Consider the following 144,179-nt stretch of genomic DNA (forward strand, 5'->3'; position numbering starts at 1 on the left):
TGTCAATGGCATGTTATCTAGGACCCTATATCCCACAGGCAATAATGTCTTCAGTGGGGAATGCCATGCCTATATTTGCACATGGGTATCCAATCTCAGCTTAATATTTATTTTTCTTTGGGGGGAGGGGGCAAGGGGCACATTGTCATCGAGTCTCATTCTGCAGCCATAGTACAAATCAAAGCCCAGCATTCAGCTTTTACACTAGCATTTGGGATACTAAATCTAGCAATAATATGTAATTTCTCAAATAATTTCTCTCCCTTCTAATAAACCTTGACTTGCCTTTTCTTATCTTTATATCCCACGGACAACTTTGTACACAGAAGATTAGTTCTTGCTTGCATCCATGTGCAATTTCCTAGAGATTCAGGATGCATTTTTCATACATGTCAGTTCTTCATATGTACACCTTTGCCTATTACCATACCTTTCTTACTAGATAGGAATCCCGTCAGCTCAAGTGCTGCATTGTGTTTAATTTACCACATATTCTGGGTCCTAAGTGAAAGGATACTGCAAAACAACATCAGCTTATTATTAAAAGAATACTTTAGTTTCACCTGCTTCAGATTAGCATATACTGTCTTCTCCTTTTATGTCCTTCCAGGACCTTGGCAACTGGCTGAAATCTGCACAGAAAGCTTCAAGAAAATAACAAATCCTGGCAAAGTAACAATACGTGGCTAAAACAACCTCTCCCCTCTCAAAAACAGCACCTTCAAACTGGGTTTCCTAGGCACTTTTATAACCTCGTTGTCACTTTTGACCTGAAAAATTAATATTTAGGGAATTTGGATTGATTTGCAATGATGATTAAAATGAAGTAATAGTTTGATGGAATGATAATGGTTTACCAGAAAAAAAAAAAAAAAAAAAGAAAAGAAAAAAAAAGGGCAAGAAAAATCAGGGAGACCTTTCTTTCCCCTCTGCATGTAGTAAAGAGGGAATACAAGGAACTCAAAGTCACTGCCTTCTCTGGTTCTCAATCTTCACCTTTGTTCGGCCCAAAACATGCCTGTCTGCCTCAGATTTCTGATTGGGCCACAATACAAATACTTCTCCTTTGGTAAGCTTTAGGTTTGTTTTGCCAACTTCATTTTGCTTTTCTAGAAGACAGACATCACAAGCAGCAATTTTAAAAAGAGTTCGTCGATTATCCATCAACCATTGCTGGAAGCCATCTAGTCTCCAACCTTATATTCTTTAAAGCAGAATAAAGGACAACAGTGGTTTAGTCTCCAAAATAACTAAAATCCTAAGGCTCTCTAGAATAGGACACAAGCCAAATGTATACAAGTGGATTAGCTTCTGAAAAGCTCTATTAGCATTTTCTTCGGGTTCTTTCCTGATGTTTCTGCAGGAATCTGAGTGAGAGGGAGCCCAAGGTTTTTATGCTCCTCTCCTTCTCCCATCCATGTTGAGGAATGATGGTTATAGCTCTGTTTCTTCCATTCTGATAACAAAGCGGGAATAGGTGATTTCAAATAGTAAATCTATCTGACTTTTCAATACCATTTTCCACCCTTTTCTCTTCTTAGGACCCCAGGTGCAACTACTGCTCAGAGTTCTCATTTACCCTACCCCTTCCTTTTAGATCCGGTATCAGGACACTAACATTTCAGAAAAAAAAAAAAAAAAAAAAAAAAAGCAGGATAAATTTAGTTGGGATTAAGTATTTATATTTTCCCTCCCCAGACCCTTTTTGCTTGCCTAGTGACAGCTTGTCTTATCTCAAGAACAAACACACTAAAATGAGAATTTAAGGACTAGTTTGAAGAGGGTTATAATCACTGCACTATATATGTCATACAAGAAACAAAGAGAAATTACTCTGAATTAAAAACATACTGTTTTATCTAAAACATATCACAGTACGGCATCTTTGCAAAAATTAACGCCAAGTATAAATAACTATAATCAAATATGAAAAAAGAATTCACAGAAGCCAGCTCTGTTGCAGGAATTGTATGTTGTTAGTTGTACATCTGTATGTTCTTAGTAGTATAACACTTAATAAATACATTAAAATGTAAAAATGTGTTTTCTTCTAAAAAAGGAGAAAGACAATTAGGGATAAAAATTACAGTTTAAGTTGTCTATTTTATTTGTGCTCAGTGCTTTATTATACTCTTGCACAGTCAAGAATTTTCCTATGAAAATAAGTCCTTGGTTGCAACAAGCCACTTTTTCTCAATAATCTTATAAATAGTATGGATGATTTTTTCAGAGAGCCTCATCTGTTTACCAAGTTGCATCCCCATACAACATGAAGAAAAGCAGCATAAGCTAATGAAAGACTAAAAAAATACTCGACTATAACAAAGTTGTTTTTAATCTCAACCTCCTTCTTGTACATTGACTAAAACAAGTGTTGTTAGCATTGTTTTACCACTTAAGGCATGGATTGGAGCCATGAAAAAAATTAAAAATTATACCGAAAATGAAGCAGAAAAACAAGCAGAAAAAAAAAAAAAAAATTAAAGACACAAGGGAAAGAGAAAGAAAATTGCTGGAGGGAGCAGAATGGTCACGTCTGCTTATTAGTCCAAAAGCTGAAGATTTTATTCCACTTTTATTTGGACAAATCCCTCCTTGAGTGACAAAATTTGAACCAAAAACAACTTGGGGATTTTTGTCCTTGTTGCTTAAAGAAATATGGCAAACTGCCATTCATTTCATAGACGCAGAGACACTATTAATCAGTGGTATCAAGTGTCAAACCATAGTAGTGCATGAAACAGTTGGTTTGGTACTCTTCATGCATAAAAGCAACCTTTTGAAATGAATATATTGACTTTTTTTTCTCCTCAGCCAGGAGCCAGTGCCCACTGCAGTGCTGTCAATGTTGGATCTATTTCTCATTTCAGTGTCTTTGGAAACGCTACGTTGGTCAACGCATCCATCATACAGTTACTGTATAAGTAACACTGTGCTGAAATTGTATTATTGTTCTTAAGTAACTATACCTGACTAAGCATCCCTGACGAGAACAATTACCTATTTAACAAATTTAACTGCCTACAGTAGCATATAGGATTTTTACTAAGACTGTTGGTGCAGGGCATTCTTAATGAGCAGGACCATACGTCCTTGGAGGACACAATTCTACTTGGTAAACTACTTTAATTAAGAATATGGAGAGCCCAGTCTCCTTTTCATTTACCACCAAACAACATAGGAATGTAGCTCTTTTCGCAAGCAGGGGTTTCTGGACTGCTGCCCCAGCTGCTCTTGAGGATGCTAAAGCTGCTGTGTTGGTCCCACAGCTGGCTCTGGCATTTTCATGTGATCAACGAAAGAGCGGGTGCTTGAGTTCGTGTTCCCAGACTCTCCTCCCAGAGCTGTTTGGCACCGCAGGGCTTCTGCAAGGCTGGCTGGCACCTCCCTGTCACACGGTGTCCTCAATCACACTGAGATACAGAGCACCGACAGCTCAAGCAGACCATCAACTCACATAAAAACCGTTCGTTTCAAACCTATACACTTAAATTTAGAAGTTTTCCTTGTAAAGATTCTATTCAAGACCCCAAAAAAAAAAGGGGGGCGGGGGGGGGGGGGGGGGCAGAAAAAAAGCAATGAAGCTGCTCTTTCACAACTGCCCCTCATTTCCACCAATACTTAGTGGCCAAAGTGAGGAAGATGGCAGCATGGTGAAGAAGGTTTCCATTACGTACCTGCCTTTCCACCATCATCCTAATACACAAGACAAATGAGAATGTATGCAAGAGAAGCATATCACTGTGCAAAGCCCTTCACTGAAAGGGGTTTAAACTTCCCATTTTTTATTGGGAAGCTTTCAATGCTAAGAAAATGAATGTATTTTCGTTACAATCTTCATCAATGTCAAGTTCCACACCCTCAGAAAGGATATTGTAAAATGCTAAAAAAACCTACCAAATCTTCAGAAAAACTCTAGCCAGTTTCATAACATTCTGAACAAAACTGTAGTATTGCCTTGGACAGAAGAAAACTTTTCTGAGGAGTATGTTCAGCACCCACTCATGTTCTCTCAACTCTGGCTCGCAGAGAAAAAAATTCTTACCTGGTAGGGAAAAATGTGGTGACAAGCAACAATAAAATATTCCCTATCTCCTTGTAATCCTTTACTGCTCTTTCATTGAAAAAGTTTTACGTATTACTCTAAAAATACATATATTTCTAAATGGCATTTCAATAATTCAAAGAAACATTCTGCTCTAATTTGCATCTATAAAAGAATAATTAAATTTAATAGCGTTTTTAGTGTAGCTGAGGATGCAATTCATCTGGAATGCTTCGGGCTCATTTGACCTACAGATGAAAAGAGTGGATTTGAAAAGCAGCCAGAAACAGAACATGAACCTCTAAGGCAGTGACATCTCCCCTCTGTGGTCTAGAGAATAAAAACAGTGATCCTTAAGGACAGATGTTAAGATGAAAAATTGTATTATCTGTGATTCCTGAGCCTTGTCCCCTTAACTCAACTGATGCTTTCAATCGGTTTTGCCACAGTGGAAAACTTTCTGGGGTAGTCTTCCCTCATAGACCTCCCACCGTTCCTCCCAAGCAGAGCCAGAAGCGCTCTGAGCTGCCGCTGCCCTTTCCCTTCTCCAGCAGCTCCCTTTAGTTGCCCATGGTGTTGCAATAGGGAGGGATTTTCTTTTTTTCTTTTTTCTTTTTTTTTTTTTTTTTTTTTTAAACCTGTCTTATGGCTGCAGAGCTTTTGGTACACTCAGATCACATTTTCAGGTATTTCCCTGACATCACGAGAGCTAGCGGTGCATAGTACAAAAAGCCGAGCGTCTCAGAGTATCATCGGAGCCCAAGAGCCCAGAGGCTTTAGCTGCAACAGCAAACGTCATTAACATCACCCTGGGTGTCAGCAACGACAAGAAGCGGAGCCCATGTCCAGAGCACATTCTTGTCTCTCCCTCTGGCGTGTCCCTGACAGCAGCATCTGCAGGGAGAGGGGGAAAAGCCTGATGGTTTCTTCACAAGGGTAGGAAGAAAGAAATATCTTGCCTGTGAATTTCAAGAAGTATTAATTTTCTTGGTCAGAAAGGGCTGTTAATTTCCTCTGCAACCTTGTCAACACACAGAAATACCTCCTTCAGCCTAGGGCTTCAAAATACCTAGGGGTCGTGAGGCATTTGTTTAAAGACTGCCACTAAGATATCTCTTTCATTAAGTAAAAATCTACAGTTACAGTTTTGGGGCTTTTTTGAGCAGAATTTTCATCATCCTGGAGGAAAGAGGGTAACAAACTACACCACAATTATCAGGAGAACACCACATCTATTCTAGCTTGAAAAGAGGAAAACCCAAAGGAATAATATTTGCAAGCTTCAGCTGAATTGATTTATACACTGCTATATTCTATACGCAACATTTTTTAAACCACGTTAATTTTTCACTTTTCCAGCTACCGCTAAAGCAATTAGCAGAACTCATTAGCTGAGTGACATTTTACAAATTAACGATTTACTCCTGTAAACTGATAGAAATGCATAATAAATAAATCTTGATTTAAATGGGATCGGGAAATCACTCAGTCCTGGAATACGTTTAATCATCATTCATGGTTTTAAAAACAGAAGTGTTGAGAAAATTATTATCTTCTGTTCCAGTCTAGTTTTTACTCCATAGAAGTAATTTTGTCCATGAAATTATTCAAGGGTAATTTTGAAAAGACAGCAAACATGAAGATTTCAAGTGCCTGAAATAATGGCAATGTGCATATGAAGAAAGGCTGAATTTCCCTCAGTGGATTTCCGTTAGTGCAAACATCTTTATATTTTAATATACCCAGAAATAATTCCTTGTCTCACTGGAATAAGAGTAGAATAAATGAAAAACATCCAGGAGGCTCTGCCATCTCCATTGCAATTCAGAGATCTGACTTTTGATACCTGGGCTAGACGACACTTTAGTGTAGCCAGCTCTATCTCACAGTAGATACTGAATTAGAAGATGAGCTTTAAATTTATACCTTTTGAGTAAAGGTGAAAGCCCGATTTTATATTTCATGACTATCTTTGGGAACAAAGTTGAAGATAAGTTCTGTGCCCATTAATCTGAGCACGGCCATGATTTACCACATGAGATTCCATCCTCCTCCAAGCAGTCTCACTGGCAGGGTGACAAGCCTTCAGTAAGGCAGCCATACTTGCATTTTACAACTGAATTAATAATATAAATATTGATTTTGTGGTTTAGTCAGTGGAGGGGAAGCTTACTTTTGATCAGTAAGAAAGCTTCCTCACATTACATAGCTATTGTGACCTCAGGTTTAAATAATGAAAGCCATGAAAAAAAAAAAAAAAACACCAACTTTTTTTCATTTTCATCATACTATTTATACACTATCCTCCTCCTCGAGGTATAGGTATTTTCCACTCATACTATCATTTTGACAGTGTTTCTCACAAGCAACACGATTTTACTTATCTTTTTATCTCAGCAAACATGCTGTACATAAACAGCTCTGTGTTACACATGGAAAAAGTGCCTATTTGATAACAGCTCCAAATACCACCTATGCAGTGGGACCCACACAAGCCACAGGTACTGAGCATCATTTCTACTGAACAGGAACTCTGCCAACAAATCCAAATGCTAAAAGTGAAAGTTGTTCTATTTTTGTATTAGCATCTTTTGTGTTTCATCTGGGGCAACACACAACGTAACTGCCAAAAGAACAGTTACTTCGAACCTCTGTATTCTGCTGCTGAGCTTAGCAAAACCCTGTTTCAAAAGGGAGTTGAATATATTTCAAGAAATAATATCACTTCCTAATACTAAGAACTTTTCCAAAACAACAAGAAATTGTATTTACAGTCATAGTTTAGGGAATCTTCTGATGTATCTTGTCCTGAGGGAAGAGCAATAATTCCAAGAGGACTCCCAAACTATTTAGTAAACAAAGCTAGGACTTAAGTTTTTAGAAGCATATTAACCAAGGAACACATAATTCTCATTATGGAAAAGCTGATGTTTCAAGGCACAGGTCACTAGAGAATATGTATCTGAGCAAAACCTACTCACAGTCAAAACTGAAAGTGGATTGGTGCTCATTTCCTGTTAGCCTCAAGTCTTGAATCCTTAGAGTCAGTAATATTTATCTATGACCTAGGACGAAGGATAATAATACTATCTGGCTTTCTATGTAAGGACTCAGTGGGAGAGAAATAGATCTTCAACAATTCTATTGATAAGTTTCTAAGTACAAAACCAAGCTCTCTCTATATTCCCCTGCCACGCCACCACCCCCCCTCCTTTCTTTACCTGAAGTTTTGAATGATACTGAAAGGACGGTAGAGGTTGCTGAATCTGTCTGGGTAGAGGCAAGGCTACTGCAGCTCCATGTCCTCGGCTTTAGCCAGTAGTGTGGTTGAGCACGTTTTCCCAACGGACACGCACATGGACACATGCATACAATACACATGGCTAGCTCCAAGGATCAAAATGGAAAGAAACCCTAGCAGCAGTCACACAACACAAATGGCTGATCAGGATGAAGGTCTGCTAGTAGGAAATACATACATATACAGTATGGACCCCTCCAGCAGCCGGCCTCACACGTTCAGGCTGCCCAGTAGCTGCCCCTGGATCCTAGGTCTCCCCAGTTGCTGACACATGAACAATTACAAGCCCCGAGGGCTGCAGCCCAACTGCACTTGCTGATGCAGACCCCCTGACTCTCAACTACGCGCACACCCTCAGAGGGACATTATCAGTACTGCAAGTGCCTGTAGACACTTGGTTTACCCAGTAGCTGGCCCTGGATCCTTGGTCTCCTCCCAGCTGCAGGCATCTAGACAGGTGAACACTCAATGCCCAAACCCCTACACCAGTTGCTGGTACACAGGAGCCCTCTTGCTCCCACCAACCCATGTACAGACACACTCTGTGGGTCCTTCAAGTAACTGGCCTTAGACACTCAGTCTACCCAGCAGCTGACCCTTAGATCTTGTCATGTTCAGTTGTTTTGCATACAGAGACAGACATACGTGGATGAGTCTCTTGATTGTCCCTCCAGTAGCCAACTCCTCTAATTGTCTCACACACAGAGGTTGACTGAGAGACTCCTAGACCCCACAGTCTTGCCTGTAGCGGTCTTGGACCTCCTGACACCTCCACTATCCGTCTCTGAGAAGGAAAAGGAAAAAAACCAAAACGTATGCTTACTGATGAGTCAGAACGGACATTTAGAAGCAGAAAGCACTAGATGGCAGCAGTGCTCAACTCGTTTGATTTGGATACAAAAGTAGAGCAGTCACCTATATTCAGCAATGCCATTTCTATATATTTCCCACGGCACCTGAGACGGGAATTCGATACTAAAGACAGTGTAGATAAATCTTACAAAGCTAACGTGCTCAGTGAATACAGTAGGCAATAGCGGAATCAAGCAATCTTCCAACTTCCCACTGCCATAAGAAAAGACATGAGGAGTAGTAATGTGACAGAACCACTAACGATATTTCTCAGTATCAGAGAGAAAAACACGGCATAAGTGGAGAGGTATACAATGCTCCTGTCTCATCTCCCACCTCCCACTTCCATGGGGTTGGGCAATGCCACCCCTTTTGTCCCGTGCATCACTGCCCTGATGCTGCTGGAGGGAGGGAGGGAGGGAGGGAGGGAGGGAGAAACTCCCTACGCTGGCAAGGACTGCTGATATCTTCTGTGCAATTAATGGCAATAGCTGGCGGTTAATTCAGGCAAGGCTTAAGCTTCAGATGATTGAAGAAGAGACAGTAACATCGTAAGATCCAGTAAAAAAGTGTGGTTGTGGGCGGTTCCCTTCCTCCTTCAGTATTTAGGACGAAATAACTATTTAGACACGCAGGTCTCTAACCTGCATCAGTTCCCTTGTGCTACCCAAACACTAGATGTGATCAAAATGCATGGCCTGGTGACACACAGTGCTGTCACCCACCAGTCATCAGTGAACAGGAGGGGCGCACCCCGGGTCACCTCGTGAGAGGCAGGACACAGACCCCCAGCACCCACGGTGAGCGGCTGTCCTGCAAGGGGATAGCGAAGGCTGCCCTCAAACCTGAGCCTGGATCACACATTTATGCACATTTAATTTCACATTTTAAAAAAACTGACGACCACCACCCAGAAATAAAACTGTATAGTGCAGCTGCTTAACGAAAATACCTTCCCTGTGCTGAGGCAACAGCAGAGAATGCCTGTGAAGAAACCCACCCTCTGAAGAAGATCCCTTTGAAGGTGTCTCCTCTTCATTTTAAAATTCCTCCCCCTTGGCACATTCCCACCCCAGGCCAATCAGGCCCTGAGGCCGGCCCCTCAGCAGTGCCCAGGGTGGTCACCATCGCTTCCTCCACCTTTGCCCCCCATGACCTTTTGCAGAAAAGCCTCTCAGACAGGGGGGGTAGTGGGCTAACCACCATGCCACCTCACGTAGGGTGGTCCCAGCCCCACCCCAACTGCCATCGAGGGCCCTCAGCCCCCAGGGACATGGCACCTGAGACATGGAGGGCACTCGTGGCCAAGCTCTGTTTCTGGCTCTGCTTGTAGGGCCATGGGGGCAGCTCGGGTTGCAGCCACACACAGCTGGCATACTCAATGTATTTCAGCCACGACGCAAAACCAGCAAGAGGCATCCATATGAGCTATCATGGCAGCAGAACCCTGGTCCTGCAGCACCTCCTGTGAGGGGCATGGCCCTGGCAGGGAGGAGCCAAAGGCAGCCGTGTACCCAGGGAAGGAGGTTTTCATCAGCCTGGATACTTTTGAGAGCAGCCTCTCCCCGCTCCCCATCCCCAAAGAGCTTGAGGCTAAGGAAGCCACTGTCAGCGCCATTGGCTTCATGCACAAGGACCGGGTCTCGATGGTGGTCAACAGCCAGGTCTACATGTATTTCAAGAGCGTTGAGAGGTGGGGTCCCATCAGCAGGAGTCACGTCCCCCTTGTCCTAACTCTCAAACACCCATTGCTGCTACGCAGGAGCAGACCCCCAGTGCAAGGAGCTCAGCTGGACCCTTTTTGGTTACAACACCAGGCGCTCTGTCTTTGTCAACCATATCTTCCTTTCACATGCATTGAGACCAGTACAAGAAAGGAAGGAGTGCTGCTCGGCATCTACAATTTCCCCTCCTTTGCCGTGACCGGCCTGCTGACTGACAGAAGTGGAGAGTATGAGGCAGGGAAGGCGGCAGAGGCCTATGTCAGGTACAATGGTACCAAAATCAGCCATACGTCCAACCATAGCTCTACCACCTTCCACCTGCTGCCCAAAGGCCCTGCTAAGCTTTACAGTATCCAGAATCTTGCCTTGTGAGGTTTCACAGAATAGTCAGGGTTGGAAGGGACCTCTGGAGATCATCTAGTCCAACCCCCCTGCCAGAGCAGGGTCACCTACAGCAGGTTGCACAGGACAGCGTCCAGGCAGGTTTTGAATGTCTCCAGAGTGGGAGACTCCACAGCCTCTCTGGGCAGCCTGTGCCACTGCTCTGCCACCCTCAAAGTAAAGAAGTTCCTCCTCATGTTCAGATGGAACTTCCTATGTTCAAGCTTGCGCCCATTACCCCTCGTCCTATCAATGGGCACCACTGAAAAAAGACTCCTCCCATCCCTCTGGCATCCTCCCTTTAAGTATTTGAAAGCATTAATAAGATCCCCCCTCATTCTTCTTTTCTCTAGACTGAAGAGACCCAACTTCCTCAGCCTTTCCTCATATGAAAGATGTTCTAATCCCCTAATCATCTTGGTAGCCCTTTGCTGGACCCTCTCCAGCAGATCCCTGTCTTTCTTGAACTGGGGAGCCCAGAACTGGACGCAGTACTCCAGATGCGGCCTCACCAGGGCAGAGTAGAGGGGGAGGATGGCCTCCCTCGACCTGCTGGCCACACTCTTTTTGATGCACCCCAGGATGCCTTTGGCCCTCTTGGCCACCAGGGCACATTGCTGGCTCATAGTCATCCTGTTGTCCACCAGCACTCCCAGGTCCCTTTCCACAGAGCTGCTCTCCAGGAGGTCAGCCCCCAACCTGTACTGATGCGTGGGGTTATTCCTCCCCAGATGCAGTACCCTACATTTACCTTTGTTGAATTTCATTAGGTTCCTCCCTGCCCAACTCTCCAGCCTGTCCAGGTCACGCTGTAAAGCAGCACAGCCTTCTGGTGTGTCAGCCACTCCTCCCAGTTTAGTGTCATCAGCAAACTTGCTGATGGTACACTCTATCCCTTCATCCAGATCATCATCCTCTGGACAACAGATAGTTTGCTTCTATCTGCCAACAATTGTTTGATCATGGAAGAAGTGACTGTTGTGCCCTTGGTGACCTTTCAAAGCACTACCTTCCCCAACAGCGGTTTCTTACTTGTGACTGTTAGCAGCTCCCAGATTGCAGTCTTGACCCAGGACAGAAACCTCTTCTACAGCAGCATCACCCAGGTCACTAACGGGGTATACATTGTCGAGGATGAGCGCATAGGTTTGAAAAACACAGCAATACCGTTTGAAGAAAGAGAGTGGCTGACCTTACTCAGCCCTGTGATTAGCAATTTTACTCAGCTATATGACTTCAATAAATGCAAGCTCAACTTGCAGTTAGCAGTCTGGAGATCTCAGCAGTCCTGCACTGTGCAGATCCTCACAGGAGACTTCCGTAACAAGATCTGTTACATTGACATGCATGAAAATTTGACTTTGAGGGCCATATTTATGCCCAAACCAGGCAAAAGGTCCACTCCCTTGGTGACAGTGAGCAGCCCTCATGGCTTTCAGTGCAGATGTAATAGAAGTGGAATTGACATACAGTGGAAACACCGAATACCTCTTGCATATAGTTCTGGAGCAGCAGCATTTTTCTGAATTTGAGGACACTGGCTTCTGCAACGGCGTAGGCAATGGAGAGAGGTCTACTGTCACTGTGGACATCCCTGACAACCCAATTGGTTGTACTGATGTGGCTTCCCTGGTTGCACTTGTTGCAGTGTCCTGCCCACCTGCAAAGCACATCAGAATTGTAAAAAATGTGGCAGCATGTGATGAGGGCCTCATTCAGGAGGCAGCACTGAGAAATAATTCCAGTTGCACAGTCAGCCATAACATATACCACTCGTGCTTTCTTGCTAGAGAAGATATGCAGCAGGATGATCTACAGATCAAATATAAATTTACAAATCTGCGATGTTGTCTTCTGGTACATTATAAAAATTCTTGGGTGCCAATTTTTGAGTTATGGGAAAGCAATAGATTTCAGAAGCATGTCCCTGCTGAATTTGTTCTGTTTGAAATAAAGGGAATGCATAACTCTGACTATCTTTTGACTGCACATGATGCCAACTGCATCTCTCAACCTCAAAATTGGACTTCTTTGCTAGAGGAACAGGAGTCTCCAGATCCACATAGTGCGTGGATGAGAAGAAACTACATGAGCTGTAAGAATCGGAATGGACCTGAATTCAAGTGGCCCTCAGTCAAGTATCATGTTCTTGATGGCAATAAAAATAATATCTTCCCTCCATATAATGTTCTATCTATCTTTAAAGCCATTGTAGTGGATACATTTTACAGTTACTGTGATTTACCCATAACCTTTTCAGGATACATCTATGGTGCTTTTCCCAGGAACTACCTACATTTTTGGGCATCACTGACAGTCTTCCTGATTTTACTTTTGATTTTGAGGAGATATTCCCTATCTCATTTATCACTCTAAAACATGAGATGCAAGAGCTAAAGTATTTTGAGTGGAATTTTTGAAAGCCTCTGGGAAGTCTGACTTAGAGAACTTCCCTTTTATTTAGGAAAGTTTTGTTGTTGGTATGAGAATATGATAGAGAATCTAGCTCAATGTCCTTTTTCAAGTTAGAACGTTAGTGTTATGATTTTGAAATTGAAAAAAGACATCATTTTACAATGGCTTAAACTTCTTAATCAATCATTTTTTCCCCCGCATCTTTCATTCTGAAGTTTTCACTGACCCTATGTGAGGCTAATCCTATTTATTTCACTGTAGAGATAGTTTAAAAGTCTTTCCAGTGCAAGTGCATGATTTTAGAAATATGACAGCTTTTAAATTTAATTTTAGGAAGCAGCTTTTAAATTAAGTGGACTTCAGAGGATTTCTTACTAATTAGTATCAATCCAGGCTGCGTGACAAAGACCAAACTTGAAGTTGTAACCAGCTCCTACAGAGACCGTAGCTTTTCACTCACGCTGAATATCAGGAGAATATTACCTGTCTTAATAACTGTACTGTGAAAGCCCACCATTCTGTAGAATTTCTAAATCCATTGTATGGATGGATTTTTTTTATACATGTAAAGTAATCTGGTAGACGTTTTCTAATAAGACAGTAATAGCCAATTAAAATTAAACCAACCACAATAGTAAGGAAATGGCCATTTCGTCTACAAGTCAGACAACAACTAACACAGCTTTTGCTATGAACTATTTCAGACAACTGTTTTAGAATCCTGTGAATCTGCAATATAGATGCCTCTTCAGTATTTATTGCTAGTTAAGGCCTTATTCTATTACACAGAATATTTAGCAAGGTTTAAATAATGTAGTTTAAGACAGAGATATTAATGATAAGTTTCTGTTGTAATTAAAACTTCAAATGAAAATAAGTTTATTTTGCCTGTTTCAATGCACAGAAGAGTTTAATTTAAAAGTTAAGATGAGGCAACAAGTTCTGAAAACTCCACAGCTGTACCAGCATAAACAGTCCTAAAAGATTTTTACCATAAAGTACACAATTCAAGGGGAATACTACATTTAGTATGATTACTACCATTTTTTAAAAGGTAGAGGGGATTGGTGCTCGAGACCAGAAGAAGCACAAGACCTTGCTATAACTTCATAGTCATCTCCCAAAACAGTAAGAGGAATCACAGAAATCTCCCTTCAGGTAAATATTATAACTGAAGCAAAAAATGGAGCCTCTTTATAAAGCTTATATAAGAGATTCTGAGCATTCCTTCCCCCATACTAGCAGCCAGTCTAATTGCATATGAGCTATTAAAAGCAGTCTTTGTTTGCTCACAAAATAATTAAAGGCTCCATCTCTTTTAGTAACCACCAACTATAATTACTCCAGAATTTGTGATTGACAGCCTGAACAACAAGTTATACGCAGCTTCGAGATGCACGCAGACTGTTAAACAGGTATTACCTGCTGCCTCCCGGGGCTTGGCCTTGGGCTGCTCTGCTTCTTCCTTTTTGTCTGGTTTCAAACTGCAAGATCCCATCCCTCTTCTTACCACAGTTTCTCTAAACCTGCCCCTTCCTTTCCAATCCTTCTGCCAAGCTTGCGTGCTTTCGCTAGGTTTACCCGAATGACAGCAATCATCTTTTTAAAAGCTAAATTTTGGCCCTCTTGGTTCAGGAGGGCAGCAGTTGAGTTCGTTCCCTTGGTAATCACTCCGCCTACAGGCACCATCCGGACATCATCCTTATTTTTCATTACAGTGGAGGCCCTCAAGTTTTCACTTGTTCCCGCTTTAACTCTTCATGGCACGCAGCTTTCTCAGCACCCTTGTCAGGCAGCGTCACGTACAACTGAAAGCAAGCGATTTTTGTACCATTCAGGCACGTATTCACTTCTATTACCTCCAGGTGGCATTCTTCTCTAATATTCTTAAGCAGCTTTATTTATAAGTACTTTGGAGGTACGACAGTTCATACAAGCAGAACACCACTAGATACTGCCTGAAGTCACACATTATGATGAACATATACAAGTTCTGTAAGCAAACTACAAATATATAGAGTATTGAGCATCCTACTTCTATGTGCACATGCAAACCGAACAAGGAAGATTTCTGCTGCTTTACAGGACAAAAAAAAAAAAAAAAAACCCAAAAAAAAAAACACAACAGAAGGAGTTGGCTGAATTACTATAGGAAGTAGAAGTAGCATGTAAATAAACAATTTGGCTGCCATACTATGAATGTCATTGTTTTATTATACACAATGGATGGAAATATTAGAATTCACTCTCAAACTTAAGGAAGTGATATAAAGTAACATGCTTTTGCCAAGAAAGGTTGGACCAGATGATCCTCGAGATCCCTTCCAGCCTGGTATTCTATGAACTATAGAAGTCATCAGCTGCATAGATTGATATTTTCTCCATTCTCCAACTATATCTTCACAAACTTTTCATGCTTTCTAGATCACCTTCACAGCCTACTGAAGACACTATAAAGCCTCCAGCTTTGTATTGCACAAACTAGTGATCTGCCAGGGCAACAGTACACCAATTTTTGGCAAAGCAGGCCAGAACCACCTGAATTCCCATAGCACAGGATGGAGTAAAGCATGGCCTTAAGTATGAAAGCAATGGCAGAATTCATCTCAAATAAAAAGCCCGATTTTTTTTTTTGTAAGTCTACTAATGAATGGAATTATTTGTGTTTTATGTAATACAAGACTAAATTATTTTCAAGTTCCTCACCATCCCAGGAATTAAACTGGGCATTTTACTTCCCACCAAAACCCTCCAGGCTTGGCAAGTTTCATGGTTTAACATTACAGTAGTAGTAAAAAATGAAAATTCATTAGATTCCCAAACCCAAAGATCCCCTGGATCTAGTAATTTCTGAGGGCTTTTTCTAGCTATCTCAAAGGAAGATGGGATATTTTGATCTACTCTGAGCTGTAACATGTTTTCTCTTGCAACTTCCAGCAGGTTCACAGGATTCTTCTGAAGGAGTACTGCTCTGCATGTAGCAGAGTTTCAGCCTTTACACAGATACTTACTTGCTCAATAGCAAGACCAGGTAATTTTAATTTCAATACAAGAGTTTTTCCATCATCTCTGCAGGTCCACACATAGCACTCAGTTTTCCATGTGGGAATTCATTAAGGAGCCAGCCTTAGCTCCATGTCCATGCTTGCTCCTCTCCTAAGCAATCATGTAGTAAGCTTGTGTTCCGACACACCAATGATCACTTCTTTTAACTCTAATTTGAACAGCTCCATGCTTTTCACACAACATAATGTGCACAATCAGCAACACACCACGAAGGAACCAGTGTCAATTTAGAAATAAAGCATGTTAACAGTGACAAAATGGAATCTCTCCTTGGACACAGCATGACAGCAGCCTTCCGCAACGGTATGCTAAGCTTTAGAAGTCAGAATCCCAGATACAGCTTTTCAGTTAGTGGTCTTAAAATATCACAAGTTGAAAATGTCAGTATTTTTGGAATTGCCACCTAAGGAAAGAGAACAAAGTGGAGATTTTACTTAAGTATGAAGAGAAAGCAAGTTTGGTCTGTTTGGGGTTGTTTTGGTTTTTTGGTTGGGTTTTTTTTTTTTTTAGCTACACAATACTGTGCCTGTAGCATAATCAAAGTCTGGCTATAGTGCTGAGCTTTGCAGAACTCTTTGGGAATACTTGGTATACATACATCTCGTGTCTAGATGCAGGGACATAGAAACACATCTCAAAGTTGCATGCTGAAAAGGCTGTTCGTTTTACCCATGCTGAATAAAACATTACTCCAACTCCTTTAGCCTCCTGCCACATCATTAGCTCGCCATAATCCTATAAACATTCTCAGAAACGCAAAGAAAGGTCCACCTAGACACATTGTCTCCTTCAAGACAACGCATAATGTGTTATCACAGTTTTTTACCTAGATTAGCACTAACGGACATGGCAAGCGTTGGCTTACTTAATCTAAAAGTTAGAATCACTGACAAGTAATGCACCAGTCACCAGAACAGCACAGCCTGGTAGTTTCTGTAGTCAAGCCTGCAACGAGCCTGCTCTTTACAGCAGTGCGACTTCAAAATCACAGGAGACACCATTTCTTACCAGTTTCTTCTGACAGACTGAAAAGCAGTTAAACTTCTGACCCATCTCTCACAAAACTCTTGTGGAAACATCCTCTATCAGAATAACGTGACTTGTGCCACTCGAGTATTTGAAGATGTCTTAAAAATACACCAACCGTGACTTAGAACATTGTGGCCTACAGCTGGGTAGCTGAACGGCATCAATAATGACTTCTCTTTCCCTAAAAGGAGTGCAAAGACAGAAGGAGGACTGATGACATAGCTTAAGGGTACAATGCCAAGAATCATTTAGAAAGATTAGTCTGCCAATCCGCCCAACAGCAGAAAAGAACTCAACCCGTGAAGCAATATATTCATCGTTAAATAATACCCAAATATTCCATTGATTCACTAACATGATCCACAGTCACATGAAGTGTGACTATTAAAGGACACGGGCTGTGAATGGATTCTAAGGCTTTTCAGGAAGTCTTAATTCCTAGATGCAGTCATATAGTACTGCATGAGTAAAATTGGAAGCCTTGTCCAAAAAAAATAATAAAAAAAAAAAATGCATCTGAACGCAGATGTACTGTTTTGTAAGCCAATGCTGTCCTATTAAGAAATCTCCTTCAGTCACAAGCTGGAGCAGACTGTCAGAAGTATTGTGTTTCTTTAGGTGTTCAATTTTCCTTGTACTCAGCTAACCCATCATAACCTGTAACTCCTAGCTGGTTCTGCTCTACTTGATTGCTTCACACAACCTTCTCTACGTTCAGCAGCTATTACTCAAACCAAAAATCCCCAGCGCATAGCAAGTAATTGAGATTTCCCAAACAGCTGAATTCCAAGTAGTATCTGGGAACACTGGGTAAGAACTCAAAAGGCAAATAAAGCAGCCGCTACAAATTTCAACGCACACCAACACTACACATGGCAACAGGACAGAAACATCACCTGAGCAAAGAGGGCCACGAAGACAGTACAGAATATACATAAACACAGTATCAGCACTTGTAGATTGACACAGCTGTATGAAATGGAAGAAAAGAGCCACAAGTCTGTACAGTGAATATGGTGTATGTTTTATTCTATTTACAGTACATTTGTTATAAATATAATACATTTCTGGAAAATCTTGAGTAGATTTTTTTAAAACAGATCAATTGTTATAGTTACATAATAAAGTAAGTGACAATTTAAATGACAATCTCATGGTTGTGAAATAGTGCATTCTGTGTTGAGATGAATGACAAGATACTCAAACTGGTTGAAGAAATTATTTTTTTTTAAACACCTTAGGTGGGACTTGTATGTAAACCTTAAAAGGTCACCAGTTTCCATCAACATGAAAACTAAAAACAAAATTTTAAACTAAAGAACTGAGAAACAAAAATGGAGTTGAGAGACCTTATTGAACTTCACAGTAAGGTTGGGATTTATCATGACTAATGGCTTCAGACAGGAAAAAGCCAGAGGGTTTCTTCCTGAACCATATCCTAATACAGCCACAAATATTGAACACACCATGCTGGAAGTTGTAACAGCAGTCAAGCTGCATTTTTTGACAGGGCATAGGACATACAAATATGTTCAGATCTGAAGTTAGAGTATTTTGTGTTATGAATATCTTAGTTACCAGAGAAGAAATATATTATAAAAGGATAAACGTATTTTCAGTCCATCGTGCGTTGCATTGAGAAACAAATTGACAAGTTGTCTGAATATTTTGCAATTTTCTTTCCTACAATCTTTATTAACAAGTTAGATGTTTGAGGTGCTATTTCCAAAAACTGCAGCAAAATGTCAACCAGCAAAATAAGAAAAGAATCCCATTTATTTTGTTTTTTTAGTGTGACTTTTTTCAGGAAGTGGTCAGATATTATTGATAATAATCAGTGCAGGCATGGAGTTCTGCTGACTCGTTTCAAACAAAGTAACTTGGTCCGCTAGCTTGGCAAATACTCTGGGGGTTCCAAGATTATAGACACCTGTATGAACGAAGCAAGCTTTCAGCTGCAAGCTATAGACCTCCTGGCTTTTCAGTTGAAGCTTGTACTGTGTTTGCCCAAGCCATGTAAAAGATCCATGGATTTCTAATGCTTCTGGGCTGAAAAAGAAGGCAACAACATCATTTCTCTACATTTGAAGCATATAGTCCCTCTTTACAAGATTCCCTCCAAGCTAAAGTTTTCCCAAGATTTCAGAACACACTGTGTGTCCATCACCAGCCCATTGCAAAGGTATGCTTGTTTACGCTTTCTGAAAACTTAAATAAGTTTTCAAAAGTCAGGAATTGAGAACTTAAGTTACTATTCTGGCAGTCTTTGGATGCAAGAGTACCCACTGCCATTTGTCTCTGATGTCTTCAAAGTTGCTGAGTCTTTTTGACTGCTTGCCTACAATAATCTCCCTTAAGTCACAGCCTTCCCCAAATGCATTGTGCTTTGTTTCACACGCATCCCTTATCTTTAATAAATTAAAGTTTTTCTAGCAAGACAAAGCTAGACTTTGAAAGGATATCAGTTGTGATGACAGGTATAGACAGAACTGCGCTTAACGTTTTATCAAGATACTCAATGCAGCTTCAAAAAAAGGGTTGTCTATTTGTCCGCTTTCCTACTACATCCATATCCACACACACTCCCATCCCCACAAACATATACACACTCTGAGACAGAGTACCTAAGGTACCCTTGGGTATCTTTATGCATCCCTATGTCTACCCATCAGCTAAATTTAAATCTGGATCCTTACTTATTACCAAATACTTTTTAGTGTTCTCTGACTCACACTTAACACACTCTTTACAGCAGCTTTCCCCTTGGCTCAGATGAATCAGTACAAATCTTTAAAGCATTTCTTTGGTTCCTAATATACTGTATACAGAACATGATTTATACATATACATATAACGATGAATTCCAGTGTATTCCCACCTTTCTACAGAACAGGCACATAACACATCATAGACATAGTAACAAGATCCAAACTGTCACAGTTTTGGGAATTCCTGCATAAGGCATTTTAAGAATGTAGCCTGCCCAGGAGCTAGAGTTAAACCAGAGCATATGTCACACAGGAGTGGTCAACGTGGATATACATTGCTTTAGAGATATTACATTAATAAGCTGGGGAGGGTGTAAGGGGTTGGGTTTTGTTCATTTTTAAGAAGTTTCAGGGCACCCGACTACAATATCCTTCCAAAGACATGTGTTACAATGCTGTTATAAAATGTGAACATCCTGTGAAAAAACATCAGATCAGTGAATAGCTTCCTAATCTTAACTGATAAATAAAAACAGAATTAAGTCTTCTGTCCTCTATTTCTGAACCTGTGTATTAGGCCCTGGGCTTTTAATTTCTTTCTTGCCTGGATGGACTGTTGGCAAGAAGCCAAGGTTCCCCTACAACTAAGCCTACCTCAATATCTTCAATCCATTTTCTACAAATTACTTGACATATGTTGTTGGGTCTTCATTTTTGATATGTTTAATAAAGCAAGGTTGCTGAAGCTCCTATTTCACTAGTTCAAAAGCATTTTCACTTTCCTAAAGATCTGCAGAGTTTAACTATTCAAGATTCACAATTCCAGCTCCTGTGTTAGCAACAGTCAGAAAGAAAGTAGAATTCGAGCACTGACTGAAGGCTCCCATTTGACTGTATGAACTCTCTAGCACCTTCCATTCTTTCAGAGAAGCCACTGTTGAAAAAAACCTTGTTCTAAATATTCACTACAGCTAAAACATTACAAGACTCCCCAAAACTAAAAAGCTGTCTCAGAAAACCTTGTTTTATTAACATTCACATGTTACCTTGTTGTTTTATGCCGCAAATCAATCATCACATCTACAACAGCCTGGGAACAGTTGGAAAGTAGGAGAGTGACAGGTACCAGACAGAGGCTGTGAAGAGAAATAGTTTCATAGTAAAGGAGAAACATCTTACTCTGGATAGTCTTAATTACACTCTTAAAATAAGTTTCAAGTAATATAAAATTAACATGCAGTTGTCTATTACGCAGCTGTCAGTGTACATAGCAATACAATCACTTACATTGACTAGAATTACTTATAATAAAAGCTATTAAGGCACAGAGCATTGGCTCAATTGAGCCAAATGAGATTACCAGCTTCCTTCATCCAGCTGAGAAAGGCTAGCAAAAGCATAAATAATACCTTAGTTTACAGGAAATCTACTGTTATGAATAGAGACATTTCAGAATGGGATAACATGGCCCAGTATGCTACTCTGAACTGCTGTTTAACACATTTTGTCTAGATTTCTTCTGCACTGCCTTCTGTAGAATTGCTGGCATGTGGCCTCAAGTTTCAGCCAGAACAGTGCCCAAACAGAACAGACAGCACATACACATTCGGTGTTAATTTAAGCCTTTACCCTGAATAAAAATTAAAACAGTTAGTTGATATTCTGCTTGTTCACAATTAGTATGATTGTTTTTATAAATAATGCTGCAGCAAGAAAGACCCCAAGATATTCACTGCCAGGTACAAACTTCCACAGCTCTATGTATGCAATAAGTGATTTGCGTCACTGGAATTCCTTGCCATTTCTTAACAGCTTAAATATCCTAAATTGACTAACAAGAAAAGAATAATTAGCAACTAAACCAAGATATGAACTTGTTACTGGAATCATGCATGCTTTGTAACTGTCATTAAAATATGCCACCTTATAAAACATTTAAGTGTTAAATTTTATAAAGAAAGAAATCCCCCTTTTTTGGGCAACTTGTATTAAGTGAAATTTTACAGAAAAGTTTAACATAGTAGAGTTCTCAGATAAATCAACTGAAACATAGATACCTATTTAGGTTTGAAGTACAACTCATTTCATACCCGGAAATGAATCCGGAGGGCTTTGTTCATATCATTTTAATTTTGAGAGACTCATGGATTTTACATGCTCCAACTAATTCACTCTAGCAGTCTTTCTGACAGAGGTTAATTCTGATATTCTTCCAGGAGACAAGCCCCAGAGATCTAAACTTATCACCTTTCCTTCTGACATAAATCAGAACCATGTGCATCTAATCTTGGCAAGTCAGATGCTGTAGACATAACAGTTCTTTTGACTTAAAAGTACCTCTTACTTTCTGTCTAGGATCTTAGAGTAGTCACACTGTTTACACTGACACCAAAGATAAACACAAAGGCAGAGTATTTATTTTTCTTTCAGTAAGTTTGATAACATTACTAGCTAACATTAAAACTGGACTGTGGTATTACAGCCTGTTTCTCTACCTGAAACTTCCAGTTTACCTATAAAATCCTGAAGCAGTGAGTTGAAAAGTTGAGCAAGATTTCACCCCTGCTTACCAGACTTACCTTTTGTATCATAACCCACATAGCATCTCTCAACAGGATTTATGTCAAATTAACAATATTTCAAAAGTTTCTAAAGAAAACATTGCACTAACCTTTTTTGATGAAAAGAATGATTGAAAGACTCTGGATAATGAAGACTTGTCTTAATAAGATTAGAAAGCTGCTCTGGTGTTGGTCTTGTGGGTACTGGTGTGTTTTCTGACCGAAAAAACTTTAAGAGGACGGTTTCTGGTAATTCCTGAAACACAAATTCAGAATGACATTTAGAATATTGACACAAGGTACTGTGCAATGCAACGCAAGAAATCCAGTCACAGAAGCTACAGTTTTCCATTATGAACTATAACTCCAGGGAAATAAGTCTACAGCATCATGACGCTTACAGTATTTTCCAGTGTGTTTTGCATTTAAGCGTGCTAGATAAGAAATTGATATGATTTGCCTGTTACCTTCTTTTGAGACAGACTTCACAACTGCTCGTGAAAACACCATCTGTACAAGTTTTACAAAAGCATGCTATTGTGGTAGTAGTTTGTTAGTGTTTGGTTTTGTTCTGTTTCTAAGAAAAAGGAACAGCATTTACACAGTTCCCTATTCAGCAGCTGTACCTAAAAAAAACTGCCCTGGGAAGTTCCCAACAGGAAAGCCAATACCCACGTTTCCAAAGCCAGATCCAAAGTGAAGCAAACAGAAGTGTATAGGAACATGCTAAGAATGACAGAAGGATTTAACAATGCACAGTATCTTAAAAACTGTATAGCAAGCTTTTGCAGATATGCAAGTTACCTTTGTCCCCAGCTGAAAGCCCAAGTCAAGCACTGACACACTACTTGGGATTCATCCTAACCCTGCAGGCAGAACCAATCTCTGAAGCAGAAGTTAGATGATACAGAAAGATGCAACACCAAATGAGGCAATCAGGCTGCATTTGGTCCAGCATTACAGCACTATTGTAATTGTTCAACATCATCTAATCTGTTTTGCAAGCAGTATTTATTCAGGAGGGCTGCCTTTTAGTATTCCCTTATGAATTTATTCTGCAAAAAGTCAGTCACAAAAGTGTGACTGACTAACTACTAAAAGCATGTGAAAGATTTAAAAAAGCCACTAGTAAGTCAGTACAGTCTAACAAAGTAATACTTTTTGTTTAAGTGTGATGTATTGTACCTTCTAAGCTGAAAAGAAATACTATAGGCAACAAAACCTGACTCAAAATAACAGACACAATGGGCATTCTGCAATATGTATGAATGTCACCAGCACAGGCAAACAGTGGCTGAAATACCAGGAAGACATCAAACGTTTTATCAGGCTTGCAATTCTTTCCTCTCAAAAGGAAGAGTAGTTTTCTTAAAAAGTAATTTGAGAAGAAAAAAAGATATTTCACAGTAACAATGAAATATGTTTTAAGCATTGAATGAATTTGGTATTTCCACCCTACCCTATGGGTTTCTAACTTGATGAAAACTGATAGCATGAAACACACCAGAGATATTACAGATTTTCATTTGTCTTTCCCCTCAAATTACAGTCCAACCAATTATTCAATGCCTTCTTCAACCACATATCAATATCCTACACACTGTAGTTTGCCCTAGAGTCAATTACCTGTTCCAAGTCCTCCCAATCAGAATTTCCGAGTATTTTTTTAAAACCCTACAAAAGACAAATACGAAGGTTTATCTCTACAAATAGACAAGAACATCATGAAATGCAGCAGGAACATTTACTGGTGAAAGTACTGGAGCGCCGTTAATATTTCAAACATTTAGTTCTAATATTACACCTCTGTTGAAGGACTGGAGATCAGTAAGATTAAACATTTACCATCACAGAGCTAAACCTTAATTCCAGTCAGCCTCTGGGTGTCTCTGTCTCCAAGTTCAGCTGCTCAAAGTCTAGGTTTTTTTGTAATTGTCTACCTAGAACAAAAGCTAAGATATGACATTTAGTACATGATTCTCTTACCTAATGGTTGAGGAGAGAATTAAGCACTTCCAAATGAAGATGTGCATACACATCAGGGAGCTACCTAGAGACGGCTAATAAGAAATGCTAAGTTTAAGGATGCATTAAACTCCTGCCCTACTTTGGAGCTTGGGGAATTGGATCAAGGCTACAAAAAAAGATGCCCATATCTACTTGAATACCTGCCTTCAAAAATACACACAAAGCAGATAACAGCCTCAACTCTTCAGGTTATTTACACATAGAAACAAAGTAAAACAAAACCAAGAATTAAAGAGGTGGTATTTTGTTGCTGAACTCCTAGAATACCAGCCCAAACAGAGTATTGCCATTTTAAAGGCAAAAACAAAGTTCTGACACTTAAAGTCTGCTTGTTGACCCATTATGGTTCCTTGCAAAGCCTCCAGAAGTGCAACAGGCTCCAGTATACAACAAGCACCATATACAAGAAGGCCACAACAATGGTTAAGATGCTCCCTTTAAGAAAAAAAAAAAAAAAAAAGTATGGTTAGGTTGTAATTTGAAGGTCTCATCCATACATACTGGTAGAGGTACAGATAAGCTTGAATGAAAGAGCCTTCATCATAAGAGTTTGGAAGAACTGTACACCAGGGAGGTTATTGTTTTAAATTTTATAGCTGCATTTTTAAGCTTTTCGGGTTTTGACTAAAAACACACAACAGGCAGTAGCATCAGAACCACATTACTCCCAGTTACTTTCCAAGAGCTACACACTGTGCAAGTGGTGCTAGGAAAGTTGTTTCTATTTTTAGAAAGCTTTTTGCTGCCCAAAGCCATCTACAAAGGCCAGCTTCAAAAAAGTATACTTAAAACTAGACACAAGCTTACTGTTCCAGGTAGAACAATCTCCACATCTTCACTTATTCGGTAGTTACAAAAAAGCCCGAACCTTTCCTGTCTGATGTTTGGGTACTTTGTTTCAAAGTTGTAAATTACCCCTACTTACACTTCTGAAATCGTTTATTAGTCATTCACACTGGGTTTAGTTATCTCCTGCAACTGTACTAAGCTAAAAGTTGGAAGAGTCAAAATGTACACCATTCAAAGCATCTTTTGCATTATCTGATAAACATAATAGACAGGCCTGCCCATAGTACATTCTTTAATCTCTTAGAATGCACTTTAAAATTGAAAAGTTCTTCCTTTCCATCAGATGGATGGAAGTGATGGTATCTTTACATGAAGTCATTTTAAAAGGATTTTTATATGTAATATTAGACAGTTCGAAGTTTTCGATTTCAAAACCAGTCTTCTCAGTGACTGGGTCAATGTGCTCTTAAACATACCAGAAAAAATTAAACCCCACAATTGGATTTCCAAGTTGTATTCATATTCAGCACATTTGCCCCATAAATTACAAGTTACACATAGCCAAAAGGATTATTAATACGCTTAGTCAAGTATGAAGGACCAATATGCACAGCATAGTAGAAAACCTAATCAGGAAACTCTTGAACAAAGCTAAGAGTAAGTAAAAGCAGAATATGTGAAAGCAACAGAGTAAGAGTGAGACAAAGAGATCCTAAGTGATGTGTCTTTCAGAGAACTCCCATTCCAAAACAACAGTTTTAAGTTGGTTTCCTTCACCATGTAACTCACTTTTATTCATTCTAGCTCCTAACTATAGAAAATACTATAGTATATGTTCCAGGAACAATATTTTACTAAGACACCAGTAACAATGCATTTGAAAGCACAAATATTACCACCAGCTCCGTAGTCCATCAATGGGCAAAGCAGCAGATACAATTTTTCAGCTGTTTGGAATACTTCCTTCATGACAATAATGTAAGCCAGTTCTCCCAAATCAGTACAGTAACTGGTACATTAATTCATAGAACAGAGTGAAAAATGTACACTTCAGCTCTTGATGTTTACCCTCAATAATTTTGCTCTCCCCCACCAAGCTTTTTTAAAGAAAGTCTTAAATCCATTCCAACAACCTCTTTTTGATTCAAGTATCCCTCCCCACATATTCTGCAAAAACAACAAAAACAAAAAAATATCTGAACTAGCACAAGATGTCACTTCCAGTAGTTCACCATTAGGAAAAATAAAGTTATTTAAACTCTACCCTCTCCTACCTTTCAAAATTCCTACTGCCAACAAAACTATTGCTGTCTTGCTAAGTTGTATATACATTAAGAAGCCGTGTTACCAAAAATTATCACCTGTGAAGTACAACACTGCCAAAAAAGCCTGCATGCATGCTAAATGCATTTTATGGATTTTACTTTGGGCTAGCACTGGTCTAATCTGCAGGATTGAATGAGCAGCACAGAAGCACACCATGTGCACATCTGGATTAATTCTGCCTGAAAGGTATCCACTTTGTGCGTTACAAGACCACTTCACAACAAAACCAGAGGGCTATATGTGGTGACGGTATGTTAAAAAAGAAAAAGTATGCCTAACACACGCTCATAGACACTTTCTCATCTAGACTTCGGTTAAAATTAAGCTTACACTCACATGCTAATGTGTTTCAGATGCATGGATGCACTATTTCCAACATGCCGGCATGCCCAAGCAACAAGACTCTACTAGACTGCCCCAGCCCCACACTACTACTTCCATCCCACCATATTACTCTGTGCTTTTCCTTAGGAATCTTTTGGATTGAATTTACCAGATTAGAAAAATATGGAAGACGGCAATAAGAAATAACATTGATCAACAGTGCTGACTGCATGGGTGTTTTAAGTATTTGAAGTTTTTGTCCTTTTACTAAGTTAAGGTAGAGAGGTTAAGAACAAGAAACAGAATAGCTGTATTTCAGATGCAATCCTAAATTGGCCTCAGTTAAAACAACCCGATTCCTGAAAGCAAGTTTCAAACAAGAAACAGAACCCACAGCAGAATCGTCAAAAAGAACATCCATTAGTCACAAATACTCAGCTAATTTTTATTAGTGAGGCTTTTACTATTTGGACTCAAACAGCTACTGCTGACGCATCCATTCAGACCTATTCACTTTTACATCTTATGTCATTTATTCTCCACATATTGTTGTTAGTGACTATAATGTATCACTTTGTGGCACGTTTTGTGTTTCTGATTCAAGGATATAAACTATATTTAGCATTTTTCCCTTTAGCAAAAGACCATTTTTTCAAAAATACAAATGAGAAAAAGGAGAGGAAAAATGTTTTCCATATTATTCAGTAAGCTTTCTATATGGAATAAAGAAATGCTTTAACAGAGTCAATACTCTTTATGTTCTAGAAGTTTAGAATCATAACACATAGTATGCTGAAGGAACACAAAGATGTAAGTAGCTCATCCCATCACCTGGCAAGTCTACTGCATCCAGTAACCTATGCTCAAAAGCAGCGCCATAGAGTTAAATAAGAAAACCACCCTGTAGTGTAAACAAACAAACAAAAAATTGTATTTCATGGCAGAAAACCAGTAAGCTTCAAAGCCACAGTTATCATTGTCTTGGTTAGAATGAAAGAAGTTTAGCATTCATAATTCTATTTTGAACAGGCATGGGACGAAAAGGAAGCGTATGCATTTGAGCATCCAAGTAAAATTTGTATAGAATTTTACTGCTATTATTAAATGGCTACATACAGACGTTCTAGCCAGGAAAAGATTTTAAGCCTCCTCCAAACTCCACTACCTTGTGTTTTACAGAAAGCAAAGGTTTTATCTTGATTTTATCAAATACTATGGTAAGTTACACTACTGTGATACAGGAACAATCGCATACTGCTGTCTGTTCCACATCACTGTTGGATGCATTACATGTTCCACAGAGAACCAAACAGAAACCACTTGTCCTTGCACCTCCGTCAGCAGTCTAACATCTTAGCTTAGACATATGATAGAGGTGACTTTATATCAGAGCAACTGCTGGAAGAACTTGAGAAACAGAACAGTGCCAATGAATACAGATCCACTGCTCTTCTACTACAGTGCTTTACTGCAGCTGCGTTTTCCTGAAGAGTTCTAGAAGCTTCTATAAGTTCAAATTAAATCCTTAAAAATTGGCAAAGATTTAGTCTGATACACACCATAGTTGACAAAGCAGCAGAAGCCAACCAGTATTTAGAATTTAACCAACATAAAAAGCAAGCTATCTTGATTTGTTCAAAGTGTTTATTTGATGAATTCAGCTAAGATTTGAATCATTTCTCAGAGGGCTAAAAAAAAAAAAAAAAAAAAATAAAGGGGGTGCAGAAAGAAGTCTTGTTCGCTTTTTCTCCATGTCTATTGAGAGACTGCTCTTGGTGGGGGATGGCTATATTGCCAGACAAAAATTCCTTTGCTGGTTGCAACAGCATGAAGCAGAAGCAGCCCAAGTCAAGAGGAAAGTTGCTGAAGAGCAACAAATAAATAGAACACGACAAGAAATGCAGGGAGCAGACTCTTGCATCTTAGGTGACACCCTGTTCATAATCTGGAAAGAAAACTATTTTTTCAGATCTGAGCAGCCCTTTATTATTTAAGAACTGGTAACCAACATGTGTTGGTAAAAAGCACGCCTCTCCATCTCCCTCTGCTGTCTAGACCACAGAAAACAACTAACTTCTACACTGACAGCACAAGATTCAGGAACAGTCTGGAGTTTCCAACCATGTTTATGATCCAGAGAATAAATACAGATTTCCAAGACAAACTATTTGAATATTACATTATAAGTCTCGAAACTATATACTGAAAGTAGTAATTTACTGTAGACAGTAAATTATCCATGGCCCAGCAATGTGCCCTTGTTGCCAAAAAGGCCAATGGAATCCTGGGCTGCATAGGGAAGAGTGTGGCCAGTAGGTCGAGGGAGGTCATTCTCCCCCTCTACTCTGCACTGGTGAGGCCATAACTGGAATACTGTGTCCAGTTTGGGGCTCCCCAGTTCAAGAGGGACAGGGAACTGCTGGAGCGAGTCCAGCGAAGAGCAACTAAGATGACTAAGGGCTTGGAGCATCTCCCTTATGAGGAAAGGCTGAGAGAGCTGGGACTCTTTAGCCTGCAGAAGAGAAGGCTGAGGGGAGACCTTATTATGGCGTACAAGTATCTAAAGGGTGGGTTGAAGGAGGATGGAGCCAGGCTCTTTTCAATGGTTCCCAGTGACAGGACGAGGGGTAATGGGCACAAGTTAGAACACAGGAAGTTCCGTTCAAATACACGGAAAAACTTCTTTAGGGTGAGGGTGACAGAGCACTGGCACAGGCTGCCCAGCGAGGTTGTGGAGTCCCCTTCCCTGGAGATTTTCAAGACCTGCCTGGATGCAGTCCTGAGTAATGTGCTCTGGGCAATGCTGCTTTAGCAGGGGAGTTGGACCGGATGATCTCTAGAGGTCCCTTCCAACTCTGAAAATTCTGTGACTCTGTGAAAGTGTAAAGTTAGAAGTAGTGTTGGGGATTCTCTCACCCCCCGCTTTTCATTACTCATGTAACTTTAATGCAGGAGTAACATAATTCAAAGACAATATGCAATCCTTAATAGATTAAGTACATGATTTTCTCTACCTAGCCTCATTTAATCCTATTTGAGGGATTCTTTTAATTCTTAGGTGTGGTGTGAACAAAGTAAAAGGCTGCACAGTCTCAAATCACTTAATTTGTCATACCTCACCTCCCATCTCAAAAGCTGTTTATCTACTCTCCTCACAATACAGAGTGCCAATTAAAAATAAAAATACTGGTACATAAGCATATGAAATTTCTCAATCCTTAGCAGTTCTGAGACTGCAGGTTCTTAAAATACAAGTTAAATCTGGGCATCATACTCTTATACCAAATTTCAGCTGCATCACAACATAGATGCATTTTTACTTCCAACCAAGTTACAGAATGTTTCAAAGGAAGTACGTTCCTTACTATGAAGAAAGTGAATACAATAATCAATGTAGCATCCACTCGAATGTATGTAGTTGTATAATAATAATTGATGAGAAACAGGTTACAGACAGAAAATGCTAATATACTAGTACGTATACCTCAAAACAAACTAAGGGTACAACTGGATCCTCCTTGTTGCAGGTGGCAAGATTTATTTCTTTTAGTTTGAAACTGAATTTGATGCAGAAAACTAGATTTCTAGTGCGGTCAACAAGAAACGTAAATTTCTTTATCCCTAGCCTGTTCAGTCATTTGTTTATTTTAGGATGTGATTCACTCCTACTTCTTCTCTTCCCACCCCATCAGACCTCAATGAGATCAGAATCAGAACTCCACCATGTCTTCTCTCCTAACTTTAGATGTCTACAGTGTGATCTACTGTTCTACATACACCTTAAGACAGGAAAGATAATACCAGACTGGGCAGTTGTCATTAGACTAATACAGCCTAGTATTGTTCAGCACAGCTTGAGCCCACATGTGCAAAGGCTTTTTTTGGGGTGGGGGTTGATAAGTGAAAAAAATCATCTTCAGATATTAGAACTTAAATTTTCCTATTTTTTAGTACCAATGAACGCCAGCCAGTTCAGCTCAAACATGTCTCTTTCAATATATTCCCGTCTATTTCATAGCACAAAGAACTAAATGGAAAAATCGTCTTCATGATGTAAAAAAACTTAAAGGCTTATGAACCAAAGCCAATTGCACAACTTCAGAGTAATTCACAGGTTACATTATAGCTTGATATGTATAGAAACATACATTTGTCCTATATTGTTTTCTTGACAAAACTAATGTCTAGTACTAATTGCTGCAACTTTGAGTAAGAGCTCAGTAAATGCTACATATGATGTTTGCAACATTGGTAAAAACAGAATTGAGAATGGCACCAAAGCAAGAAGGAACAACAGTGTAGTGCTCAGGAGACTAAACGACTAAACAAGTACAAGATATGTTTCTTCTTTATTTTGCACATTAGTCTTCTTCACACACATAAGTTGCATCTAGCATAGACGTTTTTACAGAAACTTATCTATAGTTTCCATAGTTGTTACTGATTCACGTACCAGGAGACGTCCACCAGTTTTACAGATGCTATTTATTTTGCATGATCAAACAGGCTATAAAACTTCCAAATGAAGTAACATGCTATTAATCGATCAATTCCAATGGAGCTTTCAACATCTTTAACTGCTCTGGTGTTTCCGCTTTTCTAACATTTTATACTAAAGGTCTTCACTTAGAAGTTATGCATTATAGTAGAATTTATAAAATTGATTTTGTAACACTCAAAAATAATTCCACCGTTCTACTATTAACTTTGTTATGAAATAATTGTTACCTTCGACTTAATACCATGAATAAGCTCCTAGTTCTACCCTGAAATACCACCAAGCAGTTTACCCCAACAGCTGCATAGCAGTACACTTGTATATTGCTTTTCTCATTTTTAAACTGAACCTAGCTATTTCAACATAGATTACTAATCAAAGTTGAAGTCAGTCTGAATTATTTAGCAATAACACATCCGATGTTAGACTCTACAAGAAAATACATCAAGTTCATTTTGGGAAAACAAGCAATTGCAAAGGACAAGTTCACACTAGATTACCTGCTTCTGAGGAAACGAAAAAGCCTCCTTCCCAACTGTATTAAGGGCAACATGATGCTGGCCCTCCAAAATTAGCTGCTTGTTGTCTTCCACAACATATGCCTACCAAATATAATACAAAGACATTAGCAGACCAGAAGCTATTGTAAGCTGCATGATACAGAACTACTGACTTCCCCCCTAATGTAAGTGAAAGATGTTGTACTGTGTAAAACCTGAAGGCTGGCACGACATATTTTATGTGTATGCTTTTAATTTTGCAAGCACAGACAACTGCTGAAGTTCAGACTGCCCATTTCCACTACTTAATATTTGCAGTCTGGTAAATGAGATCCTCTTCTTCAAAGCAGACTGGGTCAATCACAGTTCTATGATAAAAGCGAGCATTAACAAGTCTCTCGGTTTAAGATTTCAGAATTTTCTCTTTAAGAGGAGACCTTATAAGAACTGGGTGCATCCAGAGTAATGCAAAACCACTTATGCACACTTATTACAGTAACAGCTATTAAGACTCTTTGCTTCTTGACACCATTTCAGTTCATTTCACTGTTTTCAGAAAAATATTCATCCATAAATTTTGTATGAGTACTCTTGAAACTTCAGGATGCCATATTAGATTATTTTCTATCAGTCATATTTCATGGCCAAATTACCACAAAGGCCACAATCATACATACCTTCCACAGTACAACAATGTTCAAATCAACTTCACTGCATCTTTGTATCAATCTCACTGTCTCATCAAATGATTGCTTCACAGCCCTTTGAGATGCTTGAGTATGAGATTGCACATGAGTTCTTTTAAATTCAGAGGATAAGCTTTGAAAAAAAAAGTCTGCACAAGGACTGGCTGAACTTATTATCTGCAAGAAAAAAGCAAGAAAGAGTGCTCTTGGAACAAGATGCAAGCTGACAGAAGTTACTCTAACAAAGCTCATCATTGTATTATTTCAGTTCCATTATCTTGCGTTGCTTCCCTTTGCAAACCTACAGGAGCCACAAGTCTGTTTCCGTGCTTGTCCTGTTAAAGATCAGCCCTACCTAGTGAGCTGTATAAGGTAACATAGAGAAACAGAGCTATAGATTATTGGGCTAAAACTACAAATACCTAACTTGGAAATAAGGCCTTTCATTATTACCACCAGACAGCCTACTATGATGTATCAAGCATAGTGTAGAGAGCTGAAGTGTCCAACTGACTCACAAACTCACTCACATGCAAGTCATTATTGCTTATTAATTCTAGCTAACCCGAGGAAGATATTATCAAAGTTAAGAGCATACATTTTGCTAGCAATAGCAAAGATAATAGATTGCACAGCATATTCCCCATGTGTAAGTGGCACAGCCGGAAGTACTGTGCTGTTTGTCAGTCTGTCATCATTTGTGCTGAGCTTTTCCAACACCAAAAGCTTAATAAGGAAGCAGTGGTTTTAACACCAACAGCAATGATTACTTATCCTGCTGTCTCCAAGTTCAGAACTTTAGCTTCCTAACCCCTCCTTTTCAAAAATGTTAGCCTTTCCAGAATATGCTGTTGCAGAGCTGCTAATTGTTGCATTAGCAACGCATACCCAGGGAGACAACAATCTGCTTTTGGAGTAAATGTCTAGAAAGGAGAGTGTCCTCCCCATTCCCCCCATTAAAGAACATTTTCTTACAAGAAAGCTGAAGTTCACGCAGCTTATCCAACTTTAAAAATGTAAAGAAGGATCATCTACCTCAGATTTTTAGTCCTAACTTCAATTTATATGCCTATAAAATGAAATGGCAGTGAGCAGGTTTTCTTTGCCTTTTAAAAGCTGGATACATACATGGAAAATGTACACTCAGCATAAAATAAGCAACCTGACATCCAGCTAACTAAATCCACAATGCTAATGTAGATTTTTAATCTGATGCAAGTTGCCTACTTTCCTCAAGTTTTGACAAAGCATTCACTCTGTCAAGATCATTGGCTAAAAGGAGTCTTCTTCAAACAATACCTGTATGCTTTAAAAGATTAAAAGACCATGGTAGTTTAGAATCTTAAAGTTTTTTAAGAAAAAATAAATCAAGAGAAACTGACTCCTTGAACTGAACATTAGTAGTTTTGACACTTTGGTACCTACATCTATCAGAGGTTTCAGAACATTTTTAGAACAAACTGTAAGTAGAGTTTTTAAACTTATCTTAGTAAAAATATAATTAAGAAAAAACAATAGAACAAGAATCTGACATCCACAGATCTCTACTAGAAAATTAGAGAACTGGAAAATATTCAAAAGGACTGCTCTGAAGAGTTGGAAAGGAAGGGAAAGCATTAACAAAAAGTTAGCATCGCAATGCGCCCCCAAAATAGTTCAGCTGTGGAGTTAAAACTCCAGGCTATCCACTAGCCAATGCTACTTTCTCCTTGTAAAAAAGAGAGTTGACCAAGACGACCAATAGCTTTTGCCATGCAAAACTCAGCTTCCCAACTATGAAAGCACTGTTCCCATTTTTAAATCTTAAGAAGGCTTTCACTGGGATACCCGCACATGACAAAATATGCAGTTTCACCATTTCACCTACCTGTTCATTTCCAAAGACAATGTCTGCAAATGTGTAATTTTCTGAGGGATAAAAAGAGAAGGCATTGTTTCAGCATCATGAGAAGTTACAACTTCAGCATACAACATCCAAATAGTGTTTTCTTCAAAGTTACCGCATTCAGGAGAGAACTTACCTTCTGAATTTTTGCATCTTACTGCTTTAAAACATAACTTCGCTCTCTCTCTGCTAGCAAGTTTAGTATCTGAAAGGAAAAGGTTGCAAGATTTTTTTTTCCCCCTCAACATAATCAAGAGTCCCTCCTCATTAGCCAAAAGTCAGCCTTTAAAGTTCAAAAAAAACCAAACAAACAAACCCCTCACACTGATGATACTCAAGAAGCATAACTAATCAAGCAGAGCAACCGCATGATACCAAAGATAATGCATTTTCTGTGACTGTATGGTAATAAAAAAGATGCACCTTCTGCTGACCCCTTCCATCTACTTCCAGAGCTTCCATCTACTTACACACCTTTGTCTTCAGAGATGTTAACAGATTTTTGAAGCTTCCAGTGCTTGCTGTTACTTGAAACTTGCACTATATGAAATTCTTTAACACCAGTCTCACTCTAAGGAAGAAACAAAAGTTACGTCAAATAAGACCTGTCACAATTGTGACATTCTACATTGCATAGTAAGTGTTCATTGCAATGTGGCAATGTTAGAAACTTAATTTAACTCATTATTCACACCATCCATAATACAATACTAAGGAAAGATGAAAAGATTTAGGACCCTCTGTAAGGTAAAACAGTCCCAGCTCACAGCAACTTCCAATTCCAGTAAACAAATTCACATGAAGAAGAAACAAAGATACCCCAGAAAAAATACACACAAGCTAGTATTTTAGATTAAGGGGACTATAATAAAACCTAGGCTTTTAACTCCAATGCAGAACACTGTCTGCAAAGCCACTTAGTTTTTAAGACTACTTTAGGAACATTGTTAAGTGATAAAGTCAAGAATTTTATTTATTTTTTTTTTTTTTTTTTTACATTTATACAACATGAAAAGTAGCTTTTGGGGTTGTTTCCTTTCTTGGAAGTTAAGGTGGTAGTGGAAAATTGTTTCACACAATGTTATCTGTTAACTTGGTGAGTACTTTATAAAACATTCCTTCCTCCTCAAAGGAGTGCACAATATTCACTTCCATAGCTGAAGAAAAAAAACAGACTGTACACACCTTTAAAACAAAATGACAAAGCAACTCAGTGATTCCACTATCAGCTAAGTGTCTAGGAATTCTAAAAACAGAGGATTCAATTACCTTGCTTTGTGGTTGAAAAAATGGGAGCAGCTTTACCAAAAAATTAGTAAATTTAAACTAGCATGGTATGAAAAACTGAAATATTTTAGTATGCTTTGCTAAATCGACGTATCACAACAGATATCTGTATTTGGATTACATTTGCAAGAATGTCTTTTAGAGTTTGGTAATAAATGTAAACACAGAAGCTTCCTTCAACTTGGAGCTTAAATTTTGACTTCACATTACTGCTAATTATACCAGTGTTTTCACTGAAAAGGTTGCAGGGAGCACAGGTTGTCCCATTCAGAACTACCTTGAAAGTTGTGATGATCAACAACATTCATGAATTTGGAATAAGTCTCCCTAAAAAGAAAAAAGACTACAACCTACAGTAATGGAATTTGCTTAGGAAACACAGTTACAGCAGACTACGAGAGCTCAGATACAACTTAATGTTAGTGCTCTCTCTTCAAGAGTAACTGGAATGATTAAATATGCAAGGTTTACTTAGTGTTTGCAGAATAGTTCCAAAAAACCTTTGTATTTAAGTCTTGGTTCCACTGGTGACACACAGCTGCTGAGATTTAGAACAGTATTATTATTAAAAATACAAACTTACAGTATTGATATTTTCTACATCCACAAACACCAACATATTGCCCCCTCTGCCTTCTTCATCTTCAAGCGCATTACTTCTGCAGACAGTAGCTCGAATATGCAGAGACCGGCTAGTACAAATAACTGCAGTGTGCCTTAATACTCTATGACTAGGAAGGAGGGGAAGGGAAAAAAAAAAAAAAAAAAAAAAGAGAGACATTTTGAACAACCAGGACTGCTGTCCGGAACCTGTTATCAAGAAGTTTGGTTTTATGTTTGCCATCAATACTAAAGGCATTAGACAATTTATTTCCTTTAACCACCAAAGAGACATTTTTCTTTTTCTTTCATCATAATACAATTACTAACCACATTTTAATTAAGAACAAAATTTTTTGTTCAAAGTAGACAAGATTCAGTTTTGTAACATGCAGAAACAAATTAAGTAATGAATTCCCCCCAACCATGCCTCAAAGATATGCTTCCAGAGAAATTAAATATGAAGAGTTTGTATTAACAGCAATACATTGGTCCTCCTTCTACTAAATTTTAATAATTGCTGCTTTGATGGAAGCAGTGTAGGCTACATAATTTCATATGGAAATTAGATCATATATTGGAAAAAAAATATTGCTTAGAATAGGAGATAACAGGCCACTTACATCACCAGAGCAGCTGAGGGAAATTCACTATGATTTACATTTCTGCTTCCAACATTTATAATGTGTCTAATAAGTATGAAGAAAAACTTACCACATTTTTGAGTGTCTTTTAATACTTTCATAGTAAAACAAAAAGTTAATTTCATGAACACCTTCCTCATCTGGTCCCCGTAACCACATTGGCAGCTGAACTGAAGCCCCAGGAAGAAGAACAGCATCAGGAAGTGGGACATGTATTACTTCAGGCTGACCTCCTGTGCCAACCCCAAAGTCTATAGAAGAGGCTGAAGATAGCAGTGCTGTACGCACAGAGGTAGGATCCGTCACAACAGTCTTGTAAGCACTACAGTTTTCAGAAGCTGAAGGACTTAGGGGTGTTAGAACAGCAGTATTTCCACCAAAAGTAAAGAATTCTGGATGCTTGGACACAACCTTCAGTGCGGTAAGAGGACACTTGCTTACGTTCACAAATTCTACATATGCTTTTCTGATTTCTCCACAGAGAAGCCCTGTAGGAAAATTTATAAAGAACACCTGTATGGGAGAGAATAGGAGAAAAGAAAAACCTGAACACTGAGCCATGTTACGAATAAGCACGAAAAGAACAATTAACATAGTTAAACTATATTGCTCTCTACAGCTTCCTGAGGAGGGGAAGTGGAGAAGGAGGTGCTGATCTCTTCTCCTTGGGATCCAGTGATAGGACACATCAGGATGGTTCAAAGCTGCACCAGACGAGGTCTAGACTGGACATGAGGAAGCATTTCTTTAGCAAGAGGGTGGTCAAACACTGGAAAGAGCTTCGTAGACAGGTGGTCAATGGCCCTACCCTGGCAGTGTTTAAGAGGCATTCAGACAATGCCCTTAATTACATGGTTTAACTTTTGGTCAGCCGTGAAGTAAGCAGGCAGTGGGATTAGATGATCATTATAGGTCCCTTCCAACTGAAACAGTCTATTCTATTGAGTGTTGTCATTAACCACTTAGACCATTTTAATAACCCTAGTAAGGAAAACAATTGTGTTGTAATTAACCAACTTGAACTATTCTAGATGAATAGCAAGCAAAGAGGGGGGGAAGCTTCTTTGCCTGTTCCCTCTCACCTTGAAATTTGGCTACAAAAGCTGTTGCCAACTAAATTCTAAACGGAATATAACAATTCCAGAAGGATATTAGTTTGAGGGTTTCAAGTTTCACTTGGAAAGAAATCCACACAAGTTTGGCACTGACAGATCAGAAACTAACTGGAAAGATTTAGGCATTAACAAAGTCTAAGATTTAATTGTTAGAATTACATTTATAAGCTCTGGATTCAGTTATTTGCTCAAAACTGCCAACAGAAAGTAGCTGCATACCTCCAACAAAGGCATTTCTTCTGTAATAATGGGATCTAAACGTCGATCAGGTCCATATTTAATAGACGTTTTTTCTTCTTTTGTGTTATTAAGTCGAGGCCCTTGTATTTCTAAATCTTGTCGTCCTCGTACAGATAACCCATTGGAGACAAACTTTCCTGAAACAATTTTTAAAAAGGTTGATTTTTTTTCAAAGTAATTCCTAACTTTTTTCTGAGAAGTGATCCAAAGCTCCCTACCCAATCTCAAAAATTACTCTGATTGTCAGTGAAGCTGCTTAATCAATGAACACTGCATGTGCCCAATAACAGAACAAAGAACTATTTAAAGCTTACTGTCACACAACACTGTTATTGCAAGTAGAGACAGGCAGTTATCCATTGTGGTGGGCTTACTCTGCCCTTTAATAGTTTGATTACAACAGGGGGGAAGGGCAGAGCATGAAGGTGATGTATTTATTCCCTTTCCCAATTTCTGCCAAGCTGGGAAAAAAAATGTTACCCAAAACATTTTTATTTCCTTCAAAGGCAGGCCCCCCTCTCCAAATGTTTTTTATTCCAAAGGTTTCCAGTTTGTAGATGGCTAACCAAGCTTGATTATTTCTTTTGGACACTTTCAAACATGTGCTTTTATCCCTATTTTCCCCAATAAGTAAATTTTCCTTGCGAGAGACAGTCTCAGATGAATGACTCAACAAAACAAATCAAGTAACATGCAATTAATAAGTCATTTATACATTAATATAAAGGAAAGAACCAAAATAAGTCAAGATGCTAAAAAAGTAATTACATCAGCCAAATTTAAATTCGGGAATCTATGCAGAGAACCACATTTAAAAAAAAAAAAAGCTGAAAGCTAACAAAGCAAAGACCCAGAAGAAAACATGGCAAAGGAGTCAATGAAAGTAATTATAGATTCAACATGGTAAAGAATGAATCTTTAAATTCTGATTTTATTTTTTTTAAAGGTTTCAGAATTTCCAGATTTAAAACGGAACAATAAGTATGGGTTTGGCAGAGGTTACTTCCTTTCTCATGGGATTCCTACTGGTGCCAATTCATTCTTTTCCTGTTCCAGTTGTTTCTATACACTTACCTGAAGGAAGGCCTTGCATCCTGATACTCAAACATTAGAATTTAGTTCTACTCTGTAGAAGCCATGTCTCTCCCTTCCAGGGACACACAACTAATGGAATAACACACTTACCTGTCTGTAATCCAATAGAAGGATCTATCCCATCTAGTGTCACAGCACCCTGAACAGTGCCAAGATTATAAACGACTCCCAGAACATGTAGCTCCCCTGTTTGATGGGGAAAGAGCTTTAGTCTTGCCTGTGGAGATATGTTAAATTTTTGTTGTTGTTGCTACTAGAAAAAATATTATTACATTTAATTGTCCAATTGCTAAAGACACTCACAGCTGTATTTACTTTATAGTTGTGTCAGATGTAACTGCATACAATAACTACAGGTCATTTACTGGATTCAAAGTTCCATATATATACAGAATTTACCAAACCAATCCACAGCTAAGAGGTGCCCATTACATTAGGAAAGAATCCTAAATTTTAACGAAAATTAACATTAACAGAGGCAGAATCACAGAAGAGTTGAACTTGGAAAGGACCTCTGGAGGTCATCTTGTCCAACTCGCCTGCTCAAGTTGGGCCACTTACAGCCAGCTGCCCAGGACCACTTTCAAATGGTTTTTGCTATGTCCAAGGATACAGACTCTATAATCTGTCTGGGTAGCCTGCGCCCAGTGCTCAGTCACCATCCCATTAATAAAAAAAAAAAAAAAAAAAAAAATGTGTTTCCTGATTTTCAGATGGAGCCCTCTGTGTTTCAGTTTGTGCTTGCTACCTCATGCCCTGCCACATCCTCCCTTCAGATATTTATACACACTGATAAGATTCAGAAGTTCCAGTACTTCGTATCAGTAATGTTGTCTGCAAGTTTAGCATTAAGTTCAGATCATAACAAGTCTGAACTCTACCCTACAGTTCAATACTGAAAAGACCATTTTTAAAACCAAGTACAGTACTTACCACTTTTGTCTCCTCACTATTAATTAAAAATTCTGCTATTGCTTCAGTTCCTATCATATCATCATCACATGTTCCCTGAAAAGAAAACAGCTTTTCAGATACTATTACTCCCAGGCAGAAGGCTGCCATAAATATTACTTCCCACACTTTAGGAAAAGTGCTTAATTAGAAAAAAAAAAAAGCATACAAGTTTCAAAACTGCAGGCAGTTAGGACCAGCAGGTGTTGTATGCCCAGCTTCTCAGGCTTTTTGAATTAAAGAGGAAGCTTGAGAGCTCAGTAAACATTTACTTAAGCAAGAAATTCAAGATTTATTACTATAAATTGGAACCATTCCCAATCAATTTCACTGATACTTGCAGAAGTATTTATTATATCATTAAAGTAGCGGTTCAGACCAGAACAGAAGGGAAAGCGTATAGTAATCCTTGAGACTTATTTATATGAAATCATGTTTGTAACTCTGGTAAATGCTTACAGCACATTTAGAGATCGCTATGTTCCAAATGCTTTTAGCCAGGAAACCGAGTTATTAAGGAATTTACTGTAATATTCAGTATTAGAACACATTAAAACCATAAAAGTATGAACGTGAGAACAGTCCTTCAGAGGGAAGTTTTGGCAGTATTAGCTGAAGCGTTAAATTGAACAGTAGTAGGTAGTTCAACTAAAGTATTCAAAACATTGATTTTTAAATACAATAAATTTTCATTTTTCTTCTAATTGAGATAGCAAGGCATTCCTATGCCATACCAGCACAGTTCTTCAGAACACACACTTTACTACATACAGTAGCTCGAGTAAGGAAAAGGTATTTGATAACATTGACACTGCAAGTCATTTCTGCCGGTCAAGGCTAGTGTGACTCAAAATAGATGTACTACTCATACAATAAAATCTTGGAAGTATTTTATTTTACATTAAGCTTTACAATACTCATTACAGTATGTTTAACTTGACTGCTTTGTGCCCTACGGATCTAAGAAAATCTAAAGATTGCATAAAGAAATTCAGTGGCTGCTTTTTTTTTTTTTCCCTTTTTTTTAAACTTACATTTAAATCAACTGTTTTCATACCACAGAATTTTGAAGATTCAAGTTAATATATACACTCTACAACTGCAGCTGTTTGGTTTTGGTTGAAAAAGGATGAAGCTTTCCTTACCAGGTCTTTTGTTTCTCCATCATGCTTTGCATGGAAGTCTTTAGGTTGAAACTTCCACAGCAACGAGAGGTCAGTCAAAAGAAGTGGAACTTTGAGAGGGTTTCGGAAGGACACTTCTACAGTTATTGGTTCTATTAAAAAAGCACAGGAAAATAATGACAACAGGCTATCCTCACCACAGTCTGAAGGCTCACCTGACTTGAACCACTCTTGTGCAAACAACTTGTACAAGAACATTGATTTAAATCTACAATAACACAGGAAATACTATACAAATTTATCTAACTCGCTTTATTTCTGAAGTGTATAAATCTTAACTTTACCTTCTATCACAGCAAGTGGAAATCTGGAGTTATCTGAGTAGCGATTTAAACAGAACTGTGTCGGTTGAAAGTTTGAAGGTATTATTCCTTTATTTATCACAGAAACAACCTGCTCCTCAAGTTCCTTCCATTGTTGTGATGATTCCGAGTCATACTCCTGATCCAGACTTACGTGCGTAGCTGCCTGCTTTTCACCTAGTATGAGTAAGGCAATCTTAGAAGATGAGAACAGTGGCACACAACAGCTGCAAGAGAGGGCTGAACTGGCAATTTGGTATTGTTAAAATATGTTATGTTCTCAGTCACTGTCATTTTTACATTACAGTTGATTTAAGTCAGTGAATTGCAAGACATTTTCAAACCACACATGGAAGATCATACTAAGGATAATTTGTATATACTTCTATTTGCAAATTGTGGAACCCCAAGATTTTAGCATGCTACATGGTATACTCAGCTTACAGATTATTTTTACTTCATACATACTATAGCCCCACAGTACAGCCCTGGTTTATATAAGAATTTCCACTCCACTTACTTTACATTCAGGAATCACAGTGTTCCAAGCATTTCATCCAAGAGAAAGTTAACTGTAAAGCTATTTTCTAGCATTGGCACCAGCGTCTAGCATTTGCTAAAACATTAATAATCTCTTTCATGAAGTTCATTACAGACTTGCATTGAAACTTTCCAGCTATGAAAAACAGTGGAAGTCAGCACATCTGCATATGCAGATTTTGTACTTACACAGGAAGTCTGAAAACATCTAGCGAGTAGATACTAAGCTGCAGCTTTTTTTTTTGAAACCTGATTTAAGTTACCTTGTCACATTAGTTTTACATAATGATAGATTTTTTTAAATTACATCAACTCTTGCATATATTTTGGTTCCATAAATAAGGGACTTCAATCTGTTTACATAAAATTTTCTAACCTTCTGCTGGTCTTCGATCGTGCCCAAAGAAAACACGAGTTGCTGAGCTGTTAATGTATGGTAAAGGAAGCTGTGGTAAGGGACCATCAGGTGATAGCTGGGTGACGTTCTGGAGTAAAGAGAAAAGCAGAGTCTCACACCATTATGCAAATACACGATATCCATGCTGTACATCTCCAATGACTGAATGAAGGAAGCCAAGTTATAAAGACTCAAAGTTTGAACAGGTGGTATTTTTTAAGATGGAATGAATCATTTCAGTTAACTGTTTTGAAACAGTTCATGAAATCTTTACGGAAAAAAGAGAATAATGATTTTAATCCAGCACTCTAATCACTATTGTGGCTGCACGTCTGTTAGAAGCTTCATTTGATGCAAAGCTTGACTCTCTAACTCAGAATTTGATAAACTGTTCACTACACCACCACCACTACACAAAACTCTCACCACAGCTGAGCTGTGGATTCAAACACCACTCTCAAGAAAGGTCTACCATAACTTGGAAACACCACAAATTCAGTTTACAAGCTTTAAAAGACACTACATAACTACACAGCTGCAAGTTGTGGGGTGATATCAGCACTAAACACCCCATAACGCACATGGTATACTACAATCCAGAATCACTCACAAACTTACAGCCAAGTCTAAGTCACTTATCTATAAAAAAACCATATTAAAGAATAAAATTAATGACAGCATAGATGGGGAGTACTTTATAGTACCAGAAAAGGTGACAGAGCTACTTAGTCTTTATTAAACATTTATTATCAAAAGGCTAAAAACTTGTTATAAAACGATCAAAACATAACAGATCTACTTCCTCTAAAAGAAACAACTATCACAAGCTGCAATTCAGCCATGACCCTCAGAAGGAAGGGTTCATTTTACTGTAACAAACATACATAGAGTCACACTAATACCCCTCAGTGGAAATACACTTAATACACACAAGATGCAGTGGTTTTGAAGCCTAAAGTAAAAAATTAATACATCAACTAGATGGAAAAAAAAAAACCAAAAAAAAAAAACAACCACACAACCCTGGTACAAAGCAGATAAGACAGAATATCATTTAATGACTTCATAGAAAGTTACTGGTAATAAAATTACTGATTACTCAAGGAATAAAGAAAATGAAAAGTCATTTACCTTATAAACATAAAGATATTCTCTCAAAAAAGCTCCTTGCTGAGCTGGAGGTTGTTTACTATCATTGATCAAAATATGCCTGAAGGCAGACACAGCATTGTCAAGCTGACGAAGTGTAAAGGACTGGCGACCAATAGTGAAGTTAATATGGTCTTCTGCAAGAGACCAGCCTTTCCCTTTGTAAACCTGCATGGCTTGACAGTAGCAACGTAAGGCATGTTTTTTCTGCAAGAAGAAAAAAAAAAAAAAAAAAAACACAAAACAAAACAACACAAACCACAAACCAAGATCATTTCTCAAATAATCCCATTAGTCACGCATTGCAATTGTATTAGCAAGATTGAACAATAAGTCAGAAAAGCTACTGAAATTTTCACCACCACCCCCACTACGCTAAGTGTAATGTTTGCAGAACTATACCTCATAGTATCTGGTCAACATTAATCTACACTACAGAAGCATTGGTTCCTACAGTACAGAGCCCAGCCTGCAGATTAAGTTCACTTTTTCAAAGGCTCATGTAACAGGCAGCGAATTAAGAAAAGCAAGTAACAAGAGAAGACTCCTTTTAAAATAGCATTTGCATTGCTTTACTGACTGCTAAAGGCTACCTAACTCTACCGCCAAGCCTCAGGACGTAAGCTAGATTTAAGACATTTCATTTCACTTTATAACTAAACTTTCAGTGTGACACTTCCAGTCAGTTGTTGCTTAGTAGACACACTAGTGACAAAAACCCATGCCAAGCAAACCAACAAGACACAGCCCTACCATACAGACAAAATTAACAATCGCATCAGCCATTGAGATAGATGCTCTGCTCCCAGTGAGCTCCACAGTTCCTTTCCTGTACCTACATCAGGACCTGGGCATTCAATCCTAAATCTACATATTGAAAATCTGCATAAGCATTCAAAAGGAACAGCATTCCCTTATCTACAGCAGTAATGGGAAAAATCCAAGATATATTCAAATTGGTATGGTGACGACAGCAGAGTACAAGCAGTAAATCCTTAACATCAGCAGTATTACTGACACTTTAAAATATGGTATTACAATGCAGCTGAGCAGCCTGGCTGACTTTTCTTCAGTAGCATTTAATATTTTGGTGCCCCTAAGGATACAGGGGAAAAAAAGTAACCTACGTTTACTGTAACACTGAAAAAGCACTGAAACCAGAATCTCTACAAGAATTAGATACAAACAAGAGACCTGTTACACGAAGACAAAGTCAAAGCTTTACAAAATGCATACACTTCTCCAAGCAAACGAGTAAGATAAAAAATAAAAAACAACAACTCTGATCAATAGCTCCCTGTCAGTATTACATTGTCATAACAAAACACAGGGAAATTACTGCATGAAGAAAACCAAGGAGGGGGGAATATTCCTACTATTCTCCAAACCATGAAGGTCTGAAACAGTCTTCAGTCCCCTCCAGCCTAGAGGGCACTCCACACTTTCCACAAGCCTTTTCAGAAGTAACAACTACACAGCCCGAATCATAGAATGGTTTAGGTTGGAAAGGACCTTGAAGATCATAGAGTTCCAACCCCCCCGCCATAGACAGGGACACCTCCCACTAGACCAGGTTGCCCAAAGCCCTGTCCAGCCTGGCCCTGAACACCTCCAGGGATGGGGCCTCAACAACCTCTCTGGGCAACCTCTTCCAGTGCCTTACCACCCTCAAAGCCAATGTTTAATCTAAACCTGCCCTCTCCCAGTTTAAAGCCATTCTCCTTGTCCTATCACTACATGCCCCAGTAAAAAGTCCTTCCCCAGATCTCTTGTAGGCCCCCTTTAGGTACTGGAAGGCCACAATAAGATGTCCCCGGAGCCTTCTCTTCTCCAGGCTGAACAGCCCCAACTCTTCCAGCCTCTCCTCATAGGAGAGGTGCTCCAGCCCTCAGATCATCCTCATGGCTCTTCTCTGGACATGCTCCAGAAGGTCCATGTCCTTCTTATGTTGGGGACTCCAGAGCTGGATGCAGTACTCCAGGTGGGGTCTCATGTGAGTGGAGAAGAGGGGCAGAGTCACCTCCTTTGACCTGCTGGCCACACTTCTGATGCAGCCCAGGATACGGCTGGCCTTCTGGGCTGCAATCGCACTTTGCTGGCTCATGTTGAGCTTCTCGTCAATCAGCACCCCCAGGTCCTTCTCCTCAGGGCTGCTCTCCAGCCATTCCCCGCTGAGCCTGTATTTGTGCTTGGGATTGCCCCAACCCAGATGTAGGACCTTGCACTTGGCCTTGTTGAACTGCATGAGGTTGGCTTGGGGCCACCTCTCCAGCCTGTCCAGGTCCCTCTGGATGGCATCCCTCTCCTCCAGCGTGTCTACCTCACCAAACAGCTTGGTATCATCGGCAAACTTGCTGCAGGTGCACTTGACCCCACTGTCCATGTCGCTGACAAAGATGTTGAACAGTACAGGCCCCAGTACTGACCCCTGAGGAATGCCACTCGTCACTGCTCTCCACTTGGACATCGAGCCGTTGACCACAACTCTCTGAGTGCAACTATCCTGCCAGTTCTTTATCCACTGAGTGGACCATTTGTCGAATCCACTTCTCTCCAATTTAGAGACCAAGATATCGTGTGGGACGGTGTCAAACGCTTTGCACAAGTCCAGGTAGATGACATCGGATGCTCTTCCCTTGTCCACTGCTGCTGTAACCCCTTCGTAGAAGGCCACTACATTTGTCAGGCATGACTTGCCCTTCTTGAAGCCATGCTAGCTGTCACCAATCACCTCCTTATTTTCTATGTGCCTTAGCAGAGTTTCCAGGAGGATCTGGTCCATGATCTTGCCAGGCACAGAGGTGAGACTGACTGGCCTGTATTACCAATTTGCAATACAAACTTATTCCTATCCCAGGTTTGCAGCTTATTAGTAAACTGAAATTGACTGTATTCAGGAACAGCCCTGTAACTGAACTCCAGTGACTAACCTCAGCAGGAATCAAGCACAAGCTATCTTTAGAGAGTCTATCCCACAACTGAAGCACAAATAAAGCACACAAGTCATGTCCAACAAACTTTGAGTTTATTTATCACAGAGCTGCCTGCACAGGAATGTGAATGGAAATAAAAACAACCTGATTTGTATTGGTTTAATTGCTACTTAAGTCTAAGCAGCCATAAAGAGATACTTTAGTTTGTCTTGAAGTAACTGTTCATACACCCATGCCCCCACTAACAAGCGTGTGGTTAAGGAACCAGGAAAGAGATATCTATATTTTGCTATTATAATGAACTGTGAGTTTAACAAATCCCTGCAACTCACTATTTCAAGAGTAAAAATACTCCTTTGCCCAAATGAAAAGCCTCATATTTCACTGTGTATAAAAATTGAGACCCAGAGATAAAAACATGCATCACTTCATCTTCAAGTCAGTGACCTTCAGCATTACTTTACATACAGAAGCAAAAGGTTATGCTGATCAATGCAGAAGTCATTTTCAGAAGATCACACAGCTGAATACTTCTGACTAATACAAAAGTTTCAGAAGCCAAGCATCTTTTCCAGACTAAAGACACATTTATCATGTTTTCCAGAGTAAGTACCAAATACTGGGCGTATTTTCTATGTGGAAAGATAACACTTACCTGGCCTGCTTTACTAAACCTATGGCCAGCCAATATCATATGAAATGCGAACTTTCTAACCATGGGACTTCTCATGTTTATAAAGCAATGTGCTGCCTGCTCCAACAGAAGTGCACTACGAAGATCTGAATCCTATTTAAAAGCAAAAAGGAGAATTAGTGTTAAAACAAGGCCACTGTTATTATGTGTGTGTTCAACTTTGAGGCTAACAGGGACAGTAAGCTGTAACAGTGCTGTGAAGTTGAAAATTCTTTTATATACAAACATTATATATGTGCATATAAAAGAAAAAAGGCTAAAATTAATTTTCACTTTGTTATATGTATAGTGTTCCATACCAAACACGCTGGTAATTTTTTTTTCCAATGGAGAGATTTATACATCAGCCTGTTTTGGTATGAGTGACAACAGAAGTATTTTCTGCTTTTTCAGTTACTCAGGCTATGGTTTTTAAAACTTACCATTACCTCTGAAGCACTCTGCTACCTTTTCCCCTCCCTCCCCCTGCAGAAATTAAGGCTTTAATAGGAAGTAGTACACTAGTACTAGGGAGTAGTGGAACTTAGTGAATTTGTATCACAAGAAGCAGGATGATTTCTTAATAATGTACAATTTGTTATTACCCCCTTCTCTTCTTACACCAATGCACAGCTGTATTACTTCAACCAATCAGAACAGACTCTACTTGATTTTACTACAGTTGAACTTCGTGCTCTCAGTGACATCCAAATACATGTCTAGACTACAAATATACTCTGAGATACCTATATAGTATCCCATGAAGATTTTCCTTGCAACTGCCAAAAGGCACCGCCATATGATTTTAAATCATAAAGTGATTGTGCAGAGCCAATAGTATTTAAATTCCTTGCTTAAATACCTTATATTGCTCACATAAATTTTGGTAGCAAGCTTAAGTTGAAAGGGCAAGAATGATGCTACAACATCACTTGAGAATCTTACAGAACTAAGTAAATTTATTCAATGCTTAATCTGTCCCAGAAAAAGTCTCAGAAGCATCATATTTGGTGCAGCTGGCCACGAAGCCAGAACTACCAGACTTTCTTCTTCTCAAGCTACATAGAAGATGCTATGCTTCTATTGGTATTATATTTGTTTCGCTCCTTTTCAAGCAAGACCTTTTCTGGGCTGTTAAAGGCTAATTCCATGCTTAATTTCCACCAATTAATGTCACAGAAGTGTTCAGACTAGCTTTCACTTACACAGTAAGATTCTAATGATTCATAACAGCTGAGCTACAGTAATGCCTTAGTTAAACCATACAGAACTTCTGACTGTATGTGGGATAGTACCCATTACAGTTCTGTCAAGCCATGATAATACTTTTAACCCATGAATTCTTAAGCTGAAAGGATGCCATACAAGATCTAAGCAGATGTCAAAGAAAAGTAGTTATGAATCCAAAGATAACAAATGCATATTTGCATATTTAAAGAAGCCAAGCAAGTCACTTAACTAGAAAGAAAAAGAATAACAGTACTAGTGTCTTCACTTTAAGTGTAAACAGTTTCCTTCACTTTATGCTTTATACCAGCTCATCTGCTAACTTTGGCTAGCAAATATCAGGACAAGAATTAGAACATAACCTAGAAGTGCTCGGGTAAGTAAACAAACTGGGAAGGGCAGGAGTGGAAAAAGCTACTAAGACTTTTACCTCACTGGTTAAACGAATCAGAAGAGCAGCTGCCTCTGAATATTTGCCTTGACTTTTTAAGATTTCAGCACTAAGCAGCACACAGCGTTCAGCCAGAACCATGTTCCTAAAGCAAAAACATAAATGTATTAATAAATACTTATCAAACTAAACCACGGAAAAAATTTTCACCTCAAAACTGACAAATTTTCTCCACATCGCAGAGTGATGTTCTGTTATTTATCCTTAAAGTAAAATACACTAAAGTTCATCCCCTGCAAAACAACCACGTACAGATTGACACATAAAGTGTGTTATCCTACTAGAACAGCAGCTTTAAAAAAAAAAAAAGCTAAAGAGCATATTTGAGGACAGTACTTATAAAAATACCAACTAAAATGATCCACCCAACTAAATGATCTGATAAACAAGTCCAACAGCCAGAAACAAGTTGTGCTGGGTTAACCAAGCTGCTCTATCACACCCCGTCCTCAGCAAGACAGGGGGAAAAAAAAATAGATTAAAAAGCTCTGTGTTGAGATAAGGACAGGGAGATCACGCACCAGTAACAATCACAGGCAAAACAGACTTGGTTTGGGGAAGACTAAGCTAATTTATTTCCAATTAATAACAGAATAGGATAGATACATAAAAACAAAACTAAAACACCTTCCCCTAACTCCTTTTTCCAGGCTCACCTTCGCTCCCAGTTCTTCTACCTCCTCCTCCCCCCAAGCAGGGCAGGGACACACACAAAAGTAGTTGCAGTTGGTTCATAACATTTCATCTCTGCTGCTCCTTCCTCCTCATGTCCTTCCCCTGCTCCCGTGTGGGGTCCCTCCCACAGATACAGGTCTTCATTGCTGCAGCATGGAGGGTACAGTCCTTCAGGAACAGACTGTTCCAGTGTGTGTTCCCCATGGGTCACAGCTCCTACCAGAAACCTGCTCTGGTGTAGGCTTTCCACAGGCTGCAGCTTCCTTCAGGGCACATCCACCCTCTCCAGCATTGGGTCCTCCACAAGGATCCCTGTTCCACTGTGGTCCTCCACAGACTGCACAGGGACAACCTGCTTCACCATGGTCTTCCCCACCGGCTGCAGGAAAGTACCTCCTTTCCCCTCCTTCCTCACTGACCTCGGTGTTCACAAGGCTGTTTTATTTTCTCACTCCTCTCTCACAGCTGCTGCACAGTGATTTTTACCCTTTAAGTATGTTATCACAGAGGCATCACCAACACCGCTGACAGGCTCAGCTTTGGGCAGCAGCAGGTCCGTTTTGGAAGCGGGTGAAAACCAGCTCTGTCCAACATGGGGACAACTCCTGCTGTCGTCTCACAGCCCACTACCAAAATCTTCCAGGTGAATCCAATACATAAGTTTAATAAGCAGTCTGTTAAGAATGGCATAGATCCCATTCCAATGTTACCCTAGATAAACTAACATATCTTACTCTTTAAAATGTTACCATCATTCTGTGATCTTTTAGTCATCTGCCACTATCACTGTGCAGCAGAAGAAAGTTGAAAGACCCAGTGGCTTAGCTGTCATTGGATCAGTACGAAAGTAAACAACTTACTTGCAAATATCTCGATAGGTCTGAATCGCCGTTTCCATATAATGAGCAGGATACGGTCTAGGAGCTCCAGGCTGAAGGAAAGCTGACACTGCTGCCATTTCCTACAAGTGAAATTCAGTACTGTCACTGTAGTTTTTTCAACAAATTGTAAACCTTAAAATGCTGAGGAACATGTTTCAGCTACTAGTTCAAGACCTTCATCAGTTACTGACATGTAAAAGCCTATCCAACACACTATAACTGATAAAAGGTTAAATACAACAGCCTATTTATGGCTGTGCTTGTAATTCACCAGAGAGCAGCAAGAGTTATACACACTCACAGAAGTGTGTTCCGTTGCTGGTACCCCCAATACTATGCAGAAGCATTGATTCAGTACTGCCTTACAAGTCCAAGAGATAATTTCCTATTGCAGGAACAATCTTTCTGATAAAGTAGCACTACCATCTATTGTAAGATGAGGACTGCTTTCTGAGATTTGCTTAAATAAAGTTACATTCTCAGCTTCCGAGGAAACTCTAGCAAACATGCACACTGAATTTTTACTTCTTTCCTTATGGGGCAAAGATAAGACAGCAAAGTTTTTCTGCAGTAAGTAAAGACTAAGACTTGCAGGTTGCAAAAATTCATAATTAAGACCTCTACAAACCATTCATTGAGAAATTAAGATAACTTTTCAGATTATCTAAATGCAGAGCAACTTTCTGTTCTGCAAAATACACATTTATGTAAAGGTTTTACATCAAGATGGGACAGTGTATACATGAATGCTTCTGTAGCACTATGAAGTAAAGTCTCAAATTTAATCAAGTTAACCAGACCAAAGCCTACAAAACATACCTTCTAACAATTGTTAAAACAAGCTTATTTTCCCCCAGTGATCCCATTTATTTTATTGAAAATTATTTTAGTCACATACATCTTCATACTTAAGCAAAATTAACGAATGAGTATGTATTTACAGTGAAGTTTAGCAGTGATATACTCAAACTATATCACTCAAGTCTTAACCAAAAAAAGGTACAATGCCATATTTATAGTGACATAGTCTCAACTTCCTGGCAAATAAGTATTTTGCCAAAGTCTAAAAGAGATACTATAGAATTACTTCACACCTGTTATCAGACTACAAGTTTAAAGATCCGTTTTGCTAAAGGTTGTATTCTAGGTATTCTCCTTTCCATATTCCACATTTTAATAATTGAGTCTTCCAATTTTTATTCACATCTTTATTCCCTTCATAAAACAGCAGTCAGTAGATCTGAGAACACTTTAGGATTTGCTAAATATATTCAGCAAAGTTGGCAAGACCCTTATAAATTTGGAGGTAGAGGGAAGCGATTGCATTTTGTTACCTTCAGACAAGTATTAGAGATTATTAGGAAAAGTGCACAGAATGTTTGTGTTATGTAAAGTACCAACCAGTGCTCCAGCTGCATAAAGCATTGCCTGATCATTTAAGAAGTCTTTCTTTGCTGTATGGTAACAGCTATATGCAAGTTCATAGTGTTGCACCAAAAAGCACAAGTCTGCCATTTTCCGGATTTGAAGCTCTGGTGCTTCTGGTGGATACCTATAAATACAAATATTTACATTCAAACTCATAATTTTAATAAATAGAGCAAGACATGCTCTATAAAGTCTTCCCCTCTCATCTTAATTTCTATTCACAGAGTAGGAATAAGAACTGCACTGCTTCAGCCTTACCCAAAAAACAGCTATAGAAAAGTGAAGCTGCTTCCTTTCTGCCACGCGTAACTTGGTTTCACACCCTACTTTCTGATTAACGAGATTCACTATTCCACTAATGTTCAAAGCAAGCATTCCTCTTACCCAAGAAATACTGAAAAAAGTATGCAGCTACCACTGAAACTACTCAGCAGGATTACGTGTTACAGCTAAACAGAGCTGTATGAGAAAAAAAAAAAAAAGATTTTGACTGTTCACTTAGATGTAGTTGTTATTTCTCTCCATTTCTTTTGAAAGAAAAAAAGCTAAAAAATTATGCCTTGTGCCAAAACACTGGGCAAGTTCCTGTCCTCCACAAGCAGTCTATCTTTTGATTAGTCAAATACACATGAATCACTTCAGTGAAGATCAAATACATTTTCACAGACACTTGTTAGTCAAACTTTGTAGGAAATAAACCATGCTTACAGCTCAATATAGTAAGTTGAAATTAACAACATTTTGATTATGAATCCAAAGACACACAACATACGAATTTAAAGCTGTACTTAAGTGTCACACTTAACTTTTGTGACATTAACTTTGGTTAGGTAATATCCAAGAACTATTTAGACTTCTGTGGTTAAGATAAGATAGTTGAAGAGGATGCTTTTCGTGATTATACATCCTCACTCGTAGAGGGAAATTACAAAGCATACAGTATGAATATTCTGGTAAAATTTTAAAACTGGTTTTAGGGTAAAATACGGGTGCAAAAAGTATGAAGTTACCGTTAATTTAGCTCTCAAACACACTTGAAAAAGCAATATACTTAATAAATCAACTGCAGTAAATTTCATTTATGTAACTATGTAAGTACCTACAAATGGTGTTTGGCTTAAATAAGAAAATAAAAAGCTTGTACTAATCTAAAAAAATCCCTTACAGCAGGCTTAACATATGTTTTCAAGAGTAATAGTAATAAAAAGAAGTTATTTGTAACTTCAAAAGCTTCTCTGTAAATATTGCAGGAAGACAGCTCTGTGAATAGTTTCTTTTATCCCTTTTTTCTTAAAATTCTGCTACTCCTTTATTGCACAGTTTTAGGCATAGTACTTTTCATGATTTATCCAATTAAAGTCTTACAATATTGCTGATTTAGTTCACTTCGCAGAACAAACACACACAGGCCTTCCCTCCCCAAAAAGAGAGGTTTATTTTCAGTTTAGATCTAAAAGTAAGGACTGAAATTACTCACAGCAAACCAGAAGTATTCTTCAGTTCATTTATGCTTTTCTCTGGAACCTTGCTGCCACTAAACCATTTTTTAGTAGCAGAAAACAGTGATCGACTCAAGCCTTTCCTGGATATTAACTGCAAAAAGACACTAAATTAGAGTACTACATTGCAAGAGACATACTAATTTAAGTTAAACTAATATAAAAACACAAGCTTCATTAAGGCTTCCCAAATTGTTTTGTTTTTTTTTTTTTTTTTCCATAAAACAGAAATAAAAAAAACAATAAAACCAAGAGCACACTCCTTTAGAATGAATCACTAACACAGAATAAATATATGAGTTGCAACTTTATTTCAATATCAGACAGCTGAGCTTCACTATTGTTGCTGTAAACTGCAGATGTCTCAATACTAAGAGCTGAAACATTTGATAACTATTTGAAATCTAACATATCTAACTTCTGGTATCAGCCCAACCTAAAATCTAGATTAAGTACATACTTCCAGAGAGAACATTCTCCCCATCACCACCTACCTAAAGCATCACCACATTGCAAACATCAATTTCAAGTGTCAAGGGTACTAGTCATACCTGCAAGTGAGGTTACACAACTTTATTCTTTTACGTAATTTCCACTAAAGAGGCAGCTTCCACATGGAATTACCATTCCCAAGATCTAAGGCAAACTTTTTAAAGACAACTTTAAAAAAATGTATCATGCTTTTCTTACCACAACTAGGAACTTATTACTACATTCCTAATGGTAAGGCTGTTTGCTACACTTTATGTATGCACTGGGGTTTTTTTAATGTTTCTTCATAAAACTTCCCAAGCATAAACATGGTTAGCAGATACAAATTCTTCCAAAAGTCAAGTCAGGCAGTGATCCTTACAGCACATGATACTTAGTATCAAAATCCCTCAAAAATATAACCTGAATGGACAATTCAATCAAAATACAGAGTTCAGACAACAGACTAATATTTGGGTCCAAGTCTAACGCTAAATACTGTAATTTGATTGTACTAATCTACGTCAAGCCATCTCTCCAGCTGTTTAAGACCATACAAAAGTGAAACACTTCTAAAAGAAAGGACCTTACTGTAATCAAAATAACTTTAACACATGGCCTTGACTTAACATGGGCATGATATTAACTATCACCCTTCCAAAAAATCCTAGCTTGAGAGAAGAATATTCAGTTACGAAGACCGCCAAGATCGAAAGAGAACTGCATGTTTTAGGGCGTCCATTCATTTCATCCCCTGTCAAGAAGTAGCAATGGAAGTATGAAGCTTTTTTGCTGACAATTATTTACCAAAATACACTTCTTAACTTTTGTTGTGCATTCTAATGTTGAAACAAAAAGTACATTTTGTTCCTCGTGCCAGATTCGTCCAGAAGCATAAAATATTAAGATCTTAAGAGCAAGAACAGATATTCCTGATAACAGTTCAGACAGGCTTTCACAAAGAAGCTACCTTGCACTGAAGCTCTGTTGATGCAAGTTGTTTTTTGTTTTGTTTTTTAAAGACAAATTGAGCAAAAATTATGACTTCGGCTATTTCTCTTAGATTTACTTACAGTTTTCAATGAAATCATTGAATCATTAGATGCAGAAGGAAGTAATAGTTTCAAGACAGATTTTTGGACAACTGGATTTATACCTCAACTGTTTTTCCTTATTACAGCACAAAGTGTTTTTAAAAGTAAACTGACCTGATCATTAAGTTGCCGAATTGTCTTCTCTATATGTGGCAAAAGTCCCCTAAATGTGAATTCCTGTATGAACTGTCTAATTCGATCATGGTCTGTGAGTGTTAAACAAGCACCATGAGGTGTTCCAGAATTTGATTTCTTTGAGTCTTGCAATGATGCAGTAGCCTTCATGTAATCCGTACTATCCAAACTGCCGCTGGGATGATCGAGTTGAAGGGGGTGAGTCTTAAAGTTATTTGACAGGCTATCTATTGAAAGATTGAAACAAAAACCCCAGTAAGTATAAAGTTACTTAAACATTTTGGTTTTAAAACATCACTTTTATTAACCTACTTTAAAACTTTCCTTTCTCAGAACTCTGTTAAGCAAATCTATTCACTAATTATTCTGCACTACAGATCAATACTGAGCCAACAGCAGCAGAGCACTACCCGAGTATTACATCACTCCTGAAATTCTTCAGAAAGGTCAAGAAATCCTAGGAACTAAAACACGGCGAAATAAGTAGAGTTTTGGTTCTCAACTACAGGGCAAAGAATCCCAAGTATCAACAACATTGAAAGAAAACTATGAAAACATTAAAACCAAAGTCAAATATTCCTGAAGTCAATACATTCAAAGTCAAATATTCATTCACGTTGAAAATGCAGCAATTACTACAATGGCTCCATTGGATTCATTCATAGAATCACAGAATGGTTTAGGTTGGAAAGGACCTTGAAGATCATAGAGTTCCAACCCCCCATTCATAGGCAGGGACACCTCCCACTAGACCAGGTTGCCCAAGGCCACGTCCAGCCTGGCATTGAACAGCTCCAGGGATGGGGCCTCAACAACCTCTCACTCTCTTCTGCTTCTGTTTTAAGGTTAAAATAAAACAAATTCATTTTCGGTGCCCTTCCAAGCAATCACGATCTAAAACAACCTCCTCTAAATTCCTCTTAGTTCAGTGAAAAGGACGGCTGACCACTATTGCATCTAGCTATCCAAACTACACTGAGACCACATTTTGCTCTAAGACTTAAACAGCTCTCTTATTTATTAATTGTTTTCTATATAAGAAAATCAGCTTGCTTTATCTAACCCTAGCTAGCACTGAGTAAAGCAAATCCTTAATGGATTTTACTCATGAAATGTAAAGCAGGATATGTAAAATTCAAACAGCGGCTTGCAGACTACAACCGGCCTGTAAGGCCCTAGAAAGCCACTTTTTTAGGCAACTACAGGCTCTCCTACATATGCTAGGTCTCCCTGTGCCTTTCAAGTCAGGTCTGAAGGATCTGGGCTGAGTCAGGCCAGACAGCATGAGGTATGTCCACTTCTTCCCTATTTGATGATGTGTCTCATCTGAATCCTACACAGCTGTCTTAAAATTCAAAAAAGACCAGGCATTAATGTGCACTCGATTTCATTTATTGTCCTCTGCCATCCACAAGCTCAATTGTGAGGCAAGTTCTTTCAGCCAACTTAGAAAGTAAGTCACTACTCTGTCAGTTCCAGATTTAAAACCAAAAACAGAGAAAAAAAACCCTCAGCTTTCAAAGCTACATCAGAGCACACTAACCAGAACTTTTATTACAATGAAAATTAAACATGTAATCCTATGTTATTTTTTATTAATTGTCATTAATTTATGACCATGTGCCAGCAATGTGCCCTGGTGGGCAAGAAGGCCAATGGCATCCTGGGGTGCATCAAGAAGAGTGCAGCCAGCACGTCGAGGGAGGTTATCTTCCCGCTCTACTCCACCCTGGTGAGGCCGTGTCTGGAGTATTGTGTGCAGTTCTGGGCTCCCCAGTTCAAGAAGGACAGGGAACTGCTGGAGAGGGTCCAGCAAAGGGCTACAAAGATGATTAGGGGATTGGAACATCTTTCTTATAAGAAAAGGCTGAGGGACTGGGGTCTTTTTAGTCTGGAGAAAATAAGACTAAGTGTTGATAAGATCCCCTGTAAATACTTAAAGGGAGAGGGTCAGGGGGATGGGAACAGTCTTTTTTTCAGTAGTGCCCAGTGATAGGACAAAAGGTATCAGGCATAAACTTGAATATAGGAAGTTCCATCTAACATGAGGTGGGAGAGCACTGGAACAGGCTGCCCAGAGAGGTCGTGAAGTTTCCCACACTGGAGACATTCAAAACACACCTGGACGCCATCCTGTGCAACCTGCTGTAGGTGACCCTGCTCTGGCCAGGGGGGTTGGACTAGATGATCTCCAGAGGTCCCTTCCAACCCTGACCATACTGTGATTCTGTCAGAGTTTGCAGACAATATGCTTAATCTTACAGAAGATGAGCCCAATACATCAATAGCCATCTACCAATTACCACCAATCCAGTACATCAGCACCACAGCATTCCTCTTTGTGGACACCAAGTTACATTAACTTTGATCATTTAGATAATTATTACTTTGAATTCTCTAACAAATCACTCAAGTGATTACTGTCCAAGGCATTAGACAGCTGTATAAATGCTATCACATCAATGTTTTGATAGAAGTTATAAAAATACCTTTAATTTCACTGTCTAAGCCATCTGATATCAAGTAATCAGTATTCTTGTTTGAAATGACAGTATAAGGACTATCTTCATAGCAATCCTTCAAGAAAAAAAGAAAAAAGTCATAAAGTCAATCAATAGTAGTTGATAACTTTAATAACAGTGAACTGAATTATTAAGAAAGCATGTGTGTTTGTATATATTAATTTCTTAAGTAGTTTGTGAGGCTTTAAGAATCTTTCCTATTGTAAAAATGAAAGTTATTTTCACCAACAAATGAAGCAAGTATCTTCTGGCTTGCTCAAATAGCTTCACTGTAAACTAAAGCAAGGAACTCCAACTCTTACGCAGCAATGCCTACCACAGTGAAAATATGCTCCCTGAAGCAATTCTTGAACAAGCTCATAAAAAAAAGAGAGTCAGTTGACATGGGATAGACAAAAGAAAAAGATCTAATTAGTTTATAGTGGAACATTATTTATTGGTCCTCAGTTTACAGAATTAGATGTTTTGAATTTCCAGTGCCAGCTAGATTTGGTAAAGAACTATGATTCCGCAAACAAACCTTTTAATCAGACGCAGTTAACACTGCAGGTCAGTCAAAAGCAAACTCAAGGAGGAATATTTTTGGTCCCAAAGCAAAAAATAACAAAGTTTATGGCAACTGAACTAAAGACACACGCTATCATTTGCCATCTTAGCAGATGACAGAGCAGACCGGATTGCAAGAAGTTACCAGAAAAAACACACATACCCCCACAAAACAACACACTCACACTGTTTAGCAAAGTACAGAAGACCTGGGGAAAAAAAAAAAAAAAAAACACACAAGTTTTAAAAGTGAAGAAAATTAATCAAAATGAAGGTAGGAAGTTACTATGAACAGGACACTTCTGAGGTTACTTGCTTTTGTCAGTGCATAAAGCACAAGTCTTATTTCAGTACTCCTGTCAGTCTATTTCTGACAGTCTAGTATTTCGGTGCTCCTCACTGTCAATTATAAGTAGCACAGAGGGCAGTTTTTTGCGAGAGCACTCATCTTATGCCCTCACAAAAAGTCATAGCTATGTTAGAAGTATCTTGACTGCCTATTAGCCCATTCTGTAGAAACACATACATAATACTAAGGTAAAATTTAACTCAACTAAAATTGGTATTCATATGCACCTTAGAAATTGCTTTTAGAATACTATCATACCTGATTCTGGATAGTGTTTTTCTGAAGGTACTGACTCCAAGGATCTGGTATCTGTTCATCTGTTCCTCTATTAGACACCCGAGAATTTATTTTCAGCAAATAGCAACCCTGAGTTCCATATCTCTGCTTCATCTCTTCATAAATGGAGTCAGCTCTGAAAAAAATAAAACAACATTTACCCTGTCTTGGTATCAAACCAATTTTATTCTAAGTGTGTGCTGCAACAAGCTATTTTAGACTATTATGCATAGGGATTAAATGGAAAATTCTCCTATTTGTAAAGCAGTCCTTATGCAAGAGTGAAGCTGAGAATCTTTGATAATTACTTCAGCAAGCTAATAAAGAAAGCATCTACCTCAAGATGCTAGGACTGATTCTTTTTATTTTAAATTAACACAAGAAGTAGATCTAAAAATACTACTTAAGGAAACCTGCCCTGATAATAGTCAGCATACTAGTTAATGGGCCCTATCATGTCTAATCTCAACAGAATTTATAAATGCAAATATTTTGGTCAAAGAGTTCATCTTTAAGTTCACTGAAGGCAGAAGGCCCACCTTTGTTCCTCTCCTGTGCTTACATCATGCAGTAACACATAGTACTTGAGCGTGTTTGGTATAAACCACTTGGGATACAAGTATTCATTACTATGCTGAATTCGATGTTGTTCTTGAGACAGCTTCAGGAATTGCTCCACAGGCTCTGGTTCACTAGAAGAAACTACAAGCATACCTAAATTCATGTTAAGGACATTTACCAAAAGAACCCAGGAAGAACCACTGATCATATAAGAAAAGAGGAAGTGTATAAAATAAGATAGACGAGTACAATGTTTAAGCCTGTAAAACAAACTAGCACGAAAGTATGTGCAATTAGAATTTAGCCTTAGTCCCAAAAAACACTACTTGAATGGTCAGTTAACTAATATCTGTAACATGAGACGAAACAGGGTTTTGTGCCAATTCTGACATTGAATCGAAGTTTAAGCCAAGACATATTAGCTAATACTTCATTTAAGTTTTTACATACAGACCAACTGTTCACATATGAAACATAACTGAAATTCACCCCCAGTGTACTTTAGTTTTCAACTTCCAAGAAGAGTTGGGACTTTAAGATACCACCTGAGCAACAATAACAGCCAGTGTTTGTAAACACAGCAACATCTTCCTAGTAAAGAGCAGAAGCATTCAGATTTTTATCTCAATGCAACTACACGATCATTAATAAGGAACATCTTGCTCCGCTACATCTATTCACCAAATCAAAGAGATTAATTCAGAGAAGCCAGAAAGCAAGTTGTACTTTAAATGCTCCAAAATTTAGAAGTCAAAGGCCAGAAACAATACTGGCCAAGTTAATTCTGCACAAATTTGGCTAACATACCTGTTCCACCACACTGAAATGATAAAGTAAAGAGTTAGGAAGAGAGCAGGTGTTATGAAACCTGCAGCATTTTAATTATTGTAAAGCTAAACACCAGCTACATGACGAAACAGTTCATATTTTCATTTTCTCTGTAGACAAACTAGTCAGGCCTAAGTTTTAGTTAAAAAAAAAAAAAAAGTGAAAGCATTTAGGCACCTTTCCAGACTTCTTTTTGTCCAAAATAGCTCAAAGTTCACCAATTTTCCAAAACACCCTCCCCAACCTCCCCCCTCCATCTGCTAGAAAAACCTATGAAAAACAGCAGCTGATCCCAAACACACAAGCTTCTGCTGTACGTAAGGGACAGTCAATAGATATCTAAAGAGCTACAGCAGAAAGTGGGAAGTTTAGTTTACAGGTATTAGTTTTATGTGTCAGTTTGACACAAAAAAACGTGTGGGTTAAAAGAAAAACCCCACAAAGAAAACCCTGACCCCCTTAAGAAATTAGTCTGTATAGTTAGAGATATTGAAAAAAGTTTATTTCAAATCATAATGGCATAAACAGTTATTGCAAAATTTCAAAGTCTCCTACATTACATTTCTACAGTCAGCTGTAACAGACTTTACACTACAGAGGTCTGTAACACTCAAAGGATACACGCAACATAGTGGTTTAAGAATTCATGATCTGATGCAGGCATGGACTGAAGAAAGCACTCTCTGTAAGACTCAAACCAAGGAGTAGTAGCTGGAATACACAATAACATAGGACAAAATTAGAATATTCAGCAAAAATTCTGTTTACTCATTTATGAAAAGGAAATATGAAAGACTACACCTAAAAGCGAAGCTTGCAAACTCTGACAAGGTTTGTGTGGAAAGAAGGGGGAAAACAGTCTAAGGAGAAAGCACCTAGAATACACATCAGTGGGAGAAACATTTTGAATCAAATCCTGTGAAACTGAAGAGTAGCTTAAGCACCAACTTCAAGACTGTAGGCTAACATGCATTCAGTCCTTGTTAGGAGTAACTACTCCTTACCACCACTTTAACACACATGCACACACTTGGGAAAGAAAAAACAAAACAAAATTCTTCTAACAGTCATTGAATTTGCCTCAGCTAGGGATGTAAGAATTGATCAGGAAAAAAAATTAATTTTTGAGTATGTAGAGGAACTAAGGATTACCAAAACCCTATGCTGCCAGTTTGCCCAAAGCTTTTTGCAAGTCTTGTGACTTGGCTTGACAGTAGTCCCCCTTCCTCTCCCCTGCTAAAATAAACAGTTCAGCTGTCAGCTGGCAAAGCAGAGATCCATAAAGCTAAAAGCTCAGATCCAAATTATGCTGTTCATGTCTTATAATGTTAACCTCCCATGTTCAGATGCCCTTTTACAGTAGGCATTTCCTTTCTGCAAGAGTAACAAACTAAGGGAAACCAAGTATGTCTGGGCCATTCAAAGAACATATGAACCTAAAAATACTGTCTGTTTCTTTCCACTCCAACTACCCATCTAGCAATGAAGTATTATTTCTTCATTCAGTCCTGTTTTAAGCCTTATCCATTCCACAACTCCTTCCCTCAAGTGGAAAAAAAACTCCAGAGCAAAAATCAGTCCACTTCCAATAACCTGATTTGCAGTTGGCTGGAATGCAGCGCAAACTCATCTGCAAACTAGAAAAAAATAACTAGTACAGAAAAATTGCATTAATAAGAAATCCTGAAGGTGTTTATTTTCTTTATATGGCCCCAAGAAAACACATTCCTTGATTTAACTCACGTAAGAATTTCTAATGTTTTGTAAGCCTCCCCTGCACCCACCCCTCAAAAAAACCCCACCACCTTGATTTCTTAGCTGACTTTATGAAACTGGGTTTCATTTTTGTTTTGGAATTACCTTCCAGTGCATTAAGTTAATGCATTTTGTTTAATCCTGCATTGTCAGGCCATCTCACATTGGCTTCATCCACACAGAAGTCAGATGTTGCCATACTTCATAACTGAACTCAGTGTAGCAGTCAGCTCGCCTCACATAAAAAAGATCCACAGGAGGCAAACTTTTACCTTTTGATTATAGCCTTTCTAGTAACTGCTCTCTGAGCACTCATCTAGGGCATAAAAACCTCTTGGCTTTACTAAGTCCCACATATAAATATGCCAACTATTTAAATCAAGGAAAACAGCTTGTTATTAAAAACAATATGTATATTTTTCACAAGTATAACAAAGACTTGTAGCAACTCAGGTTCAAACCAAACAGTGTTAAACTACTTAAGGTAGAAATTTCAATGGCATTTTAGTTTCAAGCTCTGCTTTACAGCTGACTCACAGCAAAAAAGTTTCTTTAAAAATCTGGCACAGCTACAAACAGGGAAGTACTACTTTGTTTTGTGGGGTGGATTTTTTTTTTTTTTGTTTGTTTTGTTTTGTATTTTTTTCCCCTCCCCTTTCTCATTCAGTCTATTAAGAACCTTGGAAGTGGCTACAAAGGCAACCGGATTCCCTCTACACCACAACGTACATTAACAGGATTCATTCAAGAGCATTTACAGGATTGTAATAATTTCTAGTAGATACTTAAAATAATAAACATGCACCACATTCAAAACAAAAAATACTTGAAAAAATTTCACAGATGTACCAATTCATAACACACTATAGCAGTGCATAGCAACACTGTCATCTAGGTACACAGACCTGCATGTTTTGCTTTTTTCCAGTAATATGTTTACAGTATACTAAACAAGCAGAACTAAAGTTTAGGCAAAACTTGTTAATGTGTTCAGAAATCGTTAAGAAAAAAAATGGGAAGTAATATTCATACATAGCAACTTCAGAATAAGTCTACTTCATGAGGTTTTGTACTTTTTAGCTACCTGACTGACCAAGATGAGTTTCACAGATGCCAATACTCCAGCACATTCAGAAAGGAAGGCATTTAGCAGCATCTGAACAGACACTATTGAAAGGCACAAACTTTCTTAATATCTAAAACTGGAAAACATCAAAATCTGACCACAACACAGAACCTCCCTGTAAGTTGAGGGGTCAATAACCAATGCATTTTGGTAGCAAAAAGTCTTATAAACTAGATGAAAATGTATTACAAAGCTTTTTAATGTTGTTTATTTGGTTGTTTTGGTTTGGTGGTTTTTTTTTTTTTTTTTTTTTTTTTGAGATTCATACTCCAGAAAGAACTTCAATATAGCAGAGGTATATGTGCTCTAAGTACTGTCAGCACTTTAGTTCCAACTTGAAAAGCACTACTATCCCCCAAGAAGCAAGTTCTATAGAGAAGCAGAAAGTATTTACATTTGAAATACAGAACAGTGACAGTATATGGTTCCATAGGATCAAACAAGACAGTGCTTTTACAGCATCGGGGCATTTCCCACCACCACTCTGTACTTATTGACTCTACAGAAAGACCAAATGATTTAGATTAGCAGGAATAGAAATGTGACTACAAGAAAAATTAAACAACCATCACCAACAATTTTTCGTTTAGGGGGAAAAAATGGAGGAACACACATCTACGCCAAGAAAAGTGCTAAACAGTTGTAGCAGATGGTAAGGAAAGGTGGATGGGGCACATGGAAAAGGAATATAGGGCAATTTGGCAAATTGGCACCAACCACAAAAAATACCTGAATAAAACGTGGATGTGTTCAGTTCCATCAGTGTCTCTTTCCAATTACTGTACCAAGGAACACTAGCTTTAACTGAGCGATCTGATAGAAAAAACATGGTATTATTATACTAAAAAGGGTCAGGTGCAAACACACTATTGGCTTTTATGCTCTGGTAGCACAAAGTAGAAAATCTATACCATGTAGGCCCATCAGAGACTGAAGACATTTGGTTCCAGCTAAACTTAATCATGAACATTTCAGGCTCCTCAACATTTGACTGCAAGCTTTAACAGAATTCAATATTAATTTCTGGTTCAGCCCAAATTATGGGCTTGAATAAAAATGGAAATCTATAAACTAGTAAAGAATGAAGTTGTATTTAGATATTATTTCCATTTTTATAGTTGCAAGATACTATAAATATAAAACATTAAATTCTGAGATTGCTCAGGCTGTAATACTACAGTTAAAGTAACTGAAGTTGTTAGCTGCTGAAAGTGGTTGCCCCAACATTCTTCCTTATCTCCATCATATTCCTGCATTGCTGCATGCCAGTATTAGCAAACATAACCAGGAAAGTGATCCAGCTGAAAACTTAATTTTTTATTTTTTTTTTCTTTTCTCAAATAAGTCTTTAGTGGGATCACTTTTCCTCACTTTCCACATGCACCGGTACATGAGAGAAGCAGGCATGGCTGAATGTAAGCAACCAGGTCTCTCAATACAAGATGATTACGGAACCATGAGACTATTGAACAACAAGTATAACAAAGAAGGATTACAAACAATTAAACCAATTCACCACAGCAGTCCCAAAACTTTTCTAAAAAAGAGTCAGTGCCAGAAACACTCATACATGAGCTTCCTAATGTTTGTGTCTTCTTTCAAAATAATCTTTAATGATGATCAGTATAAGGACATACATTTTAATATTGCTATCCTAGGAAACTAATTCATCAAAACAGCAAATTTAAAAACACATTAGAGTATTTCACATTTCCATGCCAAAAGATTGTTTTGTCGCCAGGAATGACTGCTTCTATGGGTTTTCAATAAAATGCTCTAACAAAGTTAAAAAAAAAAAGAAAAAAAGATTTCTTGGTAAATACTCATAGTGTCTAAGTAGAAAAAGAACTCTACCTGACAAGCTAGGGACTTTCGCACATCCTCTTACAGCGTAATGGGAACCAAGTTTCATCAAGAACACTGTCAGGGTTTCATGCTAAAGCCAAAGGGGTACCACAAAACTACAAAGTTGTTACATTGTTTTGTCCTTCTGTATGACTTTAAACAGATTCTACATCTCTCCTTCTCTCAAATAAGCATATAGCCAGTCTAAATGGAAATAAGAACCTAATCTCTGAGAGACAGGAGATAGTCAAGTATGATTATTTGTACATCTGAAGCTCCAGCAGCAAATATGTAAAACAACAGGAGAGTTATTTGCTTCTCCACCTACAAAGCATAACTTGATAAAGTCACAGTTTTTCCTCCCTTCCTCCAACTCCTCACTTCTAAATTAAGGTAATTAGAAATGTTAAGGAAAAGTCTCACTGAAACTATTCTGCTTTCTTCAGGTCTTCCAATCTCTAGAATTGAAACAGACTTTCCCTCCAACAAGATTTCACAAAAGAAACAGCAATTCACCAACTTCACAGATAAACAGGGGCACAGAAACTGAAAAAGGGCACAAGTTTCCAATAGCTCTCAAAAATTAGAATTTCCAGGCTCAAGTCTTTTCCTTTACTATCAATATATCACATCAAGTTGAGGATGTGGCTTGTAAGTTAGGTATCAAAGATGTAGAATTATGCAATTTTTCATTGCCAACATTAAAAAAAAAAAAAGATCAACATACTATGACAACATCAGATACTAATCCTCATGAGTGTTTGTCAGTCTTTTGCTACAGCACAGCCAAATTCCTCACTGCATGTTGAACTTTACATACAAAACATTAAGTAATGTTTAAATAGGGCAATGCATACATGCTTTGAATTAAGTATGTACTCAAAGGCTTTAATGGATTAGGGTCTTAATTGGGAGGAGTTTAATCTTCTCAGCTCTCAAGATCAGGTCCCATTTAGTATTATTCACAATACCTTATCCCTTGAAGATCTGAAAAAGAACACTTTTAGAATATTCTAGACATTTTGACAGTGATATATGAAGCAGAGTTTCATGGCAAACAAACAAGACAAGGAATCACACACCTTTCCTCAAAACCATTTTATCCTTAAATTTTTTATGACAACTTTATGAACTCTATGCATTAAGCAATAAGTAAAGAGACAAACAAAAGAAGCCAGGAGGACTAACTTCAATGTAAAGCTGTACGTTAGTACCAATACTGTAAATAAGTTCTAATATTTATTCAGCCAAGTGTAACAAATTAGTATATCAGTTTTGTAACAAGAAAACATCTCTAATTTGATGAGCTATTAACATAGCCAAAGCATAAGTATTTTCTACGTTAAAATAATATGATGATTTATCACAAGTTCAGAAGAATTACAGCATTAGGAAACATTAACTTGATAATTATTAATTATGTTCAGCCACTCTTTTAACATTATAAAAAACCTAAACTATTTGATAGATCTGAATCAGTAAAAAGAATGACTCGAAACCGATCAACTCTCAGAGTAACTTTAGTATATACCACAAACTTGAAATTAAGGTTAGAAACCTTACAGTAAGTTCCAGTTTAAATCACAGAAAAATACAGTATCATTACATACCACTAATGTTGAGATCATAATCTCCAGCTGTGATCACATTAGCTACTAGTCCTTCAGCAGGCTGACTGACAGACACAACGTCATTCAAAAGTTTTCGAATGGCACCAGGCTGAGGTGGGTGAGTAATAATGTTGTTGACAGCAATCTTCAAATTTTTAATTATGTGAAGCTGATTATTAGGATCTCTCATGTGAACTAAAAAAGAAAAAAAATAGGCTTTATTGAGGAGTGTAACAGAGTAAAAACAGTTACCACAAATTAGTATTTCTCCAAAAGATTCTTCTTTTTCTTTAAAGATTACTTTCTTCACTAAATCTCTCCATCATCAATTTTAGATCACAGACCATAATATCTGAGTATCAAAAAATGGAGGGGGGGGGGGGGGGGGAAGGAAGAACATAAAATTACCTCATGTTCAACATTAGGCTCATCTAGGCAGACTGATTAAAACCTAGCATAGGATCTTAGCTTAAAGGATAACCACTCAGAGTAAAAAAAAGTATTCAAAATGCATGCCCTACACTGCTGCACTCCCTTCCTTGCAGAACGTACTCAACTTGCACAGAAAGCTTATAGTAACAACATAACATCTTCTATTCCAAGGGGTCCCCAGTTTCCAAGAAAACCCCAGTACAAGACAACAGCATTTAAAAAACTTGTCAGGAATAGCATAGTATTAGTTCATCCAAAATGAACATATCCTTCCATTTTTAATACTAGTGTCGTTATCTTAGTTTGGTTTGTTGTTTTGGTGTTGGTTGGTTGGTTTTTATAAGAACGGTTTTAGAATTCTCCTATTCTACAAAAGGCATCATATGATTTGTTATTGAAGTTACATTCCTTGAATGATAAACTTTTAGTAAAAATTAATCAATTAAAAATAAAGTTCCTGTTAGTAACACCAGCATTTGATTCAATTTTAAATGTTTAAGAAAACAGAAAAGATCTTATGAGTATTAAATATTGATTTCAGAATTATGCATGAGTTTTGCCTGACAAATAGTGGATTATTGCATGTAGCCTCAAAAAAAAAAAAAAAAAAGAAGTCCCAACAGCGCAGTTAAAGTGTCCATGGAGCTAGTGTTTATGACAGAACTACAAACAGCTGGCAAGCATGTAAGTTGTTGGTGTGGAGAGGTTGCTTATTTAGAAAATGTGAAGTAGACTGTTACCAATGAAAATAACATTCAAAAAAAGAAACAGTTTCATTATTAAAATGAGCCTTTAAAAGGGTGATACCAGCCTTATGTTATTAGCACACAGTAACTCTTGCTGTTTTGGCTTTGTGCTACTTATCCAAAAAATATTTTCCTCCCATTAAGACCAACTTCTCCAAGCAAGCCACCAGACAGAAAACACCATTAAAGAAAGAGTCCCAAGCCCATGCAAAAGGGGTCAATACCATGCCTAAAGAACAAGGCAGCAGCAAAGTTCAGCAAGATGATTGATGAACAACAGTATTTAACTTAAAGTTGAAATTCCATGTAATTGTAACAGCTATATGTAGGATGCCTTTGTTTTCTACATGTTTAAAAAAACACCATCACAGGCAAATTTTATTCTTTTCTTTAATGATAGATATGTGATTGCTTTTATTCCCTATGTCCCTGCTTTTGTTTTTCCTTGGTGATTTTGTTGTTTTTCAAAGAAGCCTGTCTCCTAGAGAGCAAAGTGATTAATCAGATGAAAACTAAGGTTTGGGAATTTTTTTCCCCACACACACACACTTAGGTGTACTGGGTCACCTTTCTACTTGCAGTCTAGCCCTGTGATCTTTTCGCTAAAGTTTCATTGGGCTGCAATCGCTTTTGTATCTTACAGACAAAGCTACATTTTACCATAAGAAATAACTGGAGCTTCACATGACTCAGAAGTGCAGAGCTCCCTTTGTAGAATCTTTGTGAAACTTGCTCCCTCGAGCCATTTGTGTTTTGTTTTGTTTTGTTTTTTTTTAAAAAAAAAAAAAAACTACTCATGACATTTTAAGTAGACATTATGATTCTGTATCTGCTCTGATTTTTCATGTCACATTCCCTATTTCAAACCACAAGCACCACCAAGCAAGCTAGACTAAGTGCAGGCAGGACCCACTGAGCATGCCTACCAAAGACATTCAGACACCATGTGCCCCACAGTATAGCCCTTGTCTCCTTTGCATTTTATTTTCACAAAACACTGTATAACATATAAAGGGCAGCACAACAGAAGATTCTTGTTGTTCTCATCTTGCAGCTGAACACAAAATTAAAACCATGAAGGTCTGAAACAGAGTCTTCAGTCCCCTCCAGCCTGGAGAGCACTCCACACTTTCCACAAGCCTTTTCAGAAGTAACAACCACACAGCCTGAATCATAGAATGGTTTAGGTTAGAAAGGACCTTGAAGATCATCAGGTTCGAACCACCTGCCATAGACAGGGACACCTCCCACTAGACCAGGTTGCTCAAGGCCACATACAGCCTGGCCTTAAACACCTCCAGGGATAGAGCATCCACAACCTCTCTGGGCAACCTGTTCCAGCACCCTACCACCCTCAAAGTGAAAAATTTCTTCCTAATGTTTAATCTAAACCTGCCCTCTCCCAGTTTAAAGCCATTCCCCCTCGTCCTATCGCTACATGCCCCAGTAAAAAGGCCTTCCCCAGCTCTCCTGTAGGGCCCCTTTAGGTACTGGAAGGCCGCAATAAGATCTCCCCGGAGCCTTCTCTTCTCCAGGCTGAACAACCCCAACTCTTTCAGCCTCTCCTCATCGGAAAGGTGCTCCAGCCCTAGTCTGACTCCAGTCAGATCACACTACATATGTTTACAGTCCATCTTAGCTGTTAAAGCACATTTACATCATAGTTCAAGTCTGGACTGGCGTAGTGCTACCCTCCTCAGTCACACACTCAATCCCAACCTTTAGCCAGCACTGAAGCTCATGAAAAGACAGTGTGAAACAGTTTAGAGAACAGATCCTGCCCAAAACGACCTAAAAAAAAAAGGGCTTTTTTTTCAGCTCTAAGTTCCATATTGATCTGATTCATTATAATGTTGTATCAACACAGAGGGCAATTATGCTGGCTAAAATTAATTGATCCAGTTTGGACTTTCTATCAGAAAGCTGAAGGGGGGGGGGGGGAACTACCCCCCCCCATCTTATCCTATAGGTAAATTATCAATCCTACTGCCACACAATTACTGAAAAGATCAAATGTAAAGGAAGTGGGAGGGACAAGCAACTAAGAAATCAGCTTGCCTTTACCAGTGCAGCTATAACACTAAAACATGATCATCCTTGGTGTCTCTCCTAAAATATAATAGCCATAATAATGAAGAACAAACATATTTCCATACAGGACACAGATGACATTTCTGGCATATATGCAATGCTAAGGACTGACATAAAGGACATACCTGGAAACCCACAAAGCTCTTGCCTTAATCCCTAATAAAATTTTTCTAGGATATACATTTCCTTCAAGTGTTCATAAGATCATTTCAGGAATATTTTGCCAAAAGTGGGAATAGTAGCATATACTAGAACAAGATCTTTCTCATCAGAAGTTGAGAATCTTCAGATGTTGACTAAAACACTCATGAACAAAGAATTCTTAACATCAAACTAAGCTCATCAAATAAACACAGCATTCCCATTATACCTCCTTACTTCCAGCACATATTTAAGTCTTAGAATCAGATATAGTTATCAGAAGCTCCCCCTTTTTAATACATAAAACACTTTGGTTTAAGAGTAACCGAGGCTATCTTAAAGTGACACTGGCTAGTTGAAGTGTACACTGTAGTTCTCCCTCCCACTGAGACAGCAGTAGTTCAGATAGTATTTTTAAAGATTCTTAAAAACAGGATGCTATTTTAAAGAAAACCTACCTATACAATACATACATTTGTAAAATTAGGCATCAATCGTAACTGACAAACACAACAGCTAAGACAGACTGCCACTTTGAGAATAAATATGAAGGCATAAAATCCACAATATACTTTTGGTTCCCTTTATCAAAGAAAATGGAATTTTGGGAAGAGTTTTGGTTTTGTTTTCCTCTAAAGTAAGGAGTTGCTGGGACAATAAAGTTGTTCTCTCGCTTTTTTAACCATTCCTCCTTCAAAAGCAAAAAGTGACGTACTTATGAAAGTCGAGAAGCCAAAAATTACTGTAAGGAGCACTTTGAACCCATACTCAGCATTTCCTACCATCACAATTTGCAATACTGCAAGGATATTTTTGGCTCCAACAACATTATCAAGTCACCAATATGCAGAACTTGATGAGCAGATTAATACTGATTAGTGCAGAGGCACTACATCTATGTTACGTATGTTCATGGGGTTCTGCTTGAAATTAGATATAATCTGGCCTCCTTGGCCTGAGCAACCACAAGAAGCATATGGTTTAACGCTAAATGAAGAATCAAGCAGTGGTCTGGGCCTCCACATCTCTGTTAACATGTGAAGGACGACTGATATATGCGACAGTAGAAAGCTCAGCTTCATTTCTGTGTATAAAAACTGTTTTGCACATAAATCGGGAGATTCCTTTCTTAACTGCACTGCTTCTCTAAGTGAGAGCATTGATGAACACGCAGCCTTCAGCAGGCTCATAAACTATGTAAATCCTAAACTTCAGAGAAAAATCTGTATTGTAACAGGACTCTAAAGTCACAAGTACAAGTACATGGGACAGCTAATTTCTAAAGAGACAAAATACTAATCAACCCAATTTCACATTACAAATTCAGTGAAAGAGCGATTAAGTAAAGACAGGAGTATTAATGAAAAAAGAACAGCATTTCATACTCCCTTAAGAAAAACTGTGCCTAAAATTGAAGGAATCAAAACAATCATAACCAGTGAAACACAGTTGTGGAGGCATGTGCATATATACACACATTCTGCTGTACCATGATCAGATCATTAATCATGCCTCTCTTCCGCTTAATTGGACATGAAAAGAAGCATGGAAAAGCTTTACTGCTAAGTCTGGTCAAACCTATTAAGGTAGAGCAATTTAAGACTTATCATATGTTTCCAGGTCTTGTGCACAGGATACAATTAACAGTGTCACTATGCAACAGTGTTTGTGCAGACTGCAATAACCATGTTTCCCTTTCATAGAGCTCCACAAATTCTGGAGCTGGAGAAATTGATAACCATTACACAAACTCCTGAGAAGTTTTATCACACTGAACTACTCTTCTGCCTGAAGAAAATGCCTAGTACTGCTTTCCCTACCCTCACGCATGCTGGCTTTCACCGCAAGAAGTTACATATAGCATGCAGTAACGATTTTTTTTCCATGAAGCTAGAAGGGGAAGTCACACTTGGAGTGAAGAACTGCAGTCAGGCTTGCCGCCAGATGAATCAGAATACACAGACAGTAGTGCAGCAACAAAACCCACTGTACCAAGCTTCAGCTTCTCAGTTCTCTGACCCTCAGGTCAGGTTTTTGAACAGGATGGTTCAGACAGTCAAAGTTAGGCTGCCTACACAGGCAGCCCCTTCTCAAAGATTTATCACAATGGCCACAGCTGCAAAATTAGGAAATTAAAACTGTATCATGGGGATTTAGACACAGTTCGTGAGGGTGTCTATTATTACATGACAGACCTTGCAGGATCAATTAAAGAAACATCAAAAAAATACTACGAAGTTATGAAAATCAAATAGTGGAACCTTCCTTCACAAGTTTTTAAAAGAATGCAGAAATCAAGTCAGTATCAGTCTCTCAAGTAATATGCTCGAAGTCTTACATGATATCAAGGGAAGGAGTCCAATCTTGAGCCATAACTAATTCCTTTACCAGAAGAGGGTGAAGACTAGTTTAGTTTAGAACCATCAACATACTATCGAGGTCTGTACTTACACAGGGAACACTGAAGTTGATTCAGGTTTGCAAGTTCCTTAACTGTTACTATAGTTGGAACAAAAAGAGTAATAACTAAATGACAACAGAATTAAGTGTTCCTCAGAGTGAATGTTTCATTTTTAATAGTCTGCTTGTTTTTGTTTGCTAGATATGTTTTGAAAGCCTTTCACCAAAGAGCCTAGAGATATTTAAGTAACTTCAGAATTCCAAGGATGTGAGCTTCTGCATTCATTATTTTTATCACTGCTGCATTCTCACATAGCCCATGAGTTTTGCTAAACAAGGGGAAAAACATTTATAAACTAGTTATGGTTAATAAGTTATTATGACTTGCCACAGAATTAAGGCAGATTTTAACACACACCAGCTTTTAAGTTAGTGCCATTTTTTAAGTAGCAGTGCAAAAATCTAACTGAAGTGACAGGACAAGTTTCATTTTCTTGCACTGTTTCCTCAACACATGACATGAAGAGACTGAAGTCTGAGCTGTGTCTGTCAGGCACCAAATCTGACAAATGTCACTTCATTGCTATTCAGATAAGCAGTCCTGTTGTGCAAGAAGTGTCTTGAAAAGCATAGCTTAGTTTAAGTTACTACCTGGATTTTTTTTTTTTAATTTAAGAAAATAATTGATTTAAAGTTGAGTATTAACAATAGGCTTGTTTTACTGTAAGTGGTCAGTTTCCAGTTTTGCTGGTACTTTACATGGTCATTTCACCTATGCCACATAACAAGCTCGATCCCACCTTCTCTTTGCACAGGCCTTACTCACAGAATCAACAAAAATCTACAGATGATAAAGCTACAGGTAACACAAAGCAAACACTTGCAGCTGAAATTACAATTACTGTTTCTGAAAGACCGACCATACTTTCAACGACTGGGTACTTTCCTAACAGCCTTACCAAAAGGCATGAAATCCAAGCAGATCGGCAGCAAGAACCAGGGACAGGTATTAGCCAGATAACAGCAAAGTCGTTTTACAAAACAAAAAAATCCGCTTGGAAAAGGCAGATTTACAGACACCTTTCTCTTCAGCCCTGCACTCTGTGATGTCTCCAGAAGCCTAACTTCCAAAGTTCCACAGAGGAGGGCAGATCGAAGAAAATTAAACAGACTTAACAGCCACCTGGGACAACCCCGGCAAACGGGTGTCTCCGCAAAGCTTGTCACAGCTCCGGGTTAACACCAGACCGAGCGAGCGGCCGCCGCCACGGCCCGGGGAAAGCGGGTCTCGTCTCCGCTCCGGCAGTGGCCGGGCGGGTTCCCTGCCCGCCCCCACCTCCGGGAGGAAGGGAGCGGCGCCGCCGCCTCCCCCGCCCCGTGTAAACAAGCCTTGTCCCCCGCTCGGTTCCTGGCACCGACCTTCCGAGGTGAGGCGGCAGAAGGGTTTCACCAGCTCGGCGAAGCTCAGGCTGTTCTTGCGGGTGAGCCTCTCCGCCTCCTCGCTGCACAGCGCGGCCACCAAGGGCACGAACGAGTCCTGGATGAACTCCTGCACCGACTGCACGCACTGGGCCATCGCCGCCGCCCGGGGGCCCGAGCCGGCCCCGCCACCTTCCTTCGCTCTTCTCCGCCCGGCCCCGCCGGCTTCCTCCTGCCTCGCCCCGTCCGCCCACCCGCGGCTCCCGCTCCGGCCGCCTGCCCCGACGCCGCGGCCACCGACGGCTCAGCAACCGGCTCGCGCCGCCATGTTGCGCCTCAGCCGACCCCCTCGGGGAGCGCCCGCTCCCGGCGGCCCCCGCGCTCGCTCATGTGATTGGCTGAAAGGGGCGGGGCCGGGGCGCGCACGGGCGGAAGCGGCCGAGAAGGCGGAGGCGACGGTGGCCGGACGGGGGTGGGTCTGTGTGGTCCATTCGTCGTCGTTGTTCTTCTCCTCCCCTCCCCCTACCCGCGGGCCGTTACTGCGTTCCGAGGGGGTGGGCGCGGGGAGCCGCCACCAACCGCCGCCAGCGGCCTTCGCCTGGCTGAGGCAGCGGCGGGTTGCCGGCCCGGCGGTCGCGCCGATGCCGGGAAGTTGGTTCGCGGCAGGCCGAGGGCTGGCGTTGGGCCTCGGGTCCCAGTCGCTGCGCTGCCCACTGCCCGTGCCGTGGCTCGGGGCCCAGCGCCCGGGGGTACCAGCCGCCCCGACGAGCAGGCCGCTCGCCTCACACCCCATACCTCCCCCCGCCTCCACACACCCCTCTCCTTCCGCCGGGGCTGGGCAGCCGGGGCCGGCTTTTCGTCCGGCGGAGGCACTGCTTATTGAACGAGGTGCGCTCGGGGTGGATCAGCCGAGGGTTTGCAGAGCTATTAACCCCCAAAAAACTCAGTTCTGGAGGTTTTATTAAAAAAAAAATAGCCACAGTGGTTAAAAAGTAAAGAGTTGTTTGGGGTTTCTCTGGCGGACGTCACTTCTCAATGGTATGCATGAAATGAAAATCATGCATGATAACTTCATTTTCAAAATTGGCCCGTTAACACGTGGTATTATACAAAGTCCCACTTTCACATTTGTAACCTGATTAAGTAAATGTCATGGATGGAATACAACAGTGATGATCAGTGACAAGAATGAGTAATTCTGATAAGTTCTTTACAAATACTGAGTACTGTATCAGGGTTGGGTATGAACACACTGTCAGGGACAGTCCTCAGGACAGGGCTTATAAACATCACAAAAAATCTCTTATGTCTGTGGAAATGAAAGCTTAACAAGATTATAATCGAGCATGAATTCAACCATAAGGCTTGGAAATCATTAGCCAATTTCTGAGTATTTGGCAGGCCTGTCAGAAGCAGCAAGTTCTTTACGAATTACTGAAGTGAGCCAGGGTAAGTACAGGAGAGAGAGCTTATTCTGAGGGAAGACTTAAAACATGAGATCACTCCTTTCTAAATGCAAATGTCAGAGGCAGAGATCTTACTGTCATTGAGATTCAATGGGAGATCACATTATTTTTCAGATGCATGATTTACAAAGGCATAAGAAGCCAAGCTTTATTATTTCGTCCACTGCTGGAAGTACATTATATGGGCAACTAATTTCCATGGTAAATCTTCATGTATAAAAACCTTTAAAAAAAGGCAAAAGGAAGATGAGGTTATTTTTGTAGTTTATATTACAGAATTAATACATCCTAATTGAAAACCAAGTAAAACTCGAAAAAGTAATATCTAATTGTCTTCCCTAACAAATAAAGTAATTTGTAAATTAGTGTTAATTCCTTTGTCTACATCAATTGGGTCAGCAACTTCCTCTGTGAATGAAAAATTAGTTATTAATTCAATGTAGGCAATAAGAAAAAAACTAATAGGCCATACAACTCACTGTTTTTCAGGATTAAGTCCTGGGAATGTTATCCAAAAGCTACTAAATATTGCAGAAAAAAATATTTTGGCTTTGACAGATTTTTAGAACAAGTTGAAGGCCAACATTCTGCAAATATTTATGGCTTATCCACGTTTGGAAATTCCCCAGAGCTATTCCAAAATAATGTTTTCACAGATACTTCAGCGTATGAGCTCCACATGGGCACTTTAGGAGAACAGTGCTTCTCCCCCATTCCTCGTAATCCATTACTTCAGAATAGTACATGAATTACATCTGGTACATTGAAGTGGATCAGAAGTCCTGATCCTGTTCACATGTGACTTGACATTAAAGATTATTTTAAAATTCTGACCAGCATTATGTCTTTCTGGCAGAGATTTAATTTTAGATTCAAATTTATGGCAGAGATTCAAATTTTGTGTGGCTATTAGCCATCACAGAGTAAGAAATTGTTCATTTTTATTGTAATTGCATTGCTTGTTGGTTGTTAGGGTTTTTTTTAAATTAGAGCAGCTCTGCATTCTAAACCTACATTTGAGTGCTCAAAATTTATTCTCTGTATGAAAATGTTGTACACATTTTCTTTTTAGCCAGTATTAGGAATTTGGTCCTTCGAATTTCTCTCTCTCATGACAGTTCTCTCTCCCTGTATGACACTGTTGAAAGGACTGGCCCTGTCACGCTAGTTTCACACAGCTCTGCCATCTCATAGGCTGTGTAGTGTTTTCCCGTGACGGAGAACCTTTGATGCAGCCTCAGACTTGCCAGCCCTACTAAGGAGGGATAAACAACCCCATCTTCAATGAACACAGTAGCTCAGGATGTTGTATCCCAGATCCGTTGCTAAAAATAGCGTCGTCAAAGAGGATTCAAATAACATTATCTTTATTTACAAAGCAGAAGGCACATTAGAAGGAATATAATATGTCATCACCAATTACTTGTATGATTACCAAGCCTGGCAATGTACGCACAAAATTTTGCTTTCAGAGTCTGACAGTGTACAGATAGATAGGACAGATAGTGGACAGAAGCACTAAGGGATAATATGAAGTCATGAATCCGTGCTTTAGCCATCTGAATTATTTAACAGAAAATACTAGGTTTTACAGAGGAAGAGATGGGTGAAAGGAAACAGCAGGTGAACAGAAGTGAGATTGTGTAGTATGGGGTGGGAGGGGCCTATTTAGAGGGAATAGGAAAAGAGAACAAATACTAAGAAAGTGTCTTGAATAGACCAGAACAAAAACATCACTGAGACAGAAAAATATGTCCACTGTTTCAATTGTAGAAAAAAAAAAAAAAAAAAAAAAAAAAAAACAGAACGTGACTGTAAAATTTGGACTTGAAAGTGCTTATCCTGTACCCCTCTGCTGCTTCCTTGCTGCTGCCAGCAGTGCTTTCTCACTCCCTCGGGCTGGAAGGTCCCTGAACTTAGATGTTCTGTGATTGCTTTGTGCAGATAACCGAGTCAGAGAGCGGGAGCTTTCTGCTGCTGAGGAAGGTTATTTGAAAGGGTTTTTTCACCTGTTAATAAAATAATATTTGTATTATTGTGTAGGTTTATGATAGGGGAAAAAGAGTATAGAATTGCAAATGCTGCAAACTCAAGTTGAATCCAGTGCTTTCAGTTGCAGTTATTGAAATATGGAACATGTCTGTTTCCCTGTAAGTTAGTTACAGGCTAAACTATACCCTTGAAAGTTTACATAACAGACTCCCAGCTCCCTGCAAACTTCCAAGGGCACATTTGGGTTTTTGCTTAGTTCAAGCTTCTGCAGAGTTACGGAAATGATGTTTTGCACAACAATTCACCCGAGCATAACTTGAAGTGAGATTTTAAGATTTAGGTAAAATCATCCAAGAAGCTACATATTATTGGGGGAAGGATTTGGTTGTTGTTTTTTTTTTAATAAACCACACTGATACACAAACAAATAATTGCAAGTTAGGTGCCAGCGTAGATTTACAGCCAGTTATCTGTCACGTGGTAACTCCTCAAGGTTAATCCAGGAACCTGATTTCTCAGCTTTTGGATTTGCGTATGGCCTTCACAAGCCTCCTGCACAATGTGATCCTCTGTGTTAGCTGTTCTGCACCAGCGTCACTGGTATGGAAGATGAATTTGCTGCCAGCGTGAGGCTGCAGTGTCTGAGGCTGTGGTCCCTGCAGTCTGCCATACACAAGTAGCCCTCTGAGATTCATTGCCTTCCACATACCAGGAAAAGCTCTTGAAATGCCTGTCTGTGCCTCACAAGACAAACAAAAAACACCGTGTGCGGACAGAAGAAAGAACAACTCATCCTATGCTGAATCAACTCACGTTTTCCTAAAAGACAAGGAAAAAAACAGTTCTGAAGGAAGATTTTACACACCCAGGCAGTAAGAACTGTGCCACGGGCCTCAAGTATGTACCATGCCTGTATGTACCAAGCCCATGGTGGCTGTAACGCACCTCTGACTCACAGACACGCTGGCTGAAGCAGAAAGTCAGATCTGCAGCTGCAAGGGTGAAACGGTAAGGTTTGCCCTGCCATGCTTCAGGGTGCATCATAAAGATGCAGATGGTTAATCTCTAGCTCTTCTGAATCAATTGGACACTCTCCCAGGCAGCTTTGGGATCCCAATGCCTTTGATGGACATGGGATGGGGATGAGTGGTGATGCAGTTCTCCTTCCAGGCATGATAATACAGCTAGTCCTGTGAACAACTCCCTGTACCTAGAGAGAGACAGAAAAAGCTGGGCGCCCTTGACTGATCCTGCTCTGGGTGGGATTTCCAAGGTTATAGTTCTCTAGAACCTCTCTTTTGTTCCCCATAGAAGCAGCCATCTACCACTCCCCTGACTCAGCCCAGGATTAACAGCAATTTTTTATTCTTTGCCAGTGTTGCCCCAAGGCTTTTAAGTTATGAACCTCTTTTATTAACAGATGTAAACCTAAAAAGACTCCATAAGAATCAATGTAATTTTTTCATACAAATATGGGCCCTGCGCATAACACAAGAGAGAGAGAAGTAGAAGAAAAGAAGAAAGGAAGGAAAGCAAGTGGATCCAAACTCAGCACCTGGAACCTTGGCTCCAATCACTACAAAATTTAGGAACAGGTATCATTCTTCTCACTTTCCTCGTAAGAAAAAGTGAAGCTCGTTCACTCACTTTGTCACGGTTTAGCCCACAACTAGGACTGCACAGCTGCTCTCTTTCCTCCGTTGAGATGGGGAAGAGAATTGGAAGAGTAAAAGTGAGAAAACTTGTGGGTTGAGATAAAAGACGGTTTAATAGGTAGAACAAAGGTCGCACACACAAGCAAAGCAAAACAAGGAATTCGTTCACTGCTTCCCATGGGCACGCAGGTGTTCAGCCATCCCCAGGAATGCAGGGCTCCATCACACATAACGGTTACTTGGGAAAACAAACACCATCACTCCGAATGACCCCCGCTTCCTTCTTCTTCCCCCGGCTTCATATGCTGATAATGATATGGTATGGTATGGAATATCCCTTTGGTCAGTTGGGGTCAGCTGTCCCAGCTGTGTCCCCTCCCAGCTTCTTGTGACTTCTCAGTCTTCCCACTGGCGGGGTGATATGAGGAGCAGAAAAGGCCTTGAATATTGTAAACATCACTTTGAAACAACTAAAACCAATAGGTATTACTGACATTCCTTCCACAGCAATTACTAGAAAGAAAATTAACTCTTTCCCAGCTGAAACCAGGACACTCTCACACACTGTCTCACACTTTTCCTTCTCTTTTCCTAGTGATCTCAGAGACATCTACCTTAAATCAGCCACCCTTGCTCTATGTTTCTTTAAATTGTAGTTGGTAAATCTTCCAGATTCTGGGGTCCCATTGTCAGAGGAATTCCTGGGCATGTTGCCCTCATTTGATGAAACTGAGTCACTAAATTAACCAAGGACTGACTAATGAACTGATTCTTAACGTGTAGGCACCGTTTGAACTAATTTTCCCAAATAATTTTTCATTTTTGCACTCTTGAGTGTACCCATGGCTCTTAGTCACATGCAAAAGCCCTACACGTAATGTGGCCCCATATCAACATATATACTGAAGGATATGGCTTAGTACATGGGTAGTACACAGCTTAGACTTGTAGGCAGTCAAAAGCAAGTAGGTATGTGCCATGCGGATGCGAAGCAAGCTGTGGTTACAGTATACATACACAGAAGCATAGACAAATAAGTGAAAGTAAGAATTAAAACCTGTTTCATTCCTTAGATTCCACTATGATTTCTCTGAGCTTAGCTGTCAGTGATGTTAAACTTAAGCAATCTAAAGAAAAAAATATAAGTCATTGGGGCAAGAATTAAAGAATTTAAAAGTGGAGACAGCTGGGGAAGTGAAAATGCATTGTCAAGCGGATTTGTGATTTCAGAGCTTTTCATGATGTAATCATGAACATACTACATCTGTTCACCTGAGATAAATTCACATGAAAATCCTCTGAAATTAAAGAAAAAATGCTTTCCCTTGCTATTCCATGAAAACAAACAGTATTTTCTGTCTAACATAAAGCTCTCTTTTTTATACCCTGCTATATAGCAAAACACTAAATAAATCCTGACCTGATGCTACCTTTTTAGTTTAGTTTGCAAAAATTTACAGTAAATAAGACTGTACCATGCCATTTATGAAAACAGACCTTCCTATAAGTTGTTGCAAGGCGATTTGTGAGCACACTCGATCACCAGCACGGTGCCGGGGCGGGAGCTGGGGCTCATGCCGAGGCACGGAGATGCCTCTGAACACCACGGTGGCCAGCTGGACCAGTGCCCCACACCACCCCGGGCCACCATAGCTGCTGACGGCAATGCTGTTGCCTCCTGGCATGGACAATAACAGGGGGGGACTGAGAAGCTATCATGTCCTCAAGTTAATTTTAGTGTAGTCAGTTTTGATTGTGGTTTAAGACCAGATGCAATATTTCTAGCATATAGATTTTTGTTACTGATGTCCACAGAGAAGCTACAAATTTTCACGTTACCTGTGCAAGCTGAGTTGTTAAGAGATCTGAAATACTGACTTTACAGTTTTTAGCTATTCCGTTGCATTTTAATATTTTCAGTCAAACGGCAATGTGTTAATGCAGAGGAACTTGCAAAGACACCTTAATCCTAATTTTTTCTCATCTTTTTTCTTAAAAGGGAATGGTGGCACATTATTGTTGTACTGCGCTGGGTTTTCTCTTCTGCTTTTCAATATATTCAAATAATTACTCCTCGAGACAGAAGGAGAAGATGAAAATGAGCCAAACAGCAGATTCTCACTTAGCAATCAATATTTTCCTGGCTCACAAACAGGTTTTTTTCCTAGGTTTTCGGTTACATAAATAAAGCGCTATGCAGTGCAAAGTCATACAATAATAATAAAACGGCTTGGGATGATAACATCAGTGTGTTCCATTGTTCACCAGATATTACTCCAGAGGATAAAATCAATCTGAGATTTCCCGTCTTTTGTATGTTGAGAATTGACTCTGTCTTTCCACAAACAGATATCTTTTACCACATTTAAGAGACCAAACAAAGCAAAAAGACTAAATAAACTTTTCTGCGTCTTTTAAAGAAATTCAGTCTTTGAATCAACAGTGCAGATATTCACTGCAAAAGGTATTTCAATGCATTAGAAACAACTAAATAGCCACAGAAAGGCTATCTCAAGCTTGCTGGAATTTAACAATAGTCAAGTAGATGCAATTCATCTATTACACCACAGGCTGATTGGATAGAAAGAAATGTTTAAAACTGGCTTTATTGTATGCAAAAAGGTGTGAGAAGTAATATTTCCAAACCAACATTTTGTTATTCAGGTCCTAATGAATAGAATTTGCAGTATTCCTAGAAAGTACTCTGTTTAGACTCTCCGTGACTGTAAATTTAGACGATTGGCCAAAAAAATTGAAGACCAGAAGAAATGCAAAAGAGAAACACTACTCAAGAGATATTTCTTTCCTAATGGCACAATCAAAAATTGTCTTGAAAAATGTTTATTCAAGTTACATGTTCCTTTTATTCTGTGTTTGAAGAGTTTCGGGAAAGATTAAACAGTCCAAATAGCGTGTAAAATCTGTGTTACTCGGTTTAATAATTCTTCCAATCCTAGTAACTGCTGAATAAAATCAGCAATAAAAATAACTACTGGGTGTTTCTATTTATCTCAGGAGCCATCTTGTGGATGTCTACTTACAGAATAGTTTCATAAGTAATTGAAGCCAACTTAAGCCTCACTTACTGACAAAAAAAAAAAGCAGTTCCACCCTCCCCAATTGCTCTCCACTTTGTGTTACTACTTTGTACCTCCATAAGCATTTCTCAAGTGGGCATGTAATCACCTGGAGCAATGAACTAACACAACTGAAAATTAACCCTATTTTTAAGAAGTAGTCCACCTTACCACTTGGCCAAAGCTGTACAAACAGGAGAAAGGGGCCATGGCTCTGAGCGGGAGATGCGACCAGCCCTTTCAAAGGAAGCCTGGGCTGTGAGTGACCTCAGCCATCTGCAAAACCACCCTGAAGTTGATGAAATGTTTTTTAGACGGCATGAACTGGACCTGCAGAGGCAATACGCAGGATACTACCTTGGCACTATTTTGGTTTGGATGAGAAGCACTCTCGCTCACTGCACTTTGGGTTTGTATGAAGGAATAGGTTTAGATGTAACTGAATTAGAAAGTGTTTTCCATGGGCACAGCTACTGCACTCAAGCTGCTAACAGGAGTCCAGTACACAAGCCAAAAAGGAGTGTGTTAGATTGAGTCTGACAGTGCTGGCTCCCAAATTGGAAAGCCATGACCACAGGATATAATCTCCGTTTCTTCCACGTCTTGTGTCCTGTACCGTCCAGGGCAAGGTAAAGTCCAAACTTTCCAACCACTTCCAAGCAGCCTGCTTAAATTTTTACATTTAGTAATTCCATTTAATTCAGGAAGGTATTTCACATTACAGCATAATTTACACACCAAAAGCATGACATTGCCAAGTCAAAACAGAAGTTTTTTTAAAATGAAACATTCCAGCTGACTTCAGACAAAGTTTTTTTCTCCCCCCAAAATGCCAGTTGGTGGGAGATTTCAAAATTTCAACTTCTGTTCCAGTTTAAGGTGAAAATAATTAATGAGGTCTTTTTTTGAGGAACAGAAATTACCTGTTAAATCTAGACCTACTATACTTAGAATCATAGAATCGTCTAGGTTGGGAGGGACCTTTAAGATCATCAAGTCGAACCATCAACCTAACATTGCCAAAAACCACCACTAAACCATGTCCCTAAGCACCATGTCTAACTGTCTTTTAAATACCTCCAAAGATGACGATTCCACCACTTCCCTGCGCAGCCTGTTCCAATGTTTGATAACCCTTTTGGTGAAGAAATTTTTCCGAATTCCAATGTAAACTTCCATCAAAGTGGCCATATACTCTTCAGCTGAGACTGGCAAAGAGGTGTAGTGCCTCTAATCTGAGTGTGGTCTGTGTGGTTACAGACTTCTTAAATAATTTAAAGGCTTTGTGATAGCTCACTTCCCCTTTCGCTCCTGCTCATGCTGCCCCTGGGGCCTCTTTTCTCTCTAGTTCACTTTCCAAAAGCCCACCTCAGCTAGCCACTGACTCAGGCCTGTCGGTCCCCTTCCTGGGGAATTTTATTCAGGGAAAAATGTGGTGTAGGTACACAGAAGATTGAACATTCAGTCAAGCATGCATTCTCACATGAAGAAAAAAAAAAAACAAACTAACCAAACAAGCAAACAAAAAAAAACCCAAACAATTTACTCCTTACAAATAATTTCTACTTCAAATTGTTCAGGAAAGCAGTGAGTGCTACTGGCCAGGCAATAATACATGAAAAAGCAAGAGAGAAGTCTAGGAAACTAAGCCAGAAGACATGAGTTGCTAGCTTGCAAAGAAACACTGGGGGAAAAAAATACACCGGTGTACAGATTTGGACCTGGAAGGGCAATACTGCAAGGAAAAAGCATTGGACCCAAAACTCAGTTATATGAAGAGGACAGAGCAATAGTGAAGGATAAGCAGGCAGGCAGGCCCTTGTGGCTGAGGTAGGAAGGTGGGTGAATCTGTGTGGAAGCCACAGCTGCAAGGTAGGGTGGATAGCTGGAGGTGGATATGAGGAACTGAGGTCGCTAAGCCACTAGCCATCATATTTGAGAAGTTGTGGTGGTCTGGCAAGGTTCCTGCCGACTGGAAAAGGGGAAACATAACCCCTATTTTCAAAAAGGTAAACAAGGAAGACCCGGGGAAATACAGGCCAGTCAGTCTCACCTCTGCGCCTGGCAAGATCATGGACCAGATCCTCCTGGAAACTCTGCTAAGGCACATAGAAAACAAGGAGGTGATTGGTGACAGCCAGCATGGCTTCACCAAGGGCAAGTCATGCCTGACAAATTTGGTGGCCTTCTACGAAGGGGTTACAGCAGCAGAGGACAAGGGAAGACCAACTGATGGCATCTACTTGGACTTGTGCAAAGCGTTTGACACCATCCCACACGATATCTTGGTCTCTAAATTGAAGAGATGTGGATTTGACAAATGGACCACTTGGTGGATAAAGAACTGGCTGGACGGTTGCACTCAGAGAGTTGTGGTCAATGGCTCGATGTCCAAGTGGAGAGCAGTGATGAGTGGCGTTCCTCAGGGGTCGGTACCGGGGCCTGTACTGTTCAACATCTTTGTCAGCAACATGGACAGTGGGGTCAAGTGCACCCTCAGCAAGTTTGCCGATGATACCAGGCTGTTTGGCGAGGTAGACATGCTGGAGGGGAGGGATGCCATCCAGAGGGACCTGGACAGGCTGCAGAGGTGGGCCCAAGCCAACCTCATGCAGTTCAACAAGGCCAAGTGCAAGGTCCTACATCTGGGTCGGGGCAATCCCAAGCACAAATACAGGCTCAGCGGGGAATGGCTGGAGAGCAGCCCTGAGGAGAAGGACCTGGGGGTGCTGACTGACGAGAAGCTCAACATGAGCCAGCAATGTGCCATTGCAGCCCAGAAGGCCAGCCGTATCCTGGGCTGCATCAGAAGTGTGGCCAGCAGGTCAAAGGAGGTGACTCTGCCCCTCTTCTCCACTCACGTGAGACCCCACCTGGAGTACTGCATCCAGCTCTGGGGTCCCCAACATAAGAAGGACATGGACCTGCTGGAGCATGTCCAGAGGAGAGCCACAAGAATGATCCGAGGGCTGGAGCACCTCTCCTATGAGGAGAGGCTGGAAGAGTTGGGGCTGTTCGTCCTGGAGAAGAGAAGGCTCCGGGGAGATCTTACTGCGGCCTTCCAGTACCTAAAGGGGGCCTACAAGAGATCTGGGGAAGGACTTTTTACTGGGGCATGTAGTGATAGGACAAGAGGGAATGGCTTTAAACTGGGAGAGGGCAGGTTTAGATTAAACATTAGGAAGAAGTTTTTCACTTTGAGGGTGGTAAGGCACTGGAAGAGGTTGCCCAGAGAGGTTGTTGAGGACCCATCGCTGGAGGTGTTCAGGGCCAGGCTGGATGTGGCCTTGAGCAACCTGGTCTAGTGGGAGGTGTCCCTGCCTATGGCAGGGGGGTTGGAACTTGATGATCTTCAAGGTCCTTTCCAACCTAAACCATTCTATGATTCTATGAATCAAAAAAATACCATAGGAAGTTTTTAAAGTTATTTGGGTTTAAATAGATTATTTATCCTATGTTGATAACAAAAAATAAATTTCAGGTAAAGAAATTTCTGTGAAACAATCATGAAAGCTAATTAATTTCATAAATTAACGAAAAGATTTTGAACCTTCTCTTAAAATATCTGTGCTTATATGGCTTATCTTTTTAGCTGAATTCACAAGAGTTTTTCCTGGGGGAACTCTGTAGTTCCTCAGTGTACAAGCAGAAGTTAGAGATTACACCACGATTTTATAAAAACAGCTTCATGGCAACACATGCTGTCACCAGACAGCATGCGTCTGCTTCAGTTGACCTTACCCAATTACTTAATTTTATGACTCACTCTAAGAAAGGATAAAGACATTAAGGTTTCAGAAAGCTATACTGAATAAAATCACTGTCAGAGATTACTCTTTCATATAATAGTTTCATTAAAATCAGGTAAATAGATGAAGGGTCATCAGGTAAGGACACTTAGTGAAATTGAAATTCACATTTCAAGGCAACAGCACTGCTGCCTGACATACGTGCGTGCTCTACTGTCTCCCTTTGGGGAGTGGGAAATATCTGCCTCTTTTTGACTTGCACAAATGACAGGAAACTCATACGAGGAAATCCTGGACAATCTTAGCATTTTTAATTAGGACAAGGGAACAAGGAGGAAGGGCAGCTCCCTGTGCTCATTTTAGGGCAGTCAACAAACATCTGTTGTTGTGCTTCAACGTGTATTTTCAATTGTAAACCCGTGGCTGATGCGTGGGTGGGGACACGCTCTGCGGTTCAGCAGCAGTGTTCATTATACTCATGCTCAGGTTACACCAGGGGAAATGTATCCCAGAGACTCTGCTCGGGAACCATCGCCCCATGTCTCATCCTCTTCGATTATCCCCATCTCCTTAATGCAATTTTGGGCAGATTACCTGTGGGCACGGGTTATCTGAAGTTCGCTATGCCTTGATTGAAGGGATGGTGAAGCTACATTAAGGGCCCAAGAGGGAAAACTATTTACTGTTTTATCACGTTGTGATGTTCCGAGGTCTTCTCTCTCAAGGTTATGCTCATATCCCTTCAACGGAGGCTGTGTTCTGTAAATATCCTGATTTCAGTAGCCCTTGCTGTTGTCAGCAGAGCTAACAAAACCAGCTAGCAGGCTGAGCTCAGCCTCTTCGAGCTACTGCCTGCTAGAGCCTTCTCACACGATATTTTTCTCTTTCCTTGGGCCTGCCCCAACAACCAGCCCGAAGACATGTTCCCCATGGGGAGTTCTGGGTGAGGACCCCTGGTTCCTGAGCCCCCGGGGCTGCTTCAGCAGTAGGTGCTGGGGAGGTTCTGCACGGGCATTTGGAGCAGCCACAGCAGCCCAGTGCTCACGGAGGGGGCTGGGACAGTTTTTGTGTGAGGAACTGGAGAAGGCTCAAGTCTCAACAGAGCAGCTCTGTCGTTGAGTGGAGGCTCTAGCGAGGGCAGGCGCTGCCAGACAGATTTATATGTACACAGAGAAGATGATGATATTGTTTAACCTCTTTGGGGAATCAGTCTAAAAATGCATGAATGAGCATTGCTGTCACTCCAGAGCTAACAAGCCCCTTAAAGTTTTCCGATTCTCCAGAGTACTTGGTTGAACAATGCTCAAAGCCCTCAAAAATAGAAAATAAAGAACTAACAAATATTGAAATTTTATGTACTGAGTATCAAAAGCTGTCTGATGTGAATCAATAAATGCCCAACTTTACCCTACTTGAACAGTGGAGTACTGCAGCTATTTCTTTCAAAACTGAGTAAAATGTGCACAGCACTCAGATAGACAACTTAGCTGAAGGGTTTAATTCTACCTCTTGATTAAGAAAAAAAATTTTTAGGTGAGTCGCACTAAGCAGAGGTTCCTTCACTTGTTCAGCACTTAGAGCAGTGAATCTAATGCAATAAATATCCTCATTTTCAACTTCTACTGTCGTTATCCCCATCAGAAGTCATCTGCCTTCATTGATAGCAGTGCTACCAGGGAAGCACATGCTGCTTCTCCACCCTGCTGCTAGGTTGTGTTCAGCCACTAGTTACTCTTCCAGAAGTACAGTACACTTTTTTTTTCCTAGATATATGAGATTGCACTCGACTTTTTTTAGGATTCACTTTCTTTGAATGGATCCAATTTAACCTGGAATCCAGATCGCACTGTGCGATGTCCATTGCCATTGTGATTTATCACTTCATCTGTGCTTTTGGCATCTGCAAATACAGTCACTTGATAGTTTTATATTTGTTTCCAGATTATTCAGAAAAGTATTACCTAAGGTCAGGTATGTATGTTTTTGATGCTACTTTGTAAGATCTGTCATACAGCATTTCTTATTTCCTGTATATCTTGTTCATATTATATAATGTTAATTTATTTCAGTTTGAAGGCCATAAAAGAACTAAGTTAAAAACCCTGCAGAAGTGTATTACATCAGCACGGTTACAAAACACAATTATATTTGTAAGTTCATTAGACTACAGCCTGAGTTCAGCTTGCCAAGTTTCTAAAACCATGTTAGTGAGCATCAATATGCTTTTATTGACTGAACGTCATCTTTTACATTTTATAACTGATGAGTTCAACCATGTCATTTGAGTCCAGCATTGGAGGACTTCCATTGTATGCTCAAAATTAATAATAATTAACAGCAAGACAGAAAGCTCCTTCGCCAATTCTTCTAGGATTATTTGGTGAAAGTTCTCTCTGCCTTCCTTTTAGAATATTTATTCCTAATTAATGTTGCTTAATACTTACATTGTCATTATGGGCTGGCAAATTATCCAATGCCCTAATCAGAAAGAAATACATCCTTTTGCTCCTCCTCAAATACTGCAGGTAACTGTTGAACACTTCTTTGCACCATTAGCACTCTCCTATCTAGTACCAAGCCTTAGCTGTTGTTTTACCTTCTTTTGTTTCTACTTTAGATTTCCTTCTACTGTTGCTAGTTTCACTAGGCTTGACTTTTCTTTGGTTTCATCTAGTTGTTTTTATTGACATATTTGTGATTGATGTCTACTTCTAACTATTGTCTTTCCTTCCTTTTCCAGAAAGAGGTTTTAATAAAAGTGTGCGTTTAAATATTTAAAATATTGTAAAACACTTACCATGTAATGAAGTCTTCTGGTACACACCCTAATTTTCACTAATATTGTTAAGTTTCTCCTCTAATATGTTCTCAGATTTTCTTATTTCACAGAATCACAGAATTATCAGAGTTGGAAGGGACCTCTAGAGATCATCTAGTCCAACTCCCCTGCTAAAGCAGGATTGCCCACAGCACATTACTCAGGACTGCATCCAGGTGGGTCTTGACAATCTCCAGAGAAGGGGACTCCACAACCTCCCTGGGCAGCCTGTGCCAGTGCTCTGTCACCCTCACCGTAAAGAACTGTTTCCGTGTATTTGAACGGAACTTCCTGTGTTCTAACTTGTGCCCATTGCCCCTCGTCCTGTCACTGGGAACCATTGAGAAGAGCCTGGCTCCATCCTCCTTCAACCCACCCTTTAGATACTTGTATGCCATAATAAGGTCTCCCCTCAGCCTTCTCTTCTCCAGGCTAAAGAGTCCCAGCTCTCGCAGCCTTTCCTCATAAGGGAGATGCTCCAAGCCCTTCATTTTTTAACTATATTTTTTTCTAGGCAACTAATCAAGCAGATGGAGACAATTTCCCTGTATGTGTGTATCGAAGTAAATACATATACATCTGTAAATGCCTACTCAGCCACAAAGATGTGTGCATGTAACAGATCTTGGCTGAGCCTGTGCTCTGTCTGCCCTTATTTGACGTAATTGGTTGTGAGCACTGATCTTCACGCCACCACAAGCTTCCAGCCCTGTGATCATTCCAGCCCTTCCCACCACGGTCAGGTCTGTGTGTATGCCACCTACTTGGGACTGGAAAATTATTGTCAGTAATTCCTAAAATTTCTAATGCAGTTTTACCACTGTCTTCATGAGACTTCCATTCCCTATATGTCAATGATAACAATGCCGTTTTTATTTTCACATATTATTGACAGGCACTTAAGGGCTTATTTGATTTTTTTTTAATGTTTTTTTTTAAAGCATTTTATTTTTATACTTCATGGTTTAATGTTTTCGATACATTATTCATACTTACATTGTCGGATTTTAAATGAGTGTGTGATTTACCAGAACCTTTGCACTTAATTATCTTACAGTGGTTAATGACATTCTATCACATTATATTATTAATGCAATGATATGCAAAGAAATCAAATTTGGGTATAACTGAGGTCTAAATCTTAACTGAGTGACACCAAATGTAAAACATCAATAGGCAAAATTAGAGTTCAGCCAGTGGTATGGTATTACTATTTTCCTCGCAATTTATTTGATACTAAAGAAAACCAGTAACTGATGGAGGAAATTCGTTGACTTGATTCTGACTGACAAGATTCACATATGCTGGAACATGCTTTGTTGCAGTTTCTATAACAATGCGTACTGCTGTCCTGATTTTTGTGGTTAGAGATATAACTCTTCCTAGATCTGCTTTTATTATTCATCAGCAGGGTAGCATACGAGTAAATAGTAAGCACAGGAAATATTGCTGTCCTTCTGCTGTCATTACATATTTGATTTGGCAAGTTAATAACATGACTGTAAAATCTGTTTATATGAGATAATCATCACTGAAGAGTTTGAGCCCAGAAAATGGTAATATCTTCCTCCAAAACCACATTTGTGATGGAAATTTCCAAGAAAAGCACTTTGACAGGAGATTACTAGTTTTACTGCAGCCCAGATGCAAACTGAAAGATACTGAACTTGCTGATGCTTTCATCTTGGAGCTGCCAAATCTACTGCATTTCCCTTTTTATTTCTTACCCAAAAGTGGGTCATATTTGACTTTACTTTTGTAAAAATATTAAGTTACAGAAAATACATTGGATACTGGAAAATATATACATATATTGAGACATGCCCAGATATTAGCTTTTCTGATTCTATATTCAAATTTCCTCAATATTAATGAAAAAATTAATAATCTGTCATAATAAAAAATACAGTGCCCAAAAGATATTGAAACCTGTCCCAACTATACCTAATAGAGCATATATAACTTTTAGTCAAATGAGACAAACCAAGACAGATCCCAATTCACTTATGTGCATTACTAAATGTATCACAATGTTTCCAGTACTTATAGAAATAAGTGGGAATACTACCTTTGTTCTTCAGGTGTTCACATACTTGGGGACACCTAGAAGGAATCTGCTTTTATTTTTATTCATCACAGGGAAAAATAACCCAACAGTTGCTTTGGTAGGTTGCTTTGACAGCTGCATTAAGGCCACCATGTGATATTTGTACATGTTCAACTCCTTCCAGGATTCTCTCTTGGCTTCGGTAGTCATTTCCACTGCAGGCAGAGAAGCTCCTTGTATGGGGATGCATGACATGAGAGACCACGTCAAGAAACATCACAGCTTTGTTTCCACAGTCCTTGGGCACCTTAACTTCTATTAAAATTAACCCGCGTTTGTGTTCGTTGCCAACACAAGGACATGCCTCGTGTCTTCTGTTCCATTGCCCCGTGTTGTTATTTGCCACAGACATCCCCATCACAGCTATCATCAGGGTACTGGCTGAAAAAGTAAGAGGCTTGAAACAGGTAGAACACAGAATCAAGGTCCTTCATAACCTTTACAAATAGAGAGAGCAAAAAGAAATTTCTCCCAAATACCTATTGTAATTGTTTATCATTTTAGCCATCACGCCTTTCCCTATTTTCTTTGCCAGTGGGAGCTGACGGTCCATGGTGCAGGCACAATGCATGTGGGCCTGATGTCCGCAGCTGAGAAAATGCCATCTCCAGTGTTAATGGAAATTTATTTTTAAAAGTAATCACTGACTGAATTATCAGCTTCAAGACAGCCTCCCGCTGCCTACCACTATTTTAAGTGCCTTGTCAGTTACATCCATGCTTAACAGTTAGGTGCCTTGGTGGTAAAACACCGTCACTGACAGCTTTCTAGCTTCTCTTAAAAATATTAGTATTTTCTAAGTATGCATTACAGGGAGTCACAATAAATACACCGTTACTATTGGATCTTGAGGCTTTTCAGGCTTTAAAAAATTCAAGCTCACACCCGCCTCCTGGATACTTCATGACCTCCATCCCCTCCCCACCCACAGCACCCCTGCACTTGGGGAAGTAAAACTGTGTTGAAAAAAAAGGAGGTTCCCTCCACCACTTGCCCAGCATGGAGTGGGGAGGGGGAAGAGTGACCACTACCCGCCATGACCGCCTCGGCAGTGAGGTGAAGCAGGCCCTGATGGGCCGAGGCGCCGTGGGGACCCCTCGCCATGCTGGGACTTTCTGCTGCCCGGTGCTGGGATGTCTCCTGCCGGTGGAGGCAGGTGGGAGGTTGGGGGTGTGGGAAAAGATTGGGGTGTGGGCACCCGGGGTTCAGCCGCAAGGGAAGATGGCTAAGGGAAAAAGCCGAGGGAAAGGGGGAAAGTCTGCTTTGAACTGACTACAAGCAGAGTAATACTTAAATACTTAAAGGGATGGCGCCAGGGGGATGGGACCAGTCTTTTTTCAGTGGTGCCCAGTGACAGAACAAGAGGTAACAGGCACAAACTTGAACATTGGAAGTTCCATCTTAACATGAGGAGGAACTTCTTTACATTGAGGGTGGCAGAGCACTGGAACAGGCTGCCCAGAGAGGTGGTGGTGTCTCCCACGCTGGAGACATTCAAAATCCGCCTGGACGCCGTCCCGTGCAACCTGCTGTAGGTGACCCTGCTCAGGCAGGGGGGTTGGACTAGATGATCTCCAGAGGTCCCTTCCAACCCTGACCGTTCTGTATTTCTGTGTAATTGTGTTACAACATATAGGTAAGGGTAAAGCAGTAGCACTGTCCGCATGCCTCCTCCGTAGGCGGTGGGCACAGGTAAGCAGCTCTGGACTCAAACTGGTTTAAGACTGAATTACCTTAAATAAGTTGTGTCTGTTTCTCTGCTAGCTGCAGAGGGAGGATGGACACCTATGCTCTATTTTTTTTTTTCAGTTAAATACCTAGAAATATGCCTAGATTCATCCCCGCTTAATTTGCTTAAAGTTAGGATATGCCAGAAAATCAATTTTGGGATAGCTGCTTTAGGATAAGGCCAGTTATTCTAGACCACTTAAAAAACAAAACAAAACAAAACAAAACAAAACAAAACAAAACAAAACAAAACAAAAAACCAGTGTGTAAAACCAGCTGTTCTAGAGTGAGTGTATTCTTCTGGTTCAAATTCCAAGCAAGTATGGTTGTCTTCACCACAAATTTAATGTGAGCGATAATTGGATTATCACATCTAATCTCAGTCTTGTCCAGATGCAAACACAGCATAAAGTTCCCAAACAGAATCAGTGCAGAGCGACATATGCAGGTGTAAAATGCAAGAACAAACATGAACCATCTGCTAGTGACTCCCTTCACAAACGTGGCACCTGGCACAGGCATCCTTCTAGTGATAACAGCAGTCAGAAGTATGGCTTAAACCAGTGTTTATGAATAATTTTGAAAAAAATAAAGGAAAAGAAAGAGAGAAAGAGAAAAAGAAAGAAAGAAAGAAAGAAAGAAAGAAATAGGATAAAAGGCTTCTTAGCATGTTTCTGAGCCCGTTCGTAGTTTCCAGGACAACTTGTTGGCCTTAGAAACTGTAGGCAACTTGCAGAATTCCTTCTCAACAGAAATCCAGTCAAATAGCTGCGCCTTTTCTGCTATTCACCTGGCGAGGCTTGGTTTTATTATTTATTCTGGGTCACAGATCACGGGAAATGATGTGCTCCTGAGCTGACACATACACGTGTATCTATGTCCAAAAAATGCAATTGTTTACTGCACCCTCAGTATATTCAAGAACTAACGTATTAGCTTTTGTTGGATTTGAGAAGTGTTATGCAGCCTCTGACTAGAGCCTTGAGGCAATTGTTTGGAGGCTAAATGGAAGGGGGGGGAAAGTAGGGCTTTAGCACTGTTCAGGGTCAGTATCCTGAGATGCTGAGGTTTTATTTCATCTACCTGAACCATTTCAGGTTCTGTTTATTTGTTTTACCTGTTTAGGTACAGACTGAGCAAACAAAGCAGAGTGATAAATTGGGTTAAGGGTGGAGGGACTTTTGCTATTGAACCTGACACTCTTGCAAATTGTTTTTATGATCAATAGAATAAATCACTGACTAATAGCGATGGACTATTTGTGCATAATGCACTGGTGTACTTGCTCTTTGCCAATCTTTACATCCTTTATATTACCCTTTTTTTCTGGCTACTGGCAGTTTTAGGGGGAAGGTGGACAAACTGGCAAAGGGTAATCTGATTTTATATTTTGTGATGTTAAAAGGGGAAAGCTCTCAGACAGCACGTGTGAACCTTGTACAGGGTTATTTATAGAAGACTCTTCTGTTCCTTGGGGAAACAAAGAAACCTTTTCAACCCTGTCTAAAGTACGGGAATAATCTAAGTTAAAGCCTGCCTGAGGGCAAGCCCTGTGTAACAATTCGGAGTTTATCCTTGGACAGGGAGCGTGTTGGGTCTTGGCTGTACTAGCTTTGCACTCTGTGTTATCATTTATACTTCTGTGAAGTAACTGCAAAATACCACCTTCTGTCTGACTTAGGCTTTGATTATATTTTATGTGGCTCCATGAAGCTATATATGAAGAAAGCTTCCAAAGAAGAGATTGCATCTGAAATCCTCCTATAGATCGATCACAGGCTGTTAAGTATGTTAGAAATGCTGTTGCAGAGTGCTCTGGCAAGCTTGGCAAGTTGTTTTACAGTGGCTTCAGAAGGTTTCACCTCAGCTTCCAACTCCACTCCTCTGCTGGAATTGCTGTCTACGTAGCAGAGCTGGTGGGGGCAAAGGTTAGCATTTTAGCAACCGCAAAAGTGGGTGGATTTGCACTAAAATGCCAATCTAGAGATAAGCACATGATACCTTCTGCTGGGCTGGAGGGTTGGGAGCGGAGACAGAAGGAAAGGTGGGTAACCTTTAGTTTATGGTTGGACTTGACGATCTTAAAGGTGTTTTCCAACCTTAAATGATTCTATGATCCAACAGGAGGGTGCGAGTGGCAACATCCTAAATTGGCACAGCATGACCACCAGTACTAGCTGGTTTGAGTGACCCACTCATCAGGATCACAATGATTTATGGTTTTAGGTACCTTTCTTCTGGAAGCTACTGCATTTAAATCTCCAGGCAGAACTGTCAAAAAGGAAGATGTTCCTGCTCCTTACCTGTTTTGGTGCAAAGTCAAGCAGTTTATTCAAGTGAAATTTTGCATTCATGCAGCTGGGGCTGCAGACCCAAGTTTCTTCCTGCTGCTTCTGCTGCAGGGCTGTGGCACTTCGCAGAGGGGCACAAGTGCAAATTTATCATAGAGGTGCAAGGACTTTTGCCACCTCCTCGCCCTTATGTGCCTGCTGTCTGCACGCTCTCCCAGGCCAAGCGATGCGCTCACTTCGGGTTGCAGTCTGGCACAGCAGCTCCTCCTTGCTCCTTCAAAGCCAGAGGGGCCGTAAGTCAGCGTGCATCCTTTATTTTTGTCCTTCCTTGCAGCCCCAGGCTGTCACTCTACTCGAGACCCTTCAGATCCCTATCTCGAGGTGATGGGGAGCCATAATCTAATGCCAAGAACAGCCGCCATTAGCACTGGGGCTTTGCAGTGGTGCTCAGATAGCGATGGGCAGTAACGTTTTAAATCTCTACAGGCAGATTCACCAAAGCTTATCTGTCATATCTGTAATTGACAAAAAGCTTTCAAAAGCAGCTGCAGTAACCACTAATCCAATCTGGTTTTGTTCCTAAAACCAGAGAAGTGAAGTGGCTAAGACCCTCCCAGATGTAGGTATGCCTTTACCCGGTTTAAACTCTATGATGGCGAGGTCAGCGAACCACATACTGCACAACAGCCGAACGCTTTCCCTGCGACTGCTGCCTAAAACCTCAGAATGTAATTCTCCTGACTTCATCATGTATTGGAGAAATTCCCTTATCTTAACAACCTGGATTCTTGTCCATCATAGGAGCAGCATGGAGTATTCTTCTGTTTATGAGCTTAGGAAGACTTACAGTAAGCAACACTAGAAAAAAGAAATAATCTTTGCTCTGATGGCAAGTTGTGAAATCACAGTCAGCACGCTTTGCCTGGCCTGCAGAGGACGGGTTCCTCACTTTTGCTCTGAAATGAGTCCTCACAGTCACATAGGTTTCACTGCTACCAGGATGCACAGCTTGCCTTTTTCAGTGCTCTACTTAATGCAAGTAGTGCCGCAGGAACAATACCCACAATCTTCTTAACAACATATATCCTAAGAAGGACAAATATCCAGCAACATTACACTGGGGATCTCATGTTGTGCAAAATTTTAATTCTTTTTTTTATATACCCTGCATCATTTGAAGCAAGTTTTGGTGGGATTATCACATTCGGTTTTGTTTCTTTCTATGTGTAGATTTTGCCATTCCTGTATTTCTGCAAGTTTAAAGAATAATGCGTGGATGTGCCCTTAATGCTGCACTTATCTTCCTTCTGAAAGAATTCCAGCTACTGATATTGCCAAGAAAATGGAGAGCACATACTGAAATTGCACAGAAAGTGAAACACAGGTTTGCAACTTTGAACACTAATTAGTAAATAAGTCCAGAACTCCATCAATGCACAAGAACTAACACCATTAAGACATCTTTTTAAGACTATGTCTAAACACAGAAACTTGACCAGTGTGATGACAGAAGAATAAATTTTTGTGATTTATCAGGACCATTAGGACATTTATTAGGACATGGACCTGCTGGAGCGTGTCCAGAGGAGGGCCATGAGGATGATCCAAGGGCTGGAGCACCTCTCCTATGAGGAGAGGCTGGAAGAGTTGGGGCTGTTCAGCCTGGAGGAGAGAAGACTCCAGGAAGATCTTATTGCGGCCTTCCAGTACCTAAAGGGGGCCTACAAGAGAGCTGGGGAAGGACTTTTTACTAGGGCATGTGGTGACAGGATGAGGGGGAATGGCTTTAAACTGCGAGAGGGCAGGTTCAGATTAAATATTAGGAAGAAATTTTTCACTTTGAGTGTGGTAAGGCACTGGAACAGGTTGCCCAGAGAGGTTGTTGAGGCCCCATCCCTGAAGGTGTTCAAGGCCAGGCTGGACGTGGCCTTGAGCAACCTGGTCTAGTGGGAGGTGTCCCTGCCTATGGCAGGGGGGTTGGAACTCAAGGATCTTCAAGGTCCTTTCCAACCTAAACCATTCTATGATTCTATGATCACATTCCATATCTAAAAGACCTCTAAAACACTCCACCAGTGCCATTGCAAATATTAACCTCAAGCCTAAACCTATGTGAGCTGAATCTTCTTGGCTTTGTTGGCTGTGGGCAGAGAAAGGACATATCACTTTTTTTCCTATACTACGATGCCCTAATTATAAAAATCCTGGCCACATCTGCATCTGTTAAAATACATGACTTTAAAAAAAAAAAAACAAAACAAAAAAAAACAACACCCCCCCCGCCCCACCTTAGGTAAAACTACCTAAACTGAGCCTTTTTCCTTAAATGTAAATAAAGCCTTTGAAACATCACTTACTCATGTGCAAATTAAGTTTTAAATGCTACTGTTAACCGGAACATGTTAATCATGTTTCATTGAAACAAGGTGCAGAGCAAAAGGTTAACAGGGCTTTGGGGTGGAGGACAAAGAATATATCAATAGGAAAAACATTTAACCAAGATTTAATTCATACATGTTTTCTTGAAAATGAATGTAAACCCAAGTATTTTCTCCCATGTTTGTGAATATTTACTTCTGTGTCTCTTTCTGTATAATAAACACTCTTCAGTCCTCCTCCCCCCTCATATCTTTATACCTATGTCGGTTTCTGAAAGGAAATAGTACAGCTTAGATCTGACTCACACTTATTTTTTTCTCTGACCAGATCCTCATCTGGCTTTCATAATTTCCCCTGTCTTGTTAACGGCACAACAATACCCTTAAGTCTTTCTTGTCCATCAGCAGAAGTGTGAAAATACCATAAACGGTAAACTAGCAAGTAAACGTGTCAACTCCTGAAAGACTGCTATTTGCAGGGTTGTGGGGAATTAGAGAGAATATAAGGAAAGCAGCAAAAAAGTTTATTATTTGCTGTTAACACTATTGGTTCTTTACCTTTTTTGCCATGGATTTTCTATCTGGGAAAGATTTGCTTAAAACTAACAAGGAAATGTATGAACACCTTGATATTAACAGTTGCTAAATATTGAATCTAATTTCAATATTTTTAAAAAACATTTTTTGCAGAAGGAACCCAAATGTAACAGGTATGCTAAGAAGTGCCGAGCAACGTACGGTTTAGTGTGGCTTCAGTACTTAACATGGCTTCAGTACTTAGCAGAGTCTGAGCACTGCTTTTTGCTGTTCAGTGGCAGAGCACAAGAAGTGATCTAAGGACGGATATCTGCAGGGCTTTATAATCTTTCTTACGGCTGTAGAAAGTGTTGTCTGTATTTTTTGCATACAGCCATCAGTGAGGCCACTAAGATACGTCGAAAAGGACAGTGCATTTAAAGCATTATAGTGTCAAGACACATTTGTATGTTGTTTCTGATATTTGGCACACTACCCTCGGCAGATGCTCCTGCAGTGCTTCAGTCACGCCAGTGCATGGATTGCTGTGTTGGTATAAACCTAACTTAACTTGCAGTTTCCACTCGGAGAGTGGAAATTGCAATTAAGTGACTGCAGCCTGAGCATTTTCATTCTGCTGCATCTGCAGTCAGTTGTAGTGGAGCCATGGCACAGACATCTGGGGCAGGGTTATACTGCATTTCTTCACCAAGATTCACCAGAACCGGTCATCATTGTTTAAAGGTAAAGAATATAGAACAACCTATAAGTAATATTAATCTCTGCACTGTTTCTGTGCAGATATTTGAATATCTCAACACGGTGACTTCATATAATTTCATATTCTTTCTCGTCATAGAAAATCGCTCATGATTGTGCTTCACTGGGTTTGTTTTTGGAGGTTCTGAGTTAAAGGAAATAGGACAGCAAGTAGCAGGAGCAGTATAAAATCCAAATCTTATCCTTAATGAATCGATAAAAAGGTTTTGCTGGTGACTTCACTGAGGTCATAATCAGGCTCTCATGTTGGAGTATTTGTTATTAATAGAGTTGGCCTAGATTTTCACCATTAACAACAGAGCAAGATGTGAACTGGGAGGGTGTGCGTGTGTCCCCCCCCCAAAACTAGAAATGCTTCCCTTTTGCCTCCCAAATTTCATTCTAAAATATTAAGAGCCAATGTAAGGGACAAATGAAATCACCACAAACCAATAATTATTTCACTTAACTTGACTTTACTCTCATAAGCTGAATGTTTTTTATTATAAAATGTATTAGAGCAATACTTAACCAGTAACAAAATGCTTGAGGAACTGAGCCAGCAGTTGAAGGAGATGCATATTCTCCCCTAGGTATAGCCACAGTGTTGTGGTCAGGCTTTGAACTAGAAAATATTCCATGATGTATTAGTTGGAACGTGTCATGGTATAAAGCATAACAAGCTGCTGCTTGTTATTGCTTAGGTATGTCCGAGTGAAATGAGAGCTCATTAAATCACTTGTGAAAAATATAGAGAAAAATATGGACCTGTACAGGAGCTTGGAGATGCTGTATAAGGTAGACCTCAGTGTTGATGACATTGTAAAAGCACTTTGAAGTTTCTTATCCCAACATAGTAAATTCAAACTGGTAGAAGAATTCTCTGGGGTTTGTTTGTTGTTTTTTTTTTAATTGGAATTTGTTTCTGTTTCATAGAATTCAGCATAAATCCTTTACTAATATTTTTAAATCATAATACTCAAATAGTACTTAAAATGGACACTAATATTTTTTTTGCCTATGACTACAAAACAATACACTTTACTTGCAGTTAGTATGATTTTGATAGAATTTAGCTCCACATGTCCTGTTTTGTAGAAACAATCGTATTTTGACAGGTCAGCAGTTTTTGCTGTTTCTCTTGGCGGAGAATTATGTTTAAATTATGTTTACTTTCAAATAAAACTCCTTGAAAATGTTGGTTATTTCCAGAATGAATAAGACTAATAATGATCTAAATGTAATTGGCTCTCTCCTAATAATTTGTTCTTCAGAAATAGTTTTTGAATTGACTGTCAGCTTTTCTTATTTATACACTTATAGTATATATAGAAAAAATATATATATATTTACAGAATACATGTGTGCTGTATGTCAAAAGTTCAAATTCGTTGTCTCTTTCATTCTATTTGAGGGCAGAACCTGCTAGAGCAATCAATTAGGCACGTACCAATTCTAGAATAAGTGAGGTCTTGAGGTTCAATGGGCTTTAGTTTCGCCCATTAACAATTAGGACCAATTTTGATATCATTACTAAAATGCTTTTTTGATTTATGTAATTTAAAGTCCCTATACTCTTTGTTATTTGAATTCCTAAACGACACATTATTGAGGCTGCTTGCTTAGAAGACCTATCTCCTTACCAATTACTGTTCTTCTGATGTTAGAAAAACTTGGAACTTTCATCCACACGCACTTGAGCACAGTACTGACCCGAAAACAGTGTCTCCACCATGCAACAAGACCATACTCTGTGCTGACAGCTAAGCAGGAGTCCTCTGCGAGAAAGCGTTGGTACTTAATGAGGGCTCCTGAGAATCGGTAGTTTGGTCACGCATATGCTCCAAGTGTATCACAGCAATTAAATGAGGCTTTTATCAAATGTCTATGGTTGTAGTGTGCTGTATTTTCATCTGTTCCTCTCTAAGGTCACGGTTATGTTAAAAGTGCTTTTCTGGGTCAATATCCTGACATGCTGGCACAGTTCTATGCAGTGTTCGCAGCGTCCATTAGCAAGGCTGGCCTTTTGCCAGGCTAGCGTACATCCCCCCCAGGTACATGTCATACACCCATGCTGCATTTTAGCTGTGGCAAAAGAAGGTTCTAATGATATCTGGCCAAAGAAATATCAATGCTTCTTTTATCGCTTGCAGTACTAAAAAATGTATCCGTTATATCTCCATCCATTAACAATATACTACCTCGTATTCCCAGATATTCCTGTCCTTATTGCAAGTGCAGAGTAGATGAGGATGAGCTAATGGGCCACTAATGGGCCACTGTCTCACCACAGATGGGAAAGGAGAGCAGTGGTAATGTACATAAGTATACATTTTACTGAATTCACATGTTAAACTGATTAATTCTAGCAAGCATTACTGATAGGAGATAGTAGACAAAGAGAAAATATATTAATTGGTTTTGACAGTGTGGGAAAAATGTACCTATATTCATTCCCTCTCCCCATCTCTCACAGACAAGCACAAATGCACATAATATTTAAAATACCAGCACTCCTATCGGTGTAAGCACTGGTAGGAGCACTGAAAACAGTGTAGGAAGTCTTATGATGGATACGACAAACAGTTACTTACAGCCAAGACAAAGAGCATTATTAGGTTCAGTGACTTCCCTGCTTTTAAATCCCCCATGTGCTATTTCTACTGCCCTAACTCTGATTTATGTGCAGCATTTGGTGTGTATTCTCATCTGGGATTTGAGGTTATAATTTGAGAACTGCTTCTGTGGCCTCGTACAGGAGTCTGTCATAGTGGGGGTTTTAATTTTTTTTTTAAGTTAAGATAACTTCACATAAATGGTTTCATTCTGAAGGTTGCACGGAGGCTGCAAGGTCTTACTGTGACCCTGTTTGTAGGACGGAGGTCCATAGGGTGTCGACTCAGATCTTGACAAGCGTAATTTAGTTCCCTGATCGTTATTTGCTGAGGCATTTTAGACTCTGATTCTCACATGTTGCAGAAGAGGTGTTTTAGAGGTGTTACAGACTGAAGGACTTGTAGGCAAATCAACCAACGCTCCCGTTTTCCGCAGCAGGTGGGATGGGGGAAACCCGCTCCATTCTCTTTTACATCGCAGGTTATTTTTTTCACCACTTTAACCATGATCATATTAGTAAGTTATCGTGGAGCCACAGCTCCAGGTAAATTAAAGGAAGCATTCACTCAGAGTGTATATGGTGTTCACCTTTACCTGAGTTAATGCTTTAATGTATAACATTTTGCCAAATTTTGTATTTTTCAGATGAGACTGTATTTACTTTGATCAATTGAAATAATTGTCAATAATTTTTATCACACCTATCAATCCATAAGCTCTTATTTTTTCACTCAGGGCAAATTCATAAATAGCTGTATTGTGTAGCTGCAGGACAGAATTAATCCTTAAAACCTAGAAAATTATTAAATCCTTTGCTCAATTCAGAGTTGCATATATAAGCTGATCCTGAGAGACTCATGAGTAATATACATTATATAGCCTCCGTTGCACATTTATTTGAAACCTAATGTAAAAAAACAATATTCAGAACTATGTTTGCCTACAGATAATGTAAAAATTGTAAGTAGGGAAAGGAAAATGTGATCTTTCAAGTCACAGTCGTGGGACTGTGCAAACCTCATGAAGTTCAGCAAGGCCAAGTACAAGTTCCTGTGCAAGGGCCAGGCAATCCCAATCACAAATACAGGCTGGGTGGAGAATGGATTGAGAGCAGCCCTGAGGAGAAGGACTTGGGGGTGTTGGTGGATGAGAAGTCCAACATGAATCGGCAATGTGTGCTGGCAGCCCAGAAAGCCAACTGCATCCTGGTCTGCATCCAAAGAAGTGTGGCCAGCAGGTCAATGAAGGCAATTCTACCCCTCCACTCTGCTCTCGTGAGACCCCATCTGGAGTACTGCATCTAGCTCTGGGGCTCCCAACATAAGAAGGACACAGACCTGTTGGAGTGGGTCCACAGGAGGGCCACAGAGATGTTCAGAGGGCTGGAGCACCTATCCTATGAAGACAGGATGAGAGCATCAGGGTTGTTCAGCCTGGAGAAAAAAATGCTCCAGAGAGACCTTATTGCGGCCTTCCAGTACCTAAAGGGGGCCTACAGGAAAGATGGGGAGGGACTTTTTGCAAGGGCATGTAGTGATAGGACGAAGGGTAATGGCTTCAAACTGGAAGAGGGTAGATTAGATATTAGAAAGAAATTTTTCACTATGAGGGTGGTGAGACACTGGAACAGGTTGCCCAGAGAGGTTGTTGAGGCCCCATCCATGGAGATGTGTAAGGCCAGGTTGGATGGGGCTTTGAGCAACCTGGTCTACTGGGAGGGGCTTGGAACGAGATGATCTTTGAGGTCCCTTCCAACCCAAACCATTCTATGATTCTATGATTCTATACTGGTTTCATAACTGCTTTAGTTGGTTTATAAACTGTAGACACCACATCGTTAATACAAAGCAAACAGAGGGAAGATGCTGAGACGTGCACTTTGTTGTTTGCTACTAACACACTGACCCTTCCCTTTAATTATGGAATATCTTTGGAGTAACTGTTTCAGGATTTCAGGAGTACCTGAAAAAATTATTTGGCACAGCTATTTCAACCTTTTTATTTCAAACTTAGAATAAACCCATCGGACTTTTAGTTCTAAGAAAGGCATGGGATTTTTTGGCATGTTGTATTGTAATGTTCATTATCATGTCATGTCATAAAGCTGGTTTTAGTCTACACATAGTATTTTCACACATGGTGTATTCCATGATAATCATCTTTTTAGCATACACACAGTGTTCTCATGATATTGCTTGAAGAAATAAATGTTGCAGTAACTTCAACTTTTATATTACAGAGAACCCACAGGAAGTAATTCAGCTTTTCTTTTGATTGTTTTAGGCACTCCTGTTGTAAGCACACAGATGAATTAATTTGTCATTGATGACCAGAGAAATCCTGTATGTTTCTTGTAGCACTTGATAACAAATATATATAAACAAATAGCTTATTTGTTATTAGTTTATTATTTGAATGATAAACAAATGGATACATGAATTGTTCGGATGATAGATTTTGTATTGGATAAAACAACTGCTTTTGCATTAACAGTTCCCTTGTAGCTAGTAGGAGGGAATATATTAACCATCAGATCTATATTGTTTGACAGTCCTTGGGATGTCTGCAGACACAAATTACGCAGCAGGGATCAGCATAATTGACAGTTAGTCTGACAGTGCACCCTGTCTAGCACTATTTGTCTTGCTCAGAGAATGCCATTTGGCTGTAACATATCCACTTATTTCACATTTTGGTTTTTTAAGCACTGATAATATTTCTTCTGTAAGACCTCCAAGATGATAATTGGATATTTCCATTTATTTATAGTGTTGTCCAATTTGTCGTTTAACACCTGGGAGAGATCCAAGCTATTTCAGCAGAAATTTTATAAGGCATCTTCAACTCAGACATGCACTCCATTATGAAGACCACATAGTGAGTAACAGTATTTGCAACCTACTGGACTTGATTTCTTTATGTGTATCTTCTTCCACACCTTTTACAATCAAGAAGTCATGAAAAGAACTGAGCAGGTAACTGTACCACGAAGTCACAAAGCGTGGCAGCTGTGTACAGAAATAGCATAGTCTGGTACTCAGAGTTGCCAACTTACAGATTCTGTCCTCCGTTTTGTTGCTGTCTAATGGTGGGACAAGGGAAAAGTACTCCATTACCTCTTTTCTTAAGAGGTATTATGCATCTGACTCATGTTTATAATTGACCTGGAGATCCTCAAATGAAAAGCTACATACTTTAAATGAAAGTTGTTTCAACAACCCATTTTTATTCTGTAAGAACCTAAGATGACACAGTTGCACTTCTGAAAGGTGCTGCAGCTGTTTGCTGAGTGGGCTGTAAAATAGAAAATGCAGCACAAGCATTAACATGTTGTTAGAATTTCTGAAGAATATCACTGCTTTCCTATATTTATGTTTCATACTCATCCAGAGAAAATCCAAAAGAAAGATATACAACTCTTTTTTTAATGGGCAAAAGCACTAGACAAAATGATGTCCAAATGGAGGGTGGGGTGAAGAAGCATCTTAATAATTTGAACCTCTAATTCATGCAAATGGCGGAAACAGACCTATGTATGACAGCATTTTATTGATATCTCACACATATATAGCTTCATAAAGTATAGCTAAGACTTAAGTATTTATTTCTATATACAGTAATATAACATGCATCACCAAATTGGACTCTTTAATAAACAGCATTAGCATGGTTGGGTCTTCCATAATCACTGAATTAATCTGTTTCTGCATTTGACATTCTCTTTTATTTCAAGTTTCATAACAATTTCTCTTGCTTTATGTTGCAGTGTTTACCACTAAGAAGTAGAAAGTTAGACAGTAAACTTTTAAATATGGATGTAAACCCACTGAAACAAGTATTTTGTTAACTGGTAACCCAAGCAGTCAAAATTAAATCTATTAACACATTAATTACTATCTTGATAGTCAATAAAATATCCTTTTTTTTTTCTTTCAGGACATAAACAGCATTGGAGAAGTCCTTGTTGAAGGAGTTCTGGATGGGTCGTTCTTAGAATATGTGCATGTGAGTCATCCAAACAGTGCATAAGGACTACTGCAAAAGAGTGGAAGAACATGTTCTGTAGATAAACATGGTTATTAAAAATTAGCCTTTTGCAATTAATGGAGTGTTAGTAGCATGCATGGACCTAGAAACGTTTTGATTTTTTTTTCTTAAGCATTTTGTTTCTAAATTCTTTTTTTATTAATTAAATTTCAGTTTCATTTAAAAAAATGTGTTGGTTTTTCTTTTGTAAGGATAAAAGAAAATATTGTCAGTTTCTCTATTTCAAACACAATGGTCCTGAACTGTCTGCTAGTCCAGTATACAGGAACACTGGCTGTGACAGCAGCCTCCTATTTGTTTGCAGCTCCGTTCCAGGAGCAGGCCAGTATCATGTACATTGACGATGACAATGCAGTGCTGGAGGTAGATGATAAACAGCAGCTTTTCGGATGCTACACAACCAAACAAATTGGAACAACCCCCCTTTAAAACAGTATCAGGCATGCTACCTACTATCAAGGACAGTATTACTGACCCCATAAGACTGCAGAAAGGTCTCCATTTGCAGTGCAAGATGCAACTCAAAATTAGCAAAGTTGGTAAGTGAAAGCCATGTTGAAAGAATAGCAAGAAGTGAATCTTATGTTTATAATAAAAAAATAGAAACCTGTTCAAGAGATTGACAGCATCTTTTAACTAACCTGTATTCTTACTGTGTAAGTTAAAAAAAAGTATGTACTTTTTTTAACATGTACATTATAACATAGTATCTTTCAAAGATGTGGTTGATCTGTAAAAAAATAAAATTCGTGTTCATGCATAGAAGCATGTACAGTGATTAAAGCAGCTTTAATTACATGGTAACAGGTTAACAAGGAAACTCCCAATAGAGTTTAGGTCTCTTCTGGTTTTCCTTGGAATCAGAAAGTCCCTCCTTTTTGGGAAGAGAAATATTCAATTTTTCACGTGCTTGGGAAAGTTGCTTTCCTTTCTCTTTGGGAATGAAAACTTCTCAGTCACAAAGATGGACAATGCTGCTCCAAAGGGTGGAATTTGTGGGAACTTGGGCAATTTATGGGAACTGAGTAGCTAAAAAATAATTAAAAAAAAATATAAAAATCCAACCTGGTCTGCCAAAGCAAAGCAGCCAAAAATATAGGGGAAACATATTTGACTTATGGCTTCCTGTGCATCTAAAAAATGTATGGAGAACTTTTTATATGTATGAAATAAGCTACCACTGTAGGACTGTTGTCCTTACTTTTGTCTGTGGCTGCAAGTGTTCTTTGTTGGCAGTGATACAGATACACCTGGGAAAAGCAAAGGATGTCCTTCCCCTTGAACGTGGCACCTTCTGATTTCCCCTGAAGTTACATGGCTTTCTCCCTTTCCCTGTCTGCTCATATCCAACTTTAACCTCTCCCACAGAAGAAATCCCTGCCCTATTTATGTCAGCAAGGAGATGTACTGTTCTTGCAGCAGCAGCAGCATTGTCCAGAAAGCAACCAAAATAATAGATGTACAAAAAGTAGTTGTACAAAGTTGTACAACAGCTGTGCAAGGGTGATCTAAATTGTACCTCTTCAGTGGCAGCTGCCCCCTGCAAGTGGCAAAATTTTATGAGCAGTTCTACAAGTTTTCACTGTTAAGATTTCATTTCGCAACCACGTTTTATCACAAGAAATAAAAGTTGGCGGGCCATTGGTTTCATTTCATCTAAAAAGTCTGATTTAAAATGCTTTCCTTCAAATAAATGTGTTTCATAAACTTCAACTGCCTGATTTCACTTTACATGTTGTCTATGTCAATGGCAAAAACTACAGAAGATTTACAAGGCTGGTGCCATGCTATATATTGCTCTGTGGCGTACCAGTTGTCAACTCCAAGGTCACAGCTTTATTAAAGGATCAAGATTTACAATAATGTTAGCAAGAGCATGAATGCCTTCACACACACCTTCCTGTAGTTTACTTCCCTGAGGTCATCTGCGCAATTTCTCCCCCTGCCAAAAGCTACTAATCGAAAAATACTGCAGTCTCCTGAACAAAGTTCAAATGGACCTATCATGTTCCTTTAGTAATAAATCTTTGCTTTTGTTTAGCACCTGCCTTCAAAGGACATAATCCTTTTTACCTGCAGTAATTAATTTAACTTCACAGCAGCCTTATTCAGTGATTAAAAACTGCTCCCTTTTTACAGATTGAGAAATTGAGGCATAAGGACATGCTTTGCTGAAGTCATACAGGAAGACTGAAAAGACTTGGAAACCCAAAAAGAACTGGAAGCCCAAAAAGACTTGGAAGCCCATCTCTGCCAGCCTCTCACGTGCCAAGGCTGAAGGCTGTGCTCCCTTCTCATTCTCCCAATGAGAAACGCAAGGTGATAGCGTGATAACATCTGATCTGAGGCTTCTGTAATTCCTCATTTTAATGTACTGTCACAGCATGGATAGGGCACACATGAAGCTGGCTATACAGCTGTGGTACAGTCCTAACTGACCCAAAACCACACAAGAAGCATTCTGCAGGCTGTTAACCACTGAAGGTGTAGCTCTGCGTCTTCTTCTGGCTGTACTTGCACTGTTGAAGAGGTTACTGCCACCAACTGCCACTACCCATCATGCCTACCCAGATCTACCGGCCTGGCTTCCCACTTAATTTCAGGGAAGAAGTTAATCACTTTGAATAGTAGGGCTTTTTTCCCAGCCCATGAAGAGCTCAGCTAACCCTTAGCAGCCTTTAACTGAGCAGTGACAAGCACAGGGGAGCAGTAACCTCTTGAGCTAGCACAGCCAAAGTTACTAGAGGATGCCTTACTGCAACACCTCAAATCCCAGGCCTTTCCTCTCCAGGGAGATCCCTGCCTAAGGAGTTCTGCATATTCTACCAGATTTTCTCCCGACCTGAAGTATGGGCAGTAAATATCACAGCCAAGGCGACTTAACTCCTACATTGGACCCATCGCTTCAAATGTGCTTCCCTTTAGCATTTCAGATCTCCTGGCACTTAGAGGCATTCAAGTTTTGCCTCCATGTGGTCTAAAACCAAGGTATTTAGGGCAGTCATTGGCTTTTGCTCTGCTGTCTCTGCTTTTACTTAGGAGAATACTACCATTTTTAGCTAATAGTAATGGTGATAGATCCTGAATAAGAAACCAGAGCCAGCATCCTTCACAGAATAGAATCATAGAATCATCTAGGTTGGAAGGGATCTTTAAGATCATCAGGTCCAACCATCAACCTAACACTGCCAAAACCATCACTAAACCATGTCCCTAATCACTATGTCTGCCCATCTTTTGAATACTTCCAGGGATGGTGATTCTACCACTTCCCTGGGCAGCCCGTTCCAATGTTTGACAACCCTTTCAGTGAAGAAATTTTTCCCAATACCCAATCTGAATCTCCCCCAATGCAGCTTGAGGACTTTTCCTCTTGTCCTACCACTTGCACTTGGTACAAGTGAGAAGAGACTGACCCCCACTTCTCTACAATCTCCTTTCAGGAGAGCAATAAGGTCTCCCCTAAGCCTCCTTTTCTCCGGACTAAACAACCCCAGTTCTCCCAGCTGCTCCTCATAAGACTTGTTCTTTAGACCCCTCAACAGCTTCGTTGCCCTTCTCTGGACATGCTCCAGCACCTCAAGGTCTTTCTTGTAGTGAGGGGCGCAAAATCGAATACAGCGTTTGAGGTGGGGCCTCACCAGTGCTGAGTACCCACTCATCCCCACCTGAAGACAGACCTGAGCTTCAGCTTCGCCTCCTGCAGTTCCCTCTCTCCCCTCTAAACCACGAGCCCAAACGGTGGGGTCGCCATTATCACAAGAGGCAGCTCTGGTGGACCGGTCAGAAGTGTCCATAGCTTTGAAACGCCTGGAGGCTGCAAGGCACAGGTGAACCACCAGCAGGCCTCCCCCACCTAGTGATCTTCTCTGAACTTCTAGCTACGGTATAGGCAGCTGCAGTCCCGAGGAGACAGGGAAAACGAAGGGGAAGGACCCATTTCTCCTCACAGAGTGGTGAGGCTTTCCTCTGAGGTAGGGCCTAGGCCGGGGGCCGGCGCCGGGGACCGGGACGCCGACCCCTGGGCCACGGCGCGGCCTCCGGCCCTGGCAGTCACACGCTGAAGGTGTGGGACCATCTGCCGCCACAGCGAGTGCCCCCTCCCGCTCCGCAGCCAGTCCCTCGGCCCTACCCGGCGGCGCCCGCGGGCCCCCGACGCCTGCGGAAGGGGAGGTGCACGGCGCCGGCGAGCCCCAGGAGGGCGGAGGGGCCGGCGGAGAGCGGTAGGCGGAGCGGGGAAGCCTCCAGGGCAAGACAGGGCGGAGCGAAGGGAGGGAGGGAGAGAGAGAGTGTGAGGCCACCCCGCCGTGTCATAGCGGCCCCGCCGGGCCGGCAGGCGATCGCCATGGAAACCCAGGCCCCGGTCCCGCCCCTGCCCACCCCCGGCAGAGCGGCGGCGGTGGGGCGTGGGTGCTGCCGGGAGCCCGGCCGGAGCTGCGGCTGGGCCGCTAGGAGGAGGAGGAGGAGGAGGAGGAGAAGGAGGAGGAGGCGGCAGCAGCAGCCGCTGCTGTGTCTCCCTCCCTCCCCGGGCACCGCCAGGTAGAGCGCGGGGCGGGGGCGCTTGCCGGGCTGGGGGGGGAGGGAGGGAGGGAGGTGGGGGAAGGCAGGGGCGGGGCGTGCGGCGCGCAGGCCGGGCCCGCTCCCCCACCGCCTCCGCCGCAGCCCCGGCCTCCCACCTGGCGCCAGGTGCCCACCCGCCATCTTCTCCCGGACCCCCGGTGCCTTCCTTCGCCCCGCGCCCCTCTCCGGCGGCGCCCCGCGGAGCTCAAAGCCTCCAGCTCGCCAGGGCGGGGCTGGTTCCTCGTCGCCGATCGGCACGGAGAAGGCCCTGACGTGTTGCCATGGCCGAGGGAGCCGCCGCGACGGCGGCAGCAGCATCAGCGTGCTTCAGCGAGGATGATTTTTACTGTCCCGTCTGCCAGGAGGTGTTCAAAACGCCCGTGAGGACCGCGAACTGCCAGCACGTGTAGGTATTCCTCCCTGACACCCCCTCCCCCTCAAAGCCTTTTTACCGCCGGTTCTCCGTCTCTTCGGGTTCTCTGCACCCTCCAACCCCCGGGCGCAGACCCTGGGCCTGGAGCCGGCCGCGCCGGGGGACTGCTGCCACCCGCCGCCCCGGGGGCTGACTTCAAGGCCGCCGTGGGAGGTGCTGCCCCAGCTCGCCCCTTCCCTCGCCTCTTTATTTTTGTAGGGAATTTTGGTGGAGGGGTGGTGTGTGGGGGGAGGTTGGGGGGGATGTCAGTCAGGAAAGGCGCCTGGTGGAGCAAAGGCCCCGGTTGTCTGGTCGGTGGTGAGCGGGTTTCGCACCTCTCGCACGTCTAACCTAACTCGCGTTTTTAACTTTATAGTTTGCTGTTTGTTTTCAAACAAGGACCGTAGCTCTCTCTTTTCAGTTCGTCTGTTCGGCGTTTTTCAGAGGAACCTTTAATTTACAAAGTACTACTTTGTAGAGAAGCAAAATAGCTTCAGCACTTGGTACGCCAGGAAAGAAAGGGGGAGAACTGCAAAAGCCGGTGAACTAAGATCTTTGGAAAAGCGTGCTAAATGAAGCTTTGCAGTATTTTTGGCTCTGCCTAAGGACAATAAACAGGAGTTACTCTGATAAGATTTTTCCAATGTCACGTGCCTGCTGCACCATTTAATATCTCATTAATGATCAATCCAGTCTACAGTTCAGAAATACTAGTCAGTAAATACTAAGATCTTCACCTAACGTGCATTGCCAAGTTCCCCTAATTGCTGTATACTTCTTTGTAAGCACCATTACTTTGTTTTGCTTATATTTATAAAGATTTCTATTCAGTAGACTATTACTCTGATATATATCTTTTTTTTCCTTAATAATCACCCAGCTCTCTTCAAGGACAAAGTATCTAACTCTCTTCACTTTGCTAACCTGTGTTTGTGGTAACTTTTAAATTTAGGTTTTGCAGGAAGTGCTTCTTGACAGCTATCAGAGAAAGTGGAACACATTGTCCTCTCTGCCGGGGGAGCGTGACTAAAAAAGAAAGAACATATCCCAAAAGGGCTCTAGATGTTGAAAACAGTATGAAGAAAGCTTCTGGGGGCTGTAGATGCTGTGAGAAGCAGGTAGAGTAAAACTTTACAAAAAGTTGGATAAATTGTTCTTATTTCTGACCAGACACAGTTTTACTGTGTGTCATTCTTGTCTTGGAGCTAAAGAGCCTATAGCAATTTGAATTTAGCTTTATATGGCTTGTGCATATACTAGGCGTGCAGTGCCTGCTAGGTATGCCTAACAGAAGTAAACTGAAAAGGATCTTGTATTGTCTATAAGGACTTTTTAAGTGGAATGCTAGTTTTTCCCCAAAACAATGCAAAAACTGGATATAGCTGTAAAACTGACAAAAAAAAGTTAGACAACTGAAAGCGAAAGTTGCAGATATATGGAAAACCTCAGAAACTTTCACTATAGAAGTGAAAGTGCTTAGAGCTACTGCAAAATTTAATTTAAAACTAAAAAATAAGGGTTGATTACTCTTGGTGTACATACAATTATGTGTAATTTCCCTCTGCCCCATCAGTCTGTTTACATTCCCTTCGTCACTATTTTCAGAACATTGGGTGAGATCTTGACCCCCACTGAAATCAAGAGTAATCTCTCTTCTGATATAAATGGATGCAAGATTTCAGCCACACATTTTGTTTACATCAAATTGCATCAAATCCAGGGAGTTGTCTTGATGTTTGTTTTGTTTCACCTGGGACTTAATTCTGCCAATGTGAAGATTAGCCCTAGTGGAAAGCTGAGCTGCTTGCTTTGTTCCACGTTATTCATTAGGATGAAAAGCTGGGAGAAAGAAACAATGGTAAGCTGGTAAACTGGAAGGAAGAACCAAATGGATCCCCAGAAGAACTCTAATGGAATTTAGGCACAGGCATGTGAGATGTGATCTTGTTCAGCCTGTAAACCTGTAAGCACTTTCTGACAGTGCTGTTGGACCTGAAATTCTGATATAGGGCATGTCCAGCACAGCTGTCTTCTGACAAATCTGAGCAACTCATTTTCCTTCCTTGCATTTAAGCTGGATAGGCAGCCTTAAGTTGGTGTTCATTCACCTTCCCCCCCCCTCCCCCCCTTTTTTATTCCTCTCAGAAAAGTTCTGTGTTCTCAGAACACATGTAATGCAAAAAGACTTTGCTCTGCACAAGGTAACAGCAGGCCAGAGAAGACAGAAGGAGCAGTGTTGCTTATCCCATCCTCTTGGTGCCTCTTTGTCCTAGCTCATCAGTCATTGATCCTGGATCTGGGAGGTGTAGTTCCTGTGACTTTGTTACAGTTAAATGGAGTTTACTCGCTTCTTTCACACCTGAGAGAGCTCTCAGTGGCTTGGCTGTTGGAGGTTTGGGGAGTGGGAATGTTTTCCAGTCTCACAGAGTGACAGAGGCTCTATGGAAAAACGAAATGAAGATCTCCTGTTGGGGAAGAAAGTATTCATGCTGAGAGGGGAAACACAAGTTCTGGTTTCTTCTGCATATGATACCTAAATAATTTCTGCATGCATTGCTTTCTGTTGGCAGAATTGTCTCTTCCTTCTATCCCAGGATTGTTTAGTATAATTTCAATAATTTGGCATTTCGTTTACAGGTTAGATTTTCGTGGATGAGACAGCATTATAAAACGTGTAAGAAGTATCAGGATGAATATGGTGTTTCTTCTATTATTCCAAACTTACAGATTTCCCAAGATTCAACAGGGAACAGGTAATCTGGGTGTTTTATGTATAACGATGCATCTTCTTCTCCCCCCACCCCCAAAAGAAAATATTTTTTTTTTCCAGGGCACGCCTTCTTTTTGCAATAATTATTGTCCATATTTTAGTGCTTCAGAAAATTACAGTCTTTCCAGGTCCTTTTCTTTACTCTTAGCAAACAGAAGAAAACCTTTCTACCTGTTGGTTTGGAATGTCTTCTAGGGGCTCTCTAAAAAGTGTATAGTATTTGCAGCTTACTTTGATTGCCTTGACAGCTTTTGAGCGGTTTCCTTTGTAACAAATTTTATAATATTTAGATTCAGGGAAGTTTCCTTCGCTTTTTATTCCCAACCTCCCCTTTCCTAAGTCTGTTTTAGTGGGTATCCTGTTTCAAAACATTACTGAGTGAGCTTTTGCTTTCTGATTGAATTTATTTTGAACTGATCTCTTATGAAATGTATAAGGAACTCCAGTATGTTACACACCATACAATACAAATGCCACTTACCATTTGTTTTCAGGCAGTAAAGCTAAAGAACTTTTGTATTCGTACCTTCGCACTGATGTGTTTGGTTTGGTTGAGGATTTTTGCTTATTTTTGAAGACCTTTTTTTACATATTAGATTCATAGAGCTTTATTTTATATACATATATGTAGCCTGTCCTTTATTTACTTTCTTTTGACATGTATTTTCTCTTTTTAGCAGTCTGAACTTCTCTGTGTTTGGTTTTCAACCCATCAGTATATTGAAAGCGGAACTTTAGGCTGTTAGCAGAACTAGCTGCAGCAATGTTCCTGGAAAAATTACAAAGAAGATTATACTGAGTACTATTGAAAGGCTTTTAAAGAATAAGGCAGTCATCAGGAACAGTCAACATGGGTTCACAAAGGGAAAGTCCTGTTTAACTGATTGATTTCCTTCTATGATAAGGTCACCTGCCTAGTGGGTGAAGGGAAGGCAGTGGATGAAGTTTTTCTGGATTTTAGTAAGGCTTTTGATACTGTCCCTCACAGCATCCTTCCGGACAAGTTATCCAAGTGTGGTATGAGCGAGTTCATTGTGCACTGGGTGAAAAACTGGCTGAATGGCAGAGCTCAAAGGGTTGTAGTGAATGGGGCTACATCAGGCTGGTGACCGGTCAGCAGCAGTCTTCCTCAGGGTTCAGTTCTAGGGCCAGTCCTGTTCAATATATTTATCAATGTTCCGGACGCAGGAGTTGAATGTACCATTAGCAGGTTTGCTGATGATACCAGACTGGGAGGTGCTGTTGACTCTCTCAAGGGATGGGTTGCCTTGCAGAGGGATCTAGATAGATTGGAGCATTGGGCTACGATTAATGGGATGAAATTTAACAAGTTGAAATTCTGCACCTAGGACGGAGTAATGCCAGGCACAAGTATAAGTTGGGAGAGGAGTGGCTGGAGAGCAGCCCTGCAGGAAGGGATCTGGGGGTGCTGGTTGACAGCAGGCTCAATGTGAGTCAGCAGCATGCCTGGGCAGCCAAAAGGACAAACCGCATCTTGGGGTGCATCAAACACAGCATAGCCAGCTGGTCAAAGGAGATGATTGTCCCACTGTATTCAGCCTTGGTGCAACCTCACCCTGAGTACTGTGTGCAGTTCTGGGGCCCACAATTCAAGAAGGATGTGAAGGTCCTTGAATGTGTCCAGAGTAGGAGGGCAAGAAAGCTGGTGAAAGGGCTGGAAGGAATGTCCTATGAGGAACAGTTAAGGACTTTGGGCTTGTCTAGTTCAGGGAATAGGGGGGCTGAGGGGAGACATCATTGCTCTCTACAGCTTCCTGAGGAGGGGAAGTGGAGAAGGAGGTGCTGATCTCTTCTCCCTGGTACCCCGTGATAAGACACATGGGAATGGTTCAAAGCTGCGCCAGGGCAGGTTTAGAGTGGACATTAGGAAACATTTCTTTACCAGGAGGGTGGTCAAACATTGGAACAGGCTTTCTAGGGAGGTGTTTGATACCCCAAGCCTGTCAGTGTCTAAAAGGCATTTGGACAATACCCTTAATTACATGCTTTAACATTTGGTCAGCCCTGGAGCAGCCAGTCAATTGGACTAGATGATCGTTTTGGGTCTCTTCCAATTGTAATGTAATATTCTATTCTATTCTATTCTATTCTATTCTATTCTATTCTATTCTATTCTATTCTATTCTATTCTATTCTATTCTATTCTATTCTTTCTGGAATATTGTTATATCACTATTTATTGACTATGCCACAGTAGAATACCTGTACTTATAATACTACAGAAGTATAAAAAATGTACCATGACCAGATTTGTGACTGTAAATATTTATGTTATTAGGATGATCAGCATGTCTGAGCAGTTTCTTCTGGCTTAGCTAGAAGTGCATATATGGTCAAATTTACTTTCTAAAATGTTCCTGTTTGTCACTCTTACTTTAGGAAAGAGTTTATTTTGTGCACAGTGTAAGAAAATTTATCTTGCCGTAGTTGAAAGTTGTAAATTGTTTGTGTAAACACCTGGCAGTTAAATGCCTATTTACATAGTCCTAAGTCAAAAACCTTCAAAAGTGCTACCTGTCTTACATTCATGTTGTTTATAATGCCTTTTGAGCTGTTTGGCTGTAACCTCTATTACCACTCTTGTTGACTAAATGTCTGTTGTCTTGTATACCACTTTCCTATCAAGTTGTGTAGTATTCCACTAAGGGTCACCATGGTAACTAAATACTGAGACATACCTTCATCCAAAGAAAAAAGTTGTGAGAGTTGAGATATGTGCCATTTTATGTTTTGCCTTGAAATTCATGGGACTTAATGGAGATACATATATATCTTTTTTTCCCCTGCTACTGTTAAGCTTCTAAAAAATTTGATGGTAGAGTAAAATAATCACAATTTTCATTGGTGTCTTTTTTTTTCTTCATTTAAAGTAGCAGGAGTGATGCAATATCTGATAATGGCGAGATCGCTAATAATCAAATACTTCAAGGAGAAACAAGGTAGGCTGCTTATTTTTCTATAGTTACTATTAAAATAGATCCAGATAATCATAGTGCAAGCTTCTACTAACTTGAAAAAAAACAACCCACGAACACCTAGAACAAGTTGTATTAAAAAACCCCTCTGTAGTTTCTTCTACATTTGCATCTGTATGTTAGAACTTGTTTTTTTTTCAATACTTTACTGAAGGATTTGAACTAAAAGATTTTACCAGTAAGTAAGAACAGGGTGCATTTGCAGTTGGAACAAAAGAATTTTCTGAAGTCCAAGTCTCAGAAGAACTCATTTAGGTGCTTTAAACGGGTTTTAAAGTTGCAATTTGGAAACAGCAGTGGGACTCCATTAGATCTGCTATTATGTCAGTGAGGGTGGGTTTTTTTTTTGTCGTTATCAAAATAAGGGAAAATAATGACAAGATAACAGATGAATTAAGCTTTCTGTAATACTACACCTAAAACTCTCCTTTCTGTTTAATACTGTGTATTTCTGTTTACAGTGGACATCCAACCTTCAAATGCCCCCTGTGTCAGGAGGCCAATTTTACCAGACAACGTTTGCTGGATCACTGTAATAATAGACATCTTTACCAGATAGTTCCTGTAGTAAGTAGAGTTGCTTATGTATGCTGCTTAAGCTACTTTCTTTATAATTATGTGAACAATTTTAAATGTGCAGTAGCTAGTCTATATCTGTAAAGATCACTGTGGTCTGAGGAAGACCGTACTCATAATGCAGTGCATTATTTAACTAGAGGAATGGCTTCCATTTGAAAATATTTCTTGTCCAGCCTCTTGTCAGTTACAAGGCACTTCTGACTTAGCTGTCTCATTTATCTTGATGTGAAACAAACTCAGTTTTTGAGCCTGACACTCTTCTTCATTTAGTAATTTAGAACTGTTTCTATAGAATCCCATTTGTAACCTAACTAGCGTTTCATTTGAAACCTACAGTTACTTGAAAAGTAATCTAAGATAATCAAAGGGAGTGAAGGAGAAAAATCTATTTGGTCTTATATTCTTTTCATCTGTATAGGGTGTGTTATTTTTTTCTTTCGGCTTACTTGATGATGTCAATTGTATGAAAATCCTCCCAAACAATAAATAGGATGCAGTAATCACTTGCTTTTCTAAATTTTAAGCAACAGAAATTGACACAAAGACTGCCAGACAGACATGATAACCCCCCACTCCTAAGAGAAACAGTTAAGAAATTTGGCAAGTTGAAATGTAATTATTGAATGTTAAGCAGTTGAGGAAAAGAACACTTAGAATTATGATTTTATGTGAACATCTTTCCTGTATTTTGGTAGGGGATGAGTAATAGACTAATTATTTCTATAGAACGTGTCTTTAATGTATTACCAATAACTTTTTTTAATTCTTTCTCTTTCCCCTTCCCCTCCAAATTCAGATCTGTCCTATTTGTGTATCTCTTCCTTGGGCAGATACTAACCAGGTTACTAGAAATCTTGTTAGCCATCTAAATCTAAGACATCGTTTTGACTACGGAGAATTTGTGGTAAGCTTTTTCTTCTTTGATGTGTTGGGGAATAAATGATAACATTTTTCTCTAAATAAAAATGCCAAATAAAAAAATTTGTATGAAACTTGTTTGTGCTCTGGACATGCTATGTTCCTGCTATATACAGAACTCAGAAGTAGGCCTGTCTGTTCTTAAGCTTTCTGTTATCAACATGAAGTGCTACCAGGAACAGGTTTTGCCAACAGTAAGCTCTGCTCCAAACTTTTGAGTTAAGTCTTTAGCTTAGTGTTCTCAATCTGAATGATTTGCTCCTCCAGAACTGTTTGTTACTGCTGCTTCTGGGGGAAATAAAATAGATAGTTCTCTGTTTTATTGACATTTTTGACCTTTTATGTCAGAAATTACTAAATCATAATTCTCAGGACTCAAAGTGCAGCCTGAGTAGTGGGTATTGCTGCTACCACCTCTCTTCCAGTATGTTGTGAGAGAGGCTGCAATGTGAAAAAGATACGTGTCATTAAATCATTGCTCTTGTTGCCTTCTTTCAGGCACACTTTGAGTAAATGACTTTGGAGTAGATGCAGAACTACATACACAGAGGTAGTCACTGGGTGGATCATAAGTCAGGACAACCAGTTGAATTCTGCATGTTGAACCAGAGAGCTGGAGAGTTTATTTTGTAGTTTCTACAGAGTTTGACAAGTTTTGGGGTACACTGCTTGAGCTTTGTGTGAGACAAGCCTAGTATTTGAGGCATAGGCAACCTCACTGGTTAGAGATGGCAAAGATGATGCATGTTGTTCTTTGTGTTGAGTGAAGGGAAGGTAATGGAGCGACTCATTCTGGATGTCATCTCCAAACACATTGAGGAACAGGAAGTTATTGGAAGTGGTCAACATGGATTTACCAAGGGTAAATCATGCTTGACCAATCTGATAGCTTTCTATGATGTTATAACTGGTTGGCTGGATGAGGGGAGAGTCATGGATGTCATCTACCTTGACTTTAGCAAGGCTTTTGACACTGTCTCCCATGACATCCTCATTAGGAAGCTGAGGAAGTATGGGCTAGATGAGGTGACAGTGAGGTGGATTGAGAGTTGGCTGCGGGACAGAACTCAGAGGGTTGTGATCAGCGGCAGAGAGTCTAGTTGGAGGCCTGTAACCAGTGGTGTCCCCCAGGGGTCAATACTTGGTCCAATTTTGTTTAATATATTCATTAATGACCTGGATGAGGGGACAGAGTGTATCCTCAGCAAGTTTGCTGATGATACCAAACTGGGTGGGGTGGCTGACACCCCAGAGGGCCGTGCTGCCATCCAGCGTGACCTGGACAGGCTGGAGAGCTGGGCAGAGAAGAACCTAATGAGGTTCAACAAAACCAAGTGCAAGGTCCTGCACCTGGGGAGGAAGAATGCTAGGCACCAGTACAGGTTAGGGGCGGACCTGCTGGGAAGTAGCTTGGAGGAGAAGGATCTGAGGGTTGTGGTAGACAGTAAATTATCCATGGCCCAGCAATGTGCCCTTGTTGCCAAAAAGGCCAATGGAATCCTGGGCTGCACAGGGAAGAGTGTGGCCAGTAGGTCGAGGGAGGTCATTCTCCCCCTCTACTCTGCACTGGTGAGGCCACAACTGGAATACTGTGTCCAGTTTTGGGCTCCCCAGTTCAAGAGGGACAGGGAACTGCTGGAGCGAGTCCAGCGAAGAGCAACTAAGATGATTGAGGGATTGGAGCATCTGCCTTATGAGGAAAGGCTGAGAGAGCTGGGACTCTTTAGCCTGGAGAAGAGAAGGCTGAGGGGAGACCTTATTATGACATACAAGTATCTAAAGGGTGGGTTGAAGGAGGATGGAGCCAGGCTCTTTTCAATGGTTCCAAGTAACAGGACGAGGGGCAATGGGCACAAGTTGGAACACAGGAAGTTCCGTTCAAATACACGGAAACAGTTCTTTACGGTGAGGGTGACAGAGCACTGGCACAGGCTGCCCAGGGAGGTTGTGGAGTCCCCTTCCCTGGAGATTTTCAAGACCTGCCTGGATGCAGTCCTGAGTAATGTGCTGTGGGCAATCCTGCTTTAGCAGGGGAGTTGGACTAGATGATCTCTAGAGGTCCCTTCCAGCTCTGATGATTCTGTGATTCTGTGATCTGTGAGAAAGGCATGAAGAGCTAGGAAACTGATACAGGGGATTGAGCTCTTCGACATGAACGCATCTTGCGTGTTTGAGGTTGTAGAACTGATGATTGGAATTCTGACTTGGGGAAGCTGCCAGAATCACACTAAAAAGGTGTATTTCTCTAGCATGTTAACAACTTGGAAGATAGCTTTTCAAAAGTAGCAGGGTTAACCACCCATCTTTTGTGATACGTGTTTGCTTTCTCATTTTAAGCAGTATATTCTCAACAATCTATGATTGCTGTTGTCTGGGGATCACATTTTGTTTTTATTAATGGAGAATGTTATGGCTGGTTGCAAGCCCTGTCATAAGAATTGCGTGACAGAGTCAGCTTTCCTGAGCTGGCTATTCTGTAATGTAATTGTGCCAGGGAGGGAAGATGGACCCTTCTGCTTAATGAGCCTTGTCCCATTCATCTGATTCTTCTCCTGTCTTGTGTATCTCTTGGTATTTGGTTAAATAAAAGATATTGTGCAACATAAACAAGCATCCAGTACACATAAAGATCAAGAGTCTTCCTCTAGGTGCCAATTCTTATGTAGAAATGTGGAAAATTAATGATTAAACTAAGGGCTGTGGTACATCTTGAGTATTTGTCCATTTTCATGATGTTTTCATTTTGTTTAGAATCTTCAGCTTGATGAAGAAGCCCAATACCAAAATGCAGTTCAAGAATCCTGTCATGTGAACTTTTAAAGTATAGCCCCTCTTCATCTTACTGATTATCTGAGAGAGAAATTACATTAATTCTGTTGGTGATCTGAAGTGTATATTAATGAAAATGGTATTCAGTAACCACTTTTCAGGCTTAACTTTTCCACGCTCATAAGGACTTTTCATAAATGATTTTGCTGACACTCAAACTTCACATCATTACTGAGATCTGTCCCTGTGGAATTAGGGACCTTTTAGGAACTTCTCACTGTTGTCTTGATTTTCTCTAACTTTTACTACTCTGTTAATTACACAATTTCTTTCATTAATGTCACATATTTTAATTCACCAAAACGAACTTTGAAAGTAGTATCTTTAGAAAGACATGCAAAGATGCTCTGTCGCAGTGTTGAGTTTCTTTTAAGTTCAGCTGTCATCTAAGATATCTATGAGATGATAATTTTTTTTTTCTCCTCCTGCCCAAGGACAAAGTTTTATTTGATGTTGTGATTTGTTTTTTACCATTACTATGTGAATGAAAATAACAACAGCTTAAGAAATGAAAACATTTGTTTTCTATAGATCAACAGTGCAGAATAGGTTTTTTTCACCTTTCATTGAGAAAGAATGATGCCATTGCCTAGGAATAGTTACATCTATTTTTCCTGTTTTGGAGCATAAGTGAAATAGGATGCTTGCTTACTAAAGTGATGGGTGAGTTTTCTCTGTGCTCCCAACTACTAAGGAAGATGGTCCCCTGATACACTTCCTGAGCAATTCAAGATGATATGCAAAAGGTATACTTTTTCAGGATATGACTGTGACCAGCTAGTTTTTCATTTTGTTGGAGATTTTTAAGAACTTCTGTTACTGCATTTGGAATTCAAGTTTTGGTCTGTTCTATCTTTCATGGAAGACTGTGTGACTAGAGAACTAATTGGTGTCAGACCTACCAACACTCAGAAATGAACTTGTTTGTTTTGGTAAGACTATTTAAAACTTGGACATCTCTTGCATCCAAAGGCTTTGAATAAACAGTTGCAAGAAAAACTTGCTCTAATACAGTAACGAGCATATTTTAAGATTTCCACATTCCCAGCAAGACCATCAATAAAATTGGAGAAAGCAGAGCAATAATACAATTTTGAATTTAAATACAAAATCCATTTGTAAAATAACTTCAAGGTCTTTTATTTAATACTAATGGGGAGAAGGGGAAAGCAAGCTGCACAGCTTATACTTTGTAGGTTCAAATAGAGACTGTTCTGAATGTATACCTTTCAGGACTGACTCTTCATTCTGTGTCGCCATAGCCCATTGGCAAGTATTGTTTGCAATGGGTATTGTATATACCCATTGAGAGAATGGTGGAGAACATCCCCAGTAATTTTCCTAGTCTAGTTGGTGACTTATATGTAATAGTATCAGCTGTGCAGCTAAAGTACAATCTGCTTCTTGTGCCCTGGCTTCCATTTGCTCTCCAAATAGAGGTTTTGATTATTCTATGAATACTGGGATATTTCATATTCCAAAACTGGTAAGGTTGAAATGCCTCATTCTGCAACGTAATGGGTTTCCAAACTGAATCTTAGTTCTAACATGTTGAATGTTGGAACGAAAACGCTATACGCTGTAACTTGATATTTCTTTCCTCTGTTTTTTAAGAGTGTAAAACATTACTGAAGGGATAACTGGTTAAAAATGCAGAAAAGTTGGCTATTTCAGAAATGTATGAAGGTTATATCCTTTTTATAACAACTTAACATGTCTTGCATTTTGTTACTGGCTTAATACAGTATTTTGGCAGCCGGCCACACTTTGATCTTGTACTCCAACTTCCGTGTTCGCCCCCAGTACTCCTGTCTGCCTATTCTCATTTGTCTGTCAGCTCTAGTGCTTGTGTGACCACATACAGATTTGGAGTGGTTCACCGATCCAACTGAAAAGGTTGTTTGGACTTTATACTTCTCTTTTCCTCTACAAAGCCGACTATGAAATAGCGCCCTTTGACAGAAAGGAATGTCAAGGTAGCCCGATGCTAAAGTTTTAGCTTTTTAAAATAAAAACGCATACCGTGGTGTTTTTATTACTGCATACATTTCCTAAGGATTTTAATAGTTATATGTAAGTTTAGTTAACTTTTTTAGATTCAATAAAATATTTATATGATCTGGCAATAAATGCCTACAGCCAATACAGATTCAGAATGCCTCATGGACACTGGAACTAGCTATTTCTATTACTTGAACATATCTTGAGAATTGCAAATGAAATTACATCTATTTTAAAACTCTGGGAACAAATTTTTCTATAGCAATAATTAGTTGTCACTTGATGCGTAGTTGCTGAGCATTTTAGTCATGTTTAAATGTTGAGAGACTTGAATACACATTTTAAAGCAACAAATGTGTATAAATGCAATATAAAAAAACCTTGCAAAATGTTTATTCTCCTTATTTGCATACGTTAAAATCTGTATTGGCAGGTGCTGCCTTGCTTAAGATTTTATACTTTTAATATAAAGAAATTGCATCCAATACATTCACTAGGTAAGCGTTTAATGAAAATGAAACAATCTATTTAAATGTGCTGCTGCTGGTCATGATCTTTCTCACTGAAACTCAGACATGCACAAAAAGCTGTGTATTTGTGATGGGTGATGCTTTTACTCAAAATGCAATCTTCACTAGAAGATTGCTGTTTAACAATGTTTTCACGTTCGTGTTGCATTGTGTATTGTTTCAATATGGTATATTATGTTTGAATTGTACCTTCTATTTTTTCTCCTATTAAAGTATTTTATTTTCTGTTTGTCTCTTTGTTGCATAATAAAGATGATCAGTCCCCTTGATGCTACTTCTTCTTTTCAGATGCTTTCTAAACTTAAGTACATGGTCAGTTGTATGTTTTCACACTTTAAATTATTATAATGGCGTATATGCTGCTGGAAGTGATGAGTTGTGGCTCATTATCCTCTCATGAGCTGACAAGTTACCTTACATCACATCTTAAGATCTTTCCATGAGCAGTGACAATGATAGGTTTCTGCCTCCTGTGTTCATATGTTGCTGCCCTGTGTGATGTGATTTTAATATATAATAATATAAAATAATAAAAAAGGAGAAAGAGTATGTAACACTTGGGGTCAGTAGCAAAACCTTGTTATTTAAAGGTAGATTTACTAAGAAGAGGTAATGTTTTTCTGAGGAAAGAGTTGTCAATAAGTTTGGGCTGGTTGCAGCACTGGACCAGTGCAGTGGCATCTAGATGGTTTATCTTTCTGCCCTGTATTTCTGAGCTGAAAAACACTTTGATTATTTTTTTGTGCTCTTACATTCTAAGGACATACAGATGATAATACAGTTATGAATTGAGTTAGTGTCTTATTTTGAATGCTAGAAATACAGAAAAATATGTAAATTTACTTTTTATTAATTTATTGTTCTTTCCCCTTAGAATGTAATTTTCTGAGCTCTAAATGGATTATTGTATCTCTTAAATCTGGTTATAAGCCCTTTGTTACAGATTCCATTTAATTTTCTTTTACTATAGCAATGCATATTTCATTATTTAGAAAGAATGCAGTCCATGCGTTTACTTCTCATTGACAGTATGTTGGTTATAGGATATGTGAGCTCTGCAAAACTCTTTGTCCTGCTCCAGTCCTGAGCCAGGGCTTCATTCCCAGGGAGAGAGAGGGACTTGCACCCAGATCATCTTCTGACAGGTAGTCAGGGCTAGAAGATTTTCTGTATTTGGGAAGCATTCCTGTGTCCCTCTTTTTAGATGCGGCTTCTGAGTCTGGTGAGATTTGAACACATGAGTGTCTGTGAGGACTCTGCTATAAAAAGGTACACCTAGTGTATTTTTTGTATCTTTTATTTTATAGAATCATAGAATCGTCTAGGCTGGAAGGGACCTTTAAGATCATCAAGTTCAACCATTAACCTAACACTGCCAAAACCACTGCTAAACCATGTCCCTAAGCACCATGTCTACCCGTCTTTTAAATACCTCCAGGGATGGCAATTCCACCACTTCCCTGGGCAGCCTGTTCCAATGTTGTGCTGAAACAGACACAGTAATTCACGTATGCTCTTAAGAGTTGTGTGCTTTGCTGTGTCTTGTAAACGCTGTGCCATTTGTGAAATGGCTGCAGAACCTGGCAGCCAAGGTTGCTTTATTGATGGCAAGCAGAGCTACAAGAATATACGACAAAAGCATCTTCGGGGTTCTTTTAGAATTGGAAAAACTAGCAATGAGAGGGCACAAACACTGCCTAGTCTGTTCTCAGTACAGTGTGCATTTAAACTAGCTCTAGATACCAGATTTCTTTTGTGTTCTGTTGCGGGTATGTTTGAAAACACGTAGGAAACAACATTCAGGGCCTCTACTATGAGAAGGCTTTTCAATAATGTTAAGAATGCCACTTCCCAGTGAATTACCAGGCCCTTGCAAGGGTCAAAGCATGGACTTTTTTTCCCTCATAAGTAAAGTAGGTCTGTACCATTTCTTACCTCAAACTGTAGGTCTGCTTTGGGAAGGACCAGTTTTCACCTCTTTATTTTCCAGCCTTATTCTGTCATCCCATCCCTCTCCCTCCTCCGTCATATATCTCTGTATAGTGGATCTCTGTATAGTGGATATGATCAGGAAAGAGTCAGGAAAGTAAATTTTATGTTTATTCCCCCCCACACCCACCAAGCTGTTGGGAAATTAAAAAAAAAAAAAAAAAAAAAAGGAGGAAAAACCCATCAATTCCAAATGCATTTTGTGGAAAGCATCTAATTCCATTTTATATCTTTGCCTGCAATCCTCTGTATACATTTAGGATGTGTTCCTTAGCTCCATGAAGCTGCAGGTCATTTCCCAGGGCTTAGTGACAGAATACTGTTTATGAACTTGCCTGAGCTTCTGAGGATGCTTAGTTGCTGCAAAAAGTGCTCCTTACTATTACGTTATATTCTTTCTCTACACTTGTGTTTCTGTCTCTCTTTTTTCTTCTGTATTTCCCTACAGCAATTCCCATAAGTTTACCCTATCTGTTTCCCTCCCAGTCCCCTTTCTGTCTTTTAAGGTAATCAGCAACTAAATAGCTACAATTATATTACTTAGCTACTAAGTATTGTCTCATATTCTGTATGTTTTATAAGCTCCTTGGCTGCACTCAATATCTTGGGGCTGATGTGAGCCTCAGGGATAAATAGAGTAATTAAGAAACTTTGCATCAATAATTTCCAGAGTTCGGCTGTCGTGTTTACTTCTGTGGCTTGGAGGAATTTATATTTCTCAGAATGTGTTTGCAGTTTGAAAGAATCTGAACATCTTACCAGTCAGAGGTTTTTGGTTTGGTTTGGGGGGGGGGGAGGGTTGCTTGTTTGTGGGGTTTAGTTTGTTTGTTTGTTTATATGCTAGAAGCATTTACTTGGTTGTTTTCTTTGAGGGAAGGGTATTTTTTTGGATTGCAGAGATCAGGAGGATGTTTAAAATCAAAAACGTCTCAGGCAGACCTGCGCACAGTAATAGGTACTTGTTTTCTAGAAATCCTTGCATTAGGTTCTCTGTTTTTGCAAGCGTGGACAGAAGACAGTAGGAAGATGGTAGTTTTTTTTTTCTCCCGGGTAATGGTTGTGGCAGTGGTGTCACAAAAGGTGTAATTTATCTGCCACCTCAGTTGTGAGACTGTTCAAACTTGAGTAGTTTGTCGTGGGAATTTTTCTTCTTTCATAATTCAAACCACAAGAGGGCACTGAACATTTTTGGGTCGTCTCTAAATGAGTGTAGTAATTCACTAGGTAGTTGTACTCTGAGATACTTTTAGATACGAGATTTCTATTTGTTACATTTCATAAAATGTAACAAATCTTCTATATGTTTTAGGGGTTAAAAGACTGACTGGGATCATTCCAATCTATGGAAAGAATATTTCTAATTTACATTAAATCCTCAAATTTACAGATTTACTTGTGTGATTTATCATCTGTGGCAAGTAAGCAGTGTTCCCCTGGGACTTCACTCTGGGAAGAACGGAGTTACCCCATGCACGAATGAACATAAAATGTAACATGTTCATGCAAACTCCGTGTACTTGCAAGACCTTTCCTTCCCCAAACGTGTTCTTTAGAGGTCGTCTTTAAAACTAAAGCGTTGTAGTGCGCGTACGAATCACACGGGGGCATCTGAGGACTGTTGGATTCTGTGCTAACAAGCCATAGGGCTGTCGCTGGGTTTTGACTTTTTGCTTTCTGAAACTACACATGTCAACGACCTCGCTAATTACATCTCCCAGCTGCTGCGGTGAGCAGGTCTGCCTGGTGCCAAGTACAGGTAAGCTTCATTATCCCTTTATATTACTGAAGTCTTTTAAGTTGCTCTTTGGCTGGACACGCAGTAGTTTGGGGTTGCTACAGGTCTCTGGAATGGAGAGGAATCCCCCCAGCTAAGGCTCATACTCTGTCATCTCAGAGAGAACTGGATATCCCTGGAGTATGCTTCTGTGGTGGCGTGATACTCAGTGACCAGCTACAGCTGTTGTAGTAGGTGCTTACCAGTCACAATTTGTTTCACAATCTGATTCATATTTATCATAAAATGTGCTTGTGTAAAAACGCGTTGGACATGATTCAGATTCCCGTGAAAGGGGGAGAGGTGTAATCCTGTATGAGTAATTATTTAATTTGTGAAACACTGTTTTCTCACACAAAAGTAATGGTTAAAGTACATGTCTGAAGTCGCAGTGGGCAGTAAGGGGTGTGATGTTATACACCCTAGCTTCTGCTGTTTACTTTTTAATTTACCTGTAGCTAAGCACTGGGAAGAAACTTGAGGTCTTCTTCGTTTTCTTGATAGCTCTTAATCAAAGCAAACGTGTCTTGTTTGCTCCTCTGCAAGAAGATGGAATGCTTGTATTTGATATCTGTTTTAATTTTCACTTTCTTACATTATATTCCATACGATGCCTGCTAGGTTTGTAAACATTGGAGTTTCCTGACATGAAATACATAGATGTTCAACTCGAAACTTTTTGGATTTGATTGAGGGTCTCTTATCTTGCAGGTTTATCTGGCAACTCTTATCTTCATTGGTACGTTTGCCTCATCGCCTTGGAGATACTAATGTAATGTTATCCCCGTTTGGGAGATTAACTTAAAAAGTGAAACTAATGTGTGCAAGGTAATACAGGAAGTTTGAGACAGGGCAAGGGACAATCTGCTGAGGATAATACACTATTTGAATATCCTTCTACTCTTTAACATTTGGCCTATAAGCACTGCTAAGTGAGGTACATAATGCTCTACAAGCCAGCACTTTTCAAGATTATTTGCTGAATTCATATCACATGAAGCTGACATTGAAACTCATGATCAGTCAGGTTCCACCCAAATGTCAACAAGCAACCATGAATCACTGTTGTTCACTGAGCAGTATACTGATAGCAAAATTATAAAAGTGTCTGTAATGAGATACAGAAGATCAACAAACCTATTCAAATATGAAACTACCTACAAAAAAAGCTAGAAAATCTCTGTCTGTATAGAGCTATTTTTAATTGTTTTTATGGTTCTCTGTAGTTAGCTGACATTGCATTTTGAAATTAAATTCCTTTGGCTTTTAAAAAGAGCATTGTTGCTCTCCTGTACTTAATATTTTCCAATCTCTCTGCCCCCATTACTGTCTCTTCCCAGATTACTATCTGCAGACATAGCTTTACGAAGAAGACTAAAGCAGGCCACGTTCCCCATCTGCTTTGGGCAACACCTGATGGATGTTCCTACTGCAACAAGGCAGTGGGATAGCAGGCAGCGTGGTACTATTATTACCTGTGCTGCATCAGTGCCTGCTGGCCACAGTGCTACTGGGGAGGCACAAAGAGACGGTGCCTGCCCTAGGGAACACACTGCTCCTGGGTGCTTCCCACCTGTCTGGTGCTAGTGATGTTAGCTTAGCAAGGGATGCAAGTGGTCATTGCAATAGATCTGCAGCAAGCTCCACTTCAAGTTCTGATGTCTTTCCTTCTCGTTACTTCTACTAGCATCACGGGAGCACGTGGGACTATGGGGAAAGAAATGTAATTGGCTGGCAAAAGCTCAGATTTTGCAGGTATCTCTTACAGTTACTCAGGGCTTACTAGATAGCTTAGCACTCATAAAAGTTGTCAAATATGTTCAAGGCAAAGAATTGCAAGAAAGGAAAAAGCAATCAATGAGCTAAAGACCTGCTCCTTCTGCTTTGTGTTTAATGTTTTTACTTTTCCTCAAATGCAGAGCTTGTAGTTGGGCCACTGGTGGACTCTACCTGCAGATCAACATAATAATGGAAATAACATCCTTGAATTCCACAGGTCCCTGACGGTGTCAATAAAGGAAGTCTGTTACTTTTGGCTGTTATATGCCAAGTAACTGCAGAATGAAGAAAAGATCTAAGACTGCTGTTCTTTTTGTATGTCCGAAAATGCCCACCATCTATTCAAAGTTGCACTGTCCTTTATTAATTCATCTCCAGCAATACTCAGTTATTTCTTACTGTGGGCCTCAGTCTTAGAAGTATGATATGGCTACAGTGCTTTTCATCTTCAAAGAAAAATGCAAGGAGTCATGTGGTAAAACTCTTAAAGAAAATAAGGGGTGAGCATATTGCCTGAACTTAGATAGTAAGTCAGTGACAAAGCAAGATGTTTGTCATTGTAGAGAATGTGGTCACAAAAGTAGATAAGGTATGTAGAAACAATCTTCCATGATTAGATAGGAAAAAACCTTCCTTAAGACTGCCCATCTATTTATTACTTTCTCCTTAACGTGTATTAAAAAAACATTTAGCTACTTCATGGGTGACGCTGAAATTTATGCCAAGAACTTCTGCCTTAAAAGTCCTGATGTTCTGTTGTTCGTATATTTAATTTTCTATTGCATCTTGTTTATTATACCAGGTAACTGGTTGAGGTGTCAAAACTCTGAGTTTAATTAAAAAGCAGCGTGGATTGGAGGAAAAATGTGTATAGAGACTGTATTTTACAATGCAGTGTTAGCATATAACTTTGATGCCTTCTCTGTTTGGTGTTACTATATGCCCATTCCAACACCTTCAAGTGTTTTCTTTGGGTAACTCGCTTTTTAGCCAGTCCTGAGAGCAGTGGTGGTCTTGACACAGAGGTTCATACAGCCCTTCTTTGTGACAGGAAAACCATCCTCCTGTCTCCTATTGTGAAGAGATTGGTGTGAGGTCTCAGTGCTGGTTGATGCATCTTCACAGAATCACAGAATTTTCAGAGTTGGAAGGGACCTCTAGAGATCATCTAGTCCAACTCCCCTGCTAAAGCAGGATTGCCCAGAGCACATTACTCAGGACTGCATCCAGGTGGGTCTTGAAAATCTCCAGAGAAGGGGACTCCACAACCTCCCTGGGCAGCCTGTTCCAGTGCTCTGTCACCCTCACCGTAAAGAACTGTTTCCGTGTATTTGAACGGAACTTCCTGTGTTCTAACTTGTGCCCATTGCCCCTCGTCCTGTCACTGGGAACCATTGAAAAGAGCCTGACTCCATCCTCCTTCAACCCACCCTTTAGATACTTGTACGCCATAATAAGGTCTCCCCTCAGCCTTCTGTTCTGCAGGCTAAAGAGTCCCAGCTCTCTCAGCCTTTCCTCATAAGGCAGATGCTCCAAGCCCTCAATCGTCTTAGTTGCCCTTCGCTGGACTCGCTCCAGCAGTTCCCTGTCCCTCTTGAACTGGGGAGCCCAAAACTGGACACAGTATTCCAGTTGTGGCCTCACCAGTGCAGAGTAGAGGGGGAGAATGACCTCCCTCGACCTACTGGCCACACTCTTCCCTATGCAGCCCAGGATTCCATTGGCCTTTTTGGCAACAAGGGCACATTGCTGGGCCATGGATAATTTACTGTCTACCACAACCCCCAGATCCTTCTCCTCTGAGCTACTTCTCATCAGGTCCTCCCCTAACCTGTACTGGTGCCTAGCATTCTTCCTCCCCAGGTGCAGGACCTTGCACTTGGTTTTTTTGAACCTCATTAGGTTCTTCTCTGCCCAGCTCTCCAGCCTGTCCAGGTCACGCTGGATGGCAGCATGGCCCTCTGGGGTGTCAGCCACCCCACCCAGTTTGGTATCATCAGCAAACTTGCTGAGGATACACTCTGTCCCCTCATCCAGGTCATTAATGAATATATTAAACAAAATTGGACCGAGTATTGACCCCTGGGGGACACCATCTTAAAAGTAGGTATGTGGGAACTGAGAGCAGATTGTCTTAATATATGCCTGTAAAAGCAATCAAAGAAGTAGAAAAACAGGCTTTTAGGCTTTCTTCCAACACCAAGTAGTAAGACCAAAAAATGTGCTGTTTCTTTGAGTTCATCATAGTCCACCATCTCAAGAAAACACTTGTAAGGTACTGTGATCAAGGTGCAGCTACATAGCCTTTTAGTTTTGATCAGGAGTGTATTTTTTAAGCAAGTATTATCATCATTATCATTCCCACTTACCATGCTTTAGTTCACATCACAGAGCAGTTTTGGAGTGTCCAAATAGAGTTCCTTAGATTTGAAACTAAACCAGAGTACGTTCTTCAGATCCTCACCTAAAGCAGTCCAGTTGTTGCCACTGACATCCAGTCCTTGGGATCAAATCGTAGCCAGTCTTAAGTAAAACCCTTTGATATGTGTACAGCATAGATGAGATGCTGGGTTCTTACTGCCACGTGTTTCAATGTACGGCTCTGTTCCAGTTGGTTTGAAGTACTTGTTAGTGCGGACGTAACCAATCTATCCTAGACAGGCTCCAAAAGAAGAACTACCATCATATCCCAGCAGCTGAAGATGACGGCATGCCGAGTTCAAGGACTGCTGAACTTGCAGAAGAAATCTTGACAAAAGAGCTTTTCAACCTCCCAGATATCACTGACTTGAGAACAGTTGACACCATCGTTATTGGTGGGTAGAGGATTACAATACTTATTGTTACTTTTGTAGAAAAAACCTAACATTATAAGAACAACAATATCTACAACTGCTGCTTCTCAATAGATCAGCAATGAAATAAGTGTGGATCTGAGCAGCTAGAAATTGCTCTGGTGTCCTCATTACTTAGGAACAACCTGTTCTTATCAGATAATATTTCCTCCTTGAAGAATGTTGTGCCTTCCTGGACTCCTTTGCCTTTCAGGATTCCTCCCAAGGGACTCTGTCAACCAGGCTCCTAAACAGGCCAAAGTCTGCCCTCTGGAAGTCCAAGGTAGCAGCTCAGCTGACCCCCCTCCTTACTTCTCCAAGAATCAAAACCTATCGTTTTGTGGCTGCTATGTCCAAGATGGCCTCCAATCATCATATCACCCACAAGTCCTTTTCTGTTCGCAAACAACAGGTCCAGTGGGTTGCCTTCCCTAGTTGGCTCCCTCACCCGCTGTGTCAGGAAGTTATCTTCCACACACTCCAGGAACCTCCTAGACTGTTTCCTCTCAGCTGTGTTGTATTCCCAGCAGATATCTGGTAAGTTGAACTCTCCCACAAGAACAAGGGCTAATGACGGTGAGACTTCTCCCAGCTGCTTATAGAATATTTTGTCTGCCTCTTCATCCTGGTTGGGTGGTCTGTAACAGACTCCCACCACGGTATCTGCCTTGTTGGCCTTCCTCCGGATTCTTACCCAAAAGCACTCAACCCTATTGTCACCATCATTAAGCTCTAGACAATCAAAATGCTCCCCACCGCCTCTCCTTCCTTGCCTGTCCCTTCTGAAGAGTTTATAGCCATCCATTGCAGCACTCCAGTTGTGCGAGTCATCCCACCATGTTTCTGTGATGGCAACTATATCATAGTTTTCCTGCTGCACAATGACTTCCAGCTCCTTCTGTTTGTTGCCCATGCTGCGTGCACTGGTGTAGATGCGCTTCAGTTTGGGAGTCTGTATTTACAATACAAAATCTAACTGCCAGTTTTAGTTTTTGTGGTGTTCTAACCAGGTAGTTGGTCTGGGAAAGGAAAAAGTAAAAGGTTAGTCGAGTCTGGTCATGCAATTACCACAAGTACCTTCGGTTTAAGCGTAAGAAGAAACCGTGGCAATATCAGCACTCTCTGGCAGCTAGTAAGTAGAACGGATGACTGAAGTTGGAAGAAACTAAGACTCCAAAGAGTAACAGACAGTGGTGATAGTACAATGGTACTGATATTTAAAAAAATAATATTTATGGAATTTTTAAATAATCCAGAAGAAAACCATTATTTGAGTTAGTGACAAGTGCAGTGTTTCACAAATATCAACAATAGAAATGGCACTGCCTTTTCTAAAAGCAAAATACTGAAGTTATTTTGCTGACAATTTTTTTTAATGTGCGCACATTTCCCATTTTCACTTTCTGTCAAAAAATACATATTTATTAATGTATTAATGTCTTAACCTCCCAAGAGTTTTGCTAGCTTTCAGTTGTTCAAAAGGTCTTAGTGCCAGCTCTATTCACTGAGTCACAAGATGGCTGAGGTGGGAAGGCACCTCTGGAGATCGCCGAGTCCAATCCCCCTGCTAGCAGCAAGGTCACCTGCAGCAGGTTGCTCAGGGCTGCGTCTGGTTGGGTTCTGACTGTCTCCAAGGATGGAGACTCCACAACTTCCTTAGGCAACTTGTTCCAGTGCTTAAAAATCCTTAGAATAAAAAAAAAAAAGGTTTTCTTATATTTAAATGGAATTTCCTGTATTTCATTGTGTCCATTTCCTCTCTATTTCCATTTTCTTGTGTCCATTTCATCCTGCATTTCATTTTGTGTCCAATACTTCTTCTCACGACAGTGCTTAAAAATAGTTAAACTATATGTAAGTTATTGTAGTATAATAATGAGGGCCTTTTTGCTTACTGAACAGGAAAAAGGTAAACAAGTTAATAGTTAATGAAAGGACAAAGGTTTTGATTTATGGTATTTACTGTCTTAAATACCAAGTTGGTCTGAAATTCTGTCCATGCACCTGCTGACTGGATAACAACATGGGCTGCTTTTCTGTGTCTGCACTCCTAATTTGGCTTCTTCTTCAGGTGGTCTGGAGTCAGGTAGGAAAACAAAGAATGCATATGCTTTATATGATCAAGTAAGCAACTGAGCTTAAGATGACTTTGAGAAGAAAAGACTTAAGTATGTCGCTTTTGCAAAACAAGAATTCTGTTGTTTTCTGCCTGGAAGAGAAAGATTTCTGTTTCCTTGAGGTCTTAGTGCTGCTATTTTTAATAGGCCTGGCTACACATGGGAAGTGCTTATCTTGCATTTCCCATCTAAGCAAAATGTCCACTACTATTCAAAGTAACATTACCAGAACAGCAAGCCCCGCGCTAGAACCAAGATAAGTATTAACATTTATTTTGCTACTCCATATTTGAATGGAAATATGATTTTTTTTTTTCTGTAACACAATATATTTGATATGGAAATCGATGCCTTTGTAGCCACTGGATATGCTTTTTAACAACTCCAATCCAGCTGAGCTATTTAATGCTAAAAAGTAACAATTGAGATTTTGTATTTCCTTTATTTTGTTGTCAATGTAGTATTTTGCTCATCTTGTGATAATTTATTGTAGAGGCCAGGAATTTTGGTGATACACAATATGATTATTTTGGAGATCAGAACCCAGTAGGTTGCTGAAAGTTCATTTCATCTCCTCATAGCTTCAGGGTAGTCTACAGAGTAGTTATTACTTACTGTGACATTATTTAAGTGGAATAACGTTATCTATTTTAAGTTATGCAGCTTAACTGTTTGATTCTATGAATCCAGCTCTAATATCTCACTGTGGCCGTCGCATCTTCTTCCTCTCCATGAACACGTGCTCGTACATCTCCCTAAGTCAAGAGCTCAACCTCATGTCCCCAACTTTCCTGTAGTCCTCTCCTATTCCCCACTACCCCAATCCCACACTTCACTTGTATTTCCACTGCCCATCATAACTACCTGTTCTTCTGCGTCCAACCTTTTGGAAAAACAAGTCTCAGCCTTGTTTAGATTCTTCTACAGGCTTTGGTAAAGCATGTAGTAGGTGATGCAGGGTGTTGCTAACATCTACAAGCTATCACACATTGAACTGGCTCCTAATAATCAGGTCCTGTGGAAAGAGGGGCTTCTGATCACCAAGGCTAATTAATTTCCATATGCCTTATGGCCAGGAAGGGCTTCTTTTGTATTTCTGGATGCAGATACTAAAAGTTATATAGTTCAGAGAAAACACTGTTAGGGTGTCTCATCTAAACTGGTTGACTATACTCCATCTGAAGTTCATGGTGAGGCAGGGAAATTTTTATGGGTTGACGTACCACATCCTTGAATAGATGTCCAGGCTAGGTGAGGTGGACCATCTTCTGGAGATGCCAGGGCATCATGGTGGTACCATACCTATTTTGGGGACAGATTCATTATGTACACAATTGCCCATTTGTTTCTCCACTGATTACTGAGTCTACTTACCTAGTTTTTACGTGACTAAAATGGGTCAGATGTTTCCCGCTCATTCAAGATGCACTTGAATTATTTGCCAGTTAAATGTGCTCACAAGCCATGGTTTGACCAACCTTTAATGTAACTTAATTCACGTAAACCATGTTGTTTGCCAAAGTTAGGGACTAATAAATGTTCAGAATTTTGTGTGTGTCTAGATTTAAAAGTAGCATTGGTTAAACTGAATCTTAGATTCCTCTTTGGTACACTGCAGGTAATATAACCTTCCTCTATATGGGACTGTGAACTGTGAATTTGTTATTTATTTACAATCTTTCAGACTGGAAATGCATTATATAGGTCTCAGTTGTCAGGCTGGTATTGAGACCGAAGCTGTTGCTACTCAAATGAGTAATATTTATACGCAGAAATAGTCCTTTTGAAACTGAGTATTTTGCTGTTGAGATTCACAGGACTAAAGGCCTAGTATTCATAGAATCATAGAATGGTTTGGGTTGGAAAGGACCTTGAAGATCATTGAGTTCCAACCCCCCTGCCATAGGCAGGGAAACCTCCCACTAGACCAGGTTGCTCAAAGCCCCATCCAGCCTGGCCTTGAACACCTCCAGGGATGGGGCCTCAACAACCTCTCTGGGCAACCTGTTCCAGTGCCTTACCACCCTCAAAGTGAAAAACTTCTTCCTAATGTTTAATCTGAACCTGCCCTCTTCCAGTTTTGTTGAGAAGGAAGTGGAAAGGAGTGGTGAAAGGAATTCCTTCAGCATAAAACATTCAGCAGCAGTTTTCAGACACTGAGGACCAGCCTGGATTTCAGTCGATCGCTGAATTTGTCATTCTTCAGCCATGGACTCACATTTTGGTTTACGCAGCAAAAGTAGCGATGGACTTAACTGCATTGATTTCAGTTTGTGAGCTTTTCCTGCAGATAGAGGAGCTTTTCCATGAGCAAGCCAGATTTTACCTTTAGCAAAATTATGTTTTCTGATTAGTAGATATGGGAACGTTGCAGTTTACAATTATTGGAGCAGTAGAAGCATTCTACTCTCCATTAATGGTTATAAGGGGATTCAACACATATAGGTGTGATTTTTCTCCCCCATCAACAATCTTTAACAGAAAAGACGATAATGTGATTTTAATTTTTGAATATTGCAAGCTTTACTTGTCATTTTTTTCTTCCGTGTTAGCTAGAAATCTGTGTAAGAGTGGGAGTTTAAAAGAAGACGAAGTCTTCCGAATGTGTTACACGCTTTGCCCATGTACTTTTAGCTTGTTTTACAAGCTGCACTTTCAGTTCAAAACTGGAATATGTGGACTGGATGCTGTCTTACGCATATCCAGTGATAAAGAAATGTAATGAGAGGATATATCTGCAATAGAACTTCAGAATGTAAGAGGAGTCTATTGACATTTCAGATTTATGCATGGTTTGTCTGGAAAAGATATTTTTCGTTATTAAACTGTATCTGTATACAATTATATGCTTAATCTTTTTTTTCTGAAGTCCCCATCCTTATTTATCATGTATCAATGTAAACCTGAATAATACCTGTTAACTCGGTGAAATGGGAGACCAAAATCAATACTTCAGCATTTGCATCTGCCCAACTCTGGAAACAGTTTTTCAATGGACTCTGTCAGTTTTCTACAGTGACACTACGTTTTTAAGACGCAGATATGTTAAAATCCACCGAATTTTGAAACAATCTAAGACTGTGATGTACTGAAACAGGGCTGTTCCAGGAGAAATTGAGTCAGGAAACAGATTCTACTCAATGTTTTTGTAACCAACGCTTCAAGGTCAAAATCCTGCATTTAGGCTGGGCAAGGACATATGTGGGTGGTAGCTTTCATTAAGAAAATTAAGAAGGAGAAGTTGGTGTTGATTAAAAACTTTGCCTGTTTATATAACATTCAGATATTAAGCATTTGATTCTGCCAGCTCATACCAATTAGGCATTATCTCTCTTAAACGTATAAATTATAGGTTTAACTTGGTTAGGCAAAAAATGGGTTTCCCCTCCTTGACAATCAGAATAAGTGATCAAAATTTCACGAAAACTGTGAAGCAACAGTTTGAATTGATTTTAGTTCAGGTGAATCAAAATGATAAAATGGGGTTTGTGTTTACAATATGTTTTTCTGCCATTTGCTGAAGTTTTCACAAGACAGTCATTTCAGGTTGAAAATGAATCTTTCATTAAAAAGCTGAAATAGGACATTTTGACAATTTCAAACCTTTCTTTCTGAACCTTTTCCATATGAAGAAATTTCATGGAAGTTGTTTCCCTCCCCCCCCCCTGCATTTGATTAAAGTTTTTATATGAACACCATCAGTTTCAGGGCCCACAGTTATGTTTGCCGTCAAAATTGTTCCCATCACTATGTGCCAAACCTCAGGTCTAGAAGAACATGTGCATTTAAATCTCTCTTGAATATTCTGGCCATACTATTTTCTTATCTGTCATACAGGTGGTAGAAATTACCAAAATTAATATTCTTGTGGACTGCATGGACTTGATTTTTTCCATTTTTCAACATTCTGATCTTGTACTCTTCTTCATAGCTTTTAATGGAGGTGGCAGAAATAACACTGAGAAATAAGTCCGACATGCAAAACTGCATGTACAAAAGATAACAAATTATTTATATGGAGAAAGAAAAAGTCAGGGAGGGAGGGGAACTATAGTAAAAATAAAAGTAAAAATACCACCCTGCTTTGCAGAACTGGTGTTCTATCTAACCATTTGCTATATCTGTAATCTATATTGTCAGAGCTTAGAATTTAAGGGTGTCTTTTACCTTCAGTTTGTGAATGTCTTTTCAAACATACGAATACAAGACTTCTGGTGAGAAACAGGAAAACCCACCCAGCAGTAATTGCCTAGAAAGGCTGTTCGTTATTTTACTTACTGCATGAGAAATAGTTGCATAGTATTACATCAAGTATGTCCAAACCAGTCCAAAATGAAGTGTCTAGTCCAGTAAAAGAATATAGATTGTGTTCTATGGGCATGTTACGGCAAGGAAAAGTGTGCTATGTATATCTCATCATGGTCTTACTCCAGTATGGAACTTGGATTTTGCATGTTGCAGAAATAGCCTTTGAGTTGGTATTGCTGAGGTAAACGGATCCCAGCTAAGGCATGGAACTGGGGCTGAGGTACCCGGTCCTTCAAAGAGCTGCTGCGTGACACCGGGCAACTCATTCTATTCGCCCGTCTTCAGCTTTATAGTGGAAAGTCAAGCATGGCTTCTACAGGCTCTATACAGCATGTGATGAGTAGTAATACTTGATTTAATAGAAGTGATAGGCTCTTTTTTCCCCTTTGTGAAAGACCATTAGGCACTGCCTGGATTGTGAGGGAAAAACGCTTGTGAAAACTCCACAGCAGCAGTACTGGGATACTTACTTGTTGAGCAACCTGAAGCGGGAAGGACACAAAACCAGCACATAAACAAATAAACATCTCCAGTCAAATGAGAAGGCAACGTGTCCAGTCAATCCAATAAAAAGCCATGCGCTAAGTGCTGTCAGTTGAGCTTAAATCTCATCTCTAATACTGTTGAGAGAGTAACGTGAGCTGCATTTCATTATGTGCCTTTCTAATAATATCTTTTTTTCTTCCCCCTTCCCAGCCTGCTCCGGAGACAACTGGTGAGTTCTGTTTAGAGATCTATTTGTATGCGTGGGAGGCAGTCAACAAAAACAGCTGCTCATAAACATCGCTAGGACAGACACAGATTTATAATTACTGTTATTGTTATTGCATTAATTTTCACACTTCATAAAGATAACAGCAAGGGCTAATGTCCTACCTCACTTGTCTTTTTATTTTTCAGAAATAGACGTAGATGGAGGAACTGATCAAGACATCTTTGACATCAATGAAGGTTTTTTAAAATTCAGTTTCTCTTTTAATTTTTTATTTTGTTTTGTTATTTTCATTACGGTAGCCACAGATCGATACAATAACTGAACGTTAATCTCCTCTTCCCTTTAGCTTTAGGACTAGACCTTTTTGAGGGAGACATCAAACTTGACGGGGTGAGTTCAAATATAAAATATAAAACCAGAAACATGTCATTGACTTAGGCAATGTAAATTATCACTGGCATGGAAATGATTGATGCATCCTGCTCCTGCTAACAGTAAATGCTCTTTATGTAACAATAAACTGAACATGTTTGGGAATAGATTTCTACCAAATGTCATACACAATGAAAGAGTCGGGTGCATTTGCAGAAACATTATCCAGAATAAGGTCAGTTTAGCCATTAGATCAATATTATTAGCTTCTTGTTTCCTTTACTGTGGTTATCTTATTTGTACTTTTAAGAGATTCAGAAGCACTGATCACATCCAGACAGGTTTATATAAAAGATTCTTAATTTATCAGCGCAGTATTTATTATGAGCCAATTATATTTACAGACTAATGCTGCAAAACTTTAATCGTGTAAGTAGATTCACTAAAACCAAAGGAAAAATTAGATCTGTAATACCACATTTTAAGGCACCTGTGCAGTATCCCTGTCTGATCAATTAAAAAAAAATAGTACACAGCAAGTTACGTCTCCTAGTAGAAACCCCAAAAGTGTCTTGTACCCCTGAAAGTCAGTAGGGTTTCACTCTCTCTTTTGGTGAACTGCTTTGTCTTGGGCATATCAGTGGAAGCAAGGAAAGAACTTGCTAAAGGCACAGGAACAAAGCCCTGAATTGTGAAAAATTACAGAATTACTAATCTCTGTGCAGTTTTCGGACTTTAGATCTTAATGATTACCACAGGAGCTGAAGCTCTTCTCACACATGCATCAAAATCTCGGGTTATTTGTACAGAGAAAATGCTGCAGAAGTTGGAGACACTGGGAGAAAGGAGTGAAGGGATTTCAAACCCAATCCTTAGACCTCTAAGTGACCTTCCAATGTTTCTGAGCTCTTTGATTCCTTATATGTCTTACATGAACTTGTAGGAGGCATGCTTTGCTTTAGCACTATTGTAATCCCTGATCTTAAACCACTTTTTGCTAGAAGCTGCATACTTACTTTCATTCTTATATTCAGGAACGAAACTCCATCATTGGTGACAACTATCGGTGGCCCCACATTATCCCCTACGTCCTTGATGATAGCCTGGGTACAGTATTTGCCTTTGACAATGTCTGTATGTCGTGTTGATTGAAATAGCAAATACAGCTTGATAAAGATACTGTGGCATCCACACATCTCGAGCGGGCCATTTCCCACAGCAGAATTGGGCCAGGCTATGCACAAGCAGGGTGTATCCTCTTGGTGTTGCTGCTGGCTCTCACCTCCTTTCTTGGATAGTTCTTATCCTGCCATTGCTGTGGCCCAGCAGATTGATTTGGTCTTAAGGCCATATGTCTGAGATGTGAAACTGTACCAAGCAGAAGGTAAAAGAGGGCACTGAAGATTTTTTTAAAGCAAGAAAGCTTACCTGGCCATTTACATTATCTACAGCACCAAAGGCAAATTGGCGTTCGGGCAGGCAATGCAGTTTGCAATGGCACATTGCTGAGTTCCCTGTTATGGGGTCAGGGACAGGTCATAGCTTGTCTCCATCCCTTCGAATCCACCCGGCTGTGGCTCTGCATGGCAGAGGCAAACAGTGAGGCAGGGAGCTTGTGTTCTGACTGCATAGTGCATGGGGAGCTTGTGCCCTTACTACACAACGTGGGGAAATAAAAAATCACCCACCCCCAGTTTAGATTCAGATCTAAAACTCTGAAGGGGTTGAAACCCTGCAAGTCTCTTAGAAGAAGTAACTCAGATATAATGTTAATGGTTCAAGTGCTGGAGAGGCTCAAAGAGAGATCTGTAGCCTGCGGTCTGTACTAGGTGAAATACAATGTCTTCATTCCCTGTTTATTTAATACTTGCTCACATAAATCTCAGCAAAGTAAATGAAAGAATTTGCAAAATTAAGAACCATGCACTGTCATGCGTTATATACTCATCATGTCCTATTTTATACAGAAGTACCACAGAAAAATTACACAGAAACAAAACAAGAGGAAGATATAATGTCAGAACAGACTACTTTATGGGTTTTTAGGTCCCTACTCAGGCCTTACTTCAGAAACAAAGCCAGTGTATTTTAATCAAACGTTGCTGGAGCAAGACCCACCCTTAGGGCCTGCTCCACACAGCTCATAGTACAAACCTCGTGGCTCAGTATTGACAAGAACACTGTTTGCTTCGCAGAAATGAATGCTAAGGGGCTCATCCTCAAGGCATTTGAACAGTATCGACTAAAAACCTGTATTGACTTCAAACCCTGGGAAGGGGAGAAGAATTACATATCTGTCTTCAAAGGAAGTGGGTAAGAGGAGTAATGTAAAATAACTCTCATACTGTTTGGCTACAGGCTATTTTCATGGCCAGTATTCACTCTAAAACTCATATATGTGATTATAATTTTGTGGTTTTGTTGTGTATCTATCTTTTTCCAGTCTTTTTTTAACTGGAAATTGTAGTAGTTTCCCAAACAGATATTACCTAGGTAGTAATGAACAATTTCTTGCTGATACTTATTTTTAAATATGGGGTAATCAAGTTCTGTAAGAAGTAGTTCTCTTGGCATAGTAAAAGATATCAGAAACAAGTCAATTGTTTTCTTGACTGGTCTTTGGATTTATGGAGTGTCACTTTCAAATGTTCATTCTTAGTAAACCTTAGTTTTTAGGAAAAAAAAAATCCCAGTGGAAATATGGTAGTTCTAACTGTGGGACAATGAATTTGACTATAACAAATGGAATTGCTTTTGAACAATGTCACACCAGCATTCAGATATAGCAGCGATATTTTTAAATACTGCACAGCACTGAGATATTTTATAGAGGTTTCCATTTATTTACCTCTTCTGATAAATAATTATGCTATTCAACATTTAATTTTGCAAAATAAGACTCCAGTAAAGAAGTCAAAATTGCCCCAGCTGCTTCCCTTTCTAAGACAGTCTCTGTCAAAACAATGCAACAAGAACAAATGTATTCTCCACTCTATACTGAACCATTTCTCGGTTAGAAAAGATCACGGAAAGCTTGATAGCCTGGTGAGGAAATTTACTTTCAGAAAATCATTTCCTGATATGAGAATGCATTCATAAATGGGAAAAGATTTTCTGATAATAGAAATGTTTCCCTTTCCCTTTGGCTTCTTCTGAAATATTTGTAGCAGATAATTGTTTCAAATTTTCTTCGGTCCCTGGCTCTTTATATTTCCTACTCTTCATGCTGTGCACATGACATTGAAACTCAACCCTGAAACATGTATAAGTGGAGACTCAGGGAGCAATGCATTTTCCTGTGCTAATGAGTCTTCAGCTTTTTGAGCCAAATGGAAAACTCATGTAGCTAAATTTTTTAGTCCTTCATCACATAAAGTATGCATTGAATTTGCTAATAATTGTACCTGAAAAAGAACCACAATGCCTATGGCAAGTAAGAGGCCCCTGCACAATGTTTCATTTATATGTCTATTAAAAATAGATGAGTGATGGTGATGAAGACGACAAGCCGTTCTAGTGGGATAACATAGCTTGCACTCACTGCCTGACGTGTTGCTTGCCCTGAAATGTTTCTATCATCTCATCTGACACATCTGTAAAACAATTAATGCTCAGCAGTGCTTTTTAAAAGATTGGAGCTAAATGCTGCAGCCTCCTGAAAACAGCTGTCCAGTTTCAGTGAGTTAGCTCGGGGCTGTACAAAGAAATCATCAGGACTGACCCTGCATTAACTGCCTTCCATTTCACTCCTCCTCTCTTCTGATGTAACAGGATAAGGTGAAACGTGGGTAAACTAAACCATTTCCACTCTGCCATTCCTAACTATTTTTTTTCAATCAGCTAGGACTCCTCTAACTGCAGACCTCAGTCCAGAGGGTTCAGTGCAGACAAGAGCACAAAGTCCCTGGCAACACCAGCCGGATTCATAAAGTTTTATCACACCTAGAAAAAGCTGATAAATCATTGCCTTTCTGATCTTGGCTTGCATGCATAGAAACGCAGAGGAGGGTGAGGGAACTTTGTGTCAAAAGGATTTGTACTAGGCTATAAAGTCCCTGTCTGGATTATGCTTTTGCATTCAAGTGAAGTCAGCTGCAAAAGACAGCTGCCAGTTTGTTGGGTGAACTGCCTTTTGTAAAAATACCTTTGTAGTCTCTGAGGTACATACACAGGTGTCATCAACCCCCGTGCAAACAGCCCTCTCCCCATCCACATTCTTTACCATTCGCCAAGCCTTGACTACTGCCTGCATTATATTAACGTATATATATATATTTACAACGCTAAGTGAGTAGAGGTACATGTAAGGTTTTCTAGCACGCAGCCTTTCACCTCACCCTCTCTTCAGGTCTATGCATCTGCAGCAGAGGTTAGACTGCGGATCTGTTTAAAGACCTTTTCTTGACTCCAGCCTGTGTGCCAAGCAAAATACACGAGGGATGCTTGTGAATTATGGAAATGCAGGAACATCAGATGTGGCAGGTGCCTGCAAAGCTCACAGAACAGTCTGGGATGGCATCCTGCAATGGATGTGCCATTTCTCCCTACTCTTCTCATGAAGAGCAGGACTCGTTCAGCAAGAAAACTTGCATGGTGTGATAGAGTCAAATGGTTCACAGACCAGGGAGGATCAACCCCATCTCTAGTATTTCCACATGGGACATCAGGTTTTCATGGAGATCTCCTAGGAGTTCACCTCAGCCCTTTGCCACTGTGGCACATGGCAAAGGGAACCCATGCAGAGCTGGATCAATACATATCCCTGGCTAACCAGCTTGGTGCTGGTAAGTCAAAGTGCCCGTGTGCTGATACTGGTGAGCTGTGATACTACGGGAAGTTATTTACTAGCAGGACATTAGTATAAAAATGTGCCTGAAATAAGTGTTGGCTCTCAGAGAACAGGATTTCTAGATGGCATCGTCGCTACTGATGGCATGTATCTATTTAGAACCCACCTTCCAAGAGGAAGGTTGGTGGGATTAGTCAGAGCAGGTACTTCTCTGTTCTCCTAGCCTCTGACAGAGCAACTAGCAATGCAGAAAGCATTGAATCAGAGGAGATATGGCTCTCACACCCTTGGAGAAGCTAGGACTTTCCCCTTATTTTCTCCCCTCCTGAAGACATCGCTTCTTAACGGGGCTCCAGGTGCCCATTGCTCTGGAGTGCCCTGTCCCACTCACCTAGTTTTATTCTCAGTGCTGGGCAGCACAGGCCAAGCATTGACTCCCTCTATGGCTGCAGAATGATGGTGTCATAGTCATTTGGCAGACTGAAGGCAAGGGGAAGCTGCATCCCCTGGCGTTTGGATGCTAATTTTGCCAAGTGTCTTGGATGTGCCTGTAGCCCGCTGTGCTCTGCGCAGCAGCTGTGAAGCCAGAAGCAGCTCCTTTGGTATGAGATGGACCCAGAACCATGATGGACTTCTTAGACTTCTGCACAACCAGAAAAAGCCGCATAATCAATATGAGGCCTTGTTCAAGGGAAGCCCGTGAAATTGTGGATGCCGCATGTGCTCCTTCCCAGGCCTCATGCTGTGATTTTAGTGCATAATCAATAGCCAAGGCCTGCGCTGCTTTGTGGAAAGATAAATACTGGGGAATATGTTGCGCTAATAAGTTACAGGGTTTGAAAGCACATGGTGTGCTGGTGTTTTTAAATTTCTGGGGTGATAGGACTGCAAATCCTATGGCATATTTTGCACCCTACTAATTTTATGGGCTTCATTGGGTAAGTGTTGATTTATTTGCTGCATAAAATATCA

At 40.0% G+C, this 144,179-nt stretch overlaps 3 protein-coding genes across 4 annotated transcripts in view; 2 read left to right on the plus strand and 1 right to left on the minus strand.

Moving 5' to 3' along the window:
* Positions 1-17,840: 17,840 nt before the first annotated feature.
* Positions 17,841-73,964, minus strand: TRAPPC8 (trafficking protein particle complex subunit 8). Of its 2 annotated transcripts, XM_082499644.1 has the most exons (30): positions 73,737-73,964; positions 66,508-66,702; positions 63,782-63,865; positions 60,793-60,882; positions 59,322-59,496; positions 58,765-58,918; positions 57,579-57,666; positions 55,069-55,316; positions 53,368-53,483; positions 51,864-52,014; positions 50,442-50,542; positions 48,886-48,991; positions 47,211-47,342; positions 43,605-43,829; positions 42,453-42,561; positions 41,519-41,713; positions 41,196-41,326; positions 40,033-40,107; positions 39,190-39,316; positions 37,984-38,141; positions 36,720-37,162; positions 35,989-36,136; positions 34,593-34,689; positions 34,255-34,323; positions 34,101-34,141; positions 32,225-32,410; positions 31,548-31,649; positions 22,193-22,338; positions 20,568-20,657; positions 17,841-18,862 (listed from the first exon to the last, which is right to left on the minus strand). In XM_082499644.1, exons 1-30 carry the CDS (start codon positions 73,891-73,893, stop codon positions 18,628-18,630), a joined length of 4,374 nt encoding a protein of 1,457 aa, XP_082355770.1. In that variant the 5' UTR covers positions 73,894-73,964; the 3' UTR covers positions 17,841-18,627. The 2 variants fall into 2 exon arrangements, with proteins under 2 accessions (XP_082355770.1, XP_082355771.1); XM_082499645.1 differs by lacking the exon at positions 63,782-63,865.
* A 17,635-nt stretch (positions 73,965-91,599) lies between these two features.
* RNF125 (ring finger protein 125) lies at positions 91,600-104,917 on the plus strand (the record flags this gene model as incomplete). The annotated part of the gene is given in 12 exon segments (XM_082499222.1): positions 91,600-91,756; positions 94,954-95,083; positions 95,850-95,904; positions 95,908-95,976; positions 95,980-96,003; positions 98,977-99,003; positions 99,007-99,064; positions 99,067-99,070; positions 100,487-100,540; positions 100,542-100,584; positions 103,658-103,765; positions 104,825-104,917. Coding segments are annotated over 12 exon segments (822 nt in total).
* A 4,827-nt stretch (positions 104,918-109,744) lies between these two features.
* The window catches only part of MEP1B (meprin A subunit beta), a 48,642-nt gene continuing 14,207 nt past the window's right edge, over positions 109,745-144,179 (plus strand). Inside the window, exons 1-12 of the mRNA XM_082499223.1 lie at positions 109,745-109,901; positions 110,860-111,025; positions 112,545-112,660; positions 115,569-115,637; positions 116,135-116,240; positions 117,049-117,156; positions 119,922-119,978; positions 138,028-138,046; positions 138,232-138,282; positions 138,393-138,436; positions 139,453-139,525; positions 140,614-140,731. Coding sequence (XP_082355349.1) covers positions 109,777-109,901; positions 110,860-111,025; positions 112,545-112,660; positions 115,569-115,637; positions 116,135-116,240; positions 117,049-117,156; positions 119,922-119,978; positions 138,028-138,046; positions 138,232-138,282; positions 138,393-138,436; positions 139,453-139,525; positions 140,614-140,731 — 1,052 coding nt within the window. The 5' untranslated portion in view covers positions 109,745-109,776. The remainder of the gene's footprint in view (positions 109,902-110,859; positions 111,026-112,544; positions 112,661-115,568; positions 115,638-116,134; positions 116,241-117,048; positions 117,157-119,921; positions 119,979-138,027; positions 138,047-138,231; positions 138,283-138,392; positions 138,437-139,452; positions 139,526-140,613; positions 140,732-144,179) is intronic.

Source organism: Vanellus vanellus (assembly GCF_965231255.1).
Source record: "Vanellus vanellus genome assembly, chromosome: 2".
Lineage (NCBI taxonomy): Eukaryota > Metazoa > Chordata > Aves > Charadriiformes > Charadriidae > Vanellus > Vanellus vanellus.

What these genes read in the sequence shown, in the direction of transcription:
- TRAPPC8 (XM_082499644.1), bottom strand. Translation starts at nt 73,893, where the DNA reads ATGGCCCAGTGCGTGCAGTCGGTGCAGGAGTTCATCCAGGACTCGTTC. An exon ending in ATAGTGAGGAGACAAAAGTG is followed by an intron (nt 39,317 to 40,032) that starts GTAAGTACTGTA and finishes ATATCTCCACAG; the next exon opens with GCAAGACTAAAGCTCTTTCC. An exon ending in ACATTGTTGTACTGTGGAAG is followed by an intron (nt 31,650 to 32,224) that starts GTATGTATGATT and finishes TATATTTGGTAG; the next exon opens with GCATATGTTGTGGAAGACAA.